General features: G+C 45.2%; 4 protein-coding genes across 6 annotated transcripts; 2 read left to right on the top strand and 2 right to left on the bottom strand.

The window, feature by feature from the left end:
• The first annotated feature begins 73,533 nt into the window (after positions 1–73,533).
• Positions 73,534–79,033, top strand: CDKN3 (cyclin dependent kinase inhibitor 3). 2 transcript variants are annotated; one of them, XM_050335538.1, is made up of 8 exons: positions 73,534–73,568; positions 73,647–73,787; positions 74,857–74,912; positions 75,512–75,556; positions 76,443–76,665; positions 77,625–77,656; positions 78,055–78,158; positions 78,888–79,033. In XM_050335538.1, exons 1-8 carry the CDS (start codon positions 73,534–73,536, stop codon positions 78,972–78,974), a joined length of 723 nt encoding a protein of 240 aa, XP_050191495.1. In that variant the 3' UTR covers positions 78,975–79,033. The 2 variants fall into 2 exon arrangements, with proteins under 2 accessions (XP_050191495.1, XP_050191493.1); XM_050335536.1 differs by having other exon boundaries at positions 73,534–73,787.
• Positions 79,034–81,295: 2,262 nt separating this feature from the next.
• CNIH1 (cornichon family AMPA receptor auxiliary protein 1) lies at positions 81,296–88,428 on the bottom strand. 2 transcript variants are annotated; one of them, XM_050335539.1, is made up of 6 exons: positions 88,287–88,425; positions 87,080–87,148; positions 86,759–86,806; positions 83,433–83,545; positions 82,994–83,137; positions 81,296–82,209 (listed from the first exon to the last, which is right to left on the bottom strand). In XM_050335539.1, exons 1-6 carry the CDS (start codon positions 88,365–88,367, stop codon positions 82,182–82,184), a joined length of 483 nt encoding a protein of 160 aa, XP_050191496.1. In that variant the 5' UTR covers positions 88,368–88,425; the 3' UTR covers positions 81,296–82,181. The 2 variants fall into 2 exon arrangements, with proteins under 2 accessions (XP_050191496.1, XP_050191497.1); XM_050335540.1 differs by lacking the exon at positions 86,759–86,806 and having other exon boundaries at positions 88,287–88,428.
• An 8,005-nt stretch (positions 88,429–96,433) lies between these two features.
• Positions 96,434–108,689, bottom strand: GMFB (glia maturation factor beta). Its single transcript, XM_050335541.1, has 7 exons — positions 108,607–108,689; positions 106,041–106,137; positions 105,598–105,647; positions 104,601–104,652; positions 103,509–103,589; positions 102,504–102,577; positions 96,434–100,231 (listed from the first exon to the last, which is right to left on the bottom strand). The coding sequence occupies exons 1-7, from the start codon at positions 108,607–108,609 to the stop codon at positions 100,160–100,162; spliced, it is 429 nt and encodes a 142-aa protein (XP_050191498.1). The 5' UTR covers positions 108,610–108,689; the 3' UTR covers positions 96,434–100,159.
• A 2,283-nt stretch (positions 108,690–110,972) lies between these two features.
• CGRRF1 (cell growth regulator with ring finger domain 1) lies at positions 110,973–120,935 on the top strand. Its single transcript, XM_050336616.1, has 6 exons — positions 110,973–111,123; positions 114,429–114,568; positions 116,193–116,370; positions 116,559–116,706; positions 119,102–119,209; positions 120,114–120,935. The coding sequence occupies exons 1-6, from the start codon at positions 111,020–111,022 to the stop codon at positions 120,462–120,464; spliced, it is 1,029 nt and encodes a 342-aa protein (XP_050192573.1). The 5' UTR covers positions 110,973–111,019; the 3' UTR covers positions 120,465–120,935.
• Positions 120,936–121,896: the final 961 nt, after the last annotated feature.

Below are 121,896 nucleotides of genomic sequence, written 5' to 3' on the forward strand. Positions count from 1 at the left end.
CAGGATGGGAAGAATCTGCTTGTCACACCAGGCATTGGGGAGGGGGCTGGGTAAAAGTCAAATTCATGTCATGACTGAAAAGTAACTTTTTGGTATAGGCATTATCCCTGGGCTCATTATGAGGAGCTCTGAACTCAGTTTGACCACTGTGTTGGCGGGAGTTTCTGCAGGAGTGGGGGGAATTGAAGGGGGAAAAGGATATTAAATACACAGGATTATGATAATAAACAATAAGGTTATTTTAATGCTATTCTAGCGTGTTTTTTCAAGCACTTTTAAAATTCATATGAAAAATACATGCACACGAGGAATTTAGGGTTAGATTTCTGCTCTCTCCCCTCCCTGCCTGCAGCTGCTCCGTCTCTCCTGGCCTGCCCTGTGTGCCGAGCGAGTTGTGAGTAGTTTATCTTCGGAGCTGTTTTGCTGGTTTGTTTGTGTTTAGCTCAAGTCCTGATCCTCTCTGGTTAGCGTCTTTCACTGGTAATTACAGGCAGTGTACCGTGAAAAGGTTAGTTTGGTCAGTGGAGCAGAGGGTTGGGCGGGGGGGAGAGGGTTAGGAGAGTTTATCAACTGATCAGAGATGCCTTGTTGGCGCTCATCCTTTGTAAACAATAAGAAATGTCAGCGTGGCTGGTTGCTGTCACTGCTGACAGTATAAAGAGCAGAGAGTGGAGCATTCTTTTGGAAAGCTGGTTTACTGGGAGAGGAAACGAGGCTATGGGATGAAGGCACTTGGTGGATATCCGAGTACCTTGGGAAAAGAGAGGAGTTTGGGCTTCTCACTCAGCAACCTAATGAAAACTAGACAAATAGTCCTGCATTTAATATATAGTTTCCACCGATTCATGCTCCTTTTGTTAGGAACAATTCCAGTCTGTATTGGAAAGAGACAGTTAAATATAAAGAAATCATTTCCCATTGACAAGCAAGTTTCAGATTAAGAAGCCAGAGGAAGTTTATGAAAGAAAAGAGAGCTGCCTTCGGATAGGTAAATTTCCATTCCCTGACCTCACATTCCTTCAACTTTGCAACAAAAAAGGAGGAGGGGGGGGGAATAATCTGATGGCTGAACAAATAGTCAAATGGTAATGGGGAAAACTAAATACGCATCTGTGTTATGAAATGCTGGGACACAAACAGCCACAAGTAAACCAGAAACTTTGGAAGGTCTGCGAGAGAACTGCAGCAGAAATAGGAGCAACATGAAACAATTTACAAACACAAAGCTATACCTGCAGGCAAACGTTTATCTAGAGGAACAGAATGTTCTGCTATTTGGAATCTCTTAGGAGAATGCATCCTGTAAAAACACAGATACTTTTCCAAGATTTAACTGGATCAGTAAAAGCCAACCCACCGTGTTATGCAGCATTTCTAATATGTGGCCGATGTTCCTAAACTAAAATAAAACCCAGTGTAAAATAAAGGCAGATTTTTCTCCAAGAAAACAAATCACACGTGTTGAATTGTAATAAACAACATACTGTCAAAACAGTGTTATTTAAAACAACTGACAACACTCCACATTCACTGCTGCTTTGACACACAAAGTACTGAATGGATTCTGAGAGTTATCAGTCTATCAGTCACCCTGGGAGATTTATTGCACCAAAGTCAAATAAAACTCACAGGACTGTTTAACTCTTGATCTTCTAGACCCTGCAGAAGGGAAAGGAGAGGGAAATTAGTCTGGGAAAAGAGGCAGGCTCTCTGAAGCAGAACTTTAGCTGGTGTTGACTGTCACAACTCCCTTGCACTCCACTCCTACATCCATAGAAATGGTCCACAGGGATCGTCCACATCCATTTATATTTCATTGAGATGGCACTGCCACATGCACGTGCATAAAAAACCACATCATAAACATATTCATAGACCCAAAACACAGACATTTTGAGGTGGTAACACTCTCAAGATTTAGTGATTTTTAACACCAGACATGGGATACCCGGTGCTAGAGAGACCTTCCCTTGGCGACCACAGCCCTGGCAGGTGCTCTAAACTGGCCATCAACATTGTTGGGTTTCACATTTCTCATGTTCCACTGGGAAAATGATGTTTGGTTTCTCTAAGGGACACTGGAACAGAGCCCCAGCAGCCTGGAATTTCCCCTTTTATTCAGAAACACAGTTCTGGGTCACAACAGTAAGGTTGGATTTAAATCCAGACACAGATGAGGCCTCTGAGCTTCCAGTGACACTGGTTTAGACCACTGGAGTCAGCAAGTATGTCATGAGCTTCACTGGGCACAAGATCAGGCCATACCTCTCATACCTAAAACTGCTTTATTTCCTGGGAAATCCTATAGCCAGTGAAATCAGCAGGAGTTTCACCTAAAAACTTAACAACTCATTTTAGATCTTTTATTCCTCAACGATAATCTCAAAACAAAGCCAGCATTATCAGTGACCTGGTCCTGCACAGGGGTAAGTGGAACTCTTAAAATATTTCTTTTCCCCTTTTTTCCCCTCGTTCTTTTTTTTTTTTTAAATTGGGAAGTAACAAAAGGGACTCTTGCTGTTTGGATCACTTTTCATGAAGTAAATCTACAGACTCAGTCTCAAGAAACGATTGTTCTCAAACTGCTTTCTGAACTAACAAATAGTAAAAAATAAAATAAAATAAAAAAGATTTGCCTGTCATGGGAGTTGGTCAATAAAATGCAACAGTGTTTATTACAACATTTAAAGTCTGTGATTAAGAACACCAAAAGGCCTAAACTAGAAAGAGTTTTAGCCTGTAATTTCCCTACAGTCCTGGCCTGTACTTCCTTATGAGTTAGCTCAGCAGGGCTTTTCTTCCATGTCCATCATCAGCTTGTAATTATTGCCATTCTCAAAGCTATGCCAGATGGGCTCTTTAGAAGCCGGCATGCAGCTTGTTTATGAGAGAGCGAGCTGTAATATTACTCTACACAGAGACCTATCTGGTCCCAGTCAAAGAGCCATCGTGTTCCCCCCTCCCCATCCCTCCTGGCTCTCTCTCCCTGCTTCCCTGGACAAACCTCTCAGTGTCAGCTTCCCCCTCAGAACGGGCAGGGCATGGGGGATATGCTGGAACCCAGAGGCTGAACTCCATCTCTCCCCATCCCTGCCTGACAAAGGTGTGTGGAAAGGGTGCAGTCCAGGCCAGTCACCGACTCTGGAGACGTTTCCCTCTTTCTCCCACTTCCTTCCTGCTCTCCGAGCGAGGACTGAAGTTTGGGGACTGGATCTCCCATCCCGGGGCGAGGATAAACATTGGTGGAGAGGTTGAGGTTAAGCAGCCGTGCAGGGAACGGCGAGAGGGAATAACCCCGAGTTCATCTCGTTAGAGGCGGTCAGCGTTAGATATCTGGGAAGGCCAAGACAGTGCTTCTATCAGTAGTTAATGAGGCAGGACTTGCAACAGATAGCCACTTTTAACTTACAAAAGCTTTTAGATGTCTCTGTTTACTTTGATCCATTTCAGTTCATTTGAGCCTTTTTTTCTTTCCCTCTTTTTTTTTTTTCTCTTCTCCCAAAGCTTCCCTCTCCCCGCAGCCACCACAGATAAACTGCCTTCCCCTTCTCCCCCCACCCTTAACTCGAACAATAGTATCATTTACCAACTTTTATACTTAACAAGTTTGAAGATCTTTAGTCAAGTTCTGCTACAATGGCATAAAGAAAAAACATGGCTCTTGAGAGCACCCTCATAAAGAGAGAGGGAGGGGAATCTGGCTGCAGAGACGTAATTAAAAAATCCGACTGCCGAAAGATAAATGAAAGGAAGGGGGGGGTGGGAATAACAGGAAAGGCTGCATTTTCAGGAGAGATTTAAAGTTATTTGTTCCTGATTGGGGGAACTGCTCATTCTTTTATCCCTTGTTATTTTATCCATGTGATGCCAAAAGAACTTTCTTTGTTAAAATGTTCTCAGAACGGATAAAACTAATTTGCTGGAATGTGAAATAATCCAGAAAGTAAGAGGACTGTGCCTAATGTTCACAGACTGAGAATGGCAAATTAACCGGCCACGGTTTCCAGTCCCTGGGGCACAGGACTGGAATTTAAAGCTTCCGAAGAGAGCCCTGGTGCTAATGGATTTGCATGAAACTTGGCATGCTAATGGAGATTGTCTCTTGTAATGAGCTTTTAATTAGGTCTGCTTGGTGCTTGACCTTCTTGTAATATGGGGCCACTCCTCAGATGACAGCATTTCTAACCCACAGGTGTGGAAAAACAGAGCCTGTAAACAGACAGGATTTCCTCCCCGGCATTCCCCAAATGTTGCCACTTCTTCCCCTCGGGTTGCTCTCCTCTTCATCAGTCATTATCCCTTCCCTCCTGCGAACACTCTGGCTTCCTTGATTGTTATTTTGAAGGAGATTTTTAGTCAGTTGTTTTCGTTTTCTTGTCTGTTTAAAGATAATATTCCCTCCCAATTGGAAAACAAAACAAAACCAGCCACAGGAAGCTGATGCTGTAAGTACACATGGGCAGCCACAGCATGGCACAAGGATGGCTCATGGATTCTAAGAGTTCTTCGGATTCCCAGTGTCCTTCCAGAAAAATAAAATGTGGGGAAAAGCCTTTCTTTGCTAAACAGGCAGCCAAAACAGCCACTTCTAGGCAGACACATGAGCCCAATTACCGAGGCTGCACCGCCCTCAAATAGCCCAGAACACAAGTGTGTGTATTTTTGTGTGTTCATATTCCACCAGAAAGGGTTTCTTACCCCTCGCTGTGGCTCTCTGAGTCACCACTCCTGCCTTTCATGCTCACAGGGTGCCCTTCAAACGCTGCCAAGATGTGGTAACGGGCTGGAAGGCAGCGCCTTTTGGGAACAGTGTGAATCACTTCTCACAGCATCAAACCCTCACAGCGGAGGCTACCAGCGACCACGCTTTCCCAAATGCTCCAAATCCTCTCCCAGACCTTACAAATCTGGGTGTGAACCATCTGAATATGTAGCTAAAGGACAAGGGATGCCAGTAAATAAACATAAATCCTTCTCTCGCAGCGGCCTCTGCCCGTTCCCCTGTTTAGGAACACAAGCAGCAGGCAACCTCAGAGGATACATATTCATGGATTCATAGAGTGTGAGGCCAGAAGAAACCATTAGATCATCCAGTGTGATTTCCTATATATCACAGGTCATTAACTTTCACTGGGTTACCCCTGTGCTGAACCCAATAATTCGTGTTTGACCGAGTGTCGCTCGCTGCTGCCTGACACGAACCTTCCACAAAGGCAGTGAGGCTTCGTGTGAGGACTTCAAAAGATGGACAAACTACCAGGCCTTTTGCTACAATCTTTGGGTTCTTTAATTATTAAATACCCCTTCCATTAAAAAAAGGTCCCATTTTCAGTTCAAACACATCTAGCTTCCAGCCAGCAGGTTTCTCCAATAAATTTCTCCAGTGGCGTTTCTCCAGTAAATTAAAAAGCACTACGAGTATTTTATATCTGTGAAGGTATTTGTACTTGGAGATAATTAACTATCAACCTTACTTTGACAAGATAATCTAATTGAAATTAGGAAGTCCTTGCTTAATTTATACCTGCTGGGACAGATTCAGAGCTACCTGCCAGCCATGAAAGTGAAAAGGCTCTGAGGAACAAAATCTGGAGGAAGGTTATTAAAGTCACTTCAGATTCCTCCACAGGAGATATTCACTTCTGAGCTTGTCAGGGAAACAAATGAAATAGATAACTTAGGGAACATACAGCCTGAGTTGCTTTAGGCAACTATGTTTGGAAGAGACTGAAACACCTTGATTCTCTTCAGTCTTTATTTTGGGAGTTAGACAAGTAGCTGAGTTGCAAACAGCTTGTGTTAACATCTGCACGTGGCCCCAGTGTCACTATTAACATCCAAGTGAAAATTGTATCTCTTCATAACGATCTAATTCATGCCAAACCGAAACTGAATAAAAGCTCTTTTCCTCTTTAACCTTCCACACAAAGGTAGAAAACCCTGAAGTGCCTTTCTAAGTACCCTGGCTCTATCCAAAATAACTCTTAAAACATCATTACTGCCACAATATGAAGCTTCCCTTCTTTCCTGAAGATGGAAAATCTGAAATTGAATATTATAATTCAAGCAGAATTCAGATGCTCCTCTTGGCAAATGCTTCGGATGAAGATAAAGGACAAGCACAAGACACGTTTGTCTTTGTGGAGTGAGTCCTGGGAAGATCAGCTGTCAAGGCCTACAACTCATTCGGTTCTTCTTACAGATGTTTTTACAATTAAGAAAAGTGACTTGAGTGTCACGTGGGAAAAAGAATCTTCCCTCAGGATTCATCCGTTAGCTCTGTCAGCAGTACCCCAAACTCCACATCAGAGCATGTTCCCTGCCTGTTGACAATACAATAACGAATGACTATTTGCCATATGGTAATTATAGTTCAAGATGTGTCGTCCACATGGATTCTACTTCTGCTTCTCATGTATCCATACAGGCAATTGAGGTCTCTTGGACAGCAGTGCCTGTGGAAACATCTTTATGGGTGGATTTGTATTCCTCGTGTCTTCAGGTGAGCTGCCACGACCACAGAACACTTGGTGAATGCCCCAGGGCTGGGAAAAGGTCAAAGAGGAAAATCCACACTTGGATCCTAGTGAGGTATCCTTGTGGATGGCTCCAGGGGCTTTCTGTGACGCGAACGAACGAGCAGATGAAAGACAGTGTCTCACCCCCTGCTCTGCAGTGAGGTATTGGGGAGGAGTGTTGAAAAGCCATGGGAACTTGTTGAGATATTCAAAACCCAGGAGGGGATGGTAAAGCTTCTTTTTTTGCAGGTGAAAAAACAACAGGAACGAAGGGAAAAAAACCAAAACAATGTGTCCCAATAGTAAATTCCAAGGTCATCTCCCCTGGATCTGTAAGTTATAGTAGAAACCGCAGAGGTGAGACCCAGGAACAAGCTATGGAGAGATTTTGTGCCTATCACATTGCTAAGAGTTCGTGTACAAGTAAGGAACTGTTTCTTCTTTTCCCAGTTATTAGAAATCCCAAATATACTCCTCTGCATACCCCCAAGTGGCTATAAAATGTTTCTCTCAAGTCTGTTGCAGCTTGGATGCTTGATATGACACATATGAATGTATTAAAACTGACAAATGATGCAAATTAGAAACTCCTACCAGTGTTTTCCTCCCCAGATGGTCTAAGTCCTCCTGGTGAAGAAGCAGGAATGCTCCTTGGAAGTCTGACAGGTGACATCCACTCTAGATATACATAGAAGCCAAAATCAAGATTCCCAGTCCTGAAAAGGTGTACTGGCTCCCATTTTCCAATAGGCCACATTGGACAGGAACTAAACTGCATAATCCAGTTAAACAAAGTGATGGTGTTCATATATCCAGTTTATTAAACTTGCTCCTGGTCTCTCATGTTTCACACTTCCCACAAAAATAAGTGATGTGGTTACTAGTGAATACTTCAGGTGGAAATCTGTTAATTTGCTGGACAGGAATTCAGGATGAGTCTTAATAAAATATCTTCTTGTGAAAAAAAGCGCCCCAAGATGAAAGAGATCCACCATGAGTGATTTTCCCTCTACTCTTCCCTGTTATTACTTAGTAGAAATCAGGTTTGCTGGACAGTTGAAAAAGAGAACAGGAGGGTAATAAGTAAAAAAAAGGTCTCGTAAGCACGATCAGAATTCAAGAAAAGCTCAGAAGAAAACAATTTGCAGGTAAGTAAGTCCTCTTGAAGCCTTTTATTGACCTCTTTAACGGGGGTGTGAAAATGTTGAGCATTCCTCAGTTCTCCAAAGGCTCACTACCATTTCAGCAGGTATCCTCAAACCTTTGGAATCTGCCTTCTAGATGGAAAGAGCAGATGACAACAGGCCTGGAGAGAAAATTGCATTTATTTATGCTCAAGGTACGCTGTTCCAATCTTTCCAGCTAAGGAGGATTTTTTTACGCACTTCAAGAACAGGCTGACTTTGCCTCAATGAAATCAGCAACTTCCTGGATAAATTGTGGGAATGGAAACGGTGCAAATGGGGATACAAAATGCAGCCATGCTGTGGTGATGTCATATTCTCAGTGAAAAGAACCAGCATTAGGTGGATCATCACTTTTTGCAGCTCAGAAAACCAATACTGTTTTGGCTAAAAAAGACTCTCCAAATCTTCTCAGCATGTTCTTGTGCCAGCATTCTGAATGAGGAGGAGTTGGAGGGAATGTGGATAGCATTTCCAGCCTCCACAGGGAGAAGTTTCCAGCCTCCACTGGTGAAAGAGGCCAGGATACAATCAGCTAAAGGTTTAGTCCCTAAACAAAAGTTATATTTTCTGTTGCCTCCAATTGCAAATACAGGTGCATCTATGAACTTTTCTTTTTTTCAAGATTATTGACCATATTGTCTAATTTCTCAGGGGCCACATCCTTTGAATTCTTTATGGGATGATCTCACAGAGACCTTCTGCCCTAGAAAGGTGACAAACTTAAGAGATTGTGCTGGCTTGAATTTAAGGTCTAATTTGAATTTAAGATCTAATTGAATTGAAACTGCCTTCTTACCCCCAAGATTAGACCTCACTCTCCTCAAATGCAAGACTATGTGTGAGTTTGAATGTCCAGTGGATGTTTGTCTGTACAGCACATACAGGTGAGAGCTTGAGAATTCTCATACTGGGTCAGAGCAAGCATCAATATCCTTTTCCCAGCAATGATACTAAGGAGACATCCAGGAAAGAGGAAGAACAGGACAATCATTTATGATGCTTGGCCTGAACACTGTTCAGCTCCAACTGTGCTCAGCCTGGTGGTTCTTCCCTTTAGGAACACCTGACAGATCTCTCTTCTAGCTAGTGGGACAAAGACCCTTAAAACTCTTTGCATCCATCTACACATCCTCTGGCAAGGAGCTCCAGGGATGCCCCTCCCTTCCCTTCTGTCTGGTTTGAACAGGACTCCCAGTAGCTGAATGAGCTCCCATTGCCCTCTAGCTCTGATCCACAAACAACTGATCCCTATGGATACCCTCTGCATCAGTCAGTCTCGACAGCTTTTCCAGGCTGACAAATCCCAACCACCATCCCAGTCATTTGTCAGCTCTGATCTTCTCTGAAGGTTCCTGAGGGAATGGCTGGAGCTGTGCCAGGAAAGGGTTAGGTTGGATTAGAGGAAAAGGTTCTTCCCCAGAGGGTGGTTGGCACTGAACAGGCTCCCCAGGGCAGTGGGCACGGCCCCAAGGCTGCCAGAGCTCCAGGAGGGTTTGGACAATGCTCTCAGGGACAGGGTGGGATTATTGGGGTGTCCTGAGCAGGGCCAGGAGCTGGACTGGATGATCCTTGCGGAACTCAGGATATTCTGTGAGTCTGTGATTTCAAGATGAGGGTCCAGAATTGCACACCACACTGAATGAGTGGGCAATAAACTGATTTATAGAACAGTGTAATGATCTTCTCTTTTCACGTGCACTGCCTTCCTAGTAATTCCTAAAACATGATTTGGGTTTTTTTTGAGTGATATCAACCATTGCACTGACATTTTCATAGAAGTATCCAAGAAAATTAATGACCATTGCATCTTTCTCCTGCATGGCAGCAGAGAGCTTAAAGCTCCTCACTTTCTACATGAAGCCCAGTGTCTCCCAGCATGCCTCCATTCACAGGTAGGTCTGCTGAATTTCATCCTCTATTTTGTCGACCTATCACTCACTTTTGCCAAGCTCTTTTACATTCTTTCCCTATCCATCAACAGCTTTATTCCCCTGACTAAATCCTGCCTCACCACCAGATTTTCTCACTGTTTTTTCTCTCCTCTCCTGACCAATTAGGAGTGCATTGAACAGCACAGGCCTCAGCTCAGGAATCCACTTCCCTCACTGCCAGGACTGATCATTTATTTCTCTGTATCCTGTTGTTTTGAGTTGGTTATTTATCCGTACAAGGAGCTTCTCTCCTATCCCATGGATGCTGAATTTCATTAAAAGCCTTCTCTGGGGAATTTTATGGATAGTCTTTTGGAACTACCAAGAGGATTATATCCATCAGATCACTCTTACTCACTTGCTTATTGATCTCTCCAAAGAACTCCAAGATATTTCTAAGATGGGACTTCCATTCACAGGTACCATGATGACTTTTGCCAAGTAAGTCATATTTATGCAGATGTCCACTATTTTATACTAATTTGTCCATTACTTCTGTAATTCTCTGGATTCTGGATAAAGCCTTTTGAAGAACTGGTATTACATTTGACTTTCCCTGTGCTGGAAAAGACTGGGAAAGCTGGAAGCTGTAAGGCTCACACCAGTGACCCATGGAGCAGCTGTTCAGAGACTATCTTGTCTTTACAGCCCACAGACATGGTCAGAGCTCAGCCAAACTGCTCAGCTCAGGCACCAGAGGTCTTAATTGCCATGATTGCCCTTGCTCTCTGCATGGTAACTTTATTTACAAGCTCTGCAAACATCCAAAACCGTAAACCCACTGCCCTACCCAGACACTGCCAGTTTACACCCCAAATTATTTCCACTTTGCAAGAGCAGACAATGAGGGCTTTGTTCGAGAAAAAACACAAGTAAACCAACAAATAAACAAGACAAAGATAGATCCTGGGGATAAACAGTTCAGCCTGGGGCATTTACAGTGTGGTTTCAGTTATCAAGCCCAAGTGATCCTGGTGAGCAGGGCAGGGAATCTTCCTGCAGCCACCTCAGGGAGGGAGGCACCATCCCAACACCCTCCTGTTCCTCCTCATTTCCCAGCCCAGGGGCTCAGAACAGTGTTCCTGAATGATGTAGTTTCTCCTCAAAAATTGGAGTGCTTTTCTTAGGTTTTTTTTACACCTCCTGCTCTCCCATTCATTCCCCTCCTTGTGACTCCGGTTCCAACACCCTCATGTTCCTTCCACATCTGCCAAATGTTTTCCAGAAACTGCATCTTCCTGCCTCACCTTGTCCTACCTTTACCCCTTTCATCCCCAAACCTCAACTACCTCATCCATTTACTTCAGTGCTTCCCAATTAGTTCATCTCCTCAGGGTAGAGACTCCTTTCCCTTGGGCTCACAGCATTTTAATGGCTGACTCTTAACATTAATTCACTTTCTTTTATGTGCATTAGTGACGAAGGGTCAGGCTATAATCACTATTTTACACATGACACTTAATCAGAGAGAATCTAAGTTACTTGCTGAGGCTCACAGAGACAATCTGTCACAGCAGAAAACTGAACCCACGGCTCCCAGGTCCAAAGGAAATGCTGTTATGATGGACCAGGTGGTGATCCCACTGTGGAAGTGGTGGTGGCACGTGACAGAATGAAATGAATTATTCCAAATTCACATTCCTCACCCATGTTCTGCAGTGGTCATATCCCAGGTCTCTTTAAGTAGGTAAGGCAGGAAAAATGGAGTGGTTGCAGCCCCATCCTGAGATAAAGCACTATCAGAACTCTGCAGTTCAGCTAAAGGAAGGCATCCAAAAAGCTACATTTGCCAGCTGAGCAGGGCAGGGATTTTGTGTAAAACGAGCCCCAGCAGTGGGTAAGCCCGGCAGCCCTGGCAGCACCAGCCTGTTTGTGCTAATGATGACAGCTGCACAGAACTGGGAAAGTTTGGAACTTCGAGTGTTTCCAACTGATCTAGTTGCCCTTTTCGGGAGTGCTGTCCAACTGGAATGGCCCAAGGCCTTGTCTCCCCCCTCCCTGGAAGTGGAAAGGCAGCTGGGATATTCCACACTGTACCAACGGCCTGTAAAAATTTATGTTATCCAGCTGGCCGGGAACAGGGGGAGTTTCTAGTGCTAGAGCCATGCTCAGGGACTGGTGCCCTTCCCCAGTGCCCATGGAGTGAAAGGAAGATGGGTCTCAGCCCCAGGACTCCACTCCTGCTCGTGGGTCCCATGCCTGCGGACCCCTTGTCGTGCAAGCATTCCCAGACAGATCAGGGAACAAAGGGTCAGACTTCCTTAGATTACTCACATGAACCAAACAAGTGGGATTTGGCCTGAATACAGGAATCAGTCAGTTATCCACTGCTAAAATATAGTGGATAATTGAAGATGAAAGGCAGCTGTAAACAAACAGCAGACCAGAATATTACACTCTGCAGCAGCACCAGGGCTGAGCAGCGCATGGAAAAGTACATTCCTATCCATATGAAACGGCAGGATAAACTTGGATAAACAGGACGTCATTATCAAATTATGGGTCAGATAAAGTGTCCTCTGCCACACAGACTGGAGTGAATGTTGTCACCCACAGAGAGGGCCATGCCAGGAACCGGCCCCTCCTGCCTGGACACAGAGGTAGAGACGAAAGTCAGGGAGGAAGGGAAAGGGGAAAGAGCTGAGAAGAGTGAGCTTTGCTGCCCCTGCTGCTGGGGGAGAAGGAGGGGACAGCAAGATTGCTGCTGCTGCTGGGAAAGGCCACCTCCTCCAAGCACCCCAGCTTCTCCACCAAAGCAGTATTGGAAGAAATGGCTTTCCCAAGGTCTGACATGCACTGAGCAGGTGGCAGGGACAAGGTCTGCCAGCTCCAAAGCACCTTTGCCTACAACTACAACCTGCCCCTGGTCCAATTCAGTTTTCAGATGAAATGACTGAACATGCCAAGGAACACATCCTGCCCTTGGTTCTTCATTTCACCAACAGAGAACCAGAGCCACCTCCCCATTTGCCCACTCCCACAGTGGATGTCTGAAATACCTCCTGACATCCCGTGATGCCATCCCTGTGCTCAGAGCATCTGCTAAAATCCACCATCCTGCCACATGTGCAGGATCTCCCATCTGGGCAGCTCCAAAGACCAGCTCTGTCAGGTCCTGCACAGCCCTGGCTGCAGCCCAGCTGATTTGAACAGGAAAAGAGAAGTGTCAGTCTCATTTACTGCCAATGACACAGCCACAGGGTGAGACTGAGCTCTGGCTCAAAGCCTTCAGTGTGGTCATCCCTGCACCACCCCCAAGGAACTGAGAGAATAAAGAATGACCCCTTCCCACCTGTTGCAGAGTGGGGGACACACAGCAGTCCTGTGGCCAGAACATCTTCCTTTCCCCTCATTCCAGCTCAGCTCCACTGGCTGGTAAAGTGTGGGAGAAATGAAACAGTCTGGGTTTCTTCCTGACCTTCTTCACCACTTCCCTGCCCTTCTCTGGACCATCTCTCCTGCCCCTCATCTCCGGGGGAAGTGTGGAACCAGAGGCTCCCATGCTGGGTGGGAACCTTGCACGTCCTCGTGCAGCTGCGCTATGGCTGGTCCAGTCGAGCACATACTACAGAGATGATTCAGTCGCAGTAAACTCACCACAATCTGTGACTTTTCCTTTTTTAAACACGAGCATTCCGTTTCCAAGAACAGGCCAATAGCTTTTATAAGCCCTACAAATATTCACCTTTAAAAATATGCTCCTTCTTTCTTGGAGAAATTACTTTTATGTCTATTTTTGAAGTACAAAGGAGTTGTGGTTCTCCGTGCGGTTTTACAGTTTATGGTCCCACACATTTTGCAAACTGTAAAATACGGATGTTTCCCTAGTGGAAAAATTTCACTATAAAAAATTCATGGAGTTTCCTGTTTTCACATGGGGCTTCAGTATTTTCTCTTAAAAAAAAAAAAATCACCCCTGTGGAAGAATCTGGTAGAGCTTAATGGCAAAGGAGCAGCTACAGATGTGGGAAGTGTCCAGCAAACTGCAGCGGGAAATGATAACCTATGTTAACAAAGTCATGAAGGAATTCAGAAGTCCCTATTACTGTTTTCATTGACTGATTTGTACCTTCCTATAGGAGGTTATTTTTCACTATAAATTGACTGGGTTCAACCTTGTTAAATCACATTTTCCGCTGAGGTGGAACAGGGTAACAGCACAGAGCAGAGCTCGCAGCCCAGGAGGGCTTTGGGACACCCCAGGGACAGAGGGATCACCCCAAAGGCAGCTCTGTGCCAGGATCCTGGTGTGTGAAGGATGTGTGACAGTGACTTCACAGAGTGGGGCAGACAAGAGGGACCAGGACACTCCTGGGAGAAGGATCAGCAGGACACTAAGCATGAGGAGGGCATTGCACCCACTGCACGTGCTGCACAGGGTTATAGCAGAGGGGCTGAAACATCAGAGTGATTTGGGTTGGAAGGGACCTTAAAGACCATCTTGTTCCAGCCCCTGCCATGGGCAGGGACACCTTCCACTAGCCCAGGTTGCTCCAAGCCCCATCCAACCTGGCCTGGAACACTTCCAGGGTTGGGGCAGCCACAGCTTCTCTGGGCAACCCTTGCCAGGACCTCACCACCATCCCAGGGAAGCATTCCTTCCCAGTATCCCATCTAACCCTGCCCTCTGGCAGTGTGAAGCCATTCCTCCTTGTCCTGTCACTACCTTACCTCTCCCTCAGGAAACCTCCCCCTGTTAGTACTGCCTGAAGGAGCCTCTGAGTGGCAAAATTAAAAAAAATACACCACAGGAGAGTAATCAAGGACCTGAGGTCTCCCAGGATGTCTGTGTGGCTGATGCATCTCAGATATCACTCATTACTCAGGGTTTAAAGTGCTTAAAGGCAAACCCTCTCTCTCCTCAGCTTCTCCTTTCTATCCCTCACACCTCACTTGTGTCCAAGAGTGACGATGTGACTTGTGGCAGCAGCAGGATGTCCCTCCATGCACACCCTGTAAGGGAGCATTTTGTGTCAGATGGGGACTGATCCAATAGCCCTGAGAGAGAGGAACGCTGATACAGCCTGGGGTGAGAACTGGCTTCCTCCCTTCCTCCTGGAAAGCAGGATCCTGGATTACAGCAATGACAGCAGCAAGAATAATACCCAGCCTGTGTGTTCAAAGGCCTGCCCATTATTTTTCTGGCTGTACAAATGGGCCTGTTGACAAATATTACAGCTCAACACAGACTCAACTTCCCCTGTATCAGTAAATCACCACGGCTGCACCAAAGCTACGAGTATTTGTCTCACAGTCCTTTACATACAGTCACGATCTGAGCCCTCACAGCTGCCTTTTTCACTCTGTTTGTTGGGATTTCAGCAATGCAGGGATACCTGGACAAACTTACAGCCTTGCTTATCACATAATGCTGTCACATAATGCTTATCACATAACACTGTTGGTATTTTCAGTGTAGCTCAGAGGCAAAGCCCACCAGCTGCACAACAAATCTTTTCTAGGACTTTTGGCAGCTGGAACAATGTCTTCTAACCTCTTCAAGACGTTGTGAAGGGGATTCTTTTGTCACAGAAAGAACAGGGTTTTTTGGCCTGTCATCTCTATCACCCCAGATGAATTTGCCAAAGCAGAAAATCCACTGCTGTCAATGGAGATCTTCCCAGTTCAGTTCAAGATTTTCAATCTAGAATCAGCTTTTGGAACCTGCAGACAACATGAGGCTGCCTGCAGTGCCCCAAGGCACCTAGGAGCCACACTGGAATATCTTCCTTTGCTACAGAAAAGCCCTGGAAATTTAGGTAAAGGGACACAGAAGTCCAGAGATGTGTTACAGCCACACAACCAGGCAGTGCAGAGCCACCAGTTGAGCATTAATTCTTTTTTTTTTTTTTTTTTTTAAGTATTCTGTTCACTCCCCCTGCAATCCTCTGTTTTTCCACACTGGCTCAAAGGCTGACCAGAGCTGGGGACAGGTTGCTCTGTATATCCCCAGGCTGTCATGGCCAGGCCGAGCAGGACTGTGGTGCATGAGCTGGTGACAGATTTCTCCACACCGCAAAGTCTCTATGAGCTTTTCTCCTTGGGCTGAGAAACAGCACAGCTTCACATCCCAGAACTCAAACTCAATTCACTTCCTACTCCCCCTCTATATTCCTTCTTTCTTTTTTTTTTTCCTTTTTTTTCCTCTTTTTTTCTTTTTTAACTGAATGGCCATAAACTTCCCCAGCAGATTCCATAGGGGTTATGTTACACCACCACCTGACTCCAAATCAATTACAGTCCAAAGGGATAGAGTTGCAGAGAGTCTGTGAAGCCCAGCCCTGGGCTTTCCATGAGGGACAGAGAAACTACAGTGCTAAGAACAGAGCCTGGAGATCCAGCTGAAAGAACTGAGTGATTTCACGATGAAAGCATGGGATGGGAGGCAGGAGGGCCAGGTCTGTGTGCCCTGCTCAGAATACATGAGATTGATCTCTTTATTTCATATCTCAGCATATGGCTCCTTGCACACCAGAGTCCCCCATTTTCAGGGCTTCTCAGTGCTATCATAACCCAAGTATTTCATTAGAAAGGTGCAGAATGTTTTCTGGATGTCTAAGACACTGGGAGGGGCTGAGATTCTGTTTCAGCACAGCACCAGAGATTTCCACCGCAATGCTAAGAAATATGAGCACACTGATCAGGAAGAACTGCCAGCACAAACCATTTTCTTCTCTGGCATCCATCATTAGGAGGGAAATCACAGATGATGAGAATGGAAGGGACCTAATTCACTAAGTTCTGCTTCCTGCTGTTACAAGCAACCTTGTCAGATAATCCTTTTCACAAGCCACACATGTTTGTTTGTCAGGGGTATCTTACAAGGCTGAATTTAAGGTGTAACATAAGAAAGCAAACAGCACTTTCTCTGCAAGCAGTGCCTGTGAAAGGCACGGCCACAGACAGGAGACTGGGCAGGTTGTGGATGCCACAGATGTCAGGAACGAGGCCCTCCATCACCTACACCAGCTGTGCTCCACACCAGTGAAACCACACAGAGCACAGAGGGCACGGGGCTTTGTGCTTATACACAGGAAAAGCTGGGCACAAGGACTGCTCATCTCTCCTTCCTCATGTCCTCCCAGGGGAGACTGGAAAAGGGATGGAAAATACTGTATTTCTTACAACCCTGGTGTTGAAATATCAAAGGTCACTTGTTTTCCACCGGTCTCAGCAGAAGCTGGAACGTTCCTAACGAAAGGAAGTTCAGCTCCTTCCCACCCAGTCCTCTTCAGCTGCTTTAGCTTAAGGTTGAACTCACCAAATCCAGAAAAATCTCCCAGACTCACAGCTCTTTATCCTTCGCTTATCTCACTGAATGGAGAAAAACAGCAATTACCAGGCACTGCTGTAAGAAAGAAACGGATACAGGGCCTGGTGAAACATCCCTGCGTGTCCCAGTGGGGCACAGCCTGAAGTCTTGGTTCATTTTTTAACTCAGCACAGCTTGGAAGGACATTAAAGAAGGGATAATGAAAGAAAGAAGCGAAGATTTCTGGATAAGCCAGTGGAAGATGCTGTTGCTAAGCACCTGTTCGATAAGTTACATAAAGAAACATGACACACCACCCAAAAGCCCGAAGCCAAATTTCTCGCTGGCATAACCCTCCTAAATCAATCCAATTACACATGGAATGAACTTAGTCCAACACACCTCAGCTTAGCAGCCACTCAGGGTTTGCCCTGCCCAGTTTTAGCACTGTTTCTCCTCAGGAGTTGGGATGTAGAGCAGGGAGTTCACCGGAAAGTCAGCCTTTGTAGATTTGGAGTTATGGGCAGGGGAGGGGGGGTTGCTGTTCCTCTCTTGCCTAACCTGCCTTGAACTTCCCTGCCGCAGGAGCTCCCAGCTCAGCACATATTTTAGCGCCTTTCAGGGCATTCAAACCAACGTAGGCGCAGAAAGGAAAGAAAAAAAAAAAACCTTCACTCGCCAGCTTTTGATACAACCTGGAAAACAAACAGCTTGGAAGAGTTCCTTTTTCCTCAGCAGTGAAAATCGTGGTAAAGCACCATCTTGATAGTTCCCAAAGAGATTCATTTACAAAGATCAGCATAGGGGAGGCTTGTTTGGTCTCCCGAGATGTATCTCATCCTCTGACAATTCACTGAGACCTTTGCTGTATCTCGCTATATGTGTATAATTATCTGCTCTGATACCTGAGCTTCTATGCAACAGTCTTACTCCAAGTAATCCAAACTATCCCCAAGGCATGGCACACACAGAATGGCCAGGGGAGAGAGGGGAGGAGGGGCAGCGGACTTCCCTCGTTTGCCGCTGGAAATCGGCATTTTAGGGCCTTGTAGTCATTTCCTTGCTAGTGTGAGGAAACTTTTTGTACATTTATATAAAATAGGAGGCCAGAAGTGCACACCCCCATCTTACTTCCTAATATATTATGTTCTCCCCTGCCGAGTCCTGGGACTTAGTCTGGATTTGGTAACTGAAGTAATATAAATGTTAGCTAAGAAGTATTTCAGCAATATGGTTCCAATTTAACCTTGTTTTGAAGTCTAAGGAACTAATATGTCTCAGAGATTCTTCACTGGATGTTTAGCTCTAATGTAATTTGTGCAGGAGTGCACACTGCTCTCTAGAAGCCCTTCTGTGGTGCTCCAGAAAACAGGTTCCTTCCCAAGCAGGATAGAATCACAGAATCATGGAATGGTTTGGGTTAGAAGGGATCTTCAGGATCATCTAATTCCAACCCCCGGGGGTTGGGAATCTTCCATTAGACCAGGTTGCTCAGAACCCCGAGTCCTAGAGGATGCAGAGCGACCACGAGCTCTCTTGCCTCTTGCAGATTTTGGGAATTTCCTTAGGGAATGTCGTCCTGGTGGATAAATGAAGGCTGCGTGTCGCCTCTGGTTTCACTCCCCTCTTCCTCTTGTTTCTCGGGGGCAAAACAAGCCACCTCTGAAGGAAGCCATGCTCTGCAAGCTGTTTGCACTTTACTTCAATAACATGCTTCTTGCAACGCTGCCTTTATTTGTGTAGACATGCATTCTCAAGGTTTGCCTGCCCCCTTTTCCTCCCTCACACCCCTACGGAGCCCCTGCCTGAATCCAAGTAATGAGCTAACCCATGGAACTCATTGCCCTTTATCTTGCTGGGGAACGTGCACCTTTTGAACTGCCATCTGCAGATTGTGTTGATGCACTGACTTGTTAACTGTGCCATACTGTGAAGGAAATGGCATGATTTAGATCAAGTGCTCTGGACGGCTGTTCATAAGAAACACTTGAGCCAAGCTGTTACTGCTCAGGATGTGCCCTGGGGAGAGGGGTTTCGTTTCGGGTCATGCTCTTGCCTTGTATGAGGGCAGGCGCAAAGTACTGAAATCACAGTCCTTCCCTGAAGCTGAGGGGAGGGGGGAGGAGAAACATTATGAAACCATAGAAGCGAAGCTGCCAAATTAACTTCTCACCCTTTCAATCACACTCCAGAGGATAAAAGCCTAACATTTCTGCCTCAGAAACAGGCTCAGTTTACACCAAACAAGTTATTTCTCTAATTTATCAGACTTGCCAGCTATCATTCTAATTATTGGAAACCTCAGAGTTTTTATGAAGTCAGATGCACGGCGTTATTTGCCCGGTTGTAACGTCTCACCAGCTAAATAGGTCTCAGGGAAAGGAAGGCTTTTTGGAGAGGGATCTGCAGGTTTCCTCGCACAGTTAGGGGTTTAAGAACGCTATCACTGGGGAAAAAAATTGGTTCTGGATTTAATTTTCTTTAAAAAAAAAAAAGCTACTTCCAACATAATGTAGCATAGCTCAACATGAGAGGAGGAGACTGTGACAGAAAGCTCATCAAAAGGCTCCCGTTGACTTTCACTGGCTTTGGATCAGCCCTTAATTCTTTATCTTGCCTCATACAGCAGCATAATCATGGAAACAACCTAAGCTAACACCAGCAGCCAGGTCAGGCAGAGGAGGAGGCAGCCAGAGCTATGCAGACAGGCTGCTCGCCCAGCCGTTCCCAACACAAACACTGATTTGTCCATTCTATGTAAATGGATGATTAGAGTCATTCTCTAAGACAAATTTACTTTTCTGCACACTCTAAATCTGTTTAGTCACTTTAAAGGTGTCAATTATTGGAGCATGCTAAGACTATGAATTTCTTAGTAATAGCTTTAATAACATTTTGAAATGAAAAGCAGATACCTTGAAGTTGGCTTACTTTGAAAAGACATATGAGCAGATCTGGTTTTAATTTATGTCCTATTCTACATCTGGAATCCCTTATAATTAAAACTAAAAGCTGGACTACTACTTCCACCTGTCAAATGATGAAAAGATGAATGCACTAATAGCTTACTAAATAGCCCAACATGATCGAGTTTACTTTCCCGTTCCATACAGTAAAAAAGGGGTTTGGACAGGGGGCTAAAGGTCTTTGGTCATTACTAGTAACACACTTTCAGCGTTAACCTACCTACCCCAACACCACCACTGGTGTCTTTTAGCACTGAGAGCTCTAAACTGCACTTTGCATTTTGATTAGATGTGTGTAACCAGCTCTGCTGCTCCGGCCTTTCAAGTGTTCCCAATCTACAGGTGGATTTTCTCCCCTATAACTATTTTCAGCCACTCCGCATTTTTCTTCCTCTCATTTTATTCTCTCATTAACTACCTTAATCCATCAAGTTTCCCATGTGTATTTCTGAGGCACTCTCATCCCAAATGACAGCTCTGCCATTGATGTGAGCAGTTCAGGGCATGTGGAAACTCGGACTCTGTTTTCACATCTTCTGCCATTCCTTTATGATCCAAGTTCCTGTTGAACCACCTGTCTCATCTTAATACATTGTCTGACTCCAGACAGTTTCCCTGCAAGCATTTGTACAGAACCAAGCAAAACTGGACACTGAAAAGACCCATGGGTATTCAAAGATCCACAGACAGATTAGAAATATTTTAAGGGAACTCATGAGATTCCAGCTTTCCTGTGAGATCCCACAACCTCTGGAGCCCCTCTGCTCTGGAGCCAGGCTGGGAGAGCTGGGGGTGTTCACCTGGAGAAGGGAAGGCTCCAGGGAGACCTGAGAGCTCCATCCAGGGCCTGAAGGGGCTCCAGGAGAGCTGGAGAGGGACTGGGGACAAGGGATGGAGGGACAGGACAAGGGGGAATGGCTTCAAACTGGCAGAGGGCAGGGTTAGATGGGATATTGGGAAGGAATTCTTCCCTGTGAGGGTGGGGAGGCCCTGGCACAGGTTGCCCAGAGAAGCTGTGGCTGTCCCTGGATCCCTGGAAGTGTCCAAGGCTAGGCTGGACAGGGCTTGGAGCAACCTGGGCTAGTGGAAGGTGTCCCTGCCCATGGCAGAGGTGTGGAATGAGATGATCTTTAAAGTCTCCTCCAACCCAAACTATTCCAGGATTCTCTGATTCTTTTGGCCCTTCAGAGCCATTCCTTCCAGCATAAGTTTGACCATTTATCTTTAAAGATGTTGGAAAAAAACCCACACCCAAAAAACACCAGAGGGGTGAATCCATTTGTGAATGCTATACCATGGAATCATCGAATGGTTTGGGTTGGAAAGCATCTTAAAATTTATTTCATTCCAACCCCTTCCATGGGCAGGGACACCTTCCACTACCCCAAGTTGCTCCAAGCCCCGTCCAGCCTGGCCTTGGACACTTCCAGGGATCCAGGGGCAGCCACAGCTTCTCTGGGCAACCTGTTCAGGGTCTCCCCACCCTCACATTCCAATAAGGAATTCCTTCCCAGTATCTCATCTAACCCTGCCCACTGTTGGTTTGAAGACATTCCCTCTTGCACTGTCACTCCATGCCCTTGTCAAAAGTCCTTCTTCAGCTCTCTCATGCATATCCATTCTTTTTAGAAACAAAAGTAAGGCCAAAGGAGTTTGTTTCAAAAGGAAAAGTTTGGTTCTGTCCTCGTGGAATCCTTGGAGCAGCCAGCCAGCTGTGTGGGTCGGCTCTGAAGATTAATTGTCTCATCGCCTGCTCTTGTTTCCTCTGTTTGTAGCAATATGAAAATATCCAACCTGGAAAACGGGATTTTACTCTGCTTTCCAAATAGCTTGGAATAATCCAAAATGTGAAGGTGTCCAGCCTAGATAAAGCAGTCTAATTAACACTGCTGTTGGTATCCTCACAGCTATTGCTACTTCCAGTGAATAAACTCCACCCCCCCCCCAATTGTTCCCACAGTTCTGAATGTTGCTGAAGAAATTACTTCCCTATTGCTTGTGTTCCTCAAAGGAAAATTAAAATCCTGTCTCCTGAGCCGCCCAAAAGCCTCCTTGGCATGAAAATGCCAAGAGACGTGAATATTCCTGCAAAGTGCTTCAGCTCAGACAGGGAGCCGTGGAAAAAGCTGTCCCAAATATTACAAATGCGCAGCACTCGGCCTCTTACGTCAATGCAAAGAGTAATGTTTCGGCTGCCCCGGCAAGTAGGAAATGATGCAGGTATTAAACATTATTACGAGAACAGAGACACATTAGTTACTGCTTATGCAGTGGGACTGTGAATGGAGCTTTTTGTTGGGAAGGATTTTCATGGGGAAAGTTAATACACTTTGTCCAGACCATGAGATGGTACAAATCAGAGCGGTTCCATCTAAATCAATGGATCAGTGTTGATTTACAGCAGCTGAGGATCAACCCCCTCTTCCCTCGGCCTGCTGAGGATTGTATAATGTGCACTGCCCAGAAACACCGATGACAAATTTGAAACTGTGTAGGGATACGCTGAACCAAAGGCCTGATTCAAACCCAAACTGGCTACTCTCCTTCTAAATCACTGCGAGCTGCTGTCTTAAACATGACTGTCAAAGGAGTATTTCCAAACATGGATCAGGATCTGGTGGCTGCACCCTCCGGTCGGTGCCACGCACGCCGCATTCCACACAAACTCCAACCCGCTAGTGCCGATTCATAAATGATGTGTTGGTTTAATCTATTTTTCACAGGGGGTGTTTCAGAGCAGGAAAATTAGAAACAGGTAGAAGGGACTATTATTACTGTCTCATAGTGTGCTCTTGTACATGAGGATTGGATTAAGATAACATCTGGTCCATATTTCTTGAACTATTTCCCTTTTATCACAAGAAAATCGGCAACCCATCTCACAACTGCTCCTAATTTAGATCTAAATATCACTGATGAAACATTGTACAACATGCTGTTATCTATTAAAATGATTTCCCTGAAGGAACAGTGGATACTTTTATATTTTCCAGTGAAGCCAACCATATTCCCCCTTAGCACTAACTGGTTACCTTATAATCATATACTCAGATGGTAAAAGCAAAATCACTTTGGAAAAAAACCCAAATGAGTCCCCACCGAACCTTCAGCTGGTGTGAGTTAATGCATGTGCACTGATTTCAGGTCCATTTACACCATCCTGCTTGTGATAATGGTTTTGGTTCACACGTGGTCCAGACCTGCAAGGTGCTGAGGATCTTCTGCACTCCTTGGTTTTGAGAGGAACTGGTTAAATCACAGAATTATCGAATCATGGGATGGTTTGGGTTGGAAGGGACCTTAAAGATCTTGTAGTTCCAACCCCCCTGCCATGGGTAGGGATGCCACTCACTTGATCAGGTTGCTCAGGGCCCCATCCAACCCAGCCTTGAACACTTCCAGGGATGGGGCAGCCACAACCAAAGATAAGTCCAGGCTCAAATACCTAATTTAGCAGAGTTTTTAAGGCTCTGATTTTACACACACAGAGCAGAGGAACAATGAACAGTGCTGAGGTTTATCTGGGGAAGCAGAAAGGCAGAGCACAGCACACTGTCATCCCTCCCATTTGGTTCAAACAGAGAAATTGTCCGTGGAATGCGGTAATCTTTTTTTCAGCACTTTGCAAAGTTCAAGTCCCCAGAAAGAAGCCTATTGAGTTCAGCAAATAAAAACTTCTGTTTTCTTCACGAGTCTATAACTCATTTTCATGGACAGTAAATCAGAAAAGGGGGGGGGGGGAAGCATTTTACAATCTCAAACTATTTTGCATACCTTCAGTGCACATCAGTTTTCCCCATTTCCATCGTATCATTACCACTGAAAACAGGGGAATTAGATAAGCATACCTTCCCTGGATTAACTGCTTTAATTTAAAAGTAATTTCTACCATCTGGAATTACTATTTACCATTGTTTGGAGGAGGGGGAAAAAAAAAAGAATCTGAAACTGTAGAAAAGATCATCACAATTTCTTTCAAAGAATAACCAATCTGAAGGAGGGAGAAGCATACAAGGAATGTGATTGATTGTCCACCGGTTAACTTGGATATTTTGGAGGGAATTCTGAGAAGAAAAAGTCTCTATGAGTTATCAGCGCTCAGACTGGAGCCATTCAGTTTTCACCTGCTTGTGTTTGTTGTCTGGCAACCAGTCAAGGGTGCTATTAGCAGAATTAAGCTCCACAAGAAAAGATTACCCTGTAGGAGGTAAGATAAAGCCTGGAAAGTGTGGCTTGTTATCAGTATCACAATAAGGACCAGGTCAGAAAGGATTCAGTGTGGGTTTCATTTCAAACAGGTAATCTCTGCTGAAATAATGGGGTAATTGTTGCTTTGAAACCTCCCTGTGCTGCAGCACACTGCAGCTCCATTTGATACAGGTTCTGGATTTAATGGAGAACTCCAACAAGGCTGAAACACACACACCGGGAAAGCAAGAAAAGAACAGGGCACCAGTGGAAAATGTCTTTATCCTGTAATTCCAGGTCAATATAGTGAAACATAAAATATTATTCAGGGCAGTTTTATACCTTGATTTATGTCTGCTCTCCTTCTCAGGCTGCTTTCTATCTGTCTATAAAGTTTTGGTCTATAAATGTGCAGTAACGTAATACAAAATATTGCAAGAGTAATAACATATGCAATTACAGCACATCTCACAAATCCTGAACACAAGCAATGAATCAAAGCTTTCCAGGGCTATTCCTTGAAATACAACTTTTTCTAGGTTCCATTCAAAGAAAGGCCTGAAAGCAGTCACTGGGATAAGCTGCAAGGGGAGATGCACATTGCAGATGAGGGACAGCATTTTATGCTTTTCTGGCAAAATGCCCAAATGTTTGTCTTGAAAAGTAATTGTGGAGTGGGCTTCTCCTTTCTTTTTTCTTTATAAAGATAATGCACCTTTCTCTCAGTTGTCTCCTCTGGAAATGTTCATTAAGTGTTGGGAGATGAAGCTGCAGTTTGGTTTCTTGCTCTCTGCAGAAAGTGTCAACCAGTAAAACAGCTGAACTTCTAATTTTCATAACACAAAGGATGAGCTGGTGAACACTACCAAAGTACAAAGAAAATATAGGAAAGAATTCTCTTATCTGTAGTCTCCTACCTTAGAGCAATCTTTGTTTTCCAAGCCTTGGAGGCATTTAAAGAAGGCCCCACTCTGATGTGGACTCTGTCAGTCTTACACACAGTACTTTTCCAGTCATGGCAGAAGGAAAGAAGCTGCTCAAGGCTGCAACATCTTCTTCTGGAGCCTTTCTGGATTCTGGCTGTGGAGCAGAAAGCAACAGATTACATCTCCATATGGAGGCAGTTCCCTGATGCTTCCTCAGTTACCTCAGGGTTACCTGGATCCAGATATGAGATAATTTACACTTCAGAGTTTTGAAAAGCTGTCCAAGGAGCTCTGAGCTTGTAGAGTTTTTATATAAGAAATCTGGTGAAAGTGCGGAAGATGCAGAAAATAATTTATTTACCAACGTTTCTAGAATCTTGGGAACTGTAACTAGAAAAGGTATCAGCACGGCATCAATTTCAAGTAAGACAATTATAAGGAGATGCACTCACTTCTAAAGCCAAAGGCTCACAACCCAGAGAATATCAATCCTCTTGATTCAATGGAACACAGGTCTTAAATTCTTAACATTATTTCATGATTTGACAACCAGAGAGGTTGTAGCTGTCCCATCCCTGGAAGTGTCCAAGGCCAGGTCGGAGGGGGCTTGGAGCAACCTGGGCTAGTGGAAGGTGTCCCTGCCCATGGCAGGGGGTTGGAACTGGATGATCTTTAAGGCCCCTTCCAACCCAAACCACTCTGTGATTCTATGGTTATAAAGTTGTTTGGTTGGAAGTGGTGGAGCTGACAGAGTAAATCCAAAAAATCCCCAGGGTACATTTCACAGAACATCAGCTTTAAAGTAGTTCTTCATAAAAGCTCATTGAGCACCCAAGTTATGGCTTGAAGACGGCCAAGAAACCACTCCATGTGGAAAAAAAATCCAAAAGTGCAAAGAAAATAGTCTGGGAGCTCCAAAAGGCACAGCACTGGTAGTAGCACAGGGGTCTTACTGTGGGCAGTGCCATTCAATCAAATCCCAGAGCTCAGAGGAAGAGGCAGTGTTGCTGCTGAGAAAGACTGGAGATGGCACAAAGCTGGGTGAAGGGAGGAATAACAACCAAGATACGTCAATCCATGAATTTGATCTGGATTATTTGGTAGGGGGAGCTCATTTATCTATTTATACACCTTGTTACTAAAAAACACCTTGTGATACACCCAAGTGCAAGGCCGTGGCATCACGAGGTCAGTGCAAGCCTGGCTTGGCGTTAAGGGCTGTTTGGTTCTGCTTGGAATATATTTGTTACAATTTTGCCTTCTGAGCACTTGCATTGAGGTCACTCCTGTCATTCCAAACCTTTACCCAGTGGAAATGTTTGTGCTGTATACACTGGAGAACTGATTAGTTCTGAATCCAGGCAGAAGAAAGGAACCAGCCTTGAAGGAAGCTCAGTGTACCAGCCCTTTAAAGTTGATTACCAGAACAATTCCTTGCTGTACCTTGTATTTTGCTAACCTGTTCCAATTACCTCTTCTGCTTCTGTGATACCTTAAAGGCAAAGAAATCACCCCACAGACCAAAAAAAAAAATAAAAAAAAAAAGGAAAGCTCCTCATTTGTAATAAAACTTAGACTCAGATTCCCAAATGAGCTCCACAGAAGCAGCTTCCAGGCTCTCCTGACTCCACTGGAGTCACTGGGGAGCACAAGGCCTTGCCTGCAGAAGGATCCTGGCAGATTTGAGCACAGGAGCTGAGGGGGCTGATCCTGCTGACACTTCATACCAGGCAGAGAGCCAGGTGCACAGAGATAATCAAACCAAATCCTAATTAAGTGTCTGAATTCCCAGGGAAATCCAGGCATAGCGAGATGCCTAACTATGACTGTGGATGTCAATCCAGCTGCTTATCACTGCAGATACACCGCTGATTTCCAGGGCAGATGATGGCAACTCTGATTTCATTCTAATTTATCTCTTTTTCTTGAATTTGAGAGAAGTAAACTCTGAGGATGATTGCACTACTATTAAATGCATTTTCTCAAAGGAAAATAATAACTTTTATACCTAAATATGAACACGGGCTTGGGCAACACGGAGAGAAAATTAGCACATCACTTGAAAGTTTTGGGCTATACACACTATAAAGCCTTGAAAGATTTAGAGAATATACACTATAAAGCTTTATAAAAGAGCCAGAAGATCATAATGATATTTATATAGTCTGAAGCATAATGACTTAAATGCTTCTTGCCACGTGGCCGCTGAAGTTAGCTGATAAAAATAGCTGGTGAATAAACCAAAATAAAAACATTCTGATCTCACCCAAAAGGCATGCTCAGCTTCTCACAGGAAATAAGAATCCTGCACCTATTAGATCATATCTTTGCTACCCACTCAGAGCAAATGATTGATAAAACAGACATGTTGAATCAAGATGTTAGATCATTCTTTTCCTCCTCTACACGCTCACTCGCAGCCAACAGACCTTTTTTTTTCCCCCAGAATATCTGTGATTCCTCAGATTCTTTGAGACTATTCCCTCAATAATTGGAGGAGCTGGCTGAGCAAAAAGCTCCACACAATGCTGGGTCAGAGGGATACAGGGCCTGTCTGTGCTGCTGCAATCAAACCAGCCCAGCTTGAGGAAGTGTAAACACTGGGGTGGGCAGAAGAGCCAAAAGTAGGGGCCAGGAGGGAAAACAGCCTTGTCATTGTTATTTCTTCAACAGGTCAGGGCCTGGTCCAGGTCCCTCTGAAGGCAGTGGCACAGTTCCTATCAAGTTCAAAAGAAGTGATTTTTAAAACAATGTTTTCTTGCCAATCATCTGAGTTAGACTGGGCTCTACAGATTTCCATGGCAAAGAAAGCAATCCTTCCCCAACTCCACAGTTCTTCAGGGAATCAGAGCCTCCTCAAAAGAGCAGCATCTTCAGGAGGTGAGAACCCACTGGCATAAACATTCCTGCTGTCCCCAGTCACCTTCCTTCTCTTTGTACATCAGGATTACAGCTGGGATTCTCAGCTGTGGGACACATCTTTAAATAAAGTGGTTATTCTTCTCCATTCTCTATTTATGTGAACTCTTGCTCTTCCAACTCATACCTGGAGATGAGTAAAGGGAATCAAAAGGCACGGGGAGGCAGCTCCAAGCTCGTGGCACCTGGACTGTGCTGGTGTGAGCCAAAGCCAGGTGGGAAGTGAGCTGCAGCCATTGGTGAGATGTAACTCGGAGCACATGGATGTTTTGAGCTCCTGTTGGTAGCACAGCTGTGAAATGGGCATTTTACACCAAAAAAAAAAGGTGAAAGGTAGGCCCTTATTTATATATTATTAAATGACTTAGGACACATCTCAATGGAGTTTCGGGTCTTTCAAAATACAGAATTGCTTCCTGTTGCTTGTGTTCCTTTGCATCTTGAGGGGAGAAATGAGATTTCATTGATCACCAAGTGTAATGGGAACGACACATTTGAGGAAAGAAGTGCCCACATCGTTAGCACCAGGAAATGTGGTAGATGAAGAATGTAGGAAGAAATTTCTTAATAGTGTAAAAGAGAGGGTTTATTAGTTTGGATTATCCCAAGGGGTGATTGCTTCTCACAAGACTGCAGCAAATTCTTTTCGTCTTTCAACTCCCACTCCACCACACCATTGGGAAACAACTATTTTTCTTCTAGTTACTATCTCCTACCTCTAATATATTCTTACCCTTAAACTGAGGGTTCTCTTCTCCTAAAAGCCAACAACTGTGTAGGGATTTCTTCAGAATAAATCCTATATTTTTTAGGACATAGTATGGATAAAAATTAATGAAATAAATAAAACAGCAGGAAGAAAGGTTACGCTGTTTTCTATTAATATTTACTGGTCTGCATATTATTATTTATTATCAATAACATTTATCCTTGCCAGATTCCTGACATCAGCCCATGTACTGCCCTTCTTATTGCACCTTAGTGCAACCAGGTGTTAAATAACACTCACCTGAGTGTGTGCTTAAATTTACAATTTAAACTGGATTTGTGTGGATGAAGAGATGGATGGATACACGAATTGTGGGCAAAGCTGGGAGAATTCACCGTAATTTTGAAAAACTGGATGTTGAAGATATATTTTTTTTCCTTTAAGTTAGAAAAATAATATTTGATCCACAGATGATTTTTGTCCACAGAGTCATGCTCAAGCTAAAAATACTTTGCTCCAAGTATTTGTTTTCCACCACTGGCAGTGCGAAGAGCCCAGATCTCCAGACTCTGGGCAGATCTTATAAACCAAACCATTCTGAGAAAACAAATCTTAAAAAACAATATATGCAACACAGCTGTTTAGCAGCTCCCCAGGGCTTCCTGGTGCTGGCTGCCAGCTCTCAGCTCTTTCTGCTGTGAGCAGGGAGGGCCAATTTCTTTAGATCACCTTATAGAGTATGGAGGTCTCTCTCTGCCTTCCACGCTGTCACCCTGGATGGCTCTGACAAGTCTCCCTCCTGCTGCCACATTCTTGTTCTCAGGAAGATCTGTTAACATTTTTGTCTCCTTTTGATCTCTGGACCCTTCTCCCGTCTCTTTTCACAGCCTCCTGAAAACGAGATTCTTGAAGTCAATAATTTGCTTATTGTCTCTCTAGTGTAAACTTAAATGTTTTTTGTCTTGGAAACTATTTCCTCATGTGAGGGGTTTTTTTTTCAGGTTTCCTACTGGATTCAAGTGATGTGGGATTTAATAATCATTCTACCACCTGAAATGAACACTAACACCTGCCCACTGCCCAGGAACTATCAGTAATCTGGGATTTATATCTGATAACTCTTTTCCTTTATACTGTTTGAGCAGTTGAAGAATATGGAGGTGTTACAGCTCATAGCTGATTTTACATATGAAGCACCACTTAGGGATGTGATAGTAGAGGGTAGGGAGTCCCATTGGGCATGGGAAGATCCCTTCCTTCAGACCCTGATGCAGGACAGAAGCCTAAACAAACCATCGAGCACAGGAAGAAAACACTTCTTAACCTATTATATTCCCCCCCCCCAGCACCACCACCCCTCCAATCAGTTAAAATAGCACAGTTTTCTGTACCACAAAAGACTGTAATTTGTATGTAATTCTAAGCACTTGGAAAGCACGAGGGGACACTGAGAGTGGGGAGATCCTGCTCCATAGACACTCCATCCCTTTCAAACCATGGGAATGCAGCTGCCTCCTTCCATGTGAAATGCAGCCTTAAGAGATAAATTCTGTTCTCACCCCGAATAAAAATTAAATGAAAAAGATGTATACAAAATGGCACAGCTCTCCCTTAGCCCAGAATCCCTCTTTTGAAACAGTAAAGCCCTCTCTAGGTTGCACACAAGGGAGGAACATGGAAGGTAAGTTTACTCTTGCTCCACGAGGAAATCTGATTCTGTACCAGCGTTCAGCCATGTGGGACAGAGGCTGTCTGAGCTCTGGGGACAGGAGACCCCACGTGGCACCTGCTGTCACCTCCACCCCTACGTGGCATTGAGGTAAGACTGAAAAAATAAGGAAGAAATAAGATGGATTGAATCTCCAGTTGATAAAAACAGGAACAATCAATCAGCACGAGGAGCTCTGGACATTCAGGCACTGCCCTCACCAAGCACCTGCAGGAGAACCAGCCAGCACATTCCTTCACAGTTTTATGATGGTTACCACCTGTCTCCCACTATTTTTATGGTTTAACTGGTTTTAAGACAAGAAAAAACAGTGTTATTCTACCAAAAAGGCAGAATTCTGATTCACAAAACAGGCACTGTGTTGGTTTTTGCTCTTCTGACTGTGGTAACACTGGACACAGTGAGACCTTTCCGTGGTTCTACGTGGATTTTCTGTGCCAGAAGCCTAAGAGAGCTCCAGGCAACAACCAGGAGTTAAAAAGACCTGGATATAGATTTTACACAGGTGGCACAACCACAGCAGAACTGCATCTTCCTTATTGCTGGCCTCTATGAAAACCCACTGCTGAGATATTCTTTTCTCTGCAGAAAGACTGAAAAGGGGGTGGGGGAGAATCTACAGCTCAAAGACTTGGAAAAAATAAACTGTGATTAGAAAAGCAAAAATACCAAAAGAACTGAAGATATCTGCTATTACTCATTGGACCTCTCCCTCAGAAGGAAAGAAAAATGGTCTGGTTACCTCAGACACAGGTGAAATCAGCTGGTCATGGGACCTCTGAGATGTCATGAGCTATGCAGGTCAGGTGGGACCAGGACACTGTCTTAGGCAGCACCCTCTGAAGTGATCCTGCTGAGCCAGGAGCTTCATCCCACTTCCTAAATCACTGCAGAGGAGATGACCCAAAATGGGAATTGATGGCAGTACCTGACAGAGGTGATACCTTACACATGACATATAAAATTCAGGTACCTGACACTGTGGGTCATTAAAATGAGAATGTGCACTTCAGGAGAAAAAGAACATTTGCAGTGTTCCAGCCAAATCCCAACAAGTTCAGGCTGTGCTGTCCCAGGAGCAGGGACGTAGGTGGGACATGCACAGCTCTGGGAGCTTCACCTTCAGTTGTTCTGAGGTTCATGATAAAAAAGAACCCTGCCAGAAGAATTCCACAGAAGCGGTACCTTCACAAGGCTTCCATTTCCAAATCCAAACCCAGGCATAACAGGTGAGACTCACAGGCTGTGAGTATTGTGCTGGGATCAGAGAATCAGAGAATCGTGGAATGGTTTGGGTTGGAAGGGATTTAAAGACCATCCCGCTCCAATCTCATGGCCATGGGCAGGGATAACTCCCATTAGACCAGGTTACTGAATCCTTGGCCTTTTGGAAAGCAAAAGACAACCTTCTAAGGTCAGTTCTGATGGAAGAAAAGAATCCTTCATGTTGCAGTATTACTTAATGTGTTCCCTGGCACTCTCCTGACCCTAGATGTGATTCACTCAGCCTGCAGGAATGTTTTTGCTCCATCTGGCCAAATAAAAAGTATAATTTTCTTCCAAATTTATGAGTTGATTCAGCTTTTACTGTGCAGTCAGGCAAGCAGGAGAGGTGCTGCAGCAGAGGAAACTGATCCCCATCATTGGGAAGAAGGGCAAGGAAGAGGGGTGAGAATGTCCCTGTCACCTGCCATGAGCTGTTGGACTGGTTCAGTTTTACCACACAGGTTCCCTCTGGTCTCTCTGAAGAGAGAGAAGATGGCTCAGTGCATTGGTGACCTGAAGAACCATCCAGAGGAACCCCTCTTCCTTGGAAGACAGACTAAGTCTAGTACAATATTCCTGACTTAAGGTTGTGCTTAAATCCTTTGCCTAATAAGGACAGAATTAAAGCATCTGCATCAGATGAGGTAAATCTGGGCCGTGGTATCTGTGCCTTGATTCATTCTTGCCAAAAGGTCAGTTTAGCTGGACCCAGAGGGAGGGCTGCTTTCTACATCTCATTCCAAACAAAAATCCTACTCTTCCCTTGAATACTTGCTTTTTTTTTTGCTCTTCTGACCAGGCACACCTGTTTTCTCTACTAACCCGAATCCTTGCAGCCACGTGTGCCCAGGGGATGGGGGGGAGTGTAATAAATAGCAGAAGCAAATAATTTCCCCAGCAAAGAGCATTCCGTGCTCTCTGTATGCAAATTCTGCATAAAAATTCTACATATATGGTGCAGAGCTGCTCTGAACTGAACTCTAAAAATGTTTAAGGCAAACACAGCTGTTATCAAGTGTTGTTCTTTCCAAGAGTCCATTCAGTTTGATGGTTATCGCTATGCCAACGGCATTTCCAGTACGGATCCCTCTTCCTGAGCCTTCAGCAACTGCTTTAAACACAAGAGAAGATCATTTCACCCTGAAACTTGGTTCTCTGGATCCCTCCTAAATGTGGGATTTTCCCTTCTAATGGTACTGAGTGCCCCCAAATCGAGTTGCCTCATGACACACTGCATCATAATAGATACTGACATTTAACTAATTTAGGGTTTTAAGAATAATTTTAATTTAAGGACATATTTTATAACACCCCTGTTCAGCAAAACATTGCAGTGCCTTTGAGTACACAGTGAAATCTCACTGGTGTCAAAAGAGATGTGATATATAGGTTAAAACCACAATATGTGGTAAAATTCACAGAAGTGTTTTTAAATTGTAGTAACATCTTATTTAAATATCAGGTTTTTGAGAGCTGAAGTGAATCAGACAATTCTGAAAAATGTCATTGTATTATTTTAGTTGACTGGTTAGTTTGTTGTTTCTATTAGCTTTCAGGAAAAAGGGATTTTTTCATCCAGCTACAGAAGAGTTTTTTCAAGGGTCCAAAGTCCTTTAAATCTATAATTCTCCACCACTCGAGGGGACAGCACTTCTCTTCCTACAGGGGTTTAACCCAAATCAGCACCTGAACTGCCGATTACGGAACGTGGTTTAATATTAAATGCACGCATGCGATTTAAAATATCAGAGCTGGAGCACTCTTCTCCATTTCACTGAATGCCCGCTAAGGAGACTTATTGCTCCTTTGCATCCCTGTTCCTGCAGCCCCATGGAATCGATTCCCATGTGGGAAGCAGGGACGGTGGCTTTGTCCAGGCTGCCGCTCTTCATCCCTTTCAGATGGGTGGATCTTTCAGGATCATCCTTCCCAGCACACCAACCAGCACTGCAGAGCTAATGAGGTGGAGCAGGTCATCTGCACACAAACCGGGAATGGGAACAGCCCTCCTTCCCCTCAGAAGCGAAGGCAAGCACGTGCTGCAATGTTGATTAGTTAAATACAGCATTAGTGAGGTCTCAAATAGCAGGTCACAAGAACATGTCAGTATTGCTGTTGTAAAGCCCAGTCTTGCAGTGCAAACTCCATTTTCAGAGTGAATTAAACACTCCCTGCACCACTTCAAACCACTCAGGACAAGCTCTTGCTGCAGCTCCTCCTCTGCCCCTCATTAGCTCACCAAGCAGCAGCATCAGAGGCAAGTGGGGGGTCACTGATGAGTTGTAATTAGTGATAGTCTGTCACTGGGAAAGGCAGGGTATCTAATTAAGGTAGGGCAGTTCCTTTCCTCTCTGAATTCTTCCTTTGCTGAAGCACGAGGTGGAGCTATGGGAGGGAAAGTCCAATAAAAAGCCTGATGGATATTTGCATCTCTGTGACTGGCAGTCACTTGAACAGAGTTGGCTCCATCTGGGCACAAATAGAGCTCTGAGAAAAGCAGGAAGCAAAGGGACATGGGCCTGTCCACCAGAAACCAAGTTATCAGCCCCTGACTCCTAATGGTGAGCAGAGAGTGATACAAACAGTGACAACTAAGGAGCCCTGGTGTGACCTGGCAGTTCTGTGCTGCCCCTGCCACTGGCATCACATTTGGAGACTGTGAAGCCTGCCCCCAGGGTCTTTGGGGCTTTGTCTAATTGCTTTTAGGATCCCTGAGTAGTTTGCTGCTCAAGAGGTACAAGGATGTGCTGTGATAGGTTCTGGCTGTGATTTCCTAAGCTTGTTTGTAACTCTCTGCAAGGGGATGGTACTGAGGGAATATAAACTGTGAAAAGCAAGTGCCTGGCAGTGGAATTTAAAAGAATATTCCCAGGGCTGAGCCTGAGGCTTTGCTTTGCAGTGCCATTTCCCATCAGGAACACAGATGGACAGAGGGTCATCAGCCTCTGCCACTACACTGGATGTGCCAAATTTCTGTTCCTCCCTCAAAGGAGATGTATTTTTGCCTTTATGAAGCACAAGATTTTAGTTCAGGTGGAGGAGAAAGTTTATCCCTGAGAGAAACATCTTTCCTCAACAGATTGGTTCAAATCACTCCACAGGGACTCCCACACACTGTCCCAGAGGAATCACATAAAAAGCATAGACAAGGAAACAAAAGATGACTGAAAACATGTCACAGCAAGGAGGAAGCCCCAAGTCTTTATCACTGGCTGTATTTAATTGCAGCTGACACTGTGGACATTTGAAGAGATTGCCTTGCAAGAATAAGCTGGAGGAACTTCAGGGGTCAAAGACACAACCCTTAGCTTGCCAAAGGCTATAGATAGTCCTGCCTGAGGAACCCTGTGAAGGAAAATGATTAAGATGATCTTCAAGAGACAAAAGACAGACAGTAGGAAAAATAGCAGTTTTCCAGGAGTGAAGGCAACATATTGTTAAAATGAACATGGAAGATTCCAAGTTCAGGAAGGACTTAGAGAATCACAGAATCATTAAGATTGGAAAAGACCTCTAAGACCTCCTCATGTCCAGCTGTACTTCTTGGAGTACAATCCACACTGACACCCATGACATTGCACCCGGCACCATCCCAGAGCTCCTGACAGACTGCAGAAAAGGGCTTTTAAATGAACTTTTCAAAAAACCTCCCAAGCAAGGCAAAGAATGGTAAGTGGAAGTTTAGCTCATTAAGTAAGCAGTGAAGGAGGGAAAAATTGGTTTTGTTGAGCACTGGAATGATTTTTAGAGAGAACACGGTTTTTAGTCTCACGCAGAGGGTTAACAGCCTCCTGGAAGATGGGCTGAGAATCTCTAACCAAACTGTGTAAATGGAGGTTGAAAATGGTTAATCATGAAACTGTACAGTGGGGAGGAGCAGAACTACCTCTTTCATCAGAAGGGCACAATGTTAGGTCAGCTCAACTGTATCACATAACTTCATCCTCAGATTTCCTAAAAGGAGAGGAGGAAAACCAGAATTTTGAGCGGTGTGGATTAGTCTAGAGATTTCTGCCTAAATTACAAAAGGAACCTCATGTGATTGCAACTTAACCATAACAAGAAGTTAGGATTAAGTCAATGGTTTTCCCTTCTCCAAGCTGTCTCACTGCAGCTCTGGTTTAGAGAGACTAAAACTGTTTGGACACACCCTCAGATTTAATCACACTCTTGATTTTTGACGAGCTGGGAGGAAGGAATTTTTAACATTCTATTGGTGAAGAATAGCTGAGGATAATAATATCCTAAAATGGCAAAACTAGACCTAGAAGGCAATGTCTAAAGGCCTTTAAGGTATTGTGGTTTGAGGGAGACTAAGCTTAAAAACCTCTATGTTGTAATAGCAGCAGAAGCAGTAAAAAAGACGTGTAAGAAACCTTCTTCTCTTTCCTTCTCTCCCTGAGGAAGGAATGATTATACAGTTGAAACCTGGGGATGAGTCAATTAACCTGAATGTTGAAAGCAGTGGTTACATCTCCTTCTGTAAAGAAAGGAGAAAAGAGACTATTTGGGTTTTTTTTGCAGGTAACCTGTTAGGTTGTCAGAGATTGAACAGAAACACCCAAGCCTGAATGCTTCCAAAGGTCTAAGTGAGCAGTAAGGTGCATCCAGGTGTGAGGAAACCTGTTTTCAAGTCTCTGTCTGTGATGGATAGAAAGCAAAACTTTATTACCACCGATGGGTGGCTTGGCCATTTCAACATATATTGAATCATAACACATAAGTTTTGCCAGCAGGATGGGAGATTGGAAAGCAGTGAGGATTCCAGAGGTGATGGACACACACAGATGTCTCAGATGCTGTGGCAAAAAGTAGTTCATTCGATAAAAGGTGGACAGAGATGCAACACTGCATCTACACACAGACATCTGTTAGAGCTTTATGCCCATGCTTTGAAGGAGGTTGGGATATTCCTCAAGTATTCAAAGAAGGGTTACAGAAAAATGCAGAAAAAAGGGGCTGGGAAGAGATGATGATCGGGGGGTGGTCCCTCCTGCCTGGACAGCCCATGCACAGGTAGCAGGTACTTCTTGGATAAAATAAACAAAGACCTGCTTTAAAAGGCAGAGTGTAAACTGATCTGACTGATGAGGTCTGATGCAGCAGATTCAACTTTATTGGATTAATCAGCAAACTTTATCAGCTTCCCAAGAGTCCCATGAAAACATTGAGTGCCCACCCTTGCCAGACTGATGCTTAAAAAGGACCTAAATATAAGCAACAGCAAAAAAAGGTGGATCAAGAGAGCAGGTTGTTAACCTTTCTGCACAATAGTTAAAATACCTGGTTTATGGATGTACATTCCCAGGTATGAAGCCAATATGAATCCCTTTGTAAAACTCTGCTGCTCCCAGTGTAGAAGAACAACCATCAAATCAGAGAATTCCAGACTGGTTTGGGTTGAAAGGGACTTTGAAGGTCACCTGGTTCCAACCCCTGCCACGGGCAGGGAACCTGCCAACCCCTTGAGTTAAGCAGAGAGGAGCAAAAATAAAATCTGAATAAAACTTGCCTGTTCTTGCTACAATAACCCATCATTTACATCACTTTGAACCTGTGAATAACACACAATTTTTAAGGAGTCAGCAGCGCAACAATAAAAGACCCTATTTGCCATGGTCTTAAACTCACTGTGCAAGAGTCCACACCTCTTCTGGGAGACTTTTCAGAGTCTGGGAGCTGAAATGTTTGGAAACCTCCACCTTCAGTTTTCAGAAGCCAACAAATTCATTTGGATGCCTTAATTTTTAACACCACTCTTGTGATTATTTTTTTTTAGGAGACAGATCAATAGAAATATTCAAAATATCCTGAAAACCACACTCCTCTGAAGAAGCTTAAACACAAGAGAATTTTAAAAATTAAAAAAAAAAACACAAAAACCAAACAAACAAACCACAAAACCAGTTGCTTTTTTGTCTCAGCTACTTGTCTATTTGTTCTTCTTTTCCTTTTCTTCCTTTGTTTATCCTAAGCACAGTGAATAAATCAGAAATGTTGTCATATTGTATTTGGCAAGCACGTTCTCCAAGAAGAATAAAGAGTGACCCCACAAAGCAAGGTGCAAAATCCCTAACAAGTGGCTCTCCTTAGGCCTGTCCATGTGCACTCTCAGCTATTCCCCATGGATGCAGGATTGAAGATTCCTGCGTGCACAACACACCAGGTGGGCTCCCAGCCTGCAGAACAGCTCCCGAAAGTAGATTTTGATGGGTCAAAGCCATTTTATTGAATTAGCCCTTTATTGTTTACATTAAATCCAAGTGAGCTCAGGAACACTGACTTATCCTCCTGAAAGGCTGGATTATACCGCGTGGCTCGGATGCAAAAAAAAGATTAGGGTTTTTATACTAATTACTTCCAGCATGAGGAGTGCATGGGGAAGAAGAGAGCTGACTTTGGAGACGCTCTGCTGGGCACTTCAGAAATATTTGTCAGGGTTTTTTTGTCAGATTTGTCTTCTTTTCCTGCCAGAGCTTGGAGTGCCACGCTGTCATTAAACCCTGCACGGGAGAAGTGCTCTGTGTGGGACAGAGGGTGGGAACAGCCCTTTCCACTTGTTTCTGGTTGCTTTATCCACTCTCCCCATGTCACTGGTGCTGTGAAGTTCAGTGTAGCATCACTTTCTCCCACTCTGCATCACCTGTAGCATCACTTCTTTCCACGCTACATCACTCTTAAGAGAAAGTAAGAGACTTGAAAGAGATTACCTCGTTATTACCAAGTGAATTTTCATTCATTTCCACTTAATCAGCCAAGTAATCCAGGAGGATGCAAAGTTTCCCAGGCTACAAAACCCGAGGTGTTTTCAGCAGTCTGAAAAATCAGAGTGGGATGTAGATGTGAATATTTTGGGAACTGTCAATGCTGTAAATCTCCAGTGCTGCCATCAGACAGGAAGGGCACACACACAATATGTATAAGACTCTCTCACCTGTGTGTCCTTCCCTAAATGAACCCTCTTATTCCTCATAATCAAACAGGCACCTGTCCAGGCAGAATAGACTTTGTGGCCGACAATGGAAACTGCTCACAGGGAAATCAGAACTCTCAGGGAATTCAGTAATTTGTATGGGCAAAACAGATGGCCCAGGAGTGCCCACAGCTTTCACTGAATGGCTTTGCACGCAGTGACATCAGATCTTCTCACTCCACAAATTACTCCTCAGGGCCTGGGGTCTGCTGGCATTTGTTTGAGTGATGATACCCTGTGTAGTTTGTGAAACAGGACAAACAGGAGGCTTAAATGTGCCTCAAGATTTGTGAGCTGCTGATCCTACAGAAAGGACACCCTGTGTTGCTTTTACAACAGAAGAACATGCCTTTTTTATGGTTGTTCTTCTATCTTCAGCAAAATGTTTGGGCCCAAACTCTAAGTTGCAGAAATGCACAGACCTTTCCACTCACACAGCTGTGATGGGGAAGGTAAAGCTCACAAAAGGGTCTTGTTTTAAATCTTGCATTCAATAAACTGCTAGAAGAACAAAATGAAAACAAGCTATTGTGTTAATCTCCAGATTAGCCCTCATAGTCTGTCAATTTAATACTGATTAGTAAACAATGTCCATAATTAAGCTGTTGTTGGAGACACAAATGCCCCACGAGCCCGAACTAATGCGTAGTATTCAATCCTTTTACAAAGGATGGCAGATACAATTCCAGGAATGTTAATGCTGTCAAGTATCCATGATGTACATAACAAAAGAGAAGGCAGAGAGTTGAGGTAATTAAGCTCACACTAGACCTTCTCTCCAACCTGTACGTGTTTATTGACTAAATGTTATTAGGTGCAGTAAATAAAATGCCACTGAGTCGTGGGACCAAAAACGGGATGAAGTTTATGGGGCCGTCAAAGCCTGGATTCCCCTGGCATCAAAGCACACACATCCCCTTTGCTAAGGCCAGTGACATTAATGTGCATGACAGGGGTCCATGGGGCCGTGGTCCCCTAATTGTTTAGGAGACCTTTTAGTCTGGTTGCAGACTGCATGTCTTGGTATTTGTGGAGCTAATTGCACTAAAATCCGCCAGCACAGTGTTTGCAGTGATGGGTTAACTCATTTATCCTCGGGATAATACTCAGCTCTTTGTCAGCCCGGTCTCCCGCGTTCACTCCCGACTGTCACCCCAGATGTGGAGGAGGAAAGAGACTTCCAGCAGTGCTGCCCATGGAAACGCCCTGACTGCACATGTGCAAGAGCAGAAACGTTGAAAAGGGAAACAAAACCATTTTTCTGAGTGTGTCCATTACTGGGAACCTGTTCTGCTTTTCTCATGAGGGTCACAAAGCCCAGTCTGGAGTTTAGACCCTGATAAACTCCAACAGCTGGGACAAGCAGAGATGTTTGGCTGAGCTCCTCTTACTTTATTCTTCTATACTGAATCTTGTGGATCTTGGGTTGGAATGAGATGATCTTTAAGGTCCTTTCCAACCCAAACCATTCTATGACTGATTCTCTGACTCAGTTTTGAACTAGTCCTGTGCAGCACAGCCCAGACAGGGTAATGCTCTGGGTTCCTTGTGACATCCTTTATTTCCCCTCAAGAAAAGAAAATCAAGGTGGAAATCACTATAAGCAATCTTTCATTTTGATTTCAGTACTTTTGAATTGCACTACTTATAGCTGAAAAGTGACAGAATGCATACAAATATTTTTTTCCTAACACAAACTCTGATATTTACAAACTTCAGAGTGAAAGGAATTAAATATTCTTTTGGACATTTTTCTAGAGTCCTTGATTTATGATATCTTCTCAGACTTCTTGCCCCATGTTGACAAACATGCAAATAATTAACAAAATCATAATTGCAGCAATTCAGAAGCACTTTCTGCCCAGGGATCTCAAATGTCTTGGCTCACACAGTGTCACCGAGCAAGTTTCCTATGGGATGGAATGTATTGATAGCCCCATTGTACAGTTTGGACATCTGCAAATTAAACTGTTTTGCCAAAGGTCAGAAAGAGCATAAATTAGTGGTAGAACTAGGAAAAATACTCAACAGCATCTTCCCCACTCTCCATCCCGGGCTACTCATGGAAATGCAGAACAGCACTGAGTGGCTTCCTGTTTGGACATGTGGATTTGATTAAGGCAGGCCACAAGTTCCCAGAATTTTTGGCCAGGTGGTGACTTAGCTTTTGGGTGTTACAGAAACACAGCACCTCTGCCCTTCCCTCCACACTGCAACCCCTCATGCACACAGGGAGCAGCCCTGCCTCATCCACAGGCTGGAGAAAGGAGGAGATGGGATGGGAATGTGCAAGGAGAGGTGAGGGGTAGCACCAGACCACAGTACACCAATTTATGTTGGCTTAAACTGCTATGGAATCACAGGCTCAGTGGAAAATGCTCCTTCTAGAAAAAGAGCCAACCAGCCAGTATTCCCATCCCTTGAGCAGACTCATAACTAACATTACTGAGACAGAGTTGTCCCATATTTTAAACGCTTCTCCAACACCCAAAAAGCCTTTTTTTTTTGTTACATAAGGAGCAAGACTTGCTCTGTCTTCATAAAACCTACAGGAAATAAAAGCTCCATGTTTCTGCAGCAGCTCTTTTGGGGTGGTTTTGTGGATCTAGGAGAGATGGCATGAAGCACACTGGAGGCAGAAAGTGTCACTGTCACAACAAGCCTGTTGGGCAGCCAACCAGGATCAGTGTAAGGTTCTCAGAGTACCTTCAGTGTGCCTGGAAGTCACTCAGACCTTGTGTGGCCTTGCCAGGTAGTTCAGCAGTCCCTGAACACAGGTTTGCCCAGCCTGAGCCTTTCCAGAAAGCTGCTTGTCTGCCTCACTCACCCATCCCGAGCTGTCAGAACAGGAGCACAAAAACACAGCTCAAATCTCTCTGGGTCACACGGTGGAACTTCAAAGGGAACAGAGGCAGCAGCTGACAGAGAAGGAAATTTGGGGTTGGGACTGAAGTACAGAAGTGAGAACTAGAAAGTATAAAAATTTGTCCCATTTGACACAGGAAAGTCACACAAGAGGCTGCCAGGGTTTTACTGAGCCATGCAGGAGATTAATAGAGGAATAACCTCCTTTTCCACTTACTGTCCTGCTTACACTGGGAAAGGTTGTTTAGATGAAGTCTCCAGTTCTGCTGAAGAAAGCATATTTGCCAAATTAACCCCATTTTGAGCACATTAGCAGAAAAACAAGAGTAAGGATAAACTGTAGTCCCACTTCACATTTCAAGTGCATCTGAATGAAAGAGGAACTTCCTTGCTCAGCAGGAAAAGAATATATGTGCTTGCCCCTGGATTCATAAAAGAAATGGAAGTTGATCTCATATTTCCCCTTATTGTTTTAATTGTCTCACCATACTTGATTACAATTAGCAGAGAACTTGGGGGCACTTAGATGAGAGATGCAGCAGAAGCACTGACACAGTGTATTTTAGAAAAACATTTATCCCCTTTCTGTATAAGAATACGGACATGAAATAAGGCACATGAAAATTGCTGTCTCTTTTTTCCTACCAGCCACAGCCAAGAGCTAATGATTCATATGTAAAAGCAAAAAATGCCATAATGCACTTAACCAGATGTGGAAAGCTGAAAATGGAGGTGTGAGTGGATAGCTGTCCTTAGCTCCTCGGTGTTGCAGTCATCTCTTTCCTTAAGACCTGGAGTGGAAGAGTTTGAAACTTCTCCATACCAAACAAAGACAGCCCCTCTCGGTAAGAGAGTCAGTTCTTTACAAAAATAAATTGTTAGCTGGAATATTCTCTAGGCTGGCTGAAAGCTCTTTGAAAATCTGCTCTTTAACATTCACGTAGAGCTTTGGTACCACCCAGTGCACCAAGAGGCAAATAATTACCTGAAGCACAACTCACCAAGAGACACCCCTGAGCTCCTCAGGCCAAATCTCAGCACAAGAGCAAATTGTGCCAGCAGCAGCTTTTTCCTGACTCTTCAACCACAGGGAGGCTCAGGCAGAGTGGAAATGTGCAAAGTTACTTACTCTGCAAACATCCTCTCCTGGATCCTGCAACACCTGTGGAAAATGGGACAGCCTTCAGCCCTGTCAGCTTCCTAGGAAAATTGCTCATGGAAGCACTGTAAAGCAGGCAGAATTAGTGAAGGTCTGCTGTTTATGTCCTTTAAATTAGCCCTACTCCCTGAGCCTGACACAGGACTCCCAGGAGCACCTTGCTGGGACAGCTGGGGTGGCTGTGAGGAGGCAGAAGGGCAGGGGAGCAGCTGGAGCAGGTTGGCACAAACCTCCCTCCACACCTGACCTGCTGTGCAGTGCAGGATCTGCCTCCATCAAGAGAGATCCACACGTAGGGAAGTCAAGCCTCAATGCTCTGCTACACAACTTCAACTTCAACTTGGGCAAAATGCTTGGATCCAGATCCTTCAGGGGTTGTCTTTACAGAGCCTTAAGTTACTATTTAGAATTAAACAGTTAAATAGGTTTATCATCTAGCTTAAATTGTCTGTGTTACACTTGTTCAAGTGAAAAATAAGACAGCATCCCTTCCTGGCTTCTCTGGAATGTTACAGGAATAAAGATGAGTCTCTGAGATGTCAGGGCAAGTATCTACAGAAAGAGACATTTGATAAAGTTACCAGAGCTTGTATTAAAATGTCATTTGAAAACCAGAGGGTTTAGCTCATCTCTCTGGTCATACACTGTCTGTCCTCTCCACAGACATCCCCACTTGCTCATTTTAGTCATAAGTAACTGGACTGAGAGGAAGGGGCTTCAGAGAAATTAAAGACAATTTTTTAAAAGCAGGTACTTTTTCTCTGTTTCAGGACAGAGAGTAACAGTGTGTCCCACCACTGAGAAAACCCTGTGGGACAAGCTCAGCCCTCACCAGGCAGCAGGAACCCACAGGGCAAAGAGCCTTTACCTCTGCCCAAACACAGAAACTCTAGAAATGAGATACACCAATAGAGAGACCACAATTTGCCAAAATTCTTGTTTAAAAATCCTTTTCACTGTTTCCATCCTTTCAAAGTTTGTCTCTCTTTTGTGAGCGTTTTGAGGACATGGTTTAGTGATGAACACGGTGGTGGTGCTGGGTTGATTGTTGGACTTTTCATAATCTCAAAGGTCTTTTCTAACCTTTTGATGATTCCTCTCTTACCTCTTATTCAACTCCATTTGCACTTTTTGCCCTCTTGAGCTGTTGCAAGGTCAGCTGTGATAAAATATTCTGGAGCAATTCTCAATTTTGTTGTTGGCTAAAGTTACTTAGAAAAAGGTCAATGGCCCTGTTTCACATCACCCAGTAGTTTGCAAACAACATGTTATCTAAATACTGCTTAGCTGCACTGAAACACTGGTTTTCACACTGTTAAGCCAAACACTTTTGAATAATTTGTGAATATTTTAGTTCTCCCTTTGCAAACCAAGATCCTACTTACTCCAACTCATGTTCCACAAGCTTCCAAGAACCCACTGGTGCAGTTTGCTGTAGGTCTGATCCCGTGACAAATCTCAGTTTCCCATTTCTCCTGTAGTTGTAGAGGCAGAATTCCCAGTCTACTCAGAAGAGGCTGTTTGTCCTTCAGACCTGATTGTTCCTCATTCCCCAAATGCAGGAACGTGGGAGATGCTCTGGAGCAGAAATGAGAAGGAAACACATCACCCCTAAGTTTAGGCAGGTTAGTGAGAATTAAGGAATTGTAGGATATTTTTCTGTAAGCAGAGGCCCAGGCAAAGTTTATTCTGTGCCAATGAGAGTTTGTTAAACAGCTTCAAGGGACTTTGAATCACTTCACAGATGAAATGAGCTGAAGTTTTTGTGTCAGTTCTCATTTGCCAGGCAACAATCATAACAGAGGCAGCAGTCACACCCTGCAAGGGTGGAGGAGTGGGGTTACAGAGCAGAGGATCCACAGCAACTGTCACCCATCATCTCTGCTGGTGGTTCCAACTATCAGCAACCCAGAATGCCATGGAAAATCCTACTGCATCTGTTCCTGAAGGCATGCCCTGAGGCAGGAGGAAAGTAGGTTATAATTTGCTGCAGGAAAACTGGGCATTACTCCATCAAGAGAGAAAAAAAAAAAAAGAAAATAGTGATATTTTAAAAGAAGATCATGAAATCAGATGCCATCTTGTGGCCAAACCCCACAGAATTGCTGTGGGAGATACAACCCCATACACAAAACACACAATAAACACATATACAAAAGAGAAGAAATGAGGAATTAAATGACTGGTGACAAAGTATGGAGACTTTGATCTCCAGGTCTGTAGTTCTCTGTTCTGTGTTTTCCTGTTTACAGGTACAGAACCAATTCCTCCACAGTTCTGACAGTTAAACTCTGGTAAAAGACAGATTTAATTATAGAAGGGGTCATTAAGGCCCCTTCCAACACAAACCATATTGTGTTTCTATGATCTATGCAGAGAAAACTCTTTTTGGCCTTTTAGATGATTTCAGATCACCTCTCGTGTCACTTTTGACTGGCTGTGTGGTCCCTGGACAATATGAAACTACCTCACGATCAGGTAAAGCCTTTACTGTCACAATTATTCTCATTCCTGTTTCATGGTTTTGCAAACCAGAAATCACAGAATCATGGAGAGGTTTGGGTTGGAAGGGACCTTAAAGATCACCCATTTCCAACCCCCTGCCATGGGCAGGGACACCTTCCACTAGCCCAGGTTGCTCCAAGACCCGTCCAACCTGGCCTTGGACACTCCCAGGGATCCAGGGGCAGCCACAGCTTCTCTGGGCAACCTGTACCAGAGGTCTGCACCACCCTCACAGCCAGGAATTCCTTTCCTATATCCCATCTCACCCTGCCCTCTGGCAGTGGGAAGTTATTCCCCCTTGTTCTGGCACTCCAGGTCCTTGTCCATCACCATTAAATAATGTGACCCTCTCATTGCAATGTAGAGAGAACCCCAATTCCTGACTGTGCTCATCACAAATATAAAAATACAACATAATCCCAGACATCCAGTGACACTGAACAAACCTTACAGCCTCAGGGATATCTGGAAGATACTCCAGAGGACCTGCAGGGTCCCTGGGCCTTCTCTAGAGCGACAACTGGAGCCCAAGTAGGACACCTTACAGCATGAAAATGGTGCTAGAGCCCCGTTCTTAGGGAAATGACCTGTTCCTACCCCATGGAAACACACAGGACTATGTATGTGAACATAAAAAACCCCCTTGAGCTGGTAGCAGCAGCAGTTGTGAGCAAGGGGTTAACCAGCAGCCATTATTACAGTGAGGAAATTACCCCAACAGAAGTATAATCCACATGGTAGGAGACAAGTGTTATTCACAAGTTATTAATAAAAGAGACCAAAAAGAAGGCAATGCTATACTGTTCTGTTAATCTCATAAGCCCAGATGTTCGTGAAATGAAAAACAGCCCAAGTACATGACCTTTCAGGCTGATGTAAAGGAATGTTTAAGATATGATGGGATGTTATATATCACAGGACGTTAAAAACATCACGGAGAAAGTTCGGCGGGCGTAGCAAAAAATGCAAAGAATCGAATACTTACAGAAAGATCTATCTGATAAATGTAAAAAAAAACCAAAAAAGACAAGAAGAAAATCAGATTATAAATTTCTCTGATGGTTATTTTACACACTTTTATAGATACCACTGGTTAGACAGTGCCAAAGTACAGTCGTGGCAGGAATCGCTACAGCATGGGATTGCTGGAATTTCTTGCCCACTTTCTCTGAGTGTGAAAGGAACTGTTTGTTCTTGGGAAGGCAGGTGATGCTCTGGTTCTGTGCATAATAAAATGTTATGCAGAAAGCACCTTACATGCAAAAAAAATATAGAACTCTGTGCACCCTATTGCAGCCTGTTCTTGAGGTAATCAATTCATTTGGAAGCAAATTAATTTGGGAATCAGGAGATCTGGAGATTGTAAAATAAAAATTCTCTATGTGCTGGTCACCCTTTTTCTGTTCCAGTCCCAGTGAACAAACACAAGTGAAGAGCCACAGGTACTGTGGGGAGATCAGAAGGAAAATCTGCGTGTGCAGACAGCAAAGAATCCAGACAGGATCTCTTGATTTTCCCCTTGTTTCTTTTCCTTTCAGATGCTTTAGAGTAAAACATGTGCTTTGCACTCCTCTTGGTGTAAACTTCCCCGGGGTGATCCCAGACACAGGCCAGGCCCTCTGTAAACAAGGTGGACAAAGCTGGGCCTCAGAGCGTGGGGGAACACGTGTCTGTCGTGGTTCTTTATTACCCACACCACCTGGTCTGGGTGGATTCCGCACCCACAGCCCGGCACAGACCTTGGGAGTGACGGGACAAAGGCAAAGAAACTCCCCAAAATGTAAAATCCTCCCCCAGCACCCCCATCCTCGCTGACACTGGAACGATGTGGCCCCAAGGAGGGGGTGTAGAGCAGGTTTGGGAGGTCAGTTTACACCCGGGTCAGCTCGTCCGTGAGTGTATACAGTACAGAGGTCTGTTTTCTATTTGCTTGTCAAATACCAACACCATAAAGAAAGGAATAGTACTAAATCCACCATTTTAACCTTACACATACCCACAATTACAGCTGAAATAACTCAGCAATTTTTGAGTTATATGAGTGCAAAGAAAGCATCTGTAACCAATCACCTATTTTTTGTTGGTGCTTTTTTTTTTTTTTTTTTTTTTTTTTTTTGGCAATTCTATATCTTAAAAATTGTGAATGCAGTTCTAATTTTTTTTTTTCACTTGTTAAAAAAAATCCCAACACATGTGCTCTCAGGCTGAAAACACACATGCCAAATTCAGCCTGGAGAGAATTTTTACGGCTGAGTTATAAAACCCTGAAAAATAGGGATTTATAATGGAAATGCTGACAGACCATTAACTACAATAATAACATAAATGGAGCAATAGAATTTCCAAGTTATCTCCTTTCTGTTTGTGTCAGCATTCCTGCACCGAGAGCCTGTGTAACACACACAGAGCGTTAGCAGCACATCACTGAGGGTTCTCTCCTATGGACTTTATGGGATGCAGAGGAAAACACAGCAGAGGATATAGGATATCCAGGATATTGGTCCTGTCCTGTCTGTCTCTTGCTGGATGTAGATTTTGGGAGGAATCCTTCCACCAAGGATTCCAAGACACCAGTTTCACCTGTACCCAGAGGACAGCAAGGCACTGCTGGCTGATCCCACTGCCCAGCACGAGGGTTGCTCTGGGCTTTCTGTGTGACCCACAAAAGAAAGAGGGAGATGAGAACTGGGCATGAAAACGGGGCACAGGAGGATTGGTAAAGATTGGAACTACACTTTGTGTGCTCTTGCTTTAAAAGCTCGAGCTCTGCCTTCTTCTGGGAAGATGAATATGCTGAAAATATGCAAACTGTCACGCTGCTCAAGTTAATTTGTTCCCTGTTACGGACGGGGACGAGTTGTTTAAAAATAAAATAAGTGGCAGTTAATGCTGCAGGATCTGTACATTGTTCACCCTTACAAGAAGAAAGCTCTTAGTAGTGAAGCTGTTTAGCTGTTTATGCCTTCCCATCACTGGCAGTTATAACAAAGTGTATATTCCTCATGAAAACAGAATTTCAAATTCATGGAATCACAGACTGCTTTGGGTTGGAAGGGAACTTAGAGATCATCTCATTCCACCCCCCTGCCAAGGGCAGGGACACTTTCCACTATCCCAGGGTGCTCCAAGACCCATCCAAACTGGCCTTGGACACTTTCACGGATTTCCCTGGGCAAGCTGTGTCTCACCAGGGCCTCCCCACCCTCCCAGGGAAGAATTTCTCCAAATTATTCTGCACGGGGTTGATACTGGGAGTGAAGGAGGATGACAGATCCATGTACAGTGAGGATTTGCCAGATTCAGGGGTTTGGAAGATAATCCAATACAATCAGCATCTGGCTTGTTCCCTGCCTCGTTTGTCCTACACATCCTAAAGCACCTGACATAACATAGCCAGTATCATTCCCATTTTACAGATGGTTAAAGAAAGGCACAGAGGTGAAATAAATTCCTCAATATTACATATCAGATTTCTTCCAAAACCCAGGAAAAGAACCAAGTTTTCTCCTTGTTTTAGTAACCTCTGCTGTACAAACCCCAGATTTCAATCTTTTCCACTTTGAGGGTAAAAAGGCTCAATAAGACCCTAGAGCTGACATAACTCATCTGCTTCAGGAAAGCCCTGGTTCGCTCCAGAAGTGGAGCGCAATTCTCACATCACAAAAACTGCTTTCTTCACAAAAATCCTTTTACATATAAAGAGTAAGTTTGAACAAAAGAACACTCTTTTTTTCTGCTGACATCACCACTGACCCTGACAGTCCCTCCCTGCTACCAGCCTGCTCTGACATCCACCAGCTCCCTCAACAGGGAACCGTTCTCTTAAAAAGTGTTATTCCCGATTATCTGCCTGGAAAGAAGGAAAACCGGTGGCTGTAACGACTCAGGCTGCTTCACTGAGCCTTTCTGCTACTGCTGCTCTGCTCTTGTCCAGCACACGTGTCCAAGCCTCGTCAGTGCTCGGGATACTTGGCAGGCCCAGCTCCCCTTGTCCCCCTCGCGCACCGGACGCTCCACAGAACCGCTCCCGACGGTGCTCCCGCCACTGTTTGGATCAGGGAGCTCGGAGATGACACGTGGCTGCTCCTGTTGTTTACAGCCCAGGATAACACAACAGACGTCCAGTTGTGCCGGTGTCTGGCCAAGATTAGCACGTGGAAGAGCAGGAGCTGGCTGGGGCTGAGGCTCCGCAGGACAGAGGTCAGGCCTGCGGGCAGAGGGGAACGCTCCGAGGAGCGCTGCGGTTCCTTCCGAGCGAGGATCAGGGATTACCAAGAGAATCCACCTTCTGGAAGTTTTCTTTCTCCTTACTGATACTGAGCTCTCTGACAGCAACATCTGTGAGAAATGTTTTATAGCCATGTGACGGCCCAGCCTCAGGGGTAAATGCTTTCCTCGCTTCCCAGCTGGCTCTGGCACCGCGGTCCATCGGGACTGTGAGCATCAGCACCAAGGAACCTGCAGCTGGTACCAAGGGCTGCAGCACAACTTCCTTCCCACAGCAACTATGGGCACGTTGTTTCCTTGCTCTTGCACCAGCCATCCATAAAATACTCTCTTGAGTTCATGGAACCACAGAATGGTTTGGGTTGGAAGGGTCCTTAAAGCCCATCTTGTTCCAACCTTTGCCATGGGCAGGGACACCTTCCACTAGCCCAGGTTGCTTCAAGTCCCGTCCAACTGCGCCTTGGACACTTCCAGGGATACAGGGGCAGCCACAGCTTCTCTGGGCAACCTCTGCCAGGGCCTCACCACCTTCAGAGCCAAGAATTCCTTCCCAATATCCCATCTAACCCTGCCCTCTGGCAGTGGGAAGCCATTCCCTCTTATCCTCTCACTCCATGCCCTTGTCCAAAGCCCCTCTCCAGCTCTCATGTAAGCCCCACTTATGCACTGGAAGGACACAAAGGGAGTTCTGGACTCAGAGGAAGTTCTCACCCTTATTTTCAAGGGATCAAATAGCACAAAGAAAACCAGTCTAGAAGCCCAGTGCCACCTCCAGAGTTCCCTTCCAAAGGACACTGCCACATCTGACTTTAAAATGAGCATTATTGCCCTGCAAATAGAGCTGCCAGGCAGTAGGACACTTTCTGCTGTCCCCAAGCCTTTCCACTTTCCTTTCCATAGGAAGAATGCACAGCTCAAGCCATTCAATAAACAGCAAACCAAAGGGAGCCCTTCCTCCGTGAACTTTTCTTCCCACATTCACACAATCCATGCACTGCTATGCTTCAAAACTGGAAAGAAGCAGAGAAGCAGGCAACAGTGCTAACCTGGCAGCTGACTGTGCTGGGGAATGGTAATTGCTGGCACTGCCTGAAAAAGGTTGGCATCTTGGAGCTTGATAATATGGTATTAATCATGTTCTTGTCCTGTACAGTCACCATCAGAATCAAACAGCAAACCCGAGAGGAACAGGAAATGCTGAATTAAGGTAACACTTCCCCCACACACACAAACCACCACTCCAAACTAATCCTGTCCCTCAGCTGTGCCAATCCCTGGAAATCAGGCTTCCCAAGCTGTTTGAAGTCCGGAGCAGCCAGCTCCAAAGTGAGGAGGAAGTGCATGGCTTCCAGCCACGCTTGCAGGGCCTCCCTGGCAGCTCCATTCTCAGGTTCACGAGGCACAGCAGAACCTGGGGGCAAAGTGGACCAGATGCAGGGAACGGCTTCTCCTGGTTTGAGGTTCCAGCAGGAATGCTCCAGGTGAGGGCTGATGGCAACAGGCAGAGCTCAGCACCCGCCCTCACTGTGTCATGGCGAGAAGGACAAAGTTTCACCATGTGCAGCTTTGGCTTTTAAAGCTACAGAACCCTTTCTAAGTGATTTATAATATTATAGAGTTGTTTAAATTATTGAAAAATAGAGGGACTAGGGCTTTTTTTATTTTATTTTTATGCAGTGCTTGAATTGGTTCGGTTATTTGTTTCATTAAAGGAGATCAAAAATAATTCTGATGTTCACAATGAGCAGTAAAGGCCATTGAAATATGCTGGAATAAGTTTAAAAGCAGGTGGTTACCTTATTAAGTGTTAAATATTCAGAGCTGAAATATGAGTCTGTTTCCATCTAGGGCATGCAGTAAATGGCTTCCACATATGCATAACAGCCCATTAGCACAATAAAAAAAAATTAGTTATCCAGTTGAAATTAGAAAAAATATGTACTAAATGTAAATTTCAAAGGATCAGTTTTATTTTAAGAGCCCTTGTTCCAGCTGGATAGTCATGGACTCCCTAATCTAAACAAAAGCAGCACAATGGAAATTATTCTTTGGAATTCTTTTACCCACAGAGTATGTGTGGGAGGGGAGCTGAGGGGACAGAGAGGTTTGGACTCATCAGGTGCATGACAAAGAACCTTCAAATTTTCATTTCCTAAAGAGTTTGGGGATTCCACGGGCGGAAAAGCAGCTTTCCAGGGCAAGGGACTTCCTCGAGTCTGCAACGCAACAGAACTCACTGCTCTCAACATTTTGATGGCACTGTAAGCAGGTCTCACCTCTGCACGAGTTACCCACTGCAAAATTAATTTGTTGAACTTCAACTGACTCCTTTGGAGTGAAATATTCACTGGCAGGTGGGCTCCAAAGGGACGAGTCTCCAAGCTCCATAAACACACAGTCTATCAGCTTGTGTGTGTTTTAATAACCGTCACAATTTTGTAGGCATTCGAAAAACCCAAAATAATTTTATTTTTACAACAACCTGTGGCAAGTCACATCGGGAACAGGGCAGTCTAACACTAAACTAAATGCCCATAAACTTTTAGCCATATATGCAAAAAAATAAAACTGCACAATAAAAGCAGTTTAGCAGTCCCCGTGCCCGCATTTCAGCTGAAGGGAACTGTTTCAGTCACATGTGCTTTTTCTCTTGAGAGTTATGTTTGGTATTTTACACTCAACTCTGGCACTATTTTTCACTTGTTAATTGGAGGCCACAATCACTTCTGCAGCGCTTTGCTCTGCTTTCTGTATTCGTGATCTGCGCTCAACTGTCAAATATTTAAAGCCCAAAGCTTTCCTGACGAGGGAGCAGCATCTGTCCCAGCTCTCCCCAGAGCTGACCTTCCACAAAGCGAGTCCTGGATTCCATCTGCAGCAAACGGGCCGTTACTGGAAAGACAAAACCCAATCCTACAACCTGAGCACGAGAACAAGACTCCACAGCAGCAGCGTCGTGTCTGTTCTCCCCAGGGTGGAGCTTAGTCAGATTTAGCAAAACCTGTGCCTTTTGTACTCAAAGGGAGAAGGTTTAGAAATAAATGCAGATCTTCTTCAACATTAGGTTTCTGGTTAATTAGGGGCTACCCCCAGCCTTGTCACACAATATAAAATCTGCTGGATGGTAGAAAAATTCACTGCCAAGATTGTTATCGTGGACATTGTTAAACCAAACATCAGTTACCACGAGGGCAGGACTGTGGGACCTCTCTCAGATATACACACACACACATATATATATGTATGTGCATTGTAGTCATCCTCATGTCTCAGCAACTAAACTCCAATTTTAAATAGCACCTTCATAATTACAGTAAAAATACTTTGTAGCGTTTATCACTGGGGAGGAGATTGAGTCACCAAGGCTTTGCCAAGCCATGTCTGACTGCCCCAGCCATTCCAGTCAAGCAGCTCCTCAAAAGTTTCCATGAACAAATCTCATTTTGTTCCTGTATCTCTGCTAAAAGTACATTCCTGCACTGCCTCTCCTGCCATTGAAGCACACACAAAGATCTCAAAATGTTCCTGAACTGGACACTTTCCTACGTGACACTTGGGGACATGGGTTAGTGCTTGGCACTGCTCGGTTAAGGGTTGGACTCGATGATCTCAGAGGGCTTTTCCAGCCTAAATGATTCCATGATTCCATAGCCTCCAGAGAAGCTGCCCCGGCTTTGGATTCACCTTGTTTTGTCCCAGGTACCGATTCCTCCCGCAGCAGGCAGGGACATCTAGCGACCGAAAAATGGCATTGCTAATAAATAACCATCGCATCTATTTCCTACGTTGTTGAGTTAAAATCAAATCTATTCGTCGCAGTGGTTGGTGCTGAGCTATTTTCTAGCTGTTAAATTAGCCAATACCGTGTCCACTCATCCACCATCTTCACCTGGTTTAACCCTCATCAGGAAAAAGCAGGGTAATTAATTTATTTTTTAATTTCAGCCCAGAAAAGTATTTTATTTCCTTGAAGTAAGCTCTCAACACAAAAAGCCGCCTACCAAAAAATTCTCTCCTTTGCACTGAACGACAGCTATTCTGAACTCATTAAGAGGACATTCACAAGTTCTGTTTCATTACACATTTCTTATGTTCCAAATAAGACAAAAAGCAACATTCTACATCACTACCAACTTTCTTTTCCCCCCTACATCTATAAATGCTCTCATGGAAAAGGCCCTGGTAAGTAAACCCATATTTCTGACCTGCTGCATGTCTAACATTTCTTCTTTAATAACTCCATGAGCATGGCAGGCTCTTCCTATTAACTACATTACATCATCATTATCAAAGACGAAAGGAAATTAATTTTGTTTTCCAAAGACTTGGCAATAAGTCGGGTCTTTACTTCATCAGACATCTGCTGTTTTTCTACGTGTGTCATTTGTGAAGCAGAGTTTTCCCCATGACTTTATTCTGCTCGCAGTTTATCCTGCCACACTGTTTACCAGGGAAATACAGCGGGGCAGGATTTCTCATTTGCCCTGTAAAAGTGTAAAGCCAACTCAAAGCCAATGGCATAATCTCGATTTCAGTTTCAAGTGCCTTTTTTTTTTTTTGGTTTAAAATAAAGCTCAGCAAAGACCTTCATGCAAAAATAACCTCTCATGGTCTTTGCCTGAAATTTATTAGTCGTGCTGCAGGACTTTGTTTTCACAGATGGGACTTTATCAGCAAATTATATGGGCAGGCCACCAACTTCCCTCAGGAATGGAGGAGTGCTGGTATTTACTTGGGTTCTTATCTATGCACTTAAAGCCATATTCTAACCACAAACTTCTATTTTCATTTATTGATAGAAAAGACAAAACACAGAGAATCCTCTGTTCTAAAACCCTCCTCACGCCCAAGCTCTGTGTCCCCCACGAACGTGATCAGAAGCTGCTGTCAGATATTTCACACGAGGAAAACTTCCCCTCTTTTCCTTTTTTCAAGTGGAATGGACTTGGTAAAGTGTTTTCACTTTCCTCACGTAACTCCATTAACGCTGAGCAAAAGTTGGACACTTTAGCTCCTTTTTTCCAAATATTTACTTTGCTAAACAATTTGTTGTGGTTTGCCTGGAGTTTTTTCCTCTACTTAACTCCACTGTAATTTACCCTGTAATTAGTATTCTAAAAGAGAACTCTGCTCATGGCAAGTCCTTCTAAACTACAGCCACCAGCACGTTGGGAATGGGAAGCTTTTCCATCCCTTATCCTACCCCAGCAGCACAGAAGGGCTCAAAAAGAAAATAAACCTGTTCTGAGCAGGACCACCAGGGTCAGAAAGGAGGGAATCTGAGCCCCTCACAGCCAGCCTGGCTCCCACCTGCTCCGTGTGGATACTCCATGAAACCTGTGTGGATACAAAAGGGGCAGGTGAGGGAGAAAAGCTAAATAAATAATAACTCCAGGCAAAGGAAGCAATAGTGATAAGCACAGAGTGCCAGGGCAGCTGCCAGCTGCTGTGTCCAGTTACAGAACCTCATGTTGATTCTTGCTGCTAATCAAGATCTGAAGTGCAATATATAATTTATTGCTGTCACCCTAAAATTCCTTCTGGAAGGAATTTTGAAAAAGTGAATCCTTCACCTAATGAGACTCCACTCAGCAGGGTGCTCAGATGGAACTCTGAAAAATACAGCACACAGCTTGTTTTAGGATTTTCCTACTGAAACACTGTTTCACGGCACTTTGAATGAACAGGAAGGATGCCAAGTAATTTATTTCAAATGGGAAAGAAAATTTTAATAGAAAACCTTGTAAAGACTTGCAAAAACCCCACTGAAACATTTTAAGTGTTTTGTCCTGAATTATTGAAAATATCATTAAAACTGAACGATGTTTTCCTGTTCAGTGTAATTCTTTCAGTATAGTTTTATTTGTTTGTGTCTGTTTGATCCACACTTCAGGACCTGATCCTGTAATGACTCCCATGGAATTTTCTCATGGAACCCACCCTGGAATATTAGAGCAATGCATTTAAGACTCATCATTCAGCCAGGTGAGGTTCTTTGTTAGCAGAGAGATTCTGAATTAATTGTCAACTATAAAATTCGGAGTCCCAGCTCAGAAACAACCTACATCATTCTGAGATGCAGTTAAACCCAATTTGTCTTAGTTTTTACTCCTGATGACTTAATCATCCTATTCTTCAACCACAAATCCAAAGCCCTGAGAAGCAATGAGAGACCTTTGTGGTACTCAGTGTGTCTTGGATCAGATCTCGATGGCCAAATTCTGCTTTTTTTTTATCCCCAGAATGAACAGCTTCTACTCCATGGGGACCTCCCCCAAAAATGTGGTGTTACTGCAAGAAAAGGTATCACAAATTGGACCTCAGGGAATAACTTCATAATGCTCTCCTAGCAAAGAAAGTTTGAAAACTCATTACATAAGTGAGAGGATTTGTAAAGCAACACTGAAAATCTGGTCATGGTTCTGGCCCAACAATCTGCATCTGAATTTCAAACACTCCAGAGTTAGCAGATAGAGATATAAACCAAATGGTGTGGTATGGACCACTGTAAGGATAAGGGCTATTTTCTAAATAATCACTAAAATCATGCTCAGAGGCAATAAACAATTGCCAGAGCTCTCGTGTGAGAGCAGTGAAGGCAAATTCTGAGGTATTTTAGCCCAATATTACATTCAAATTCTGACATACAAGGATAGGAACTCATGTGAAATGTGGACCTGGATTTCAGTGTTAAACTCCTTGCCATTAAAGTTCAGGGTATGTTTGGGTCACGCAGCTCAACGTGAGTTTAGATCTCTACAGGATATCAGGTTTTTTAAAGATACTTTTCATTTTCAGATGTGACGGTTAAAAAAAACCCTGGGTACAATAAACCATTTGACTTGGGGGAACAAAAAAAAAACGTTGAGCTATAAACTGAAACCGAAGTAGCTCAACTTGGGAGTGTCCCAGCTGCAGAAAACTCTTAATTTTAAAACATTTTGATTGATCCCCAATCTCTTCGAATTACACTGCAGTGAGGGCTGTGCACCCTTCTGAAATCGGGCTATGCCTCAATTACTTCATCTGTGGATAAATTTCATTGTTATTTGAAACATGTGCAAAAGGCAGATACCAGTATACCCTAAAATTGATTAAATATCTACCTCATTAAAGTACAAACCCTAAAGTATAAGAGGCCCTGCTAGGAGGGTTCACTTTGCATTAAGAATGCTAAACCTTGCCAGGGAAATACCATTCTGGATCGATCCAGTGTAGCTGGACAACATCTGTATTTTAGCAGCTGGACACTTACAGCACCACCACCCTCATTTAGGGTTGTCACAGAGTTTCTACTGACAGTAAACACAAAGTGGTTCACCTGGTTCACTCAGGGTATCCAAAAGAGGAAGGTAAGCAGGAGCATTCCTCAGGTGAAACCTTGGAGGGAAAAGTTTCATCCCACAAGCCGACGCTTTCCCAAGCACCAAATCTGGATCGGAGTTAATTCAGGACGTTTTATGAATTCAAAAGTGACTCAAGGAAATGTGAAACCTGGCAGGCTGTTAGTCCATTCCAGGGGACTATTACCTTCCAGACAATTATTTTCAACATCCAAGTTCTGAAGTTTGGAGAACCCCTGTGCCACTTCCCGTGAGGATTCACAGTCTGTTGGCCAAATGTGTCTCTGCCTTGCGATACAACAACGCTGCACGTGCTGCCCTTGACACGATACACCACTGAGCCCTTCCAGACAGGAGGAAAACTTCATACCTTTGTCCTGAGACACTGCTCAAAAAAAGAGCAGTAACTAGTTTTAGAATATAGAAAAAACTTATATAAACAAAAAACTGTCAGGAAAGATGGAGGTAGAGTGAGTCCCACCTTGGCCAGGAAGCAAAGTTAGGTGAGGAGCATTCAGACATTCTGGCTGTGTGGAATAATTTTTCTTGTCCTTCTAGATTTGAAGTGCCAAAATAGCAGGAATGGCACTCCCTGGATGGGGAGTTCTCTCAGTTTTCCATGTATTCAGGAAAGCCTCTAAGCATCCCAGCATAACCTTGGAAAAAACAGTCATGGATGTGTGCTGGATCAGTTTGAACAGGCTGTTCCTTGTTGCCACCTTCTTTTCAGAGGGATAATTGGGAAGATGCAGACAACAAGCCAGAGGAATTGCTCCAGAGGTGGTAGTCTACACTTCACAGATATTCACAGGAGCTCACAGCTGGCACCATGCACCTCATGGAATGCAAGTGCAGGAACTCTAGAAGGAAAACAGGAGTCGTGATCTCAGGTTTCCATCACCCAAACAACTCCAGAAGCCAAGAGGCCAAGCTTCATGAGTTTCTTCCAAGAAAGAAGGAGCAGGTTGCAGAGTGATTTAACCCTCTGGATGCGCACTGTGCAGCCTGTGGGTCAAGAACTTCCCCAGGTGTCTCTCAGCCCTATTTTGCTCCTACAGTTGTGGGACAAGCAGCTCAGCTCTGACCCATGTCCACAAGGTGTGGACCAGCCCTGCAGCCCAGTCAGGAATTCAAACAGGATGAGTTACAGAGTCGTATCAGGTTTAAATCAATCCCTTTTCAGCAGAGCACTTCTGTCTGTGATTACCTTTAAAGCTGCATGTTCCTCATTAAGTCGGTGGGGTTAAGTAGGGCCTTAATGATATAAGAACGATCAGAATATGCTTCGCTGTTTTACAGATGGCAGCTCCAAGCCAGGGCCCTCATTAGTGTTCCCCCTGCACTGGCAGAGGGACTGCCCCCTTTTCCGACAAGGGAAATGGGATGTGGGCTTCCGTATCATTGCCAGCATTAAATCCAAATGCAGTTTCCAGGAGAAGGTCACTCAAAACCGCATGGACATCCCACCTCCTGAGCTCCGCAGGGCGGAGTGTGGAAGTGGCTGTTCCCACCCCTGCAGGGCAAGATGTGAAACCTGCATTCCTGGAGGATCTTTGGAAACCTGGTATGAGGTTTGTTTTGTAAAATGCTGCTGTGGACAATTTGTCACTGACTCCCAGTGTGATAGAGAAGCCCCTTTAGGCTCATTGGGACGAAGATCAGGAATGCTTCACTGGAGCTAAGGATGGAATACAGGCTTTGAAGACACCGCTTTTACTCGTGACATCCAAAAACTGTGTTAAAATGCCAAGAATCCAAAAGTTAGGAAACTCCACAAACATTGTTTGGCCCTTTTCTGAGGGCACTCTATGATCCAGGTGTCCATTATGGGATCACACACAATTTTTTCCCACTAACTCATCACCTCACTCGTGAGGTGAGGGATCGGCTCGAGGAGAGAACTGGGGTTGTTCAGGGTAGAGCTTCTGTAGGGACCCCACTTATCCCAAAACCAAGCAGTTATTCAATACTTCTTCCTGTTCTTCCCTTCAACACAGAGCCCCAGGCTTTGTCCTGTACACACCCTTTAAACTCCACATTTAATTCAGAATTATCCATTTCCTCTCAGGCATTCCTGTGGTCCTATTGGAACAGCACCCAAGCCACATCAGGTAGAAAGTTTGTCTTCACAACAGAAATGTGAGAACAGAATTAGTGCCTTCCACTCAGATTATTTCCTATTTCCTGCTACCTCTACTTCCTACTTCCCTCCCATTTTCTCCACTGAAATTCCCATCAGGTGTTCTTCCTATTATTTGTCCTGCCTGTACTTCAGAGACAGCACTAACAGTAAAGTAAAGAATTATGAGATGAAAACTTCAGAGAATTCAGCTGCCAACCTCTAACAAGCCTGTACTAAAGCTCTGTGAACTGAAATCTTTTGAGAGCCACACAGCTTGGTCACATTTGGGAAAAGTCTAAATAGGGATGCCAAGAGATCTCCATTTGATATCAGAACAACTTCCACTCTGGATTTCAAGTGTTTGTCCAAAGCTCACAGTGAGAATGGACGAACCTTTGGTTTGCTGGTGGATTGTGAGTTCCATTTAAACAGTAGTTTTTTATTAATGCATTTCCAGTAGAGTGAGTGGAGTGTTGTTAATTAAAAACAGTTAAAAATTTGGAACTGAGATCAGTACAATATGCACTTAAAGCCTTTGGGTTCTTCTGGGGATACCAACTGAGATTTAAAATAAAAATTAGGAATGAGGTTTCTTGAATTTAAGGGTAAATAATATGGAGTAGCAGGCTAAGGCAGGTTAGACCTTGCAGTGACTCCTGGTGGCCAGTTGGCCAGGAAAAGAAAGTGGAATATCAGTGTTGAACACTCTCATCCCTACCACAAGGGTGCTGTTCACAGACTGAAGGATCCTGTTCCCTGCAGGCACTGCCCATAAAGGTTCTTCCCCTTGGGCACCTTCCAGGTGTGCCAGTTTCTGTGGAGCACCAGTGAGATCCAACAACCACTGAATAATGAAAAAATATTAGAAGCTTGTTAAAGCTACTGGAAAAATGGTGAGTGATTTTCCTCTTCCTGAAAATGTCAAAGAAAGGTAGACCTATGTGACAAATTTCCAGTGGAAAATAATGAATTTCAATCAATAAAATCCTAATGATATATTAAAAAAGAGATTTTCAGCAGAAAATGTCCTTTGGGATTTAGCCAAGAACTTCCATTAAAGCAGACATTTTATGCATAGAAAATAAAAAGTCTACATGTTTTATCAAAAAAGAGTCAACAGCAAATTTATGGCCATGGATACTCTTTGATGCACCTTTTGATTTCAAGTTTCCTTATTGCTGTTTTTCTGAGTAAATCCTCATGGGTAATGAAGAACAGCACCTTTGTGATTGCTTCCCCAGGAACACAGAGTGATCCCGGAGGGCAGGAGGATCTAGGAATGATGCTGTAATTCCTTAGCGCTCTGTGGTCTGTGGCTTTAGAGGGAATTTCTTTCCAGTGGCCTCCAAAGGCTCTTCCTGAGTAGGACTCCTCCAGCCAGGATGTGTGGCCACCAGAAGGTTTAATCCTTTAGGACAGATGCATGTGAAAGAAAATGGGAAATCTAATTTAAATGCAAAGGGAGACAAAGCAGATAAAGGATGATTTTAAGTTAAACTAATGGGAGGTACAATTAATTTAAAAATTAATATATTTATTTCTTACACCTTTTAGAAATGAGTATTTCTGGGGAGGACTGGCTGAGCCACACACTGACAGTGAAGGCAGATGCTGCTATCTAAACATGTAAGTCACTAAGTGTTTCAAAGTACCTCCCTCCTTTTAAATTGGCTATGAAATCAAATTAATGTGCACAACATCCCTCCCCTTCCTCCATGTTCACTGCCCCAGCCAGGAATAAGGTCCCACAGCCCTGTCCCCACGTGGGGCAGGGATTTCCATCGCCAGGGCCCAGCAGTGACCTGTGGCAAACAGTCTTTGAGCAGCAGGAACAACATCCAGGCTCTTGGCTGGCTCCACACACAGCTGTGCTGACAGCTCTGGAGTTGCCCTTCCCACTGTCACAGCCAGGCTGCTCGTGCCATGTCCCTCCCCCCTTGTCCCCTCCATGTCATTTTTCTTTGGCTCAAATTCAGTGCTCCACACATCCATCCCTACGGACTGAGGGCCCATATTCCCTCTTGGAGCTTCCCAGCAAGCTCAGCCAAACATCCACGCTGAGGCAGCTTCCCAGGCATCCCTAGGAGGGATTTCCTTGAGGGGGTTCTGGTGCCCACCCAAAACCCAACGCAACAAAGCAACGGGCTTTCCCCCACACCTTCCTATCAGAGGCCCTGAACTCCAGCCCACTGTCACTGCCACCTCACCAGGCACACACGGAGGTGCCAGGAAAGGGGCATCCCACCCCACAACTCCAGCTTGTCACCACCTCAATGTCAGCGGCATTTCCTATTATTTCCACAGATCTCCAGGGTGTGAATCTGGGATAGGGGCTGTAAACACAACTCACAAAGCAATCTGAGGCTGCACTGATAAAGTGTATTTCTTACTCTTTTAAACACTCAACACACCAAAGACATAAAACATCTTGTTTATGGACCTCTTCCTGTGTGGACAGACCCACTCTAGAGAATCAGCCCATTTTCTTGATGTCACAGGAATGAAAATCAGCACTGGAAAACCGTCTACTGTGGACCCATTTATGGTGATTTATTGAAGCACAAGACACTGCTTTCTAAACATATTTGGTGTAAGCCACCTGAGAGTCGACCATCTGGTTAAATAGGATTTTTCTAATAAGTTTCAAAATGTTGCTGCCCTTGGCCTGCAGATAATAATGCTAAAAACCTCAGCAACAAGGAAAAAGGAACCTCAGCAACAAGGAAAAAAAGTCCAATTACACAGAGACATAAAGAACTCCTGATCGAAACTCTGCACCACATCCTCAACTGCTGCAAATTGGCACGGAGCAGGAATCTGGTGAGCTGTTTAAACATGAGTGGCTGTAATTCCACAGCACCTGAAACCCTTCTTCTAGAAGGACTCGGGCAACCAGAGCTCACCAGATTGCAGTGAGTATCTCACAGGCACGATGCTGCAAGATAAAAAGTGTGTTGGCTGTTTCCCAGTGAGGAACCTGAGCACGAGCTTATCTCTGAGCTTACCAGCAGCCACACCAAAGTCCCAGGTTTTGTGTCTGAAATTAAACATTAGCTCAAGGATTTGGCTGGGTCGGGGCCAATGCAATTTTAAAAGCATCAGTTCCAAAAGCAGGGATTGTTTTGGGAACAGTTGCTCAGGTGCACCCAACCTGAGCTCAGCTGGCAGGCACAGCAGGGATGGAGGTCGCTGTTACCTCTTTGCTTTCCAGTAATCTCAGGCCTGACACTCTCTCACTGAACCATGGTAAATGATTTCAGGTAACTAAATGCCTATTAAGTTTAGAAAGAGAATTTAAAATAAACTTATGCAATGCCTTGCAACATGTAGCATACATCTACCTTCAGCTCAGTCACCCAAAATAAAAATGGAGGAACATCTAAAAATCTGGCACAACGCTTTGAATTAGCTGTTTTGTCAATAACTGAGGGTTTTGCACCATTAACCTGCAGCTTCATCTATTTAAAGTGAGTCGAGGAGACAGGAAGCAGAGATGGAAATCAGAAAGAATAAGAGCTGCAGAACTACACTGTTTTCTTTCACATGTGAAATTCTGTATAAAATACTTCCCTATAAATAGTTGTCAATAAACACAACTGCTGCAAATGTATTTGGTAAATGTTGAGGTCAAAGGCCTCAACTGTTTATTGCCTTGTAAACTCAAAGGCAAGTAAATTTATTGCCTGAATGAGTTTCAGAGTATTGGCCATCATAAAAACTCTGCAGCCAAGGTACAAACCAGCCCATGGGCTGCACTGTGGTTATTCCACACACAGCTCGGGGGCCACCACGTGTAGCATAATTCAAAGTATCAGAAATATATTGTTGCCATGCTGGATATATACAGTGCCCTTCCCAGCTGGGAGAGTGGATCTCACAGTTTATGTGATATCTAGGTCTTGCAGACAGAAGAGTATTACTTTAAAGTACCTCTTTTCCCTAAATTTAGAAAGGTCAGATTGGTTCTATAGATTTCTATAAACTCATCTGAACCATGGTTAGTGTTTAGTGCCCAATCCTGTTCTTGGACCCATTATTCATGACCATACTTTAAAGTGTTGAGAATCTTATTATCTTCCAGCTCCAAAACTTAAAAGGGCCAGTCCAGGAAACAAAGTGTGTATATGTATATAAATACAGATATGTTTTCTTGGCCAGGGTTCTATTTAGGGAATGTTGTGTTTCTGTCCCCTGAAGCTGCAGCTCTAGAACTGAATGTGTTCAGTGCCCTTCCTCTCATGTTCCTTCCTGAAGTACTGTATAACTATTAATTAATGTAAATGAGGAGAGAAGATATGAATCTGCACAAATTGGATCGAGAGAACATTCTAGGCTCAAGCCAATATGGCACATGGTATAAAATATTAATAAAATACTTAATAATCCAGCCTGTAAACTCCTCAGGGAGTTTGTCTGTGTTGTTTTTCCTCTCTGTAACATGGAACGTGCAGCCAGTTCGAGTAACTTTGGGGTAATTCCAATTTTTAATCCCCTTCAGTTGTGTGGTCAAAAGGGAGCTGTCTGGCTGCCCAAATTGTGCTTTCCAGTCTAACTGGATCATCCTGCCTTCACCCTGGAAGTCCATCCACGAGGAGCTGCAGATAAAGCTTTGCAGAGTGTTATCTGAGAATGAATCTGCTGTCAGAGGATGCAGCACCAGAGTGCCCAACCATCCACACTTCACATGTAGAGAAGCTCCTGTCAGAGCACTGAACACAGACAGTGCCCCACAGAGACAGGAGACCCACCAGAAACACACAAACAACAGACACACCTGAAAAATCCACTTCCACAGGTCTGCAAGGTCAAATAAATCAGAGATCTGAACACAAAACACTCAGGAATGTGGACAGGTACGTCTCATTTCCCACAGAACTACGGCACAAGTACAGCATGGGGGGTTTTGGGTTTATTGCAGACAGATCTGTTTTCCAATATTGTTCCCATCAAACAGAACTCTCTCAACTTTCCTCCAGCCATTCCTCTGAAATGTTATATGATAACAACACTGCTCCATCTGAGAAATCTACCCCAGCAAATTCCACGTGCTGCACAATCAAAGGCACCAACGCCTTGTCAAGGCCAACAAACCGACATTTGAACTGAAAGGCACAAGGTACTGTCATGAGGACCCTCCTGTTTCCACCTGGAGCTCCTTTCCACACCAGGACCACTTAACACCCCCACTGCTGGGGGTTTATCACTTACAGGCACTGAGTTCTTGTGGGAAAGGCTCAGAAAGCAGCACCTCCCTCCTCAGTCAGTGCAGCCTAACAGAGGCATCACCCAACACAGAACATACTCACAGAGGTTAATGAGACCAGAATGGTTAAGGTGAAGGAGAAACAGAGTCCAAAACACCATGAGTTAAAAAACAGCCAAACAACAACAATGCACAAATATTAAACATATAACACTTCCAGGTACTTGTAGGTCTGTTTAGCACAGTTACTGCAATAACAAGTGAGTGATATTACATTACTCTCCATCACACTTTCACTCAAACAACGCAGCCATGAACTTTTCTTGGCATAACATGGGATATGAACGGGGCACTGTTGCTTAATCATTCCCCATGATGTTTATAGGACGGAAATAAGATCTTAATATAACTAGAGGGGCCGCGGGAGGGACACTTTAAAGGCTGCACTGCCATGTGTGTCAATACCAAGGGCTCGGCAACATCTGGCTTAATTCATTTCTGAGCTGTTTACTAACTGGAGACCAGGTGTTATTTCCTCTCTGAGATGGGAAATGCCTTCAGTTGATGCTGGTGCATCTCCCTCTTGCCAAACAGTCACTCGGGAGACACCATGAGAACCAGTTAAGCATTTGTGGGAGAAGCTGGGTTTGGGATTTGCCTGGGGCAAAAAAATCCCTTCAGAGCACAGGCCCTTGGAGCAGAGGCTGTGTCTGGCTGTGCCCTTGGTCTGACAGAGCTTGAGCTGGGGCAAGGCTGCTCAGCGTTTCTGGAACACAAATGTAGGAGAAGATGGCAAATTCCAAAAACCCCACCCTCCTCTGAACAAAGAGAATGTACCACTTCGGCATGATATTTTCCAAGATTTCTTCCAGGATGAGGTACAGCCTTTAGGGAACTCTACCCAGCAATCCTTTCTAGAAAGGTAGATTTTAAAAGCAATCACCTGTTGCTCTACCCTTTCAGGGAGACCTTTTGACCAGTTGGATTCAGCTTGTCTTCCAAAACTCAGTTAAACATTAGCAAAAGCTGCTCATGAATAATTCCTCATGAGAAGCTATTTTTTTTTCCACATCTCTGTTTGGCAGAAAGCAGAAACAATTTGAGGCTGTTTGAGAAAAATCAAACTTGCCTCAGATGATCTGTATCCCCAAACAAGTTTGGAGCACAGCTGCAGATAGGTTTGTGTAGATATGAGCTTTTGCACTCACACAAACATCAAACCACATTAATGGCCACGGGGAACATGCCAGAAAAGTTCATTTGAAAATCATTATGCATTCATTTCTACGAGCAACACCTTGTGGCCCCTGCTGTGAGCATGGTTGTGCTGCAGCCATTTCCTTTTATGTCAGAAATGGTTTTTGGAAGCTTGGCACGAGAAACACACTAATATTTTTGTTAAGGGAAGCTTCAGATGCCACAGCAGGTCCTCAAGAACAGCAGTGCAACGCAAGGATTCCGATTTTTATCATTTGTCACCCGATTGCAGCTTTGCCTTACATCAGAATAAAATTCCTTCAAAGCTAATTTCAGTCCGGCCCCAGGAGAGCATTTGTCCATATCATGAAAAGCAGGATTTTATTTAACACTATTACATGCACATGCTGGTGCAGTCAGATGCCCAACTGGAATAGCAGAGCTAAGACAGGTCAGGATGAAGGTGCACTGGTGGGGCTTGGCAGGGAACCTGCTTTTAGTGCTCTTGGCTCTAGCTGAGAACATCAGTTTCTCATTGGTGAGTTCTGAAAACAAAATTCTTTCCAAAGAGGGGAAAAAAAAAAAAAAGAAAAGAAAGAAAAGAAATAAATCCCTTCACAAATTCTACTCTGGGCAATTGTGTATCGGTGTCATAACTTAAAATCAACAAACCGTACAAAGGAGGTGAATGAAAGTTAAACACATCTGTGGACACGCCATTCTTTGATTCTCTTTCTTACACACACATCTGAAAACAGGCTTCTGATGCATCAGGCTCAGCTGGCAGAGGCATTTTATCCAAGTTTCTCCCAGTCAGGGCTCCTCCACAGGTATTAAACCCCCCTGGGGAATGCAGGCACAGAGGTAATAAACATATTCGTTTCATTACAACATCTTAAAAAATGTAAAAATTCTAAAAAACCAACTGTAAGCTGACCTGCAGCCAAAGTACACATTAATTATACAGCTTAAGTCAGGCGGATGCTCAAGGAAAAGAGATATAATGTTACACCCAGCTGGATACTTTGTAGTTAGCACAAATGTAATATAAAGCGTACCAGAGTTTGTCAAGTGTCTGTCTGGATTTTCAGTTTTCATTAGGACTATAATTAAAACCACATTTTCAGCTATATTACCTATAACAAGAAAGGAATGAGAAATGAGGTTGTCAAGGTCAGCCTCTCTCTGCTCTTTATCCTGAGTATCTGCAGGCCACAAGCTGTTGGGTTTGGTGTAAACCAGAGTAATAGGATGGAATGTCACGTTACAACCAAACCTTTGTGGCCGAGAAGACAAACTGATGAGGTCACTTCCTCTTAATCACCAGTATTTATCAACAGCCACATAAGTCATGGGGACAGGGAGGCAGTGACAGGCAGACTGACAGATCTCTGGAAACACAAACACCCTGAGTGCAGATACCACGGGGCTGATGCACAGAACGTTCCTGCCCGCAGAGCTGCACTTGATCTCGTGCTGTCCCACTCCTCCCCATCCGTAAATGCCGCTTTCTATGCCCTTTCCACGGCTTGTCACAGAGGGCACAGCAAAGATTTGGAAAATGTGGACAATGTATAACTTGGACAACAAGATTTAGACCCAGATTCATATTTTTAACACTTTCAGAGAGCTCACAGTTTTGCTTAAAACTTCTAAGGCAAAGTAGCCAGGTGGCAGAGAGAAGAATTCCCCAGAGAGGGACATGTTGTTCCAGACATTACAGTGGATGCCTTAATTAGAGATGGGTGGTGAAAGGCAGCACAGCTCCATCAACCTCAGCAGAGCTCAACATCTTACTAAGGATCTGACCCAGAAATTCCAGTATCAAAAATGCATTTTTTTGCATATTCAAGTGCAAAAAAGTACTTGAGGCAGCCAAGGCATCAGTGAGTGCAGATGGGATTCCCTGGATGCAATCTAGAAGGTAAATATGAGTTTACCTTTCATGAAACCCAGAAAAAAAATTTAAAAAAAAAAAAAAAAAAGCAGCAAAGCAGTTGATCAGTCATGTTAAATATAAATGACAGTTTATTTGTGATACTAAAAAGGGATTTTAGCTTCATTTAAAAAAAACACTAACTACTCTGAAGGAGATGAGTGAACTATGACGACACTGAAAGACTTAAAAACGATACCCCAGGAGATAACATTGGGAGAATAAAGTGAAAGAGCTCATATAAAATACAAAAGGTGTGTTGTAAAGGAGGATCAGAAGGGCAGACTTTGAGTTTCATCCAGTCATAAATCAAAAGCTTGTTCTCCATCATTCTTGTCTATGAGGTCAGCTTTGATTCCCAAGCTACAATTCCCAAAGGATGGAGGTATTTCTATTGGCAAGTACGTGTCTTTCTTCTCCCAGGCTGGCTCTGCCAGCCCTGCTGTCACCATGGACTGTCATTATCTCAATCTCTTTACTGCCCAGGATTGTTCCATCCTGGAGCCACAGGGAACTATCACAGGGCTGTGAGAGGAAAACCCACTTGGAAGACTGAGGGCATTTGCAGCAGATTAATTGACAAAGAAGTTTATCAAGCCAGGCCATCTGCACTAGTTCAGTCTTTCTCCCTCACAGGGGCCAAATGCTTTAGCACAGCAGGCTCCTGGTGATGCTGGGGATACAAACTGTTGTACAAAATAAACGTGCTTAAAAACACAGTTCAAAAACTCTGCCACCAAAAAATAGAATGATAACTCCCTACCCAGTCAGGTGCTTCATATTCTTTGTGTCTGAGTAACTCAAGCTTTGAGCTTTTGGTCATTCAGACTGTCCTGAACTACCCATCTGAGTGCAGAGCCTGGCTGAGCACCTCAATTTGCAGTCAGGCATCTCCACGTGCACAGATAAATAAATGGCAGACCCTTCTCATGCACAAAATGCATTTAGAATGTTCTTTCCCTAATTTGTCATGTAACTTACTAAACCCAATAATAATTATCATTTTTATTCTAAGTCGAAAAAAAATGTTAATTTAAAAGCACTTCTTGAGTATTACTCAATACAGCAGACTTTCACAGTGTTCTTGCAGGGTGCATTCTATTATTTGCTCCATTAGGATCACGATGGTTTTACTTCAGTAATTCTCACTTAACACAGAGAAACGTTGCCGTGTGGTGTAAAACCCGATAGTTACTGCGAGTATCTCTAACAAAGATAACATTTACACGGAATAATACAGACATCCGATCCTGCTTGTTTCCAGAGATAAAAACCTTCATTCTTTTGACAACGATTCGTAAGGGAAAGGCACCGATGGGGGCAAAGCCCAAATTTGTAATACAGGATCGCCCTCTACTGCTCAGGAGAGAGGAAAACTAGCGAGGATCACAGAAACGGAGTGGTTTGGGTTGGAAGGGACATGAAAGACCATTCTCATTCCCCACCCTCACAGGCAGGAATTCCTTCCCAATAACCCATCTATCCCTGTGGCAGCGGGAGGACATTCCCCCTTGTCCTGTCACTCCAGGCCCTTGTAAAAAGTCTCTCTCTGTCTTTTTTGTAGGTTCCCTTCAGGTACTGGAATTACCAATTATTACTTGTATTCTGGTGAGACTCCGTCAAGTTATAATCAAGCCACATTGTGCTAAAAACTAAGTTACAACCATTTCTAGTTTGGGGTTCGAGGTGGTTTGTTTTTTTTTTTTCATTCAGCAGGCAATTTCAGCCTGAAATACAAAAGTAATCATGCAGTGAGGAGAAATTAGCTTTTAAATAATTATTTCATTAAAACAGATGCTTCAAGGTCACATACAGAAGCAACGAGTCATGGAAACAAAACAAAAAGTACCATTACAGAGATTTGCTTTACCACTTTTGTGTAGTTAACAGAGAAAAAAAAATAGGAGAACAAGAAACATGCACCATCTTGAATCAGCTGCACAGGACAGTACAACTCTTGACTCCAGACAGCACTAGAACTTCTTTGTAGCTATAAAAAGCTTCAAATTTCGATCCAAAATAAACAGGGATTTATTGAAGACTTCAAGTCAATGTATCCTGATACGTCATCAGTCTCAATAACAGCAGGGCAGCACCCTGCCTAGAAACACAGAAGTTCATCTCCACTAACAATTGCCAGTCACCATCATAAACCGGTCAATAAAAACCACTTTATTTACATAAAGCACTGTTTTTCCATCACCAGCTTTAGGGCCAAAATTCAGTGCTGGTTTTAATTCAACAAACAAGTAGGATTTATAGGGCTAGACAGAGCTTCTGTCCCTCTGTCTTGTCTCGCAACTCCAGCTCCACAGAGCTCTCCTGGCAAAACAATCCACAAACCCAAGTCTGTAACTGCCACCAACATACTGGGGTGGTGATGGAAAGCAAGAAAAACCCACACGCACATGAGGTATAAAAAGTTCCCTCAGACAATTTGGAGCAGGAGGGGAGTCACTTGTTCCTCTGAAATAACACACCTCACAAACACTTTGGCTCAGAGCAATCACCACTCACAGAGATTTCTGTCAGTGGGGTTTTTTTAGCACAGTTTGAGCACAAACTCCAAACAAAAACTCAAGTGTGGCTGAAGAACTAATGATGTGGAAAATCTACAGAATCTCCCAACATTGTGCTTTGCCGTCCTAACAAGTTTATTTTGTGTCTCAAGTTACAAGTGTTTCTCCAAACATGACACAATTTTATCTCACAGAACAGGAATTTTCCATTCATATCCTCATGGTGGGGTGCAATGTATGGCTTATAATGCAGTGGTTCCATTTTCTACAAGCAGACAATTGAAAGTGAAGGGGAGGCAAAAAAAAAGAAGATTGTTGAAATTTTTGAAAACTCTCTTCCACCTATTATTTTCTCCCTCCATAAGAAACAATCTGGAAAAGTGCAATGATTCCCAGTGGGATCTCGTGGTGATATCACCAGTGGAGCACTCCCAAAGGCATTACAGTGCCTCTCCTGGAACACCACATGTATTAATTAGTTTAACCAAAATACAACTTCCAGAAACAGGGATACCAACTGAGAGGTGACTAACAAGTTTTTGGTATTACAGATGGTTGTTTGGAGTAATCAGTTACCAACGTTCTTAAAATTATTTTGATGGTTTGGACACTCCTGATCCGGTTTTGGCTCCTTGCAGGAAAAGGACATGGTTTGTTTTTTTCAAGGTTTATCTGTGATACACCATCAAGTTCCTTCACTCCCTGTTTCACACTAGTCCCCAGCTGTCTCTGCCACACACACACGCTGGTTCATGCCAAGCTTTTATCTGAATTTAATCAATTATTTATTTTATTTGTGAAACCTGAGTGCAGAATGGCAGAGGGAAGATGCTACATGTCCATGCAGCCCTCTGCTGTCCCCAGGAATGAGGGCCCTCCTTTGGACACTTACAGCTTTATATCCTTCTTAAATTACAGACCCAAAGCAAGCACCACTCCCTGCCGACCCACCAGACCTGTCGGGATTTTCACACACCATTTTCTCACATTACATGTTTTATTCACAGATTTTGCTGCCAGGCCACAACCCCATTCTGTGCACACGTATTTAAAGCCTGGGACACAGGAATTTTCCACAGATCATCTTGCTGTTTCACCCCTTCCTCACTGGGAATATTTTTTAATATTTCTGGGAGGGTATTTATTGTTGCATTAGAGGCATCAGTGCCCTGTGTCTTGTAACATAAGCGTTATTATCTCTTAAAAGAAAGGCAACAAAAAAACCAAACTCATAACCCCAAACAGCTACACATAAGCTCAAAATTACCACTCCATTTCTTGTTGTTGTCCACACTCACAATAAAACTCTATTTTCTTATATGAAATAAAGATTTCCCACGTTCCAACTCTTGTCCATCATCTCTTCTCTTTCTGGTACACACCCCTCTAGCTCCATCTTTTTTAGACCCTCCCATTAGATATCCATAAACAGCAGCTTCTGCCCCAACAAATTAGTCTAAAAGCCCAGTTAAAATTCTGATTAAATCACCAATTGAATGTCACCAATTATATCTCCCAAACTACATATTTCAGCCCTTATCTGTGGCTACTTTACCTCACATTCCACAGGCACCCAATCTACAAACTGACAGAAACTTCCAGAAGGTAAAGCCTCGGGTGTCGTTGCTTCCCTTTTTATTTGACAAAAGGACACTTTTTGGCAGAAAACTACCTCGTGTTAGTCTTTCCTATAAAATACACCATAAATAAGCTTTTGCACATCCCAATTTGATGTGCTGGACAACTGCTCAATTTTGGAAATAAACAGAAAACGCTAACAGGTAATCAGCTCCAAACATTTGCCATTTAATTCTGCCAGATGCCAAGGGTAATAAGGACACTCACAGGACTTCCTCAAGTTTGGATTTTTTTTTCTCATTTTCCCAATTTTTTTTCCTGCATTTATTTTAGGTTTCCCACCTACAGATGATCCCTATTTATTTCTGCCACAGACTCCATGCAACATCATTCTGATTTCTGCCACGTGAAGGCACCCAAACTCCAGAGAATTCCTTTGATCTGTTCAAAGAACAACCAGCAGCATTACCATTGTTGCTGTTATTTCATTTATTTATCAGTCTGATGTTGCTGCTTCCATAAAGGTATGATCACCAGAGTTCAAGTCTGCAATACCTTTCTCCTCAATAGGCAGAATCAATCCCAAGGGGAATAAAAATACAGCAAATTTCACACCTTTATTAAGGATGCACCATCTCTAAAGGCACCAGAGCTAAAAATAAAAGCAAACAGCATACCTGTTCCTCCATGCAGTGGCTGTAGGAGTTATTAAAATGATGTTTACAGCCACAGTGACTGGCTGTCCTCGCGTTGCCTCAATCCTTTGGATGTTAATTCTTCCCATTGCTCATCTTGATCTGCAACATCTGGATTGTTTTAATTCTCCATTCTGCTCAATAATGTAATTTTTGTACCTCTGCTATCATATTCGGGGTTTTAATAAACTGGTCCTCTCCTTGATCCTCCCATCATCTGCTTCTTCATTCCCTGAACCCATCCTAAATCCTGCCATTCCAAGCAATTTGTTCTGACAATCCTTCTCAGGCAGGTCTCATTAAAACCTCCAGCTGTGGGAGTAAAGTTACTAAGGCAGAACTAAAATCCAAACTCTCCACACCTGGAGATCCTGCACTGGCCCTACTGGGAATCCCACCAAAACTCGAACCACTTGTGCCCAGGCATTCCCTTCACTTCAAACAACATCCTGGGAAGTCCCCGGGACATTATTGCCTAAACTGATGCCAAAAACCCCTCTTTGTGCCTGGCTCCTTCACAACTTCGTTCTGCGTGTGTCTAAACACACAGGTTGCAGAATTGCCTTACAGTAATTTTAGAAACCAAAATCCCACACTACCGATTTATGCATTTCTTTCTGTTAATTTAACAGCCAGAGTTACTGAAGGAATCAAGAAAAATGCTGCAAAAAGAGATCCATTTGAATGCCCAGAGCACAAGCAACAGACCCGCTCTTACAAGCGAGGCAGCCAAAAATCTTCTTTTCCCCCCTGGAACCATCATTCCTGTTAATTAAATTCAGGTAAAAGCTCCATGATGGTTAAAGTCAAAGTCAGGTAAAAGCTCCACCTTAGTTAAATTCAGGTAAAAATTCCATGCAATAGCCCTAACACCTATTTGCACAGAAAAATGGAAAACAGGACCACGAGAAGAACATTTGACATTAAGCTCGTGGTTTAAGAGAGGAAGGATTGCTCGGTTTGTGCCATTAGAAAGCCCCGTTTGCTGCACACAGAACTATCACCCCAAAAACTCTGCAGGGCACCTGCTTAAGCACATCCTTACTCTTCAGTGTGCTAGGACGGAAGGCTCACATCCACCTCCGTGTTTTATCATGGAATCACAGAATGGTTTGGCTTGGAAGGGACCTGAAAGATCACCTCATTCAACCCCTGCCACGGGCAGGGACACTTCCACTAGCCCAGGTTGCTCCAAGCCCTGCCCAACCTGGCCTTGGACACTTCCAGAGATCCAGGGGCAGCCACAGCTTCTCTGGGCAACCTGTGCCAGGGCCTTACGACTATCAGGAATACGAAGAGGGGTGAAAACGCATCCAAGAGGGATTAAAATGGAACAGGGCGGGCGGGGCGGGACGGGCGCGAGCGCTCCCTCACGAAGCCCCGCCCATAACGGCCACCCGGGGCGCGAGACCCTCAACCAATCAGGACGAAGATCACCACAGCCGGCCGCTCTGCTTGTCTCTTAAAGCCCGCCCCCCTCCCTCGCCCACCAATCAGAGCGCTCCTCTCATGCGGCAGCGGGGGAGGCCCGCTTGGCTCTCACGCACCCTGTGAGCCGCAGCTTCCCATTGGGCGGTGCGGCGGTGGGCGGGGCCAGTTCGAACGGGTGGCGGCGCCGCCATGGTGAACCCGGTGAGGGACCGGGATCGGGATCGGGATCGGGATCGGGATCGGGATCGGGATCGGGATCGGGATCGGGATCGGGATCGGGATCGGGATCGGGATCGGGATGAGGACCGGGGCACAGCCGAGGGTCCCGTCCCCCAGCTGAGCTCCTCGCTCTCCCCCCAGCCCCGCGCGGCGCCCGCCGACGGCTTCGCCTCCTCAGACGACGAGGCCGCCGAGGAGGACTCGAGCCCGCTCCACATCTCCTGGTGAGGCGCAGCCCGCGCGGGTCCCTCCCGTCAGGAAACTGCATTAAACCCCTGGTCTGACAAAGAGGAGCTCTGGTGACCTGCCCGGGTTGTGGGTGGGTGGGATTAAAGCGGTGCCGGGGAACTGTCAGTGGGAGTGGGTGGGGTTGGGAGGGGCCTCTGGAACCCGCCCAGTCCGATCCCCCCTGTTCAGGCAGGGTCATCCGGGTGGGTTTTCGATGTCTCCAGGGCAGGAGACTCCACAGCTTCCTTGGGCAGTTCCAGGGCTCTGCTCTTCCCTGAGAGGGTGGTGAGGTCCTGGCAAAGGTTGCCCAGAGAAGCTGTGGCTGCTCCATCCCTAGGGGTGTCCAAGGCCAGGTTGGACAGGGCTTGGAGCAACCTGGGATAGTGGAAGGTTGGATAGTGGGTTGGAATGAGAGGAGTTTTAAGCCCTTTGCCATGAAATGAGCGTTTTAAGGTTGCTCAAAAAATCACCAGCAAAGGCATCAGTGAAAGCAGGTTTAATATAAAGGCAATGGCACAACAGAGTGCGTGGCAAGGTTCACTCTACTACTTACTGAACAGTTAAAATACACCGAGAAAAAGCACACAAAAATCTAAAATCAGTATCAGTACCAGCCCAGAGACTCCATGCCTGTGGAGGCTGTGGTAGGTAGGGGGGTAGGAAAGTGAAACAAAAGGATAGAAGGTCTAAGGACAAATAGGAATACAGCCCAAAGGCCTCACAACACTTAACTTATAACTTAACACTTAATACCATTAACTTAACACTTAACTTATGACTTAACTTAATCTACCAATTTATAACTTAACTCTTAACACTTAACCTATTAACAATTTAACTTGGATCTATATATGATTTAATACACTATGACAGTCACTTGTAAACCTAAAGCACTGAAGAATTTAGGGAGCAGTATCCCTGGCACATCTGATCCAGACACAGGCACAAGGAGTCTGCACAAGGCACCTGTGGAAAATTCCCCTCGAGTTCCATGAAATACTCACCTGGAATCTTTTTGCATTCTGCAATTCTGCTGATTTATGTTTCTTTTTTGTTTTCTGATAGGTTGTCTTTGTCTCCTCTCTACCCTTCCAAGTTCCTGGGATTATGCTCCCTTCCAGGTAAGAAGCATTCCCTGAAGTTTGCATGTTTGAAAGCTGGAGAGGGGTAATACCTTGTGCCCCAAAATTCTATGTTGTGGGTGACTTATTTGGAAGCACCAAAGCAGATCTGTGGAATATCTTAACATAAGACCACATGTTTTTAATATATAGAATAAACATACAAGCTTTCACTGTATTTTTAACTACCAAACCTGCAGCCATGGTGAATCTCCTGTGGTCACCAGACCAGTCAACTCTTAACTGATTTTTATCCACCCCTTTTATTTGTTGGATTGTTTGGGGTTTTTTTTGGGGTTGTGTCTTTTTATGCTTTACCCTGATTTAAAATTTCCCAAACTTTTTTATCTGGAAAACCCAAAGCAGCTTAAAACCTTGGGCAGATTTCTTCTTTTAATCCTATTACATTACAGCATTAAGCAGATAATGGTGCTTAAACTGCCTCCTGTGCCAGGGATCTACTTGCAAAAAATAAAAACCTGTGCTTTGCTTGGGGTGTGGCTTCGTTGCTTGCTCTTGTTTTTGGGGGGAGGTTGCCTGAGCCACTCCATAAATGTCACTTACCTGGAGTGGGAATTGTTGTCCATGGTTTGTTTCAGGTTGCAGATTTAAGGATGTCAGGAGGAATCTCCAGAAGGATGTAGGTGAGTCTTCTGGCCAGTGTGTAAGTGTGAAGGGCAAGAAAAAGGTGCAGCTGCAGCAAATATCTTGGCACAGCCACAGATCACTTTTAGATGGGCCAGGGCCACCTCCCCTGTGGCTTCCCTAGAAATATGGGATAAATAGTTGGGGTATTTCCAGGCTGCAGCTACACAGGCATCTGTGTGTCCTGCACAGGAACCACGAGGCATCTTTAAAGCAGCTGGGATCAGGATGAATTACAAACTTGTGATATCCCCTTCCCAGAGGGAAGTGAGGTTGGGATAGAAAGATGGGATTATGTGAAGGTTTGTGCTGAGAATTCATCTGTGAGCACCAGAAGGGCAGAGACTAATAGCAAAAACCCCACAGTGTTTGGATAAGTGAAGCTTGGGAAGAAATTCCTGCCTGTGAGGGTGGGGAGGTCCTAGCACAGGTTGCCCAGAGAAGCTGTGGCTGCCCCTGGATCCCTGGAAGTGTCCCAGGCCAGGTTGGATGGGGCTTGGAGCAACCTGGGTTGGTGGAAGGCCCATGGCAGGGGGTGGAACAGGATGATCTTTCCAGGTCCCTTCCAAGCCAAACATTCTGGGGTTCAGTGATTTTAAGCTGGCAATGGGACAGGAATGTGCTTTATTAGTTAACATGCTCTCCTGAGTGCTGATGGGCTTCCCAGTGAGGCTCCCTCTGAATTGAGAAAACTCCTCACCTGGATTATCTGAAGGCAAACGTGGGAGAGACTCAGGGGCAGGAAATGCCGCTCCAAGCAAAATTTCTCCCTGCTGTTGTCTTAACCTCAGAGATTAAACAAGGCCCAACACCAACCAGCTTATCTGAGTATCCTTGGGCTCGAGAGGCTTTTGTTTATTTGCAAGTGTATCCATCCATTGGCAGGAGAACTGAAGAACTCTGGGATCCAGGACATATTTGTGCTTTGTACCAGAGGAGAGCTCTCAAAATACCGAGTGCCAAACCTGATAGACACCTACCAACAGCACGGGATGTGCGTGCACCACCATCCCATTCCTGATGGGAACGCTCCTGACATCGCCACGTGCTGCAAAATCCTGGAAGAGCTCAGAAGCTGCCTGGAAAATAACCGGAAAACAATGATACAGTAGGTGCTGGTTAGATGTATAAGCAGGTGAAACAGAGTGGTTTGAAATGAAATGGGAATTGCAGTCTTTGGGGTTAGTTCAAGCTGTGAAAAGCTGCTTGTTCCTCCTTCTCCACCTTTTTGGAGAGAACTTGTCCTTTTTAAGATTAGAATGTCCCATTTCTCCTTGCTCCCAGCCTACCTGGATACCAGGTGTGCCGCAGGAGATGTGAGTTAAACCAGCTCTATGTCAGAGGCTGTGGCTGCTCCATCCCTGGAAGTGTCCAAGGCCAGGTTGGATGGGGCTTGGAGCAACCTGGTCCAGTGGAAGGTGTCCCTGCCCATGGCAGGGGGTTGGAATGGTCTTTAAGGTCCCTTCCAACCCAAACCACTCTATGATTGTGTAACAGGCTGTTTATTAGGAACTCAGTGGGTTCCAGCAGTGCAAAATTCCCTCTTAAATTGCATCAAACTGGTTTAAAGTAATTTATTTAGACACCTGTAGCTGAGCTCATGGGGGAGAGCTTTCCAAGTTCCATGTTCCCTGAATGACCCAGCTGACATCCATCCACTGAGTCCTTGGTTTTCCTGCTGGTGCAGGACCCTGCTGTCCTCACAGCTCTCCTCAAAACCTTGATCTGGAGTAGGATCTAAAGAAAATTGAGAGTGTCCATCCTCGTGCCATTTTCTGCCCCCCCTGTGCCTTTGGGACTGTTACCAGGAATGAAGGGGAACTTTAAAACTGGAGTTTCTCTGGAAAGACACATAAGGAAGATCTGGAGAACAAATAGGAGGTATCCCTGTAGGTATAGAAATAGAATATCGAAAATACACAGAAATTCTTGTTGACTCCCTTGTGGCACTGCTGCTCTCGATGATACTGAGGTGGGAATTGTGTCCATGTATTTATGCTCTGGGAGGTCTCTGGGTGTTGCAGTTTCCCACAGCTTGTTACAACCAGATGTTTCCTTCTCTCCCAGCTGTTACGGTGGCCTCGGGCGCTCCTGTCTCGGTAAGAACTCATCTTAATGTAAAGGGGATGGACCTGTCCTTCTGCATCTTCCCTCATCCCAGTGTTCCAGGAGCATTAGTTCCCGGTGGGACCCAGAAGGAAGGGGTGGTGATACAGCCAGAAGACACAAAGGGGAATTAACTGGGTGTACTGGCACTCATTCTTGAAAAGCCTAGGAATTGCATCCCAAGAGCTGCTAGGAAGGCAGGGTAAAAGGGTGTTTCCAAAGCCTGTAGGAAACCTTAGGCAGGAGCAGGAACAGATGGGTCAGTGCCCAGAAACAGGATTCAGGAAGAAAACCCAGCAGATGTGTGACCCTGACAGGAGTTTTGCTGGGGTGGTTTTCCTGGGACAAACCTGTGGCTCTGCATCCATGTGCTCACACCTTTCCCTTGCAGTGGCTGCCTGTCTCCTGCTCCAGCTGTCGGACACGCTGGCACCTCAGCAGGTGATAGAGAGCCTCAGGAACCTGAGGGGATCCGGGGCCATACAGACCATCAAGGTAACGGGGCTGCAGCAGGGGACACACTCGAGTGTCCAAACTCGAGGGACAGCTCGGCCAGCCCCTTTCCCTTTCCCTTTCCCTTTCCCTTCCCAAAGGGATCCCTCTGTCTTTCCAACGTGCTCCACAGCTTCTCCCCGGAGTTTGAGCTGTTCCCTGCTGATGCTGCTGAGCAGCTTCTCCCAGGGAACAAGTGACAGGACAAAAGGAAATGGCCTCAGGTTGTGCCAGGGGAGGTTTAGGTTGGATATTAGGGAAAATTTCCTCATGGAAAGGGTTGTCCAGCCCTGGCACAGCTGCCCAGGGCAGTGGTGGAGTCCCCATCCCTGGAGGGATTTAAAAGCCATGTGGATGTGGCACTTGGGGACAGTGGGTCACTGGTGGCCTTGGCAGTGCTGGGGAATGGTTGCACTTTATGATCTTGGAGGGCTTTTCCAACCTAAATCATTCCATGATGCAAAATAAAGCAGCTTTGAATTCTGACACTCTGCTCCCACCCATGAGGACCATGTTTTGCATTACCTTGGGCTCACAGGAGCCCTTGATGGGGAACCGTGGGATCCAAGCCAAGATCCAGTGAAAAATTCCAGAGGGTTGGATTAAGCACAAGAAGAACAAACCAGACTCTAGGGTGCAGTTTTCATCCTGGGGTATCAAAGAGATTTTTAAGACTGCTGATGCTTCTGACAGCACAGAGCACTCACTGCAGATCTGGTTGTGCTTTTCCAGCAGTACAATTTCCTCCACGAGTTCCGGGAGAACTTGGCTGCACACCTGGCAACGACGGACACGGTGCCGAGATCGGCATCACGGTAGCTGGAGCTGCCCTGGGCATCTCTGTGTCTGTGGAGCACACACGGATTGGACACCTCTCCCCTGACCTTCACTTCCTCACTGCTCCTGCCTGGGGGAGGACACGGCTGCTCCCTCCCAAATCCGGGTGGGAAACACTGGGGTGGGGCTGGGGATCCTGCAGGATGTGCAGCATCTCCCTCTCCCCGATGACTTTAATATCACTGCCTGAAAAATACCTGTGCAAGTGTGGTTGTGCTCACTGCTGGTCTGGTGGCCTGCATGCCTGGTTTTCCACGTAATAATCTGGAGTCACGTTGGGATAATGGAGCTGGGTAAGAATTACATCACTGGAGCTGTTTACAAACACCCTCAGCTCTGCTTTACAGCAAAGCCAGGCTGGAGGGCTCACCCCTTAGGAGCTGTAAGAACTCGTTCTAAAACGTCACATTTCTGGTCCCTGTGTTCAGGAATATTCAGGAATGGGTGCCCTCATTCCACAGGTAGGAGGTGTTGCACCAAAGATCTGTGACAAGCCCAACAGGTGGGTTTTGAGGTGACTGCCGGGAAGAGACACTGCTGTAGCTGCGTGGGTGAGGCTCTGGCACAGCCCTTCTGCCTGCTGACAGCAGGGAAAGTAAACAAACAATCCGCTGTGAGCTGAGAGAATCCCACAGGAACACTGCTCCAACAGTGCCCATCCCTCGTCTTCCACTACATCCACTCAGAAAGGGAAGATGAACAGGCAGCTTTTGATAAAACTTGGATTTTTCAGGACAGTTGTGACATGAGACTCCACCACAGCACTGGTGGCTTTGAGTGGAAGGAGAACCCACTTGAATTTAAATTTCTCTCTTTAATATGTTTAAACCCAGACACTCGAGCGCAGGTTTAAAGGTGAATTTCTACAGATTAATTAGTCTTTACTGTCATTCCCTTCTCTACTCCTACAGCAGACAAAGGAACTCTTCCAGTTTCCATTTAGAGAAAATACTCTGCTCCAAATGTGCCCCGGTGTTTAATCCTTGCAGCTGATGGGTTTCAGATATTAAGTATTTATCCTGTGACTCAGCAGGAAACTTGCTGACAGGGAGAGAAATGTTCTTTATTCTCTCCATAATCTTTTGCCTCCTGGAATTCCAAAAATAATGACAATCAGAAAAGCAATTTTATGTACATAGCCATAAGCTCTCAGGACTATTCTTCCTTCAGGAAGATGATTTAGAGTTAGCACAGCCTGACATCTCTTAGCCCCAGTACATTATAAAAATTGGAATTCAGAGCAGAGGGGAGGAAACTGCCACTCTGCATCCCCTGGGCACCCAAACTTGGTGTGGTAATAGCCTGGAACAGGGAAAATTTGTGAAGGAGAAAGGACAGTCCCAAAGCTGCAGGAGGGATTCCAACCAGGAAGAGATTAAGCAGAATTCTCTGCTTGGACAGATCACTCACACCCAGCATAAATAACATGGAAATTTTCATTATGTCCTAAAAAAATAGGAGTTTAGGGGCACCAAATGATATCTGGCAGAACTGTTGAACAAGCATTTTTACACAGTAAATAATTCCACCACAGAACTCACTTTCTTGGGGTTGCCCAGAGAAGCTGTGGCTGCCCCATCCCTGCAAGTGTCCAAGGCCAGGTTGGATGAGGTTTGGAGCAACCTGGGACAGTAGAAGGTATCCCTGCCCATGGAAGGGCATTGGAACTGGATGGTCTTTAAGGTCCCTTCCAACCCAAACCGTTCTGGGGTTCTGGGATCTCCCACACCAGGTTATAAAAGTGCTCGGAAAGCAACTGAGCTGATGGCAGAAAAGCCCTTCAGGGCTGTTTAAGATGCCAGAGCTCTCCAGGACACCTGCAACACAAATTCCCAACCGCTCTCTCCCTCCTCAGGCAGAGATGTTCAGCACCTGCCCTGTCTCATACTATTCTTCCCCAGCTGTTCCACTGCCCAGCACACCAGTACTGGGATACCTGGATTTCTGATGGACCCCAAAGCAAACACTGGTACAACTTTTGTTGCCTCTGACACCCCAGAGACCCAAAGTGAACAAATACACAGTTCATACAAAAAAAAAAAGCTTTACTAGAACTGGGCAACTCTGCATTGTTCTCCAGCACAGGTAAATGACAAAGACTCCTAATTATCACTCGTAAACTAAGCAGCTGTTTGCAGTCACAATTTACAGTATTTATGTGAAACATCTTCCCTTTTCCAGACATAGCTTGATTCCATGTCCTATTCTTAGAGGGGATGCAATTATCCATGTAAAGCTGAGCGATGGACACAGCGAGGATCTGCCCAATTTAAAAACAAACCAAGGCACCAGATGAAAGGAGGTGTTGCTGAATTTGAGATTTGTTTTTTATTGTCATTTATTGCACTAAGGAACAGCGGGGCAGTTTCACAATCTCACTTTCTGCTTTGAAAAAAGTCTGGAGTATTTATTACTCTTAAACCCAAGAGTATTTTCATTGCTGGACTTGGTAAATGTTGGAGGTTCATCCATTTGTTAATCAGACAGCACAGACATTTAAAAAAAAAAAAAAGTCATTTAAATTCATTCCTCCATGGACAATTCAGCTTCTCCTATCACAATGACACGAGATTAAAGCAGGGCTAATGTTTGGAGGACACACAGAAGGACCTGGACCATGCACAAACAGGGAAAGACTAACCAGACAGAAAAAAACCAAAAACCCAAACCAAAATAGAACTATTTTTGCAATTGTGTCCATGAATTCATATCCTAAGACCAACGTCACCTACGGGCAAAACAGAGCATTCCAGTTCCTTCCCAAGCACTCGGAGCTACAGCTGATTTAGAGTTAAGAGTGGGATACACAAGTCCAAGTGAGCCACTACAAAGCCCAGCCTACAGCAATTCCCTAGTGTCCTAAGGCTAGCAGTAACCAACAGCTACTCCAAGGTTATGGCTGTTCCTTATGCAGTGCAAAGTCAAAACTTTCCAAACCCCAGTCACCTTTATATTAATTTACACGTAATTCTTTAATTTCAGCGTCCCAGTAAAATATAAGAAAACAGTCTTTCCACAAGTGTCAAATGTGGAAACATTTTAAAAAGAGGGGAGGCATTGTTTTCTAACGCAATTGCGATCGTTGGGTTCCGGATTTAATTCTTGGTCAGAGGTTCTCGTTGTAAAGAATCCATGGTTTTTGTGGCTTTTGCATGCACTTAACTGGAACAAAGCTTGCTGAGTGTCTTCTTAAGAGCTCACCAGGACATAAATCATGCTGCAAAAGAAAATAAAAAGATGAACATGCATCACTTTGATCAGTGTTACACATTTAATGTACATTTTAAGGAACAGGTTCATGTGAGATATGTGGATTGAGACTGAAGATTTGACACAATGACTCTTCAACAAAAATCATGTATACATCAAATACTTTACTCTAAAAATACTAATGTTTCAGCTTCCTAATGGAAATGCTCTGAGGGTTTGTTACATTATGCTTAAAAGAAGAAAAGCTTGGAGCTTTCCAGTCTCCAGTAAAGGAATTCAGACTCAAAAGAGTAATTCTCACCAAATTAGGACTTGTGCCTGAAATGGAATTCATGGTGATTGTGATTTCCTTGTCAGAAAAGTTGGCACTGTATAAACACTTTATCACAGAGTCACAGAATGGTTTGGGTTGGCAGGGACCTTGAAGATCATCCAGTTCTACACCCTGACACAGGCAGGGACACCTTCCACCAGCCCAGGTCGCTCCAAGCCCTGTCCAGCCTGGCCTTGGACACTTCCAGGGATCCAGGGGCAGCCACAGCTCCTCTGGGCAACCTGTGCCAGGACCTGCCCACCCTCACGGCCAAGAATTCCTTCCCAATATCCCATCTCACCCTGCCCTCTGGCAGTGGGAAGCCATTCCCAAGCCTTATCACTCCATGCCTGTGTCCAAAGTCCCTCTCCAGCTCCCCTGCAGGCTCCATTCAGGCACTGAAGGAATATATCCCTGTGTACAATATTTCTCTGGTGCACTGAGCCAAAACTTCAGGCTGAGGGGGAAAAAAACTTACCCATATAGGTAGTAAAAAAAGGATAGAAGGTAGAATGCTAATTTGCACCATCCTTCTTTCTGGCAATAGGCTAAAATATCTGCATTCATGATGGTCGTAGGGTCGTAGAGCCCCGGGCCGCTCATCACGGGTCTGCTCATGTACCTGGAACGGGGGCACAGGGAGGTGTGGGATGAGGGCCATGGGAAACACGGGATCCTGCCCCCCACCCCCCAAGGAATACCAGGACACACAACACAACTGGACTCTCACACAGCACAAGAGAATAAAAAATAAAAACACCCAGCAAAGCCAAGTGATGGTTCTTATTGAGCAGCCACAAAACTTTCATGGTGTCGCATCAAAAAGCGTCTTTGCTTTCCCAAGACAGAACACGGGACAGGGACACAGAAACAGGAGAAGGAGAACAATTCACTGAGCACAGCCACACCAGAATTACCTCCAAATATGATAGGCCAACAAGGGCATATTGAGACCCAGTGTGAGCCACTCTGCTGCACAGAGAAACATGACACAGAAGAATGCATGGATGAGGTACTCTGGAAGTACAAGCTGGAAAAGAAAAAGATGAGTTAGAAGTTTCCATCACACAGCAAAACGTGTGGCGTTTCAGCTGCTTTGGAGGTGCGTGCTTGCTTAAAAATCATATTTAAAACCAACACTAACAAGAACAGGACTGTGGAATGTGAAAGCAGCAGCCAGCAGCGCTGCCTTGCTGTTTTCACATGATATATTCATGGACCAAGTAGAAAAATTTATAAAATCAGATGCTCGGATCAATATTGTTTTTATTGCTTCTAATAAATTGACAGATTCCACGCTTTACTAATGACCCTCAGAAAAGATCATCGTGATATTTCTGCTCATGCAACAGTGAAATATCAGCAGGAAACATGCTCCTCAGAACGGCTCATGGGCAGGAAGATGTTTGTGTTCTCCTGGTTCACAGCTTTGTTTTGGTATCCACACATCCACAACTTCCCAAAGTGGAGTTACTGCCAAAACGGAACACCCTGGGCAGAGCTTTACCCGACCACACCAGTCACACCCCCGGCTCAGCTCCACACGGGCAGTTTGGGGGGGAGGTGGCAGTTTTCCCCCCAGTTCCCACTGTGCATGCTTTACAGCACATGCTTCCAGCAGAAGCCCACAGAGCCCATCCTCAGTGTACTGTGGAACCACGGGAAGCACGGAATGCCAGGTGTGTTAGTGTTGTTAACAGGAATAACATGGAGAGGGACAGGGAGTAAACACATGCAAAGGGCTGCGGGATCTCACACCCAGCACGAGGGGAAAGGTCTCTGCAGGTCACCCCAAAGTGCTTTTTATTGCTTTATCACACAGGTCAGAAGGGATCATGCATGGAATAACAGGGTGGGTTGGCTGGAAGGGACTTTAAAGATCATCCAGTTCCAACCCCCTGCCATGGGCAGGGACACCTTCCACTAGCCCAGGTTGCTCCAAGCCCTGTCCAGCCTGGCCTGGAACACTTCCAGGGATCCAGGGGCAGCCACAGCTTCTCTGGGCAACCTGTGCCAGGGCCTGCCCACCCTCACAGGGAAGAATTCCTTCCCAATATCCCTCTAACCCTGCCCTCTGTCCACTTGAAGCCATTCCCCTTGTCCTGTCCCTCCATCCCTTGTCCCCAGTCCCTCTCCAGCTCTCCTGGAGCCCCTTTAGGCCCTGCAAGGGGCTCTCAGGTCTCCCTGGACTCTTCTCTTCTCCAGGGGAACCCCCAGCTCTCCCAGTCTGGCTCCACAGGAGAAGCAGCAGATCTGTAAAAGCTTCTCTTCCTCAACTTCAGGCCTACTAAAACTTCTCCTCAGGAAAAACATTCCATTTCTACCCAAAGATTTCAACTGTCTGTGTGCACACACACCCCACACTCTGCCCCTCTTTTTCTGGGCAGTGACTAACACTGCACAGGGCGATTACATCGAAGTTTCAGTGGTTTATAATTGTTTTATTCTTCTCTTAAGGCCCCAAAAATATCTTCCTAGAAATCTAACAGCTACCAACAAAGATTCTCACCACCTCCTTTGCTACACCCTCCTGCCTCTCTAAAGGAAGGATAACAAAGCAAACTTGCATCAACACCACCAAAATTCAGCTGTCACACATGAAATTTTCCAAGAAAATATTTTCATCCAGACCCCTCTTTGCATACTTACCATTTACAGATGGCAATTATTTATAGCAGAACAACAACCACCCTGTCCAACACACAATGCATTTGGCAGCCTGCTCAGAAAGATCCACCAGGTCTGAAAAAATCTGTATTTATTTACCTACAAAGAGCTCAAAATTTGTTTTTTTTCTCTCTTGTTTATTATACCCTACTCCCACACTGGAATACCTGCCTCTTTCAAATCTCCCACACTTTATCCTCCCTTTCTGCCCTCAGGGAAAATTAATGACATCATATTCTGCCATATTTATCACAGAAACGAGGGAGGATGAATCTGGTTGCTGAGAAAAGACACGACTATAACAGGAGCAGGGAAGAGAAGGAATCAGCAGTGAACTGAAGGAGATACTATTTTGGGATAATCTTTCTACTGAGGTGTCTCAATTCCTACCAGGATTTTTTGATTCTTTGTCCAGGAGAACAACCCTCCTGTGTGTTTGTCCAGCACCATTGCCCAGATTCCCTTTAAGAGCCTGGATCCCCACTCCACTTTTAGGGGCTCATCTGCTCTCACAGGAACAGCAAACATGAAGTCATTTCAGCCTTCCAGGTGACAAAGCTGCCATGTAAAGGACACTCCATGCAGGGGGTTCAGATCTGGTTAAACATGCGCATTTTAGCACTACAGAGGTTGCAGTTAGACCATAATGCATCCATGTAATGAGCACTGGCCTCTCCCACACTGCAGCAGGAATGACTGGAACAGACCAAGCGAGGGAAACTGTTAAATGCGCAGCTCTCCGAGCAGGAAAGCCCCTCTCCGAGCTGCAACCTCTGCCTGGCACCTCTGCTCCTGCCCACCCTCCTCACGCTGCAATATCCACTTTAATTTGTGTGCTGTAAACCTAAGATGCTTTTTTGTGGTTTGTTTTTTTTTCCCCCCTTCCAGCTACTGTAAATTCGTCTTTAACTTGCACAATTTACTTAAACCACACTAAAGTTTCAGCCCAGGCCACGCTGCTGTGCTGACCCCTCCGCCCTCCCTCGGCCTGGGCACACACAGCGTGAAAACCAGGAGAGATGCACAAAATCCTGCAGGATCAAACTGCGTGGCCTTCAGCAAGCCTCCCCTCTGCTGCTGGCCTGTAAGAGATGCAGGCAAAGAGTTGGCCTCAAATTCTTTTCCTAAGCCAAGGAGGGTCAGAGTTGCATCCAAGAGAGGACCCCGGGACACACCCCTGATCCTGGAACACAAAATACAGAAGTGAAGACAATCCCTATCGCCTTCCACCCACCTAAATCCTCCAAAAAACATCAGAATTGACTTGGTCAGTGCTTAAAGCAAACAACTGCTCTCCTCTAACCTCAGAGTTCAGTAAACCTGGCTTGAAACAACACGGTTTCTTTCTGACACCTGACAGGCATGTAACAGTTTTCCCCACGCCGCTGGGTGAGCAAGCAGAACTGTTCTTGCACAAAACATGGAAACCCATGAGGTTGTTATAAACCCCAAGGAACAAAGAACGAGCAGATGAACAGGCAGGCTAAACAAAAGAGCTTAACAGTATTACAAATGTTCCTAACAAAATGAGAGGGGAGTGGCGTCAAAAAACATGAAACTGAAAAGCAGTACACACCTTTAATGCAATTTTGACTCTTTTAATCTTTTTGACCTTTTCAACTGTCTTTGTGCCGAAAGTGTGGAAAGCAGATTGAAAGAATGTTAGTATGACAGCTGACAAGATCACCAGCAGATTAATAACAGTCAGAATATTCAACTTGAAAGTAAAGAATCAGACAAAGAATTTCCCTAGAACTTCTACCAACAGCGAGGTTTTGTCAACCCAGATGCAATTCTATTGCCTAGGTAGATTGCATCAAGATAAGACCAAAAAAAAAAAAAAAAGCACTTTACATATATTTATTTAACAAAACAGAAAGTCTAGTGTGCTACTTACAGGATTGAGTGTATTACACTGGTCTATGGGGTTCTTGTAATCAGTCTTCAGTTCATCAAATGCTATAATCTGAGGGGGAAAGAAAATGAAACAGTTGTGATTGCTCAGTCCTGGAGCAACAGTGTATTTTATCCACGAAAAGTGGAATTCTGTCACAGAACTGCTGCCATTGTGTTCAGGGACATTTTAACATCATAAACCCACAGATGAAACACATGGGAAATGGGGGTTACAAAAAAGAAAGCAGAAGATTCTTCAGGTATTCAAAGACCTCTGCCCACTCTCCATCTTTTTCCTGCTCCCCACCAGCAACAAATTTCCCACATCCTCTCCCATCAGTTCTTAACCCCAGACCCCAAACCTCACACAGGGCTACCTTGGTGGCCAGCAGGAACCAGAGATGGGCTTCCTTAATCCAGAAAAAGCAACAGCAAGCTTAAAAGCTGTCAAGTATTTTGCCTCACTGTCTAAGTAAGTGCTGATCCCACATATATCACAGAATCACAGAATTTTTAGGGCTGGGAGGAGATCACCCAGTCCAACCCCCTCGGCAGGGTCACCTAGAGCAGGTTATATGTCCAAAAGGTGCATCCATTAAAAAAAACAAGCATGTGAACACTCGAGCTTTTCACGCCGTAAAAACAAGGAAAAAGTAAAATAATAAAAAAAAAAAGCACAAAAGCCACTTCTAGAGAACAAATGCCTGCCAAGCATCACATCCTCCCCTGGCTGGGACCTGTTCGGCTGCTCTCCAAGTGCAGGGCTCGAGAAAAAACCACGGAATCATGGAATGGTTTGGGTGGGAAGGGACCTTAAAGATCCTCCAGTTCCAGCCCCCTGCCATGGGCACCTTCCACTATCCCAGGTTGCTCCAAGCCCCGTCCAACCTGGCCTTGGACACTTCCAGGGATGGGGCAGCCACAGCTTCTCTGGGCAACCTGTGCCAGGGTCTCACCGCCCGCACAACGAGGAATTTCCTCCCAATATCCCATCTAACCCTGCCCTCTGTCCACGTGAAGCCATTCCCCCCATCCAGTCACCATCTGCCCGTACAAAAACCCATTTTATCCGCACAGAGGCCGATTCCCCCTCTGAGGGCGGCTCCGGATGCGGCTCCCCCGCTCCCTCCGCGGCTCTCCGGGGCCGCCCGGGGGCTCTCCGGGGCCCGTTCCCGGGCCGGGCGCATCCCGCGTTTCCCCACACTCACATGCCAGATGGCGAAGAAGATGAGCGCGGCCGTGAGCAGCAGCGCCAGCATGTAGCAGAAGGCGGCGAACGTGAAGGCCATGGCGGCGGCGGGCGCGGGGGCTGCCGGGCGCCTCAGGACCCGCCCGCGCAGCCGCCATGGCCGCGCCCGCAGCGCCCCCTGCCGGCCGCGCCCGCGCCGCCATTTCGTGAGGGGCGTGCGAGGGGAGGGGGCGAGAACGGGGAGGGGGGTTTGGGTTAAAATGCGGTTGTGGAGCGTGAGGGGATTGTAACAGAATAGGGGCATCGCAGATTCAAAGAATTACTGAGCTTGGAAAAGACCTGTGCCACTGTCGACCCAACCTTTGACCAGAGCACGGAGTGCCACGTCCAGTCGGTCCTTGGACACCTCCAGGGATGGGGACTCCACCACAGCCCTGGGCAGTCCATTACAATGCGCAATCATACTTTCTGTGAAGAAATTCTTCCTAACGTCCAATCTAACCCTTCCCTGGCAGAGCTTTAGACTAAGTCCTCTTGATCTGTCCCTGTTCCCTGGGAGCAGAACCTGACCCGCCCCCGGCTCCCCCCTCCTGTCAGGGAGTTGCAGAGTCAGAAGGTCCCCCCTGAGCCTCCTTTTCTCCAGGCTGAGCCCCCCCAGCTCCCTCAGCCCCTCCTGCTGCTCCAGACCCTTCCCAGCTCCATTCCCTTCTCAGGACACACTCCAGCCCCTCAATGTCCTTCTTTAACTGAGGGGCCCAGAACTGGACACAGCACTCGAGGGCACTCATCAGTGCTGAGTACAGGGGTCAGTCACTGCCCTGGTCCTGCTGGCCACACTTGCTGACCCTAGCCAGGACGCTGTTGGCCTCCTTGCCCACCTGGGCACAGCTGGGCTCATGTCCAGTTGCAGTTGATCAGCACCCCCAGGCTCTTTGCAACTTTCCAGCCACTCTGCCCCCAGCCCTGCCTCGGGTTATTGTGGCCAAAGTGTAAAACCCAGAGTCTTGAACCTCACGCCGCTGGTTCTGGCCCATCGATCCAGCCTGTCCACATCCCTCTGCAGAGCCTTCCTGCCCCCCAGCAGATCGACATTACCACACAACTTGGTGTCATCCACGAATTTACTAAGAATAGACTCAATCCCCTCATCCAGACCATCAATAAAGATATTAAACAGGACTGGGCCCAACGCTGTTCCCTGGGAACACCATTAGACTCATTCTCCACCACTCCCTGGGCCTGGCTATCCAGGCAGCAAACACTGCACCTGTCCAAGCCATCAACTGCCGGCTTTTCCAGGAGTTTGAGTTGGAAGGGACCTTAAAGCCCATCTCCTTCCAAACCCCTGCCATGGGCAGGGATACCTTCCACTATCCCAGGTTGCTCCAAGCCCCATCCAGCCTGGTCTTGGACACTTCCAGGGATCCAGGGGCAGCCACAGCTTCTCTGGGCAGCCTGTGCCAGGGCCTCACCACCCTCACAGGAAAGACTTTCCTCCCAGTATCTAATCTAAATCCTTCTTCTAGTTTACATCCATTCCCCCTTGTCCTGTCCTTATCTGGCTGTGTAAGATTACCTGGTCAGCACAAAGTATGTCTGGAGAAAAAGGAGCTGGCAAATTCAGGAAGAAACGCTGGAGAAGGGTGCACTGTGTGTGCCCCAGGGAAGGGGGTGTTTGGTCATACGATCCCAATCGATGCAGCTTGGAGCCTGCTCAAAGGAAACAGCAAGATGAGAAATGAGTTTGAGGACAAAATCACACACTGTCCTTCCAAAGGGACATATAAAAGTCACAGTGACACCTTTCAAGCTGGGGTGGCATCACTGCAGTCATTTCCTGTGGAGCAGCGTGAGGAATAATTTCCATAAAACTAACAGCTGCCAAACAGTAAATAATATTTTCCGGTGCTATCTGCCGGAAAGCGTTACAGCAATTAATGGAGTGTCACAATGAGAGATGAGCAGATGCTTTATTTCCTTCAACAAAATACAGGGAAAACTGCAGCAAATGAGCTGTCTGTAGAAAATTAGTTGTTGCAAAGATAAAGTTGATGTTTCAGTATAAAATCGCTCATCTTGCCCACAAACTACTCCAATAAAATCACTGTGGTGTCATTATGACCGATGAAACCTCCACATGAAACCCAGAAAATAGATTTTAAAATAAACTTTAGGGAAGGTCAGCCCTGAGCAACCTGGTGTGGTGGAAGGTGTCCCTGCCAAGAACCAGGAGTTTGATCCTTCAGGGTAAATATTTCCCTAAAACCCACCCAGATGCAGTGACCAACCCTGCTTTGTTACACCTCGAGCCTCCCTGGGGGGACAAACCCCAGTGGAATTACAGCTGCTGTGGCACCACATCTATTAATACTGTTCATGAAGGAGCTCTGGCTCCTCACCAGACACACTCCAAGCCACCATGCTCAGCTGTAACAGGAATTTGTACTTTGAGACACAGAAATGCACACAAATCTGCACTAAATCTCCACACCCAAACAAGCAAAGGTGGTGTGCTGTTGCCGGCCGTATATTCAGTGTTTTCCTGTACGTCAGAATGTTGTGCAACGGGGATATGCAGTATCAGAAGTAAAAAGGTGTGTCAGCCACGTATTTGCACTTGCAATTCATCCAGACTCTGCCTCAAGGAATGCGGTGTTTTATTCCCTCGGGTGCTGGCACACCATCCAACTGCAATTATGCTGTCAGGAAAAGCGGAAGGCAGCTGTAATCTTGCACAACAAAGATTTGTGCACTGAAGGATTTCTTGTATTAGAGGTTGGGGTTTTTTTAAGATAACACAAAAGGAAATGAAAAGCAACTTCTGTAGGAAGGGGTCTAATCAATTCCCATTTCATTCATTTATTTGGGATCTCAAATCAAACAACAATTGAGTGTTTTGTCAGAATTTTCTCAGATTAAACTTTGTAAACAATGCCAGGAAGCCACAGTGGAGCTCTGGAGATGGCCCACAGCTTTTAATGCACTTTCCCTTTTGTCTGGACACACAGAGTTTAATCCTGATTGGAATCCCAAGGGAAAATGTCAGTGTCTGTTCACTTCATCTTAAATCCCTCTCAAGTACTTGTCCTTATCGGAAAACAGCCATATAATCACTCATAATTCAGTGTGTTACAGCCTGTTCAGAGGGAAGATTTTGGCAAAGAGCTGTGAGGGAAGATTATGGAGCAATTTCTCTGAATTATCACGGTAGAAATGTGCAGGTTAACCACATCCTTCAACATTAAAAATAATATCCCTGGGAAAATTGGCATTTCACTTACAGACACCAGACAAGAATCTAATACTGTGGAACTTGGTAACAAAAATCCTGCTGACTTCAATAAGGACTTTGCTTACCAGGTTTTCAGGAGAGGAAAATCTGAATATTTATCTACAGTTTAAGGGGACTTATAAAAAGGAGGGAGAGGGACTTTTTATATGGGCATGGTGTGACAGGGTGGGGGTGTTGGTGCAGTCTGTGATACACAGGATGAAAAGATCCCTGGACTTGCAAGTCCAGACTGGCAAATATCCTTTCCTGTAGCACCCATTAACTCAGCTCCAGAATCCCTGTTTAGGCTCTCCCGTTATGTAATGGCCACATAAACAAATGAACATTATAAATTCATTTGCACATGAAAGTGAGCCTCGAGAGAAACGATCACATTTGAAAACCAATTTCCAAGCACAGACACTGCCAGGCATCTCTCACCATGACTCATTACAGAATCCACCCGTGGCCTCAATCCCTCCAACATTTACTGTCAGATGGCAACAGTTTTCATTTAATAGGCTAAATACTGAATATTCAACCTGTCCTCTAAACAACAGGGTTTGTTTTTCTCTTGCTGCACAGAGCTCCTGCTAATGGCTCTCCATACAGTTCTGAGACCAAGGCATGATACCGGTGTGTGGACAAGCAATAATTGTATTTTCAAGAACCATTTTATAGAGTGTTTCGGGATTTGGCTGCTCATTAACAAAGAGAGGGATTTTCCCAAACATTCTATGTTAGCCTATCTGTAGCAATGATGACTCCAAAAATGTCACCCTTAGTCCTTAGCTCTTAGAACCCCAGAATCCCAGAACGGTTTGAGTTGGAAGGGACCTTAAAGATCATCCAGTTCCACCCCCCTGCACCTCCCACTAGACCAGGTTGCTCCAAGCCCATCTAACCTGGCCTTGAACAATTCCAGGGATGGGGATTAACATCCTTATTGTTTCTGGCTCCCCAAAAAATAAGCTGTTCAGGGCTCAGTGCCTTCTCACCAGCCAGACTTTGGTGTCCCTGTTCTGCCACAAACATTCCGTGTGTCCCTGAGCACAGCACCTTCGGGCCCAATGTGCACTCACACACTTAAATCACAGCAAATAGGATTTTAAAGGCCTTCATCTACATCTAAATTCCTTCACAAATCTTGCTTTTGATCTCTCCAGCTACATCCCTATTGTCAAATCAGCTCAAAGCTGTACCAGTGCTAGAAATCCACCCTGCTGGCTGTTCTGAAGATTTCAGTCCTGCCCCGCTCCGGCTCTGTGTCCGTGGGAGTTCTCCCACCAGGCACAGGGAGGAGGGTGGAGTGCCTGGCTCACACTCCACATCTGCCTCTCCAGCCCATGTGGATGAGGGCACAGAGCCAGTACCTCCAAGATTTTAGGACTAAACTGCAGGAAGGAGGCAAGAGCAGCACTGACGATGCAGAACTCTCTGTGAAATGAGAACAGCTCCAATTCACCTCCCAGACAGGGAATGGGGGCTTATGCTGGGCTCTACTTAGAGACCCTGGAATGGGGCCATCCAAGGAAAAAATAGGCTGTTGAGTGGATGCCTCTATTCTCCTATTCTCCCAGTAATACAGCTATACAATTTGTTTTGTCCTCCTGAACCAAACAATTGCACATTCACAGTTGGAGGTGGGGTATAAATATTGTCTGTAGCTGATCCCTTGATCCCGCCGGCCTCACTGAATTAATCACACTCGTGGATCAATCCAGGATTTGTTGCTGGCAGAGCAGATGGCCAGGCAGACTGCAGTTGTGAGCAAGGCGGGCACGTTCTCCTTCCAATTATCCAGCAGCGTTTTCCAACGGCGGATATTTAAAATTAGACATCATTTTGAAGAAATGCTAAATCTCTCTTGTCCTCTTCAGCTCCATAAGGGCACAAACCCCTCATTTTTGCTCCGCTTCCATCCATTAAGGCCTCAGTGAAAGTGTGGGATGGCTGGTGCCCCTTTCCCTTTCAGCTGAATGTTTTCTGCCCCAGTTTCTTCTGCCGACTTCCCATTTTCCGCAGAGGAGAGGTGACAACACCAGCTGCTGTTTGGCACAGGGATTTCAAGGGTGCATTATATTAATTGCTGAGCCGAGGGCTGCAGGAAAGGGAAGAGAAGCTGCATTCATGGGACTCATGGCACGGAACAGCAGGGACGGGGGTAACAGCGTGTGCCTTTCAAACAGCCCGGATGGGACTTCCCCGTCGCAGGAGTAAATTTGCCGTGAAAGACAGACGTGCTGTTTTCCCAGTGTTCACATCTGTTCCGCATTCAGAGTCCTTCTGGATGATAATTGCTCCTGTCTCCTCTCTGTCCCCTGCTGAGGAGCTGCCAGAGCTGTCGGGGGAGTTTTGGCCGAGCTCCATCACGTTCCGTAGGAGACGTCTCACGGAGCTCCAGAGGTGAACAGGGTTAACCCAGGGAGTGTTTGCAGTCCCTGCAAGAATGAAACACGACAGGAACGGTCCAGAGGGGACGATCCCCCCACGGAGGAGCACAATGGACTGCACTGATTAACCACATCCATGCAAACGGGCTGGAATCATCTCCCTCGCTTCATGGCGCGTTAGAGGAAAGGCGTGGAGGTCAGAGCAGGGCGAGGCTGCACGGGAACGCTGCACATCCCTGCAGCGCACAGCCTGTTGTCCATGAGGATCACATCATTTCAGGGGCACACAGAGGAACAGCAGGTGTGGAGAAAGGCCTACAAGACCTTGTTGGGGAATGGTGGCCACGTTTACAGAATCACAGAATGGGCAAGGCTGGAAGTGATTCTTCTGGTCCCACCTCCCTGCTCAAGGAGGGTCATCCCAAAGCATGTTACACAGGATTGTGTCCAGACAGTTCTGGAGTATCTCCAGCGAGGGAGAGTCCAAACCTCTCCGGGCAATCTGTTCCAGTGCTCGGTCACTGCATGGGAAAGAAGGTTCTTCCTCACATTCAGGTGGAACTTCCTGGGCATCAGTTCCTGCCCTTTGCCTCGTGTCCCACTGCTCAGCACGGTGGAGCAGAGCCTGATCCATCCTCTGACACCTCCCTGCAGATACTGAAGATTGATAGACCCTGCAGAGAATGTTACCAAACTGAGGTACACATGTAGAAGCCAAATCCAAGATCTCCAGCACTGAGATCCATAAACCTCTCTGTGCAGGCTTTCCCACAAGGAAGCTGAGCATGATTGTCTTTAGACCCTGGGGAACATCACCAAAACTGCCCCAGCTGTGCCAACCAACGAGTGCAGGGGATGACCCACCTGCCACATGTCCTGCCTTTTGTTCCAAGGGGTGAGGCCCACCCTAAACCCTCAGCCCTGCCATACAGGAGTCCAGCTGAACAAATCCCAAGCTCTCTTACACACCTCGGGGGTGTCCCACAGCCCCACCAGCTCTTCCCCTCGAGGCTGCTCCATATCCAGCTGTTCTGCCTCCCAGTGGCACCACTTCAGTATCTCACCGGCTTGTGCTCGACTTCCCCACCCTCACATGCACCCAACAACGTGGCAGGGCCTTCACCTGTGAGGAGCTGTGAGGAGCTCTGGGGACTCAGACTTGTACTCCAATCACTTCCATGACCCGTGGGGGACACGGAACAGTAGGCACGGGCAGCTCAGACTCCAACACACATGGGCAGTGACTGCCCCAGCTCCCATCCCTGGAAGTGTCCAAGGCCAGGCAGGATGGGGTTTGGAGCAACCTGGGATAGTGGAAGGGGGTGGAATGAGATCATTTTTCTGGTCCTTTCCAACTGAAACCATTCTATGATTCCTCTTCAAGCTCCTTCAGAACCAACCATGTTTCTTCTCTTCTCCACATTATCCCCAGAGATATTCCCCAGAGATATCCCCTGCCAAGCCAAGGGATCTCCTCAGAAAACTCCTAGCCCTGGGCAAGGCATCTCTTCACACACCCGGGAGAGAAAGCCCCAGCTGTGGGACACTGCGGGGACACTGCAGGTTTGTTCTGCTGCCTGCAGGTTTCACGTTTTATTTCCCATTCCCTTCTCTGGTTTGCACTTTATTAACCACTCAGCTGCCCTTTTCATCTTAACTATTACAAGTCAGTGACCTTTCCTGACTGGAAGCAGCTGCCCTTCACTTCACATCCCTGGATGTCCTGGCAAATCTTTTTATTCTGCTGTTGTTTTCACTGTCTGTGATCTGGCAGTACCAATAAACCATCGCCTCATTTCCTAGTGAAGCACTCAGTGATCACACAGGTGACCTTCCCCTCCCGTGGGAGAGCTATTTATTCCTTTTTTCCTCTCCTTTACTCAGCTGTTCTGCAGCACTGTTCTGCTCCCATAGCAGCTTTTTATTTCCCCCCCCAAGATTTTGTCAAGAGATTTTGTTTTGTGACTTTGGTGACCGAGATGCCATCCAGGAGCCAGATGTGCTGCAGCAGCTGTGCATTTTCTCCCTCACAGAGCTCTCCCACCTGGGAGCAAAGGGGTTTATTTCTGTCATGTCTAATTTGTGGCCTATTAATCCTGCTCTTCAGTGTTGGCACAAACAGAGCATGTCAGGTACCAAGGCTGAATTCCCTGGATTACCTTGGGCAGTTTTTTCAACAATACAGGAGAAAGGTCTCCAAAGATCATGAAAAGAAGAAACAGCAAGAATAAGGAAAAGGAGTGCTCTGATCAAATTATTCCAGTGGTTTCTTGGGCAGGAAAGAGATGAGAAGGAAAAGTACAACTAAATTCCTCTGTCTCCTTCAAGCCTTGGGGTCTCCTTGACAGCCACTCTGACACTGTTGAGTTGGCTCCTGCACTCTGTATTGTATTCCACAGCTCCAGCAAGCTGAGAAACGGAGGGAGGTCATACCAGCATTCCCAGATTTTCCCTGTCGGACACCCACGTACCACTCTGCAGTTAAAACAGGGCAACACAACCTCTTAATGAAACATTTTATTTAAACCAATACAAGCACCATGCTTAGCAAAAAAAAAAAAAAAAAAAAAGATTTGGTTTAAAGTAAACATGCAATGTGAACTAGCAGAGACTAAACAGCATATGGAAGTTGTACTGGTTACTGGTATTTTCATGGAACTGCCAAATCCTCAAACCTGGCCCTGAACCTCTCAGACCGTTTACAACAGTGATTTGGGACCGTGGAACAAACTCAGCAAGAGTTTCACTGAGTCCCCTCCCATGTCCCACCATGGCTCCGTTTCACAGTCCTAACATGTTGTACCAAAAAAATGTTTGTATTTATTTCTGGAGCACAGTGAAGTGAGGAAATGAACACTCTTGCTTCTGCCTGTTTGAGTCAGACCCCTGTCACCAGTTTAACATCATTTCTGGACCAGCTATTTTACAGTTAAAGATACAAAAATGGATTCCTGATACAAGTGCACAAGACACTCCTTTGGAGAAGTGATAAAGGTATCAACACCTCCATTATTGCCTCCTTTGATAGATCAAAACAGCATTCTTGATACTACAAATACACTTAAACCATCAAAATACCAGCATTTACATTTTTTTTTGTTAAAAATATTCAAACACTACAAGTCCATTTCATGGGCTGACATGCAAACTCATGCTTTAATTCAGCTTACCATCAGTGAACTGGACTACAGGAGCTGTGTCCCAGCCATCTAGTCAATATTTAAAGCAAACCTGATTAATTGTGGCAGAAGTCTCCCTTGGAGAGACCTTTAACTCCAGGCCAAGGATTTTAAGGCCAACTTACTAACTCCTGAAAAATAGGAGCTGCCAATGGAAAATGCTGACTCTCAGACCTTTAGCTACAAAGGCTCCCGTGGGTTAATTTATGTTGTCCTTTAGATCCCTCTTCAGAGGTCTGAAAATGTAAGAGAAATGTGTGATTACACTGGAACATCCTGGCCTGGACACGGACACATCTGCCTCCCACTGAGCTCGGGGGGGCAGCAGCACAGAACACACAGTGCCACAGATAAGGTGGGAAAAGGATGTTATGGAAACAAGTGGGACTGATACAGGAAAGATCTGGACATAATTAATGTCTTTGTTTAGTCAGGTATTAGCACTGCCTGCATCTCAAGAGCCCAGGACAATTAGCAGCAGACAGCTGTGTCAAAACACTGCATGAAAACCAAGGAGACCAGAACAAGCCTGGAACAGCAAACACCCTCTGAGCACCTGCAGCTGCTTGCACAGCTCAGAGAGGGAAGGGGGTACAGCTGCCAGGCAAGGCTGGCTGGAGAATAATACTGGTGGGCTGAGCAGCACCAACATCACCTCTCAGGAGAAACTGGGCTTGAACTCTCACCAGGGTCTGTTTGCTCTCTGCAAGGCTGGAGGGGCAGCACCCAAGGCAGAAAGGGCTGAAGTGGAGGCACGAGAACACGTGAAGTGGAAGAACTCTGCTGAAGATGCAGCTGGAAGGAGCAGGGTTTTCTTGGCCCAAGGTGGAGCAGTGCAGAGATGAAAAGTCAAACTGAACCATCTGACTGCAGCAGCTCCTCCCCTCCCTCCCGAGACAGCCTCTGGGACAGTTCTTTCTGTGCAGGCAGCAGTTGGCTGCTGGCAGCCCACCAGTGTACAAAGTACAACAAAGACGATTAATCCAGTTTTCCCCACTGCAAATCAAGCTGAACGTTCCAAGCATCAGCTCTCCCCTCTCGCCCACGCTGTACTTTGACACGCCTCACCTCCAGCACAATCCCAAAAACACCCAAGATTCCTGCTGTTTCCAGGCTGATGCTTGGAATGACGCTATCCTTTGAGCCAAAGTCTTGTTTATACAATGTTTGTCACAAAAGACATTGTTTTTATTGATTTGCAGTACAGAATGATCAAGCAACGGTTTCATAATCAACATCTTTTCATCCAGGGAAATGAAATTGTTTTTCCAGTTCACTACGTTAACACAGGAATTTAATTACAAGCATTTCTTTCCCGCACCGAAAGATCGATTTAATTGGATCATTCCAACATGTATTTTGAAAAGCTCCTCTCAAGTCAGATTTATATACAAATAAATGAGCAATAACATCAAACTAAGAAGAGATTCACCAACACTGAGGACCTTTGCAAACGGATTCCTTGTGATCTTGCAGGAATTAGTGTTGTAACACTAACACAGGGTTATGTTCACGACCGAAAAAAAACAACCCTTCTTTCAGCAAAGGTTTCACAGCACGAAATACTGGCCTCCAAATGTAACACTGCATTCCTTCCCAGCGAGCAGATTGGTTGGGGCAGCTGTGTTTTAAGGTATGTTATCAACAGGAAGCTGCTCTTACGCAGATAACTTGTTCAGCAGCACAACAAACACTCACAGCGAGAGGCTGTCCCGTGAGTGCCCCCTCTGCCACGGCACAGGCTGAGCGTGTCCCACCTCAGACAACTACTCTATTCAGTATAAAACAGACCTGTAAAAAGACTGGTCATTTATAAAAGTTAAATACTATTTTCACATTAGAAGATCCGCTGTTTCAAAGAGATGAACCGTTAAGTCGATGATGAGAATCGAATGATCGCTTTTATGCAAAAGCTTCATCTGGAATGTAATTTTGACCAACAAGCGGTTAAGAAAGTTAGAGATTTGTAATTAAAAGTACTCAAAAGCTACGTGTGGCCAACTTTCGTAACAAAAGAGATACAAATCATTCATTATCATGAAAAGCTTTAACCTCCTGACTCCTACAAACGGAGCAGATGATTGGAATTTCAAAGAAAAAGAGGTTGGCTTTTTGTTTTAACAGATGTCAGCTGCAGCACGAGGCACTAGGAAGAAATGTTACTTGGATTTTTTTTTTCTAGCAAAGTTTTTACCAAATTTGTAAAGAAGTGGCAGTGTAAAATTCTCAAGTCCTTTTAAAGCTAACAAATGAAAGGCACACAGTATCACCAGGTGTTCAGATAACAGGAAATGAGCAGAGGTAAACTTCTCAACAGTGCCAGAAGTTAGAGATGCAAGAAGAAATCTGGTACGAGAGGAACCAGAGTTGTAGTTCAGCCCTTAGTTATCAGCTAGTTCCTGTGAGACTGTATTAGCAGGAGAACTGGACAGTCAAAGCTTTGCCCTGAAATTTAGAAAGATTGACTCAGGCAACTGAGGAATTGCTGGAATGACAAAAATTAGTTCCGAGAATTTGAGACAGTTCACATGGACTCAGTGGAAAGATAAATGGATGGATTTGCTGTACAAGGATTTTGTCTTTTTAATACCAAATGATTCCAGGGAGTAGCTTTCAAAATTGAGACGACTTTAAGTCAAAAAAAATCTGAAAAGTAAGTGACAGTACACAAATTCTGCGTATAAATGGCTAATGTGTGTCATCAGGATGCAGTTGTAGCTCAGAAAAAGTTAGCGTCAGCTTCCAAATGATACTTGTACACAGTTATAAATCCAGAACCCAACTATTTTAGTCACAGAAATATTAGTCACAAGAGTGCAAAAGGAGTCCCTGCAGAGGAGTATTCCCTTTTAGCAGGTACAAATAAGGAAACACCTGCAAAGATTTGTTACTTCAAGGAGACAGACCTGCTATTCTTTGCACAAACTCTGCACAAGAGAGATACTGCAGGAGACAGCTGTGAATACAGTGCATTGCTGGGATGTAAGTATTCATGTCTGGTTCCAGTATCACCAGGATGGGACATAAATACTTAGGACAGAGGTTTTCCTTAGTGGAAGAAGCCCAGTTTCTCACGCAGCCACTCTTCAGTGAGGTCTTCTGTGTTTCTGATTTCGAATACCTAAACAAAAGGGCAGGGCATCAATTCCCGAGGGGACGGCACCGGGAGGGGATAACAACACAACGCAAGCAGCACCTCCCACACACGATGTCTGAGCTGCAATACACCAGGGACAACCCCAAAATGTTCAGGTGCTTTCTTGAAAGGATCAGATCGGTGGAAAATACACAAGAGAACACGGCAATGAACAAAAGTAACCTGAACATGAATCTCCTAATTCCTATTCCTAGGCTTCACTCTTCTCCTTCAAATTATGAGAACAGCACACATACCACATTCTAAAATGACCCTGGAATGGCACCATCTCACATGTATTATCTCAGCAGGACTGTCTACTTGAAGAACACAATTTCATCTCTAGGCTGATTCAAATCCAAAGTTCAGGAATTTTGCTCAGCCCAAAAGACAATTATTCTTTCTTGGAGCTGAAATAAATCCATAACATCCAGTTTTTACCTGTAAGAAACAAGCCTGGGATACCTCAAAATAGAAAACCTGTACAAAAACCCAAAAATCACAGAATCCCAGAATGGTATGAATGGTTTGAGCTGGAAGGACCTTAAAGCCCATCTCCCTGCCATGGGCAGGGACACCTTCCACTAGCCCAGGTTGCTCCAAGCCCCGTCCAACCTGACCTGGAACACTTCCAGGGATGGGGCAGCCACAGCTTCTCTGGGCAACCCCCTAAAACAACCTAAAAACCACCAACCCAAAGCTTTGTGAAGTCTTAAACAAACCCTGAACACAGCCTTGAAACAGAAAATAAGATCAAAGGCACCAATATACTCTTTTTACATTCCACATGGGCAAGGAACTGGTTGTGGTTTGGGCTTTTAATACCCTTGAAGAGAAGCCACGTGGATTGTGCAGCACTCACTGCAGTCCACGAGATGCCCACAGATGGATCATCTCATCCAAAGAGTCAGGGAAGGAAACTGTACAAATTCACAGACCTTCAAACTGGAGGAACCCCAAAATTCAGCATTGTAAGAACAGAACAGCTTAACAGAAGCCAAGCCAATATGCAAGTCACTGAAAAAATGAGAGGACTCAGCTGAGTCACACACAGAAATCACACCAGGAGGAAGTCACAGCATGAGCCAAAATGAAAACACAGCTCAGCAAGTGGCAAGAATAAAGCCCATTTGAAGAGCAAGCAAGCAACCCCAACTGGAGACAGGCTGTCTTCTCCAGCTTCAGAAGGAAGGTGATCATGGACTTCTATATCTGCTCCTGGGCTTGCATTCAGAAGCTTTCAGACTGAATTTCTCCTATTTCAGAGGTGAAAGTAACTCCAACTGAGCTACTGCCCAGGCTTTCACCTTCTTCCTACCAACCCTTCTCTCTCGCTTACTGAACTGTCTTCTCTTCCTCCTTTCTATCACAGTTCTCAGGCCTCCAAGATGCAGTTTCGACAGACCTAAAAAAAGATTTCTTGGGGCTGAGCTGATTGTTTCCACCACCTTATCTTCTGCTTGCTTCCCATTTACTCCTGTCAACCTGAGGTCTAATTTAAAACAGAGAGGTCTTTTCTTACAAGCTACAGCTGGAGGAGGTAGAAGTTCAAGGCCAGGTTGGACAGGGCTAGGAATGAGATGGGCTTTAGGGTCCCTTCCAACCCAAAGCAGTTTGTGGATAAGGAACACCCAAAGGGAGTGCTGCTGTTGTGGAGTGGTGAAGTCATTTCACACGGTATGAAAAACCTGAAGTGACTACTGACTCTATTAAGCCTTCCTGCTTGAAGCTAAAAAATTTAAGGATTCTAGGTGTCAATTAAGCACAGATTTCAAAGATGTCCAAAATGAAAAACAGGTGACATTTCTTGTCTAGGATATACATACACCTAGGCCTGGTGAATGCAGTGATTTCTTCTGGTCTCAGTACTGGAGGAACCACAGTACAGGAAGAAATTGTTCAGCACTTGGCACATGTTCCTTGTTCTGCAGGCTGTGCTGCAAGCACACAAACCCAGAAAGCAGCTAAACTGATCTGCTTCACACCACACTGAGCCCTCAGTCTATTCCTCCATCAATAAATTCATTCCCAAAAGTAAAGGCAGCCAGTCCATCGGTGCATATTTTCATTTTTGAGAACACTGTTCTTCTGTACCCTAAACCACAGAAATCCCCCCCACGCTCCTCCTTCACTCTTCCTGAACCAGATTCTGTTCACTGTAACCACAAAGTCCCACAAAACCCTTTTTGCCATCACTTCAAGCAAGACACAAAACAGCCTCTGCAACCTGGACAGTTATTTCAGTGGTCAGTTATACCTTAGTGAGTTCAGCTGTCTGTACAAGCTTATTCTTGCTGCCAGCATACATCATCTGCTGCTCAGGCTTACATCCTGTAGTTATGGGGGAGAAAAAAAAGAGGGTTGGATTAGTTATTTTGACTGCCAACACTTCAAAAATAAGATTTTTTTTTTTTTAAATTCCAAGCTGAAAGCTGAAGACATTCATAGGAAGATTCTCAGGTAACTACAGAAGAACATGCTCACTAGTTGCTAAACTGTTTCACATACTTAGAGACTCCAGCTCTGAGTCATGAGTGGTAAAACAATACAATCAGTTTATCTTCTTCCAGAGGATAACAAGGATAATCCAGTAATACCAGCAAGCCACACTATCACAATACAGAACACAGATGGAAGTCCCAGGAGCAACTCAGCTCTGTGAGCCCAAACCAAGGCACAGGGTATGCGGTTTCTGTTAAAATCACACCCTTCCCTGCCCAGGTAAGTTCATGTTGCAGGTTGCTGCGACACAAGCAGAGCAAGCAACTGCTCTGGACAAACTTGGGATGATCCAGGATTACAGCTTGTTTCTGCTGGAACTTTCTCCAGCACTTTCACCTGCCCAGATGTGGGTTAGGGAGCCCTCCTTTCCTCCTTTTCACCCACAGCTGTCACAGCCCTGTTTGGAGGCATCCTCTGCTGCTGCCCATTGCATCCAGGCCCCAGGAAACCCTCCTCTCAAATCCCATCCTCACCCTCTTACAGAGTCCTGTTCCTTTTGTGGACACAATGAAAGGCATAGGACTGTTAAGGTCCTCAGAAATAAATGGGTTCCCATGTCCTTCTGAGATGAGGAATTTCTTGCCCTTCCAGTCACTAATATTCATGGATAGCAAGACATACATCCTAAGTGCCCTAGATGTGAACCACAAAGGCAGGAAAACCTCCCTGAGAGCATTAAGCACTCAATTTTATCTTCCCCAGCAAAGAATATTCCCAAATTTACATCACACAGTAGCTACCAATCCCAATGTTCACTCACCAACTGGACTGGAGAAGATAAAGCACAATGGATAAGAAACTCTTCCATCTTCATGCTGGTACTTGTAACTATACACAATAAATGTTTTTTCTGAGGTTAAAGAAACTAAGAAACTGATTATTAGGATATAATCCTTGACCTTGATGCAGACACAAATTCCTGTTGCATTTCAGATGATGTTTTAATTTGATAATAAAAGTTTCACTGTTCTGCTTTCACTTCCACGCGTGACTTTCAGAACTGACCCTGCCTTAGTGTGAGGGCTGTCTCTCAGTAATGTTTCCCATTAGGGCTAAAAATCACCCTCACATTGCAAATATTCCTCTCCCAGCTTGGTAAAAAGACTTCCCACACATCCACCAGTGTGGTTTGGGCTTAATGAAAGCCCAATTCTTTCTTTGCTGACCAAGCAGTTTGTTGTTCCAGGTGTTTTGCTGAATTTGAACTGCAGTTTTAGCCAGGACTTCTGTTTTACAGCCTCCCACTGCACTGTGGGCATGAAAGGAAAGATTCAGCACAGCACATGGAGTGGTGCCAGCCAGCTCTGGAGGCTGATGCAGGCAGGTAGTTTCTTCACTTACAACTTAAGTACCCCTTTTATTTCATTAAAGAATAATTTACTTGTCCCTCTGTTGTTCCCCTTTTCTTTTTTTCTTTCAAAACAAGGATTCCTCCCCAGATCACATGCCCACAGCAATGCCAGAATCAGTAACTGCAGCAAAACAACAGCCACATCCTAAGAAAGAACCAAAACACATCCTGAGCTACACAGACACACTTCTATATTTAGAAGCAGCCACGAACTGGTACATTTTACTCACTTCTTTACATTACCAGCAGCGTGGCTTGGCTTTACTTCCCCAAACATTATATAGTCTAAAAGGGAATAAAATCTCAGGAAAGGCTTAAATGAGTCATTGTTTCAACAAGTGGGACAACTGTTCAGGGCACCCTTAGAACGGATCCCTGGATTATCTCACAAATAAAGCATCGGTAAAATCACAGCAAGTATTGGCCTAAAAAGGTGAAGTCCAACGTTCTGAGCAGCTTCCAGCAGTGAGTAAGACCAAACGGCAGCAGCGTGAGAAGGATATCGAGGTTGTCTCTCAGGCAGCTCATCTTTGAGCTCATCAGGAGAAATACCCTGGTGACATTAAACACAAGCAATATTTGAGCAAATGGTCCTGCACTGGAGGGTTAAAGCAGAATAAGGGACAGTGAAACACCTGCAAGGCAGATGTACATCTACAGGTGAACTGATCATGACCTCCCAAATTACTAGAGCAGTCTGGGAACACTTGTGTGCCAACAGAGTCCTATGACTAAACACAGAATTAATGTTAGCATGAATAATCATCCCTATTTTAGGCATAATGAGTTTAGCAAACACTTTTGGCTCTAGTTGGCTATGTTGGCAGCTACCAGACTTTGCTAACTCTAGTGCTAAACAGAAGTGAGCAAGCACACACCAAAAAGTATGTTAAAATCAGCTACATAAATGAAAAATTTGAGAAATTCAGTTCTTCCTCCTTCAGCAATCAAAAAGGAGCCCCCATTCTATTTAAATTTTACATTAACTTCTACGTTCTAAGGGAACAAGAGCTATGGTTAATGCTCAAATCCCTGGGAAGGATTTAATTTTGCCCTATGGACCATTAAGAAACACCACACACTGGGCTGACCTTATTATGCCACCCATCAAATTTAGAGTCTGCAGGGGATTAGCAATCCTGCTTCTAATTGATGGCAGACCAGCTCAGAGGCAAATGTGCAGATCTACGTGGAAACACAGCAGAAATCTCTTCAAAAAGCCAGCAGGTGCCAAAGATGCTTTTTACACAGTTAAAACAGCTTTAAAAATAACTTTTTTTTTTTTTAGTGTGCAGTTAATTAGTCAACTCAATTGCTTCTGCATAGTTTCACTATTAATGGTGCTGTGCTTTACATGCAGAGTGACCATGCATTTAAATAAGCTCATGACCCAAATTAGATTAAGAGTTTGATAACAATTTGAAACTAAGGCAGTACCTTAGAGACAACAATATATTGCAGGCTGAAGATACTCTTATTTACAATTCATTTAACAAACCTCATGCTCCTCATCCAGCACCACCAACTGCTTATCCTTGTCGATTTTCACTATAAATCAAAATAAAACACAGATCAATGTTGGTTTCGATCGATTTATACAATGGATGCAGAAGCTTTTTAGCATTCAACAATTACAGCCCTTGTGATTCTGCTTTGCTTCTTCAGCACGTCCCATGACTTCCCAAAATCATTTCACAAACAGTGGTAGACTCTGAGCCGTAATTACCCATAAATACTCTGCTCAGAGCAGATGGAGTCTCGTACCGTAAGAACAGCACTGTTTCGGTGTTCAAATTACAGGCAGAATTGGAAGTAGTGCAGCTCCTACAACAAACATCCTCTTGGCTCACATTCACCTGTCCCAGCAGCAACGGTACAGGGGGAGGAGAAGAGGAGACAGGACTTTGTGGGCAATTTTTGTCAGGCATGTTTGGAACTCACTTATAATGGCAGCGTTGTTGGTCTCCTTGCGAAACCGGAATTTTCTCAGCTTCTCCACCAGGTCTTCAGCAACATCACAAACCACCAGAGATTCACTCTGCAAAAAAAGGAGAGGGCACGGGGGAGGGAGAGATAAATCTTTCTGGAAAGTAAACCAGAAAAGAAATCCCTGTGTCACACGGATGTGTGCACAAACCCTGCTGAAGTGGGCCTGCATGCAGTTGGCCAAAGTTTCAGAACATCACATAAACCAGATTTAAAAAAAAAAAAAATCCAACACATTAAGAGAGCATTTATCTGTTTAAATATCCCTCCTCAAAGCCATGCAGTTAATTAGGAATATTTTATTAACTCTTTCTGAAGTGGGATTATTATCACAGCTCTCAGAAGTAAAGTTTACATTTCAGAAGTAGATTTTATACTTCTGCACTTAGAAGTAAATTTTACACTTTGCCAAGTCCTGAAATGAGGGAGCCCCTTGGAGGGTCAGTAAACGGGGTAAAGAAATTGAAGCCCTTGAAATAATAGGAGCTACTATTAATATTGCAGAAGAACATAGTGATTAAGGGTCACTGCTTATTTTTACCCACAGAAACACTAATTGAACTTTGGAGATTTACACACAAAGCATTTAAGGCGTTTTAACCAAAAAACATGCAGCCTTTTTTTCCCCCCTGTGCACACCAAGCTGTCAGCAGAGATGCCCAGATAACACATTAGTCATCATGCTGGAGATGAGGAAGGAAATCATTATTTCACAAGCAGCCATGCAGGTTATCTTGCCTTGTACGTGCAATTTCTGAACTGCACCAAGCCAACCACGGCCACTTCCTGAGCCGCATTTTAGACACACAACCTCTCTATCCAAGAGGTTCATGCCAGCCAGATAAAGAAGAGTTATTTAATATTTTCAGCTTGTATTGTATTTGTAAACTTCTAAGGCATCGTGGCTTTTGGGCCAAAATGACTGTATTTCAAGGTTTCCCAAAAAAAAATTCCTCAAAGAAAAAACATAGTGCAATTATTCACCTATTAAATACTCTTAATAAGGAGCTCTTTCACTGAGAGAAATCACTGCTCATAAACCAGAAGTTGCTATTTAAGTTCTCCGTTCTATCTCCTTGTGTTCACCATTATTTGTGAGATTTCCCCTCAAAAAGCAGAGGGGTGGCTCTGCTTCCCCACTTCCCATATCCCATGTTTGCTGTCAGTCCTGAAAAGATCTCCACCTTGACCAAATTCTGGCACAAATTCTCTGCTTCCTTTGGACAGCTGGAGAGGAAACCAGGCTCTGCTGTGACAGCACAGCTCAGGCACAGAATGTGCAGACTCCTTTATTTTGCCTTATTTTTTCCCTAAGGATTGTTCTTGGCTCCCTCTGATGCACAAATGGATCCCTCTGATCCAAACAGGTTGGGCTCGATGATCTCAGAGGTCTTTTCCAACCTAACTGAGTGATTCTGGGAAAAGTCACTAATATCCACTCTCACTAATACAGGGGGAAAAAAATTATTAAAAACTATTTTAAAAACCCAGCAAAACTCAGGGCTGCATTTCACAGCTGAATTTACATTTTGCATGAGACGTCACTAATACCAACTCAGGAGGTCTCTATTAAAAACAGAAAATAAAAATAGAAAATTAAAAAACCAGCATGATTCAGGGCTGCCTTTCAAAGCTGGGGTTACACTCTGGATGAAATGCCCTTTCCCGAAGGAAGCCTCCCTCCCAATCCTCTGGGCTCAGCAGTTTCTCCCAGCAGACAAGCCTTGCCCTCGCTCCACCTGTGCGGCCGAACAAAAAAAACAATTCCCCGAGGGAATTCGAAGGAGAACACTCGGTGCCATCAGAGCCAGGCTGTTTATCGGGGCTGAGCCGGCTGCCTAGCGCTTGGCTCAATAAAAACCCGAGGAAGCCAAGGCAGGATTGCTGCACAGACAGGGGCACAGCTGCCAGCGCCACGGGGGGGATTCCCTGCATCGCTCCCTGAGCCCAGCGTCTGACAGGAAACCCGAATTGCCCAGATGTGAAAGGGCTCTCTCCTTTCACCAGAGGAACCCAAGACTCGGTCCAATTTGCCTTGCAAATGCTCCTTCCACAGGGGTTTACCCAAACCTTCACTACAACCACGTTCCTTCCTTCTTCCATGGCCAACCCTTCACCCGTTAACCAGCACTAAGGCAAACTACCCCCACATTTATCCGCCAGCCCGCCCTTGTTCCAGCCACATCCACAGCTCCAAACCCACCACTCGGGCGAACGACTTCCCACGAGCAACAATCAGACGTTCTTCGGCGAATTAGCCGAAAACAGCACCAGGACGCGCAGCGACCGGCTCCGAACAGAACGAGCCACCGATCGCTTCACAGACACACACAGCCAGCTCCCTGGAGCTCGCATCACGCGTTTTCCCTGATTACTCCACCATTTACCCCACGAAACGCTTCCGAACCACTCCATCGCGCATCACCTCAGCGCGCGGGACCCCCATCCCCTCCTCCCGGTTTTTCCCCCGGTTCCCCCCTCAGAATTCCCTCAGCATTCCCCTCGGTTCGCCCCTCCTCACCATCGTGGCGCGCGCACCAACCGCCGCCGCTCGCGCGCCGCCGCCGCCACCGCCGAGCCCGGCCGCGACCCCCGCCCCGCCACGGCGCCTGCGCGCGGCAAGCCCCGCCCCTCCTCCCGCCCTCCCGCCAATCACCGCCGCCCGACCCGGGTGACGCGGTAATTTCAGATCCCCCCACCCCCCCCACGGGCGCGGCGGGGCGGGAAAAGGAGGGCCCCACGTGACCGCGCGGCGCGCCCCGCCCCGCTCCCGTTGCCGCGGTGGGCGCCCCGAAAGCCCCGCCCCCCCGTCCCGCGCCCTTCGCCATGGCAACCCGCGCGCTCGCCCTCGCGCGCCGCCTCGCCCTGAGGGGAGGTTCGAGGGGAGGGCGCGCTCGGCTCGGCAGCCCTCAATGTGCTTTTAAAAACGAAACGACGCGCTGTTTTAAAGCCCTGAAACCGAAGCGTATGAGGCAAATCAGGAGCTGGGCTGATTTTGTGGTGCTTGTTGCGGAGAATAATTCTGGAAGTAAAGTGGACAAATCGGAGCAGCCCCTGCTGGGCGGACGCTGCTCTTCCCTGGTGGGGTGTTCGCTGTCTGGGTGCTGGAGTGAATATCTGGCGTTTTTCGTGCTGCTGGGAATTTAAACTGCTGTAACAGCAGAGGAAATGCCTTTTCAGTGATTCCGTAATACTGAGACTTGAGAATATTGCTTTACTCACTCAGAGAAAGTACAGCCTCTTGTGAATTGTATAAATGACACCAGATTTATAAGATAAATGTAGATTTTTCACCAAGAGGCTTCAGCAAACGCCACAGAAACGTGGGAATGCCAAACACATGACAAAACTGAAGCTGTTGATTCCATGAAATCATGGAATGTCCTGAGCTGGGACCCACAGATCATCAAGTCCAGCTCCTGGCCCTGGAAAACACTCGGATGAAGGAGAAGGGAGTCCAAGGAGACAGTGTTGTTGCAAAGGGAGAAGCAGAAAGCCATGATACAAGTGTGGAGGAAGACACCAATGATGGAAATAAAGAAGGCGGCTCCAGTGTTGCTGCAAATGAAGAGGAAAATGATGCTGGAAGGGAAGGAAAAGAAGGCAGTGATGATGGGTGTGTGCAGGAAGGCACAGCTCTACTGCTGTTGAAAGAGGTGCTCACACACAGAGCTGTGCTTGTGGGCCCCTGTGTTTATATAACTGTATATAGATTAACACTGTAGTTAGTTCATTTATCCGTGGAAATCCTGTATAGTTATAACTCAAATATAGACACAGATGTATGTATATATATAACATGCTCACACCTCATGTGGGCCCATGTGTATGTTAACTGTATATATGTAACTGTAAATATGTTAACATTCTGTTGGAAAAATTGGTCCCCCACCCAGAGCTGTGCAAACCAGGAGATGGATCTCCAGATGGAGCAGACAACCCTTGCCGAGAGGTGCATGTCCATATTTTCCTTACCAATATATCAATATTCTCAACATAAATATCAACATTTCACTGTATTATTTAAGAGGTTGCATTAATTATATTAGCGATTTAGACTCCAGCTGTGTTTCATTGTATCAAATAATACAATACCTGCTGTTCTGAATTATTATGATTTAATATGTATGGCATATATATGGTATAATACATGTATTACTATCATGCATATTTCAAACTGTACATTATAATACATTATAATAATATAATAATAATATAGTTATAATAATAGTTATAATGATAGTTATAATAATAACTTATAACAGCTTATAATATAATCGCTTATAATAGCTTATATTTAAATAATATTATTATATAATATAATAAATATAATATTATTATATAATATAATAAATATAATATTATTATATAATATAATATATATAATCTTATAATATACTATAATAAATATAATATAACAATATAATATAATGACATAATATAATATAATGATATAATATACTATATACCATTCATACAATATGATATATGACAACATAGAATAAATATTAAAATGTCATAAATTTCACTATATAAGAAATTTTACTCTATAATAAGTATTAACATATAACAATATCGAAATACAATTTTATTTTATTTTATTTCCTATCCTTTTATGTAACTATTTCAATGCTATTTAAACATTTAAAACCCCACCGTGCCGAAGCGTGCTCGGGGCGTTACTGTGGGCGTGGCCACATCCTAGGCCACGCCCTCTAACGGGCAAACTGAGGGCAGTGGCGTCAGTCTCAGCCCCCTTGGCCCCGCCCATCTCCTGGCAGTCTGAGGGCAGTGGCTTCAGTCTCAGCCCCCTTGGCCCCGCCCATCTCCTGGCAGTGTGAGGGCAGTGGCTTCAGTCTCAGCCCCCTTGGCCCCGCCCCTCTCCTGGCAGGCTGAGGGCAGTGGCGTCGGCGCCGCCCGGGCCCGCGGGCCCCATGGCCGCCGTGTTCCTGGTGACGCTGTACGAGTACTCGCCGCTGTTCTACATCGCCCTGGTCTCCGTCTGCTTCCTCGTCACCAGCGCCGTCGTCCTCGGCTGGTCAGTGCTCGGGGTGGAGGGGGGGACACACGGGGGACAAGGCCGGGCTGGACGCGGCGTGGAGCGCCCTGGTCTAGGGGAAGCTGTCCCTGCCCCTGTCAGGGGGTTGGAACTGGATGGGATTTAAATCACGTTAAGCTCTTTCCTTCTTTCAGCAATACCGAACTCTTCTGAATGTTTTTTTTGTAATGTTATTCGTGATATCGGCAAGGTCTGTGTTTGTATGTGCTGAGCTACTGTCCAGGGAAGGGAATGGAGCTGGGAAGGGGCTGGAGCAGCAGGAGCAGCTGAGGGAGCTGGGGGGGCTCAGCCTGGAGAAAAGGAGGCTCAGGGGGGACCTTCTGGCTCTGCAACTCCCTGACAGGAGGGGGGAGCCGGGGGGGAATGTGCTCCCAGGGAACAAGGGACAGGACGAGAGGAAAGTGCCTCAAGGGGAACTTCAGGTTGGACAACAGGAGGAATTTCTTCACAAAACTCCTTTCATGCAGAGGCTTTTCCCTTGTTTACAGCCTTTTTTTGGCTGCCAGCTGGCTCGCACACGTGCCTCTGTTGGTCTCGGGGTGAACAGAGCACATCTTTTGACCTTTCAGATACGTTTCATGAGGAGTTTAATTCTTGCCTTGCAGTTCCTCCCCCAGTGCTGGGTCTTCTTGTTTTCGTTTCTTTGTGCTGGATGAAGCTCCACCCCATTGTTTGCTTGGGGACAGAGGTGGTAGAAATCCTCTTTATAAGTCTCTCTGTCCCTCTGCACTGATGGTATTAAGTTGCCATCCAGTTCTCTCCACTTCTTCACTTCATCGGTTCTTTAAAAAAAGAAGATATCTTTATCACCAGTATCATCTTGCTTTAAAGGTATCTTTAGAAAAAGATGACACTGGGCCATGATTCAGATAAATCCCCAGCATGTCCATCCCCAAACCAGTGATCCTTTTGTAATTTAATCATTGTTTACCTGTTTATAATAACTGGAAACTGTGTGGAAATAGGTGTGCCACAAGATCCTTGTGTGTGTGCACGTGCCTGTTGTTGCTTTTTGGCCACAGGGTGTTGAAGAGCAGTGCCCAGAGGCGTTTTTATTTCAGGATCAGAGATTCCAGGTGCACCTGCACTCGGTGTTATTGCAGTTTATGGAAATACATGCAAATTTTCTTCCAGCTAGAGTGTTGAGGGACTGTCAGTCGAGGAGAGGAGTAGCCAGGAGCTCGGCACTTACAAGTGAGCGTGCAGGCCGGTGCTCAGAGGTACTGGCTGCTCAAAGGGAGCTCTGCCATTCCATGGCCGTGTCCAGGAGCATCTTCTAAGGAATTTCCCTGTGCCTGGAGCTGCAGTTACAGCTCAAGTGCTCCTGAACTTGCCAATGAAAACAACTGAACCCTTCATTTGCCGCACGGAGCACTGTAAATGGAAATGGTGTCACAGGAGCACAGAGCACCTGAGCTGTTGCTGGGGTGCCATTTTTGTCTCCCCCATCATTTCTGGCATTAATTTGCTCTGTGGATGCGTTTGGGGTGGTGTCAGCCAGCCTGGAAAGCAGCAGCTGCTCAGGAATGTCCCTGCTCTCCTTTGTGAGCCCTCACGCTGATTGGAGGAGCATCTGTTTTCATGGCCAGCCCTGGATAGCTGTGGCTCTGCTCAGAGCCCAGGCAGGTTATTACTCCCAGAGCCAGCCCAGCAGGTGCCCTGGGCACAGGGATGGAGTGGAATTTAGATCACCTGGCTGCCTGTGCACTGTGTTTTTAGCTGGAGGTAAATGCTTGGCTTGGGAGGAGCTGAAGGCTCAGAGCAGCTGTTGGAAGTGCAGCTCTTTGGAGAAGTCAGCTCATGGACAAACCCAGTGAAACTCCTGCCTTTTCTAAACCAGCACTGCCCTGAAGAGATTAATTTTCCCCTTTACCAGCTCATCATATGGATTGTTAGATCATTAAAAGAAACTGTATCTTTATTCATCCCTCTACACTGAATGCCACCTTAAAATTTACAGAAACACCACACTTACTGCTGGACAGGCAAATATTTATTACACTGCCAGGAGCAGGTTGTTGCTGTTGAGAGCGGCTTTGAGGTTTTTTTTTTTCCCCTTGAATTATTTTCCTCAACTTGAAAGTCACTTTTGACTGGTGTTTTTCCCTGTTAGTCCTGTAAAGGGCACCCCTCCAGCACCCAACATTCTGAGGGTTGCCTAAATCAAAATTCAGAGCCATGGAACAGGCCATCACTTCGGCAGTACAGGTGGCAGCGACCAAAGGAACAGCCTGGGGTAATTCATAAATGTTTCCTAAAATGCATTAACAAAGACTCCCATGGGCTGCATATCTGGGACTTCTCTGAAAAGCTTCTCTAATGAGTTTTTGGATGTTGGAGGTTACGGCTGCCACCTTAAAAAGTTAATTTTTTTCCCCAGTATCCAACCTGAACCTCCCCTGGTGTAACTTGAGGCCGTTCCCTTTCCTCCTGTCCCTTGTTCCCGGGAGCAGAGCCCGATTCCCCCCAGCTCCACCCTCCTGTCAGGGAGTTGCAGAGAGCCAGAAGGTCCCCCCTGAGCCTCCTTTCCTCCAAATTATTCTTCCTTGCTTTCTTTGATATTTATTTTCACTCATAGGGTGTTTAAACTTTTAATCCTTTGCTCCATTATCCTTTTAGGGCCAGAATATCACTCGGTCTGACCTTCTGGTTTTGGCTTTGAAGGGGTCTCAGTGTCTCAGCTTTGATTCAGAGTCTTGACTATCTTGCACTTGGTTTCTGGCTCAAAGCAGAGGCTTTTTGAGCCCCTGATTTAATACATCAGCATTTGGTTGTAACTGAGGTTTAAATGGGAAATCAGGATCTTAGTATCCCATCCAAACATCCTGCTGGCTGTAGGAAATATCCCGGGGCTGAATGATTTCCTCCAAGGTTTTCCTTTGGAGCACCCAGGCCATCGAGGCTGCTCCTTCTTTGCAAACAGTGATTTTTGTTTTTTCCCAGCTCTGATCCTGAGATGGGATGTGCAAGACTCAGCTGGGAGGGAGCTCTGGCCTAACCCTTTACCACTAGAGGGCATTGACCACTTCAGGAATTTTATTCCCTTTCTGGAAAAGCAGGAGTGAAGCATCCCTCCTTTAAAGATTCCCTGTGTCCTGTCTTCTGCCACGAAAAGCTGGAGTCAGATTGGCAGGAAATATCCATGCATCCAAGCGGATATTCTGGAAAACCAATTCAGCTCTGATTTGTTGTGCTGTTTGGTATTTAGAACTGGGGAAAAAAAACATAAAATGTGTCAACACTAACACTGAACCCACTTGTTGTTGTTGTTTTGTGTCCCATAGGTTTGGGTTGGGTGTTCCCGTTATCCTGAGGAACTCAGAGGAAACAGAATCCAGCACAAGGGTACTGAAAAAGCGGATGAGACAAGTGAAGAATCCCTTTGGGTTGGAAATCCCTCGTCCTGCTGCAGCGTCGCTAACAAGTCAGATGTGATTTTTGTCAATTTGGGTGCCTGAACTTGGTGCTGTTTTCTTCACAGAATCATAGAATGCTTTGGATTGGAAGGGACCTTAAAGATCACCCTCAGTCTCGCTCTCACCCTTTTCCTTGATCATAATTCCTCCCGTCATTCCAGCAGAAATATTTTTTTTTTCACGGCTTACAGACAGGCTGTTTTAAGAAGCGAAATGTTTGGATATTTAAGTGCAGCTTAATTCTCATTAATAAAACCCTTCCTGCTATTACAGATCTTTAAGTCACTAAAACATTTGCAAATTACCAGCTCCTGTGGGCGTTGCTGTAAATTGAACAGAATCTATGGAATTCGTTATGGAACATGTGCCGCCCACTGAAGTCTAAGCCCGGATCTCCAGCACTGTTTGCAAGTGCCCTATTTTTAAATAATAAATAGATAAATGGAAAATCTCCCTCTTTTTCTCTTTGTGCTTCCGTGGAAGCTGAATTTAAGTACCTGTTTGGATCAGAGTTCAGTTCTTTCCTAGCATCCTTGAGACCACCCACGTAAGGAAAGGAGATTCCTGCCTTGCTGCGTCACCGGGGAGCAGGAGCCAGAGCTGAGCATCTTCCACCCACGCAGATGTGGGGCCTCCCACTGCACCAGGAAGGGCTGCTGCAGTTTTATCCCCCTCCCCCAGCATAAAACCCACCCCCCAACACAACAAACCCAACAGCTGAATCTTCAGGTAGTTTGGATTTTTTCCAGGAGCTTTGGGCGCTTCTGCTCCTGTTGGTGTTTAGAAGTTGACGGGTTGGGTACTTGATTTTTGGTAAAGAAATGGAGCACGTGCATCTTTTTCTCCTCCCTTTGCATGATCAAGAGCCTTGTTCTCTGAGACCACAGAGAGTTTTGTAGGCCAGTGATCCAATTGATACCATTATCTGGGGAGGGAATGGACTTTGGGCCAGGGCTTGTGCTCTTGGGTCTGCCTGTGAGTGTGTAAAGTGTTACCAGAGGTTAAAATTTACCCTTCATAAAGTGCATGTGCTACTTTTGTGAGCTTAATGAGCCGTTTTATCTCCTCACACTGCCTTCCCCATCTCCATAAACACCAAACTGAGTCTGAATTGTTAGAAGGTTTGCTTGTAATGATAAATAATTTATTTTATATTAATGTTTGTAATTTTAGGGGTGACCCAATTGCAGCCTTCCACTACCTGAAGGGAGCCTACAAAAAAAGTGGAGAGGGACTTTTTGCAAGGGCATGGAGTGCCAGGACAAGGAGGAATGGCTTCAAACTGCCAGAGGGCAGGGTTAGACGGGATATTGGGATGGAAATGTTGTCTGTGAGGGTGGTGAGGCCCTGGCACAGGTTGCCCAGAGGAGCTGTGGCTGTCCCATCCCTGGAAGTGTTCCAGGCCAGGTTGGATGGGGCTTGGAGCAGCCTGGGCTAGTGGAAGGTGTCCCTGCCCGTGACAGGGGGTGGAACAAGATGGTCTTTAAGGTCCCTTCCAACCCAAACCATTCTGGGCTTCTGTGACTCTGTGAAGTTGTTTTCTGGTTGTTGCTCTTTGAGAAGCTACACTTGGCAATTCCAGAATTCCCTCGTGTGGCTGAGCTCCTGAAACCCTTCTCTTCTGTCTCGCAGAGGGTGTAACCCTGACACCTGACTGTCTGGAGGACTGTGTCCTCACCTGCTACTGGGGCTGCAGCGTCCAGAAACTCCACGAAGCGCTGCAGAAACACGTCTACTGCTTCAGGATAAAGACTCCTCAGGCGTTGGAGGATGCCCTGTACAACGAGTACCTCTACAGGCAACAGTACTTGTATCCTTTTCTTTTTTTACCCTTTTCTGTTTTGACAAATTACGTTGATTTTTTTGGTGGGGAAGTGGGGGGGTGTTGAGATTTCGTGTGTTTTGTGAACAAATACCGTGGCAAATATTCTGTGTGCAGACGCTAGGTTTGACTGCAACTGCAGCCACGCCGATTGTTTTCCCTTGACACAGACAAAGCATTAAAAAAAATGACAAGGAGGAGAAGTATTGCCAGTTACCAGAAGATGCTCAAGTTGTGGATTTTGGCCCCGTGCCCAGATCTCGCTATCCCTTGGTAGCGCTGCTGACGTTGGCAGATGAGGAAGACAGAGAAATTTATGACATTGTAAGTGGTATCAGAATATATTTTAGGGTCACTGTATTTGAGGTCTGAATGTTTCAGGAGAGAGGCTTGAATAAAGCAGCTTCCCTTCCCTGTGCCTCGCTTGTCGCTGGTGTCTCCTGAGCAGCGTGGAGGAAAAAAAAAAAAAGGATGATTTTAATATATTTAAAAGGTGCTTATCTCCCAAAGCCCCTGCGTGCCAAGGTCCCTGTGGCCAGAGGAAGGAGGGTTGTGGCAGGTCAGTCAGCTGGTACTCTGATTTTCCAGATCACACAGACCTGAGGTGGAGCTCTTGCACCGATAAGGAATTTTGGATTCTGTTGGCGAGGCAGGAGGGTTGTTTTTTTTTTAATGCCTGGCACAGATACAGAGCTGATTGCTGACTTGGCTGTTGGAAACACAGAAATCCCCTTTCTGCCACAGGTCTGTGCCATGCAGCTCTGTCTCAGGAGCTGAATTGCAGGAAGGGGTGAAGGTACAGACTGACAGGAGATACCCAGCTCCCCCAAAAAAGGGTCTCCTCCTAATCTCCTGCTGTTAAAGCAGCTTCAGCCTTGGCACCTGCAGCTCAATGTCCTTTCTGTACCCTAAATTGATTATTTTTTGAATTATTTGAGATTATTTTTATGTTTTAGCACCAACTGCTTGAACAGTAACACAAATCCCGAAATTCACTGAACACTGTTCCATGCATTCATCTGGAAACTGTGATCACAGCAGTGCCAGGGAAATCTGTCCTCTTTCCAGGTGATGCCTGTCCTTGGCTTCTTGTCACCTGCCCTGCTCCCTCCTGATCCTGCTCGAGGTGTTTCCCCCAGATTAATAAATTTTTATGTGGATATGTATACATTTTTATAGTTTAATATAAAGACTGTAAGTTTAATATTTGAATGTGTTTGACACTAGCATGGAGATGACTTTGTAACACCTCTCTTTTGTTCCTCAGCATAGCAGAAAGGGGTGGAAAGAGAGTGTGTTTGGGGGGTTATTTTTCCTCTGGTTTTGGAGGAAAGGAGCTCATCCAGAATCTGTAAATCTGGTCAAGGAGTAACTCCACCGTGTCCTTGCCAGGCAAATGTCAGAATCACATCTGGTTTGTTGAAACAAACTTGTAAAATACAAATATACTGTGGAAAAGGATATTTGCCAGTATGATGCAACCATTCTGCATTGTTCTCTGTGTGTGTGTCCATCACTATTGATGGTACTCCAGTATCTCTTTCTTGGGGGCTCTGATTTCCCACTATATCTTTCCTGAGGGGGGTTAATTTTCATCCTAACTGGTTTTGTCATCCAGATCATCCCCATTTGGTTTTGTGCCATGACTTTCCTCCAGCTCCAGAAAAGTAGCATGGCCATGTATAAAAGTAGCAGAAATTATTTGGAGACTGGCAGGGCTAAGCTGAAAGAAGCTCAGATCTCAGGTGCTGTGATTTAATAAAAAAAAAAAGACCTTTTCCCCACAGAACAGTGAATTCAGTTAGTACAAATCCATATGTGCAGGTACAGACACATTTAAACTCTCTGTTTAATTAGCCGTGTGTGGATTTGGAAGTGCAAGTCTGCTTGGCTTTTAATATTTTTTATTTTTTTTTTCAACAAAACAGCTTCTATATTTCATTTCTCTTTCGACAGCTTCTGGGAACTACAATAATACTGAATTTCACTTTTCTTTTTTCCCTGCTTTTTAGAGGCTATTACGTAATCTGGGCAGGCCTGGGTGGGGGGTGGTTTAGGCTCAGCAGGCAAGCTTAGAGGGCTTGTATTTCCAGAGAAATTCCTCCAAAGACAACCATGGGGTTCCAGAATCCTTTCCAGCAAAATTTATCTTTTAACCCAGCATATTTTTTTTTTTGTGATCTGTGCTTGAAGTCAACACTGTTGAATTCCTGGTTGTCCTGGATTAGGTAGGTCAGAGGCCGTACCAGGGGATGCCAAATCCTGGCATCCTGGGATGGTTTGGGTTGGAAGACACCTTAAAGCCCATCTCATTCCAACCCCTCTGCCATGGGCAGGGACACCTTCCACCAGCCCAGGTTGCTCCAAGCCCCGTCCAACCTGGCCTTGGAACACTTCCAGGGATGGGGCAGCCACAGCTTCTCTGGGCAACCTGTGCCAGGGCCTCATGCCCACCCTCCCAGGGAATAATTTCATCCCAGTATTCCATCTAACCCTCTGGCAGTGTGAAGCCATTCCCCCTTGTCCTGTCCCTCCATCCCTTTTCCAGAGCCCCTCTCCAGCTCTCCTGGAGCCCCTTTAGGCCCTGGAAGGGGCTCTAAGATCACCCTGGAGCCTTCCCTTCTCCAGGCTGAACACCCCCAGCTCTCCCAGCCTGGCTCCACAGGGCGATACAACCAGAGGGAAAGTCACTAAACACGGCTTTTTTTTCTGCCTGCAGATTGCAATGGTGGCTGTAATTCACATTCCTGATGAAAGCTACAGACTTTCCTGCAGAATATTATACCAGTATCTCCTCCTGGCTCAAGGTCAATACCATGATCTGAAGGTAAGACACGCACAGAGAGTCTTGTTTCGCTTGTGTGACAGCGTTAAGTTTAGTTCGTGTGGGCTTTCGGGAGCCTAAATTAGTACAAGGCTTTTATTGTCATGCAAAGAACTGGATGGTAGTTAAAAATATTTTATCAGCTAAGTAGTTCCCGAGGAACTTACTGTACAGAAATATTTTCTGTGAAAATATTCAAGATTTCCTGGAGAAATTACTTGCTTCTAGTCTAGGAGTCCTAGGTTGTGTCCACTTTGTAAAGCGGTAGAAGAAATGAGCTGTTCAACGCTTCTTCTCTCCAGAATAATTATTTCCTTGCTAGTCACTCAAACCAGCTCTTTCTCCCAAATTCCCCTTTCAATCAAGAAAGTTTCAGGAGAAACTCGCTTTTAAAAATTCCTTCTTTCCTGCAGTACGTGCTCCGAGGTCGGGAGTCGTACCCAGAAGGATTTGTGCTTCACGTAAAATAAGACAAAAAAAAATAAAAGAGTTAGGGGATTGGAAAATGAGCAAGAGCAGAATGGGTTGAGTGAAGTGGACTTGACAGCGTGGTGGATGTAACTTTGGTAGGGATGGATGGAAGATCCCTCTGGGCACAGGGACTGATAGACCAGAAACGAACCCGAGCTGCTCAAAACCTCCTGGTGAAGTTCATGCATGATGTTCATCTGATACAGCCAGGATCTGATGGCTTATCCTTAATGTTTTCCCAGTGTTTTATGTGATTTTTTTTTTTTATGCCTCTGAAGTGCCTGTTACTGAAGGCCAGGCAGCTGTCAGGGCCCACACAGGGTCTGGCACTGGGGAAGCGACCCAGGGGAACTTCCATTGCACGTGTGAGTCTGTGTGTGCAGGGATTGGAGCAGATTTTCTGACTTCTAAACACTCCTGCTTATGTGTATTTTAGCAACTCTTCATGTCTGCAAATAGCCCTGCACCGTCCTCGAGCAGCACATTCCCTGGGAAGAGCAGCATTGACAGGGCCTTGCTGGAGAAGGAGGGGCTGGCCGGGAACGAACCGGAGCTGCAGGAGGAAAACAGCAAAGACTGCGTTGTTTGCCAGAATGGCCCCGTGAACTGGGTCCTGCTGCCCTGCAGGCACACCTGTCTGTGTGATGGCTGTGTCAGGTATTTCCAGCAGTGTCCCATGTGCAGGCAGTTTGTCCAAGAGTCTTTCCCACTCTGCAGCAGAAAGGAGCAAGACGAAGACGAGTTGGCCCATGGCTCGCAAGATGTTCTTCCTGCAAGAGTCTTTTAACGGGAGACAGAAATGAGAAGACCTGGGGCTGTGTGCACTGAGATTAAATGTGGAAGCCAGACTGTTTATGGGAGGATATGTAGCAGTAACTTGTAGGGTTTTTTGCTTTTTATTGTCAGGTAATTTTCAGCTTCCTTATTTTTCCTCGCTCCATATGCTCGCAGGAGCGCCGTGCTGGTGTGCAATGTGGACAGGAGAAGTGCGTAGGATGTCTCTGAAGGATGTGATTTTTATTTATAACTGCTTCCTAGTTTTTCTTGGAGCACTGTTGGAGGCTATTTCGACTACTAAATTTAGTGTGTCTACTAAAAAAAGAATAAAAACTTGCAAGTGCAGCTGAACACAGCTCCTTCTATATTTATTGTATTTAAAATACTAGAGCCATGTGTCATCTTAACTTGGTGTAATTTAGGAACTTAGCACTTTACAGAATGTACCATATGAAGGAAAGTAAATATTATTCATTGTTAACCCCTGTGTATTTATTTTGTAGCTGAAGTCTGGACTGTGGCACGAGCTGGGAGTTAGAGGGGTTCAGGACACTTTCTGGCTGGTTTGAAGGATCTGTGTGTGTGTGTGTGTGTGAGGGACTTCAGCCAAAGCCCTTTGGAAAGATTTCTGTTGATTATTCCTGAGCTACACGTTGGTGACACTTTCAAGCCTGAGCCCTTGCTATGACATCTTGAGGCACAGACTTCCAGTCTTGTTGGCAACGCCTGTAAGAACTTATTCCCCGTGCAAATGTTGGTTAATCACTCCCCAGGGTGGTGACTTGGGCAGTTTTGTGGTGCTCTGTGACATTTCCAACTCTTTTCACTTGCCTGGTCAGCTTGGATGCAAAGTTAACCAGTTACCTTTATCAGGGAATTTATGTGGCCTAACAAAGAAGCTAAAGAATAGCAGAAAATTATTTCTTTTCTTTCCGTGGTGTATTGGCAAAAGCAATAAAAACAGCTGTTGAGAAAGTGGTTTGTTTCTTAAGAGAGGCACAAATTCCCCTCAGGACAGACCAGCTGACTTTCACAGCTGCTCACATAAGACAAAGTGCTCCTCAGAACCTGTAAAAATGGGGAGTAGCTGCTCTCTGTCATCCCTCTTGTTCCCTTGCAGCTTTTCCTCACATCCAATTCCAGGAGAGCTGCTCAGGCTCAGGCAGGGAAAGCCGTGCTCCAGCTGCCCTCTCCTGCAGCTCCAGGGTCCACACAAGGTGCTGCAAACCAGGAAAGGAGCTTCCCCTACTCAAAGGTATTCCATCTTCACCATTTATCCTTCTCTTTTACTGTTTGCCCTGACCCTGCTTCCAAACTCCTGGCAGTTACCTCTGAGGGAAGGACTGGGGTGGTGGGAAGAGCAACGGTTGGTTGTAAAGGGCAGGTGGAGGTGGGGAATTGATGGATGTAGCCACAGATTTCCAGAGAAACCTGGATCAGCA

The sequence above is a fragment of the Myiozetetes cayanensis genome, unplaced genomic scaffold, assembly GCF_022539395.1.
Source record: "Myiozetetes cayanensis isolate MyiCay16 unplaced genomic scaffold, myiCay2020 scf6-25, whole genome shotgun sequence".
NCBI lineage: Eukaryota > Metazoa > Chordata > Aves > Passeriformes > Tyrannidae > Myiozetetes > Myiozetetes cayanensis.

What these genes read in the sequence shown, in the direction of transcription:
- CDKN3 (XM_050335536.1), top strand. Translation starts at nt 73,534, where the DNA reads ATGGTGAACCCGGTGAGGGACCGGGATCGGGATCGGGATCGGGATCGG. An exon ending in AGCCCGCTCCACATCTCCTG is followed by an intron (nt 73,788 to 74,856) that starts GTGAGGCGCAGC and finishes GTTTTCTGATAG; the next exon opens with GTTGTCTTTGTCTCCTCTCT. An exon ending in GGGATTATGCTCCCTTCCAG is followed by an intron (nt 74,913 to 75,511) that starts GTAAGAAGCATT and finishes GGTTTGTTTCAG; the next exon opens with GTTGCAGATTTAAGGATGTC.
- CNIH1 (XM_050335539.1), bottom strand. Translation starts at nt 88,367, where the DNA reads ATGGCCTTCACGTTCGCCGCCTTCTGCTACATGCTGGCGCTGCTGCTC. An exon ending in TCTTCTTCGCCATCTGGCAT is followed by an intron (nt 87,149 to 88,286) that starts GTGAGTGTGGGG and finishes TTTCCCCCTCAG; the next exon opens with ATTATAGCATTTGATGAACT. An exon ending in AGTGTAATACACTCAATCCT is followed by an intron (nt 86,807 to 87,079) that starts GTAAGTAGCACA and finishes TTCGGCACAAAG; the next exon opens with ACAGTTGAAAAGGTCAAAAA.
- CGRRF1 (XM_050336616.1), top strand. Translation starts at nt 111,020, where the DNA reads ATGGCCGCCGTGTTCCTGGTGACGCTGTACGAGTACTCGCCGCTGTTC. An exon ending in TGCTGCAGCGTCGCTAACAA is followed by an intron (nt 114,569 to 116,192) that starts GTCAGATGTGAT and finishes TCTGTCTCGCAG; the next exon opens with AGGGTGTAACCCTGACACCT. An exon ending in GTCAATACCATGATCTGAAG is followed by an intron (nt 119,210 to 120,113) that starts GTAAGACACGCA and finishes TGTGTATTTTAG; the next exon opens with CAACTCTTCATGTCTGCAAA.
- GMFB (XM_050335541.1), bottom strand. An exon ending in TGCTGGATGAGGAGCATGAG is followed by an intron (nt 104,653 to 105,597) that starts GTTTGTTAAATG and finishes TAATGTCACCAG; the next exon opens with GGTATTTCTCCTGATGAGCT. An exon ending in GCCTGAGAGACAACCTCGAT is followed by an intron (nt 103,590 to 104,600) that starts ATCCTTCTCACG and finishes CAGAAAAAACAT; the next exon opens with TTATTGTGTATAGTTACAAG.